The sequence below is a fragment of the Diplotaxodon limnothrissa genome, linkage group LG3 (genome assembly GCF_057381915.1).
Source record: "Diplotaxodon limnothrissa isolate DT_005_m linkage group LG3, D_limnothrissa_male_GT1.1, whole genome shotgun sequence".
Taxonomy (NCBI): Eukaryota; Metazoa; Chordata; class Actinopteri; order Cichliformes; family Cichlidae; genus Diplotaxodon; species Diplotaxodon limnothrissa.
In genome coordinates this window covers 59,752,226-59,896,404 of record NC_140598.1, presented here as the reverse complement: position 1 = coordinate 59,896,404, position 144,179 = coordinate 59,752,226, and the positions used below count along the sequence as shown (strand labels likewise).

General features: G+C 41.3%; 1 protein-coding gene across 3 annotated transcripts; it reads left to right on the top strand.

Moving 5' to 3' along the window:
• Positions 1–66,593: 66,593 nt before the first annotated feature.
• Positions 66,594–129,593, top strand: slc8a4b (solute carrier family 8 member 4b). 3 transcript variants are annotated; one of them, XM_085351009.1, is made up of 17 exons: positions 66,594–66,801; positions 67,891–68,030; positions 68,164–68,316; positions 68,411–68,638; positions 68,755–69,168; positions 71,315–71,329; positions 72,681–72,791; positions 72,871–73,023; positions 76,205–76,301; positions 76,543–76,734; positions 81,295–81,487; positions 116,524–116,630; positions 119,022–119,146; positions 119,880–119,915; positions 120,579–120,678; positions 122,415–122,687; positions 129,214–129,593. In XM_085351009.1, exons 1-17 carry the CDS (start codon positions 66,615–66,617, stop codon positions 129,591–129,593), a joined length of 2,904 nt encoding a protein of 967 aa, XP_085207135.1. In that variant the 5' UTR covers positions 66,594–66,614. The 3 variants fall into 3 exon arrangements, with proteins under 3 accessions (XP_085207135.1, XP_085207134.1, XP_085207133.1); XM_085351008.1 differs by lacking the exon at positions 71,315–71,329; XM_085351007.1 differs by lacking the exons at positions 71,315–71,329; positions 119,880–119,915.
• The last annotated feature ends 14,586 nt before the right edge of the window (positions 129,594–144,179 follow it).

Genomic DNA, 144,179 nt, shown 5'->3' with positions numbered 1-144,179 from the left:
TGCTGTAAACGGACCAAACTTCAGTCAAGAGAACAACTAAGATAATCCATCCACAATACGAGGTTAGTCATTAATATACTGCAACAACATGGGAATGGAGCAGCTGCGAGAGAATTCAACATTAATTAATCAATGGTACCGAGGTGGAGGAAGAATGAGTTGAGTAAAGTCTGACTTATCTGACTGTTTTGTTTCGCTTACTGCGCCTTATAATCCGGTGCGCCTTATGTATGAAAACAGACCCGTTCATCGACAGTGCGCCTTATGGTCGAAAAATGCGGTAAATGACCTCTTTTAACCGTGGTGGTCATGGCTGAAGACCTTTTAATTCACACTGGATTTGTAAGTTTGTACTATGTATGTTAGCTAAGATGGTTGAAACAGTTTAACAGTATCTCAGTTGTGTTTATTCCGCCAGCCATATATTGATTTGCCGCTGTCTTTCATATCAAAAGTGTCAGGTCGTAGCAATTTATTTCAAGGTATCAGGCAACACTTTTCAGTATCTGTGCTTGGGGCCTCTGTTTTTCTTGCCATCCTCCAGAAAAAGGGGTAATCCATCCTCCTTAAAGATTTTATTTGCTTACTGACACTGATGAAAGGCAGGAAATTGGGTGGAGAGGAAAAACACGGTGCAAAACAAGACACATTTCCAGCCCAGACGAGAGTACACGGCATCTGCATTAGTAGATTCATCTTCCTCACTGACTAATTCTCTTCTCCATCATTTCACCCACTCACGAGCTCATCATTTTTGCCTCTTATTTTTTTGTTTTCAATTAGTCTGCCCTTCTGCGTCCATCACTTGTTGCCCCTCTGTGCCTGTTTCCCCCTCTTTTCTCCTCATCTGTCGTTACTTCCCGTCTCACCCTCGACTCACCCTGATTTCTTTTCTCCGCTTCTCTTTCATGTAGTTTCAGTTCTCCCTCTTTCCTTCCTTCCCTCTTTGTATCTGGGTTGCTGAACTAGTTCACCAGGAGCTTCCTCGCTGATGGCGCCATCGCTTGTGTTTAATTGATGCTGTTTGATAGAAACAAGCTGCTTGTTGGATTCACTCAGGTGGTAACAAAATCTTAAGAGCCCTTATGAGGTAAAACTCGAGAGGCGAGTAAAACATTTTTGGGGGTGTCTGCAATTTCACTTTTGGAGTTGTTTTCTTGTGTTTGACGTTAAGAAAAAAAAAAGGTTCACACAGTGTCACGATGAACACTTTTGCTTTTCTCCGATTGCACTTTCATTTGGCAAAGTTAGAGAGAAGTGCTGTTAAAAAAAACTAAACTGTAGAGCGGGAAACACAATTACATTAACAAACTATTGAATTCTAATGAGAACTTACACTCGCTGCTGGCACCAGGACGGCGCAGTCAGCAGAACAGAAATGGGATGAGTAGCTGTAACATTACCATAACAATACAAATCTGCATAAAAATAATCAAATAAAGGCTGTGATAGATGGACATCATTAAAGGAAATGGAATTGGAACCCATTTGCCTATAACTCAATGTATTTTTCATCCTTAGGTCATCACAATGCTCCGCTCAGCTACTGTAGAACTTAGTCCAGTCGCCGCTGGCTACTGAACGTTTCATCAACTCAGCTTTACATTTTAAACCGCACAGCTCGAAACTGCACGCTGGCATAACATGTGAGGAAAAAGTGTGTATCTGCGCCTATATATGTGCGACTGTGAGCTTGTGTGTGGTGATATGAATCACAGTGAAAGGTCACTATGGCTCGAGGAGAGATGAAACAGAGGAGAAGTGATGAATTGCACTCGGACCATTTTCCCTGCAACACTCCAGGTTGTAGTGAACCACGTGAGTGCGTGTGTGAGACACAAGAGAGAGAGAGGGAGGGCGTTCAGGTGCGCACGAGTAGGTGTGTGGCACACGTGTGCGTGTTCCCGTGTGTGTATGCTCAGCAGAAGTAAAGTAAGAGGAAATAAATGCTATAGTGTGTAAAGGATAAGAGAGAAGTATCACACGGTCATAGACGCGGGCTCGCAAACTTGACAGTTTATATGCACAGCAGCACGTGTGCATGTTGCGGTTGTACTGGACACTCTCGCAGTTACACTCATCATTGCGAAGTGGAACTCTCCATAAATGACTTGCATCACTTGCATAAACTTCTCCTTTCATTTTTGGGCAGCAATTATGGAACAACAACGATCGGCAGGGGCGCAGAATATTAGAAATGTGTTTGCGGGGGTGGTGGATGGTGTTGACATGAGCTCAGGATACATGGGATTGGGGAGGAGGGGGTTTCTACAGTTGTGCCTGGGCTTTGCTTTTCTGTCACGGGTCTGATTGGTTTCTGTCCCCTGATTATGCAGCGCCTTTTCAGCACAAACCAATAACCCAGCAACTGAATATGTCAGCTGGGTTTGAGTGCTGCCATCATCTATGCCTTTAAAAAATTTTTATATATATACATGTATATATGTATGAGTATGTGCATGTGTGTTTGAACAGATGGACACGAATGCTACAGTGCATCAACTGTTTGTGCACATAACAGCCGCTCCCTGAGCCACATAAGCCCTTACCAATCAAGTTTTATTGTAACTGACGATGAGCTCAACAGCCACAACACCACAGCCAGAGATGCTTTGATGCACTTGTAAGGCCATTAGCTCTGTAACAACCTGGAGTGGACAGAAAAGAAGCAACTGGTGCGTGTGGGAGCATATGTTTTCCTGATTGTGGATGTGGTTTGCCAAGACAGGACCGTGGGTATATACAGGCAAACGATACAGTTTTATCCAGTGTTTCTGAGCAGACGTGAGAGGGACCGGGTGTAATGTGGCTGTGATACTTATTTGCTCGCAAAGGATCAGGGCTCATTTTCTCACAATCCTCCTCATCATCATTGTGTTCTGTTTCACAGCTCCCCTATGGACTGTACTCAGCATGACTTACAATTGCTTCAGTTGTCTGACACAGTGAGTTTGAGGCAGCTCATGAATAGTCAGGAGCCAACGGTGCTTTATAAAGTTGGAGATAAAGCGGAGTGGGGGCATATTAGCAGGCTACTGTGTAATCATGTCCAAGGTCTGAGCGGTCTTCATGGGGAGATACGAGGATTGCATAATGAAAGTTGGGGACTTTGGCCTCTAGTAGACTTTATTACTGAACATAGCTTCAGTAATTACATTAGGGTGTTTCAGGCAGCGCCTTGTTTACACAAGTTTGCTGGTTGTTTTTGGAATTTCTTTAAAAGTATTAATATAACATCTTATAGGAAGTGAAAGTGATGTGACTGCAGATGCATATTGTGAAATAGTTGTATTCTTCCATTAGGAAATTGATGTTACAGGCTCAAGACTTAAGCAGCTTTATTGTCATATAATAACCTACAGCTCCTGTAGAGTATAGAGAATACCAGAATCGACAAAACGTGCACCAACACCAACCCATGTTTGCCAGATAGTTCAAAAGAGTACAATAATTTCGTAGTAACATTTTGTAAATACACAGTAAAACTAACTTTCTAAGGCTGACTTTCTCTGGCCTCTGCAGCATTTTATGTGTTGCACCTTTGAAGCAATTTAAGAAAGAAATGTTTTCAGCAAAGGCTCAAAGATGAGAGGTGTTATCAGACTAGTCTCTGTTAGATAGTGTGGCTGTACTAACCCTAACCTCAGTACCTGTTCCAGGCAACAGGAAGGAATAGAGTTTGTGTGAAGTGTGTAAATGTGTGTGTAGGGTCATCTACAAAACTGGTGATTTTGTGTAGGCAGCGTGTAGTGTAAATATCTGAGATGCAAAAAGGAGAGACAATATTCTCAGCTGTCCTCACTTTCTCTTGCACGGTCTTGTCTGAGATGAAGCGGGCAGTGATTCAGCTGGTCGGGATGCTCTCGATGGTCCCTTTGTAGGATGTGGTAAGAATGGAGGGAGGGAAATGAGCTTCTCTCAGCCTTCGCAGAAGGTAGACAAACTACTTGAGTATTGTTTGGCTAAAATTTAACAGCAATAGTCACCTGGGGGGACATTTAGGGGAATGCGTTTACCCTTGTTACTTGGACAACACAGTCGATGAAAGAGAAGCCAGCGGGTAGTTAGCTTAGCATGCGAGGGTAAAAATAGTTGTGATTAAGATCAAATGTGTTATTTATTTATTTAAACTTTTGAGGCGCTAGTAGGTGGGTTTTGCTGCCATCAAACACAATCAGTTTCACAGTTTCAGGCCTCTTGCTAAGCTAATGTGCTAATGTCAGGAAACATGAGAGGTGTGTCAATTTTTATGAAGCTGAGCTGTGCTTTTAGACTTTAGGGAAGGAAAAGGTCCAAAAAAACTACAATGTGCTGCTTTTGTATTTTAGTCAAATGAGGCATAAGAGGTCAGCTAGCTCTAAAGCCTCGATTAAACTCTTTTCCAGACACAGATGGTTGGAGACCCGATGGCCGAGTAACGGCCTGCTATTCGTTTTTAATTTCCACTTAAAATCTGCTGCCTGGGGGGCATGCGTGATTGTTGCATTGTGAAGTAATCTTAGCGGACTCATGGATGCGAAAAGTATAGTCCCTGCTTAAGTGTTGCCTTTAGCGTCTAGTCTGTGTGCTATGCTAAGCTAACAACCCTCACTGTAAGGTTTCTCAAAATGTCAAACTCTTTCTTTTATCACATTTCCACGCTGGAGCTTTCTGAGTTTTCTGCTCATCTGTTAATTTAGTGGTCACTGTAATTCAGTGATTGTCAGACTGTGGAGTGGGCTCCGCTAGTGGAGGATTGAGCCACTGGGCATGGATAACCAGACGAAAAATACAAATTGAAGCTACTTAACTTATCTAAAGTCAAAGTTTAATAAATGCAATTGATAGCTTGAGAAGGTTTGAGAGCCGCTGCTGTAATTTACAAGATAATCCTATAAAGACATAACAGAACAAAAGAATGCAGAATAAGAAACACTTGTTAAATATCTTAATACAGTATTGTAGCAGTTGCACTGTATTGGTATGCAGCCAGTGTAGAGCAGTTTATATCAGCTGCAAAGGGGATGGGAATAGGGAATAGCAAATCAGTGTGAAGAAGAACTAGCTTCGGTTTTTTTTATTGCCTTTAGAGCCGTGCCAACTGATTGTCTGCCAAAGTCTGTTAAACACACGACAGACTACAGCATGCACTGTTCATTCAGGGAGTCCAAAGCTTGGGTTGTTAAGTGCTATCACCTTTGAAAAATTCAGTGCAAGTGCCACAGTCTGTGGCTGTGGTAACAAAGCAAATCTTAATTTTCTACTTTTCTGCTTTTGATACCTCAATGTATATATATATTTAAATATATATATTAATATATGTGTGTAGATGGCTGGAACACTGCTGGACACTGACTTATAGGCATCAAATACAGATTAGCATGTCCTCAGCAAATTAAACCATGGTGTTGCTGAGTTAATATTTCTAAGGGACATGTAAGCAAATGGTTGAGAAAGATTATTAACATAACTTATTTGCCTAAATTAGAGGTAAAAGGAACATTTGCCTAGAAAAATAACCTAATGCAGAGGTCAAGAGCAACATTATGCTATAGTAATATTATATACAGTACTGTGCAAAGGTTTTGAGTCACACCTGAGTTCTTTCTATTTTGGAGCTAGACTTTCTTGGATTTTTTAAAAAACAGTGGTCTTCTTCCACGTGGAATTTCCATGTCCTCCCCGTGTTTGCGTGGATTCTTCCTGGGTACATCGGCTTCCTCCCACAGTCCAAACATGTACAGTTTGTGGGGCTAAGTTAAGGTTAGGTTGGTGCCCATAGTTGTGAGTATGAATGGCTGCCTATCACTCTGTGTCAGATAGGAGATCTGTCCAGAGTGTATCCCGCCTTTCGCCCTACAGTAGCTGTAGCCAGCCCCGCCTCCCCCGGGATCCTGATAAGGATAAGTGGAAGAAGTTGGATAGTCTTGAGTAGTTCTGAAGGCCTTTTTAAATTTTGGCATTGGCTTCTTTTTCACTCGTTTTTAGTTTTTACCATTTTCAGAAGTATTTTCACACCAACAAGGCAAATCCCAAATTAGCTGCAAATGGCATATTTGGCATGATGTGCAGTGTGTGCAAAAAATTCGGGGAAACTGGACAAGTGGAGGGCAAAGAAAAAGGTGACGGGTCTAAAAATATCAGCAACAGACAGTATCTGAAAGTCATGTCCTTATGAAATAAAAAGTAAACTTCAGCAAAGTCCTGACACAGGACCTGAAAGATGCATCTTGATCCAGCTACTTCTTCAGAAATAGTCTCAGTGGAAGGGTGAAAAGAAACCGTTCTTATAGAAGGAAAAACAGACTAGACTAATCCACATACAAATACTTTTTGCTATTTATACTTAATGTGTCTTTGACTAATCTAGAACTTGTTGACAACATAAGAAAGACTCAGTTCTGTGTATAGCTAACAGACGTTTAACCAGCGTGCTACAGTTTCAGGATTCTCACGCTAAAAGAACAACATAATATTTAATGGAAAGAAATGATTATCCTCCAGGCTGAGGCTGTTCACATTGCTGCTTTCAAAGACCCCCTCTGCCCTGTGGTACCGTCATCATTTTCAGCTGTTTTATAGTAGTGAGATAAGGGGGTTCTGCTTATTCTCTCATTGCCATAGAAACTGAGTGGAAATGCAGTTTTCTTAGAAGATATCATTGTGGTTTGTTTGGCAATATACTAGCAGAAGCAGGCAAAAGCACACCACGAGGAGATGGGCGAAGTTTAATTGGTGCCGGGTCTGTAATATTTTGATGCTGTGCTGAGAGAGCAAGCAGCACAACAGCTGGGAAAAAATGAAAAGCATTATATGAATCTGAATATTACGTTCCTTTATGAAATGACTTTTATAATAAAATGTTTCAATACTTTTAGTAGTTCCCCTTTTCTTCTCATACTGACCTTAGTTGACTTTTTAAGCCTTAAAAAACACTGCTCCACTTAAAGGCACATTTATTTCATCCTTTTTAAATGACATGCTTTTTAAGAATTTTGTTATTTTTATCTGTCTCGCATTCAAGAAAGAAAACATTGTGCCAGTCCCTCTGCTCTATAAAAAGACTTTCTAAGAACTGTTTTTTCACTGTTATATAAAATAAGCACATGGTTAAGGCCTTCAGGTTAAGAAAATGTTGTAGTTATCCTTTAATAAAATAAACACAGATTTTCTTTCTCAAATAGGAAACTAACAGTACAACACCCCTGTGAATGCCAGTGTTTTGTTGACCTATCTGTCCACCCCAGTCCCCTCCCGTTGTGGGCTTTGCTGCTCTGTAGAAACACCACCTGATTTCCTGCTTTGGCCGCACCACAAATCAATGAATTGATCTTTTCAGCAAGATCTTTAAATAAAAGATGAATGATCACAGCAGTCAATTGTTCCTATAGCTACAACTTACAGGAGTATTTCCAACTAAAACTCCACATTAGAAGGTAGGAGGCTTTGGAAAGGAGGCAAGGGCACAGCTGACTGACCAGGATAAGAGTTTAACTCTCCTTTGAGACCACTTTTAAATTTCACTTTTCATCAGTGTTTACTTTTCACTTGCTGTTTGATGCAGTCTAGGCACAACATGCACTTGTATAAAAGTGCAGCCTTTCACGGTGTTAAAGTGTTTTAGCTCGACTGATCAGGTTCCACTCGCACAAATGACCTACGAGCTCACGTTGGAGAGGTCTTATTCAGCTTAAAGTCTCTTAAAAAGATGTAGTTGAAACCATGAATTTTGGCTCGTTTTAAACTTGATTTGGGGAAACATTTGAAAGCACCGAGATGACAAACAAAAAGAGAGGTGATAAAAGGGAATGTGTTATTTTTGCTCTAGTAATTATTCTGACAGGGAACGTTTTCCTATTTTCAGACACAGACCACCGTGTTCATTAGAAGAGCCCTTTAATATTACATGCACTGTTCACAGAGCCCTCTGTGCCATTAATTTGTGGACTTACCGCAGTAGATGTGATAGAAACGATGCTGCGTGTGTGTCCTCATGTCCAACTATGAATATGCGGTTACATTTGTGTGTGTGTGTGAAGTCGTGTTCTCTCTGCGTATAAAGAGCTGGGCCGGAGCTGTTCGTGTGTGTTTGTGATGTTCCCTCCGGGTGTGAATTAGCTTGCGGTGTAAAGGCCATGCTTCACGCTGAGACAGACCTCTGATCAACTGTGTCGAAAACACGGATCATGTTAAACTACTCCTCTCCGCTTTCTCATTACTTACACTGACTCTTGCACTCCTCTTCTTCACCCTCGCCACTTGTCCCATCTTCACTGCACCCATCCCACACAGCTCCTGCATCCCTCTCTGCCCTTCTCTCCCCTCATTCATCTCTTGGCCTGTCACGTCCTCATCTCATCTCTTTGGAGGCTATCCTTCCATTCCTCTTCCTCTGTAAAGAGGTGCAGCAATGCAGAGAGTACTCAACCGGCCTCTGAATAAATTCCAGCACAAATAAGATGCTTATTTGTTCCCAGTAAAACCAAGACTTTAGTGCAAAAAATGAGCAGTTCAACAATGTCTTGACAACGTTGCTAGTACGTAATTATTGATTATTATTGATCTTCTTCTTTTAAATATGAATATTTTATGTGTTTGTTGGCTAACTGATGAATGGAAGTGAGAGGAAATATCATAACTGGCCCACTTTACAATCATATCATCAACAGTCATAAAAACAGATCTTTCCTGCAGCACCATTGAGTAATGGGGAAGACAACCTGCAGTGATGACAAACAACTGCTCAGCATGATGTTTCATTACTTGATGTGGCAACCCAAAGGGAGTAACTAATGGTTTTTTAAGTTCTAGAAAGGGCGTTATCCGGGTCATGGTTCCTGATACTTCAAAACATTCGTAATTAATTTGTCACTTGTTCTTTAGTAACGCAAGTTTTCATATCCCTTACAACAAAAGGTCATTGGTTAGGGGACAGAGTAGCTCATGCTGCATTGCTTTAATTTATAGACAAATGGAGCCTCATTTTGGCAATTTTTAAAGCGAATGGTTATGGCTACATTTTCTCTGATTAGAGATGAGTTTACTGTTGGTTGATGTAAATCTAATTTATTGGAAGTTGGGGTCCTTAAGTGCAATTTATTAAACTACTAATATGGAAGAAATAATCAATAGATTCACTGTGTACAGTAAATAGCTACTGGTAGGAGCCTTGAACTTGAGCAGGCTGGCCTTTTTTCAATTCATCTTTATCTTCTTCTTATCTCTGCTGCTTCTCAGCTTGACCATTCTCTTCTCTTCTCTTCTCTTCTCTTCTCTTCTCTTCTCTTCTCTTCTCTTCTCTTCTCTTCTCTGTCTTTTTCACTGGTCTGTGTTTATCAGTGCAGTGCTGCTTGGGCTACACGCTCCTTTGGTTTCCATTCATTCTGTGCCTGTTCCACACACACACACACACACACACACACACACACACACACACACACACACACACACACACACACACACACACTGTCTTGCTCTGTGTCTTATCCCTGCACTCCTGCTCACATCAGCTCATCCTTTCCTCAGCCCAATCTCTCTCTTTTTCTCTTCCATCTCTCTCTCGGGAAAGGAGCATCTGACCTCCTTTCCCTCGAGAGAGAGGCAGACGCGCGCGCGCGCACATACACACACTCAGAAAGACAGACAGAGAGAGAGAGAGAGCGAGGGAGATACAGGGGAGGGCGCAAGAGCGCGCAAGCGAGCCAGCGGGTGAAGTGCGCGTGCTCTGTCACCGCCGCCGCCGCTTGAGAGGAGGAGAGACGTTTATTCAGCTGGTGGATAAGGAAACGAGCGGAGGGCAGGGATGAACAGATAGAGGCACCAGCCAGTGAATCAATGAACGGATCGCGACCTGGGCTTTTTCCAGAGTACCAAACCGGTGAGAGGACACAAATATCGCGCCACTGTTGCTCCTATAATGAATTTATGTGCATTGTTAAAACTGTTTTGTTGCTCTTACGCGAGCCGTGTGTGTGTATGTGTGTGTGTGACAGGAGACAGTCACCGTGTTTAAGAAGTGTGCCGGCATGTGAGGTGCATTCACTTTGACAGTTTGTCTAGACCCTAGCAGCGGGCGCTGCGTGGTGCAGAATTTGGTTCATGTGTGCGTAAATAAGGAGCGAGAAAGTGTTTCGATGAGGCGGAAGAGATAGACGTTGAAACTGAAAGACACCGGAGTGCCCCGCATGACCAGGGAGGTCTCTCAGGTGTGTTGCGACACCGCGGAGTCCTGCCCTGCGCGAGAGACGCATTCAAGTGCCGTTCCAATTAAGCATCTGTCCTGCGCGCAGTCTCCTGTGAGAACCAGCGTAGCCTGTGTCGTATGATAAAAGGATCTTGATCCACGCCGGCTGTTCTCTCAGCTGGAGAGCGAACGATGGAGTAAAATTTACCAAGACCTATAACCTTTGCTGAGCCGGGTTGGGGATTGCGCAAGAAAAGAAGGTGCGGGGACGTAAGATTATGGTTAGGGTTAGGTACACACCTGGGTACTAGGGGACTGTGCACCGGGTCAGGGCGCGCAAGAGTAATAGATTTGTAAGGGGTGAAATAGCAGCACAATAGCGGCCTGTAGCTTCGCATATGAAAGGAAAATCCTGTGAGTTTGAAATAAGGCTGATGATAATCGAAATGTAAAAGTTGGGTGAATACCATTCAGGTCCCTGCATTTCTTTAGAAGAGCTGATTATTGTGACGATTTGTTGATTCTGGTGGTGGTGACGATGATGGCGATGAACGTATTTATGGAAGGAGTTGTGATGATACCAAAGCTGATTGATATGTGACACTTTTAATGATGGCAGTCCCAACATAAATGGATGCTGCTGCTTATAGATGTTACACATTGGTGTGGAGGTGATTTTATAACAGTTGAAGAGTTGGCAACAAAATAATGGAGATGAGGATGATGACGGTGGAGAGTTAATGATGATGGCTGGGCTGCGGGGTACATGATGAGGCTACTGATGAGAACTTTTTCAACAATGATAAATAATTTACCCAAAGATATGTTGCCCTCTCAATAATTCAAGGAGCCAAGCTGTCTAAGGAAATGTAGGCTATAAATTTATCTGCATATCTTAATCCATCCCCAGCATATAAGCAAGAGTAACTCTTTGTGTTAAGCAGCTTTTACACAGGTGTTGCTATCCAGCCACGTCTACAAGGTAGCGATTTTGTACAATTCAGACAAACAAAGCTGTTTTTCTGAATTAATAAAGGGTCAAAATAAGTCTGATGGTTCCTGGAAGGGAAATATATCCACATTTTGAGGTCAGCAAGAGTTTTTTTTTACCTTAAAAAATGATAATACATTCTTTTGCTTTATATCTTGGCTCTCAACTAATCCAAAAGCAGCAACAGTATGATTTTGGCTGCTTGTGTGAGCAGTGACTGTGAATAACTGCAAGTGCAGAGAAACCTGGTGCTTGGAAGGAAAAACACATGCATTTATTCATTATTTATGTAGCGCCTAATCCTAGAAATGTCAATATTGACAATGATTTGGTCAAGTTCCCACATTTATATTTTGTTTCTAGGTCTGTGTGTTTATTGTGTATGCACATAATGGAGGGTGCCTACTAGCTAAGGGTGTTTGCATGCCAGAAATATCCAGGACTTTCCCTGCCTGTCCGTCGTCTTTTCCTGTGACGGTATCCTCAGCTAATCCATTAATGACTTAAACAACACACTCACTTCCCCACAGCAGAGGGTGGTAACCCACATCTTGGCCTCTATTCTTGTCCATGTTAATCTGATTATGTGTTTCGCTGGCACCGGTCTCTGGTTTCTTGTGTTGTTAGTGGTTACTGAGCATAGGGAACCTGTTACTTTAAGCATAATGCATCTGTCCAGTAGCTGGGAGGGACAGGAAACACCCTGTGGTCATAATCCTTTTTTCTCCTGTGTGTGGGTGTTTGTTACACACGGTTAGTAGTGCCAGCTTTCAAAACCTTGTTTTGAGTTGTGTACCAGAAGAAGATTATATTGACAATACTGTGAAATATAAAAAAGAAGACCTATTCATGTTGGCAGGAGCATAAAGGAGCAGGAACTTCTATTAAGCTAGAAGATACATTTTCATGTTCTTTTAATTGATGAATTGTTGAATTGATTTATTGTTTGAGTGGTAGGCTACATGTAGCCAAATTTCTGTTTGGCCTAATGTTGCGATCACTAATCAGTTGTTTGTTATAACTTCAAGGGCTAAAATATTTCCTGATGGCACTGACTGATTGTTTATTATATTTGTCCATACTGGTCAAAGCCTTTATAGATCATCAAGTTTGAATATGTAAAAGTGTAATACAGCAACTGGTGTGATATAATTAGCAATGAACTGATGCAAGTAAAGACATTAAAGCCAAACTCAAAAAGCAACATACTTTAACATAATAATCTTAGGGGGAAAAAAGTTAAATAAAATAATTAAGACGACAAGTTAGAAAATAATGTGTTTAACGTGGGTGTGAAAAAATCCCCCATATATATATAACATAATGGATAAGCGATATGCACTCAACTCTCTCGTGACAAAGTCATCTTCAGTGATGACTCTAACCCTATGCTTTCATGTCTTTTTAAAATTTTTCCAAAAAAGTACTTTATGCTTGCCTCCAAAGCATAATGATGATAACTTAAACCCAACAGGGTTAATATATCATGCCAAAGTAGTTGCGTTCCATTTTATGATAACTGTACCAGAATTCTAGTTTGGCTGCCCTGATGTGATTATTAAAAGCAAACAGTAGTTGGACGTAATATTAACACGGGATCTAAAACAGATTGTATCACATAGAATACACGGCATAGTTGCATGAATCTAATTAAAATGATTGCGCACATTATTATTAAATAGTGATTTGAACTTAAACATTAACAGTCCTGTGAGTTATTGTGCTCATCAATGGGGACTAGAACAACACTGAGATAATAGCTCAACTAACTTATGATCTCTCACAGTTCATAGCTTATCATCTGTAAAATGACAAATGTGATCTTTACATTGACTTTGAGTAACATTTGGGTGAAGACTAATTAGGTGATAATTATTTGTAGGTTTATGACCAGTGCTCTAGTAGCGATTCTTGTGAATTGTGGATGAGCAGATGGCATGAAGTCGTGAAACTGGATAAGCTAAAAGAAAAAGAAAATTAAATGTATTGCTAAAAAAGCAGCTTTGTTGTGTAGTGGTTAACAAATTCCATGAGAAACACAAACCCAGCCTCAGGACGTCACAACCAAATTTAATCCTGTGACCTGAGCATATCACCTTATGTGTGGGAAGTTCTCCTCTTTGAGAGAGATTCTGACTTGAAGGGCTATGCTAGTAGCATATTGTACTTATGGTATGGCTTCTTTCAATTTAACTATTAATGCTGCTCTCCAACTGTCTTTTGCATGGAAGAAACTGCAAATTTGTCATGAAAGCCTTTACCAGGGTGTGCAAGTAGGCCTTGCAGTTTGTATTTAGTTGATTCATTAGTGCAGTGACATCAAAAGTAAATGCAGGACCCATCTTCCTCTGCATCTGAGATGTTACCATCTGGAGTCTATTTGTGATTCAGTGCCCTTGCATTGATGAAGTGAATTATTTTAGTTACAACATCAACAATGTGGTTTATTTTTTAGCACTGACTAATACAACAACTCCTGGTGTGTAATATAATGCAAAAATACCATTAAGGCAAACAAAAGGATTGATAAGTTACCACCGTGCTACTCTCTAACTGGTTGATTTGAAATTGTGTTGCCACTGTAGATGCTCTAGCTAAAAGGTAATTTCATGGTGGTTGGTGAGCTTAAAGGGTATGCAATGCAAAATATGTGATTAACTAAAATGTGGGCGGATCATAAAATATAACATGAAACAACAAAAAACTATAGTACAATATCACATTTAAATGTATTAGAATTTATTTAATTGTAATCGTCTTTTCAATTATTAAGTTATTGTTGATTTTAGTATGGAATCTTTGCATACTATATAACTGCATCGCAATTATTTTTAATATTTATTTAAAATTGAAATATTTGAAACTATGTGTATTGGATTAATTATATTGTAAAATGCCACCTCTTCCCAAGAGGGATCATTAAACTTTTAGCTCTCATCCCCAGGCTTTCTAAGCTATTCGCCCTCATTGTTTTAATTGTGTTTATCTTGTGTATGGACAGCGGCTTTATCCAAAATCTTAAAAGTTCACTCCATCTCCATCATTTGTTTTGGCTGCTGTTTGAATCTAGATAATTTCATGAGGCATTTTAATCTCTCTGCAACTGAACAGTGAGTCGCCCCTCGAGGTTTAAAGCACGGCCTCCTGCCTACAGGTTGATTAATTAAGTACACTAACACAATAGAATGAGAGGACAGTGATATATCGAGTGGTTCATCTCTTCTCTCGCTGCGACACGAAGCCATTGGCCTATCCTTTTATTTGACACAGTGTTTGACATTCATGGAAAGTGGCCAGTACCCATGGGTGGCGCCCAGTGCCACATCACATAATGGCACCTCAGTGTTTGCTTGACCGGAGGAAAACGCACTGTGAGTTAAGACCAAGGAGTGAACTTTATAATATCAAACTCAAAGCTTAACAGTCAGTATGGGCATTTGGCAATTTGAGCTGTGAAATTAGACATTACAGCACGATCTAAATCATAACGCAATGAGAGAGAGTGAAAACGCGTTCAACATATTGTGACTAAAGCACAGATGAAATTAAAAATAAAGCGTTGCATCATGGCAAAGTGTCAAAGAAGGCTAAATCCTGTTTTAAATTTCAGTAATCATTGACACAGTCAACTAATTGCAATACAGGTTCCAGATATAGTCTGATTTAAACACCTCTGAGTTTAAAAATCCTATAAAAAGGACGGTTGCAGATTTAATAACATCCTGATATCCCTCACAGGTTCAGCTAGGTTGCCAGGGCCCTCACATCACTCATTCCACTCACTTTCAAATTGCTCTCAAAGTCTCAGTTTATGGCCAAATGGTGCGATTTCCAAGCTGGACAGCAGTTTGAGGTGTCTCAACAGTGATCTCACTTGCATGGCAAACTGATTTAGCCCTTACTCCTGTATACTTCAATTAATCCTTCAGAGGGAAACTACAAATTATGAACTAGTAGCCTGAAGCATTGAGTGCATGCAGCAGTTTGCCTGGTCCACATTTTCACTTGACTGGCAAACGCATGTCAGGATTCCAAATATCCAGATGTCAGGATGTTATAGTTCTGCTCAACATTAATCAACAATTAGTAAAATCACCTATTTGTATATTCAGTGCTGGAACTCTTTGTATTTATCCAAATTGATATGGAAACTCATACTAAAAAGCCACGAGGAATGATTATTGGAACTATGACAGTCATAAAACATCAGTTTAGACAAAAGTAGGTATGTCAGGCTAGAAAAAGGAGTGTTGCTTTAAAATCTAATATCTTTATAAGACATAATTGTTTTCTGCATTTTTGAGTTAGTTTATTTATGTCTTGCTCCTTTTTGCTTATCTCCACAAGTAAGTGGCAAAAAAGTGCTCATTAACCAACTGTAAAACAATCTATTATGCAATACTCTCTATGTACTGCTGTTAAGTAAAAGGGTGGAGCAAGGGGTGTATGGGTTTAAAGAGGCAGTTTTAAAAATGAGGTAACACAGTGGTGACTCAGCCTATGGCCAATTGATGAAAGCACTCTGATATTTATATAGCTGAAATGTGTCCAACTGACCATTATTTGATTTTTTTCTACAAATTATATTACAGGATAACACAAACCAAACACTTGTTGCTGTTGCAGCGTCATATTAAAAGCATTTAAGCTGGTGAGCCATTAGTTGGCTTTTATTTTGGAACTGTCACGCAAAAAATTCAGTGTCAGTGAGTTGAGTGCTTACCATCATTGGCTAGTCATAAAAAAACAGACTTTTTGGCATTGTCTGGCAAATTAGCTTGAAATACTAAAGGTAGTAATGAAACCAGAAGAAGCAGCCACTGTGAGCTGCAGGCAGCACGCTCAACTCAACGTCTCCTTGTGCAAGCCACAAGGAAATGGATAAATCTGCATGAATTGTTTTTTGAAAGCATGGAAATAACTTGTTTTGCTTTCCCCGGTATTCAGTGATTTACTAGGATTCAATTCTTCAACACAGCCATTTCAAGAGGTCGTTACTAAATACACATCCATCCATGCTCTTACAGCTTATCCAAATTCAAGGTCGCGTGCTAAATAGACATATCCAGGTAAACAAGCCCTCAGTTATACAGGCTTGATAAGAATTTAGCAATTCGTATTCCATTATCGATATCACTTGTCAATTTGATTCCTTATCAGTTCTCTTATCAATTCTTATTGGCTCTGCTTTGACAGTTCCCACGATCCCTAAGCAGCATATCAGAGAATTCACATTGGTGCAAATTAATTGGATGGTGTGGGTCAAATGTTTGTGCATTACGGGGCGGTCGTGGCTCAAGAGTTGGGAGGTCGCCTTGTAATCGGAAGGTTGCCGGTTCGAGCCCCGGCTTGGACAGTCTCGGTCGTTGTGTCCTTGGGCAAGACACTTCACCCGTTGCCTACTGGTGGTGGTCAGAGGGCCCGGTGGCGCCAGTGTCCGGCAGCCTCGCCTCTGTCAGTACGCCCCAGGGTGGCTGTGGCTACAATGTAGCTTGCCATCACCAGTGTATGAATGGGTGGATGACTGGATATGTAAAGCGCTTTGGGGTCCTTAGGGACTAGTAAAGCGCCATATAAATACAGGCCATTTACCATGCTGGAAATATTTCCCATCTTTGTTGTGAGCAGTTTTGGGGTCGTTACTGAAAAAAAGTAATGTATTACACAGAACAGAAGTAATACAGTACATTACTGCTTAACGTTCCTTAATTTGTTATACTGCTTGTTACATTACTTTCATGTTCCTCTGTGAAATGATCTGAAACATGCTGTCTCTTAATTACCATTTAACTATATAAACCTACAGGCTACAGCCCCTCACACCAACACAAATCCCTGTCTTAATGACCGGGACGTTACAGACATACATATGATCTTTCTATTAGTATTACACGAAGCCGAAAGCACAAAGCGAAATTGAAAACCAGCACAATGAGATTTTAAAGCAAATGCCACCACATTGATTATACTTTAGAAAGATGAGTGAATGGCAACAGAGACTGAAAGCACGACTGTTCATCTGTTTGTTATCTGATGAAATTCAAGCTATGGCTGCTGTGCTGGGGTTGGCACTCATTCACTTTCACTCTGGGTTCTTGGCTAGCGTAGCATGCTGTCTGGCTAGTTTAGCGTTAGCATGTTGTCTGTCCTGGATGTAGTTTCCACATTATCATCAAGCTCTGTCTTTTGGTGCAATACAAATAAAAGCAGTATCCATTCCGGCATTTTCCTCTGACGACACACGAATTGAAATCAGCTGATTGGGTCGCAAAAGGAAGAACTAATAAGCGGGATTAATAGACAGGCAGACTAACAATTCCAAGGAAATGGCCTAGTGATTCCCATCATTACCTCTGTTCACTAGGGAAAATGTATAATGAAGTTAGTGAATGGTTGCTGTGTTACTAGGTGAAATTGGTCACATGTCTATGTGATTCCTTTGGTCACTAGCAGACTGCAGCACTCACCTGTAGTTAGCATGGATGATACCCACTTGTTTGCAAACACTCCCTAACTACTCCTTAAGGGTAATGTAACTTGAGAAAGGTGTGATGCAAACTTTGAAACGGAGAACGTTCGCCTTCAAAGTAAGAGTTGTGCCTTACTGCTCCAAACCGACACGTTTAAAGCGCAAGTTTTGCTCTGGAGGTGACTGAAGCCCAACTGATGTAAGGGAGGAAGACCGAAGGCACCCCAACAAATTAATGCCTCCGAGTGTGGCTGGATTGTTCAGCTTGGCCTCTGTGGTCATAAGTAGGAATAACAGGATGATGGTAAATGTAACTCGAGTGTGTTTCATTGCTCATCAGTTTGGCAGATACTTCTTCATTCAACTTGGTAACTGAAGCTGCTGGTAGAATATTCCTGTGCCAAATTAACCATGGAGGGAGGTGCACTTGCCAGGACTCCTTGTCTCATTGATCTTGGTGGATTAGTTAAAATCCCACATGAGTTCTGCTGCTCTCAGTCATCTCTATGTCCTTAAGTCCTTGGGTCTGTTTCTAATAAAATAACCATCATCATCATCTGGCAAACAATGACAGGCTTTTCCACAAAATCTAAAAATGTGCACGTATGTAACAAAAGTTGTTGCAGAAAAACCAAAAAAACTCTTTTGCAGACAGACACATTCGATAGTGCTCTGATTACAATTATCATCCCACCAGATTATGTTTAAAGATGAGCCGAGCATTGATATGCAGAGAGGCTCCCCCTGCTGCTGCTAAGAATAGAAAACACCGAGGTGGAGGAGAGCCGTTTGTTTTCTGAGTAACCTCAGCATATGATACGCACACTTGGACTCACCACAGTGTCTTTGAATGTGTCTTTCTCTATGTCTGTGGCTGTCTGTGTCTTGCTCTGCGTGTGCTTGATCCTCATGCGGTGATTCACAGGGCAGACCGTCCCGGATATTTTGCTTATGGTCGTCTGCAGTGCTGCTGTTGCTTTAAATTACATTTTAGGGATGGCTTGGTGCTTGGCAGAATAAAACGGTGCTAAGTGAAGAAAACTGACTAAAGCAGTTACGATTTCTGGAAGATAGAAGAAGGGACAGAGGAGAGGGTGAAAAACAGACGCAACCCTGCTTGTGTCCTTTCCTCGCTACTCTCTGAGGCCAGAATCAGTGCAAGCTGTTCTTTTAATATCATGAATGGGAGGAAAGATGTGAAATGGACAATTGCAGACTTATCCAGCCAACTGTGAAAATGGGCACAGATGAAGAATACAATGACCTTTTAAATCGCTTAAGCCCTAGGCCAGTTTGTGGAATTTGTGTATGGAAAAACAAACTCAATCAACTTCAGTTGCTGGCTGCTCCACAAGTGAAAATGAACAACCTTGGGCTCTGCTTATAAAGAATGCTTTGAAGAATTTTTGAACTACAGTAAATTTCACTCACCAGCCCTGGGTGACACTTGAAAAAACTCAAACAGAAATTAAACACCCGCTTTATAACAAAGAGTCAGCGACACTGATGATGGTGAACCTGATCTAAAAAATCTGACCTACAACCCTGCCAAACCTGGCAGTTGGTGGGACTATGTAGCCTCTCCATTTTAGCCATTTGAGAGCTTTAGAGAGCCAAATGTACCCGGCTTGGTGTTTGGAAATGGTGGCTGCAGGTTATGGAAAAGGTTACAGTTTTTCTGAATGGACAGGTTTGCACTGGATGGTTGAAGAAAGAAGTGTACGCTCTTTTAAAAGAGGAATGGATAAAATCCTGAAGTGGGTGAACGTCTATATGTTTACCACTGATAAACCTCCCTTTTTTCAACACAGGTTTACTTTCTGTTGGTTTCCTGCCCTGTTTTTTCTTGCATTTCCTGTCTACCCTTATGTTACTTTTCCACTTTAATTTTCTCTGTGTGTCCTGTCTTAATGTCTTTCTTATCTGCTTTGTCATTCTTGTATGTGAAATTACTGTCTTAGATGGCCCCAAAAGAGAATTTTCTCCAGGAGATTGGGTTTGTGTCGTATGTGAAACCAAAAGGTCATTCATCCATTTTCTTCTGCTTATCCAATTGCAGGGTGTGTGTGTGTGTGTGTGTGTGTGAAAGCATGCTTTTGGACACACAGGGACAGGGGGAACATGCACAGTCCACACGGAAAGGCCCCAACCTGAATTTGAATCCAGAACCTTCTTGCCTCGAGGTGCCAGTGCGAACCACTGCACCACCATGCCACAAAACCGAAAGGCAATGTTGATTCATTTTTTTCATACTAGGTTGACTCAGGGGCCCTTTCTATTGTGACTTTGCGCGTTCTTCCTATGTGTGTTTGGTTGAGTTTCGGATTCAAATTAGCCACAGGTCTGAATGACTGTGATTCGCAAGGTTCCCAGACTGTAGCAGCTCTAGCCCCCCAAGCACCCTGAATTGGATAAGTGGTCAATAAAACAGATGTAAATGATGCATATTTTTTCTTCTTCTTTTTTCGAATTTCTCAGTTTTCGCTCATGGTTAGACGAGATCTCGACAACAGAACTAGTCTGCTAGCTGTGGGATAAGATTATACTTTGGGTTAAAATAGATCGCATTTTATGCATTTTCACAACAATAGCAGTGGTCACATGTTAGCTCTTCAGAACATTCTGAAGGCGAACTTGTCCTTTGTCCTGTTTTTCACCAAGCTATCACGTTACATCAAATAAACTGGTCAGTTGCAATCATGGTGCTGGTGCAACATTAACACCAACGCAGCAATATCAAATTGCCCCTCCGCCCCCCTCCTCACGCCTTCTGTTCTGTCTTTGTCTGTCCTTTTAACCTTTTCTGTGTGGCTTCACATCAACACTGTCAGAGCAGTTTATAAAACAAATAGACCTGATATCCTGAAGTCCTGGTAATTCCAGGAATTCTCCATTTTCTCGAGAAAAGACACCCCTATATTTCTTCGCTGTGTAAAACAAAGCAGATCTTAATCTGTTTTGTGTTATATAGCAGACAAAGCCCGCACTCCTTGCAATGCGTTTCTTGTGAGGCGTACAGGAATACCAAAATGTGGCTTCAGATAATCCATGTAGTGTAATGTATGCAGTATCATAATGCCATTTACAAGTACAGTGTTATGCAACTCACAATCAGCATAATCTTCCTTCGCTTTTCTATGGATGGGAAGTCACGGATGTGGTTTGTTCACGCTCCCAAACACACACACACACACACACACACACACACACACACACACACATACACTCTTCTCTCCCCAAGCGCAAGTCATATTGCAGATGTTCATATCCAGTATCTGCCAGCCTCTGTTTGTTTGTTTTTGCCTCTGTGCGTGTGTGTGTGTGTGTGTGATGTTGAGAGGTACTGGCAGCACAGTGCTCAGACTTCCATCCCTTGCTAATGTCACACACAGAGAGGATAGCAAAAAGCCCGAGGGAGCTCGCATGCTAACCCCCACCTCCCCTCTCCCCATCTCATCCTCAACATGTGCACGCACACACACGCATACACACACATATCATGCATAAATAAGTTAGTATGAGCGTGAACATTTAAACTTCCGCGCTTCCATGCGCACTTTTTCCTTTGCTCAGTTTACAAATAAAAATCATCACACCTATACATAGCAACACTCTGTATCTCTCTAAAGTACAAGCGGACTTAAACGCGAGGTCCTGGGGGAACCTCGGTCTTTGAGTGTCTGCGCTGCGCTCGCCCTGCGTGCCTTTACACCTCCACTCAAAGCTTCTCTCCATTTTTATGTCACAGCCTTTTGCAGAAGCGGAGGCATTTAGTCTGTGTGACTTCCAAGTGGTACTACAAACAGTAAAAGAAATAAAGGCTTGGAGCAGTCGTGCATTTAGTCAAATTTTGCATATTTGTATCATATGGAATTCTTTGTTCTTATCTGTATTTGTTTAGACTCAGGGATAATGTAACACTTGCTTTGATGCTGATGTTAATGCCTCTAGGCCTCTGTTTTACACCATTTGCGGTCCAGCCTATAATCAGTATTGATAAGGACATTGGTATTAAATTAATTTCTAAATTCATGTCTATCTATGTGGCAAAATGTGAAATGTGACCAAAAAGTTCTGGGAGCCGGTGAAAATCTCACCCAGTTAAAATTTGGCCCTTTTCACATTCAAGGTCATCTTTTCAGGCATGTCCACACAACTTCCAGTGCGGCTGCTATTTTTAGATCCCATTCTGGCCACTTACACCAAGCGATGCACGATTTCATCACTGACCTCAAAGTTGCACGGAGAGCAAACATCAACTTCTCTTTCAAACTGACTCAGGTCTCATGTGGAGGATCGTCTCTGATGTTCAGAGCTTCAGCCAATTCAGTTGAAGAGGGAGCGAGCCAGGTGAGTCGTTCTGCTTAAACATTAATTGTCCATTCGTCCGCCAGGTGAACCTGTCAGTGCAGTATTCTGGTGTAATGCAACTTGGAGTTGATGATATGAACTGCGGTGCATGGCAGTGTGTCATCTCAGAGCACGGTGAATACAGTTTTTTGGCCACACGAAAAATGTTCTCTCACAGGCTGGCGCACTAACTGGAAATGAAAATCAAGTTGAAGGATCACCGTCTTGACACACTGGAGGAGATTGAACTTTAAGTACATACAGTGCATGCAGTGCTCCAAAAATGGCACGAGTGCTGGGAATACTTCATCTTTGCCAAAGGAGATTTTTTCAAATATTTTGAATTCTATTTATCTGAAATTATTTGATTATTAATACAGTTGAATGGATTTATAAGTAGAACTTTACTGTTTTTGTTGGTCTCGATGATGCTAGCTTTTCTCCCAGCGATACAGTGTTTATGCAAGAAAAACTGTTGGACCTGGAGCATGCAACATGTGGGGGGGAACTGTGTCTGTGTATTACAAGTCAATGTTGCATTTGATTCATGTAGTGTTATTCACCCTCTATAACAGTAATTGCTTATTGCTAGCACAGACAGAACTGAGGGGGCTGCACATATGCCACAGAGCAGAGGGAGACGGAAAAACACTGGGGAGGTTATTTCACATTAACTGTACATGTGCGAGAACGCTGACTTAGACGTAACCTCTATTACATCCTTGGCTTAGTGAAGATGAGTGAATGAATACGACTGATTTTACCCAGTGACCTCCAGCAACCGCTCACCAACCAGTCTGGGAATGCACATTTTTTCCCTTACGACCGGTGACTGCCCGATGGTTGCTGTCCAGATCATTCTCATTCCCAGTGCGTAACATACCGACGATTTGTCACATCGTAGGTGTCTCATAGTAACACGAAAGGTACCCTTCGGCGTCCTTATGATCCACTCCGGATTCTCAATTGAATCCAACAGAATGCCGCTTGTGCCTGCAACACACGCTCCACCCTTCCATTCCAGCACCAACCATAACCATAACCCTATCAGATACAACATACAGGCGATTTGTCACGTAGTGTCGGTATGTGACGAGTTGAGATGAGAACATGACATCCAGAAAGACCAGTGTCACATGGTTAGTGCTCACACGACTGCAGTTTATCAGTATTATGTGTACTGTTTATAGACAGTATAGTAGATCTAAAGGTGCCGTACATTGATTCCATAGCAGCTTAAATCTAACTGGTTCCACAAAGTGCTTTACACTGTGTCTTGGGAGAGGACATAAGCCAAAATAGCTAGGAACGACTGGTTCAGTCTGAAGCATCTTATTTAAAAAATAATAACAAAATCTACTTTTGAAGATTAACTATTAATTACAGAATGTTGCTAAAGATTTGCTATAAGTGCAGACTAGCATATAATTGAAATATAATTAGTCTAATTTCTTTAATTTACTGAACTAATTAAATCCTCAGATGCTTTCCCAAAACCTCTCATCTCGTTTCTTTTACCTTCTGTTCCACCAAGATTTTATTTTCATCATAGCTCCACTGCTTCTTCACTGTTTTCCTCTAACTAAGAGTCTGCAAGTTCTTTGGCTAAACACCTAACTATGTTTAGAGTTGAGGCCTGATCTCTCTGTCCTCCGTTTCTTTAATTTCAAAAGTAAATACCCCCGCAGTGATAAGAAATGACTGCTTCTTTGAACGGATGCAAAAAGAGGTGTGCCGCGGCGCGTGTGTGTGTCCGGGTGTGCGAGCGATGCCAAGAAGAAGTACAGTTTGATGGCCGAGCAGATGGATAGCACGACTGTGTTTCATTTGTTTGTGTTCGGCAAATGGCAGTGACAGAGCTGTGGTGAAACTAATAAAGTTAAATGGAACCACGTCTTTCATTAGCTCAGTGCTTTCCTGTATGATAAAACCCCCGCGCTGCCCTTTCCTCGCTTTACAGGAGCAACTCAGAGAGGCAGTGAAAACACTCCATCCCTGAAATGGATTTACAAAAGAGCCCATTATTTTCAGTGAGAAAGATGAAAGACAACAACAGCTTTATTTTCACGTTCACGCTGACACAAATGCCCTTTTGAACGTGGTAACACTGAGGACTGAGTAGCTGGGAGAGGAGGCCAAACCAAACTTCAATGAACATACAGATAAGCCCCCCCAAAAAAAATCGATTTTCCACGTAATGCAAGCATCTGAACAAAGCATGTATATGTGCAGTGAAGGGAGTAATACACAGAGAGAAAGCCTGGATTAGAGTATTTAGGAATGCATGTCGTCAACTCGTGTTCTATTTTATTTTATTGTCCTCCTGTGTACCTCTCCTTTTCGAATGATGGTCATCCCTTCCTAAATCCAATCAGGAAATCACCGGCCATGACAATCCTGACTGCACATACACACTCCCACACACACATGAACATGAAAACATACAAGCCACCAGGTCCAGTGAAGCAGACACTTGCAAGATTTCACGACTGCTAATGCATGCACTTGTGAACACATCGTCACACGTACACATTGCATTCTGTACCAGCCTACAGTCATGCATGCAACGTGTCTGGACAGCTTGTGTGTGTGTGTTTGTGTAAGTATGCATGTGTGTGCGGACTCTTATCAGATTATATAAGCCAGGTTTGGGGTTTATGCTGCAGCACCAGATTACGCACAAGTGGATTGAAGAAATGGGTGGGCAAGAGGAGGATAGGGGAAAAAGACTGGAACAAAAATGGATAAGTAGAATGGGAATTTTAAAGCAGGATGAGGTGTTACACGGCAGGATCTCCACTGATTGAATGGTACGTTGAGCTGAGCATTAAGAGACATTAATAAGGACATATGGCAGTGATTGTGGAAAGAGAGTCAGAGGAGATAAAATTGGTAAACAACAAAGGTGGGAAATGACAGAGATAGGATGAGCGAGAGCACCGGTGTGAGATGAGCAATGCTACTGGAAAACGGGGGAAAGAGGAGACGGCTGTGAGACAAAAAAGGGGGAGGGATAATGAGGGAGACAGACAGGAGGGAATCTAACAAGTGAAATGACGAGACAGGCGATAATCAGCAAGAAGATGTGGCAATAAGAGGAAGTGTCGATGAGAAAAGCTGAGAAAGGAAATAAAGTAGCAGACAAACAAGAATAATGAGGGAGAGAGGGAAACGGTAGCCATCCTTCTATCACAGTAAATCCTATAGCAACACTGGAAGACGAATTTTCCTTCTGTATAGGGTTTACATCATACAACAGCTGTCTACACAACTATTCGGTGTGAAGGTTATCTGTGATTATGGAATCAGTACTATCTACGGGTAGATCGCTGTCCCACCAAAACAGGATTTTAACGCTGCGCCACTGAATATTTATATATTAACAATAGGTCGAATTACTGCGCGTGTGTCTGTGTTTCCAGTGACAAAAAATGAAGATACAGCAAAAACAGCCGAATCGGGATTTTGCCTTTGATGTCTGTCCGTTTTTTTTGAATACAAAACACTCAGTTTAATAGGTACACCCAGCTAAGACTGTTGCACACTTCAGCCTTCCTGAAAGTCACAGTGCTGAGGCGTAGCTGAAACTCAAAGAAGTGCTGATTCTACCACTTTAGACAGTTTACAGCCATTTGCAATCTGAGATGAGGGAGAAAATGAGCTATCAATATGGAGTGGAAAACTGGGTGGATTTGGTCCCAGTGGGGAGAATCTCAGGTTTATCACTGTTCAATTTGAAAAAGTTGCAAGAGAACCAGGATTTGATTTCCTGGAGGGAAACAGGGCGGTGGGTGGGAGGGTGGTAATGGGTTTAGTAGATAGGTGCAGCTGTGTGTAAGCAGGGATAGCTCAGTAGGTAGCATAGTCACCCCATGATCGGAAGGTCAGGGGTCGAATCCACTGAACAGCTACCCTAAAGGTACCTCTGAGCAAGCTACCGTCCCTCCCCGGGTGCCTGATTAGTGGCTGCCCACAACTTCACTGAGAGTAATCAATAAAATATACATTATTATTATTATCAGCATAAAAATGGAAACTGATATTAATCTTACAGAAGATATGACCAAGTGGAAGTAGACAGATGTTAAATAGAAGATGCCACAGGACAGATCCCTGGGGGACACCAGTAGTTCCTGGGATTTGAAATTTAGGAATTTAATGAACGAATATGGTTGAAAAGACTGGATTCAAACCAGTTTAGAGGTGTTAGTGTTAGTCTGTCAAGAAGAATTTTATTGGATTTGGAGGCAGATGAGAATGGTTAATAGACAGGAGTCAGTTGTCACGAGGACGTGATGGCGATATGCGTCTGTGCTTGACCATCTGGATGTAGGTGATGGCAAGCAGGTCTATGTCCCAACTTGACCCAATGTTTTCTGTTGGATACATTTTTCATTCTTCATTTTATGCTTTATTCCAACGGCTGAGCCCATCCAGTTGTATTTCCCTCAGATCCATCTTACAAATGCAGCTATTAACCTTCAGCCCCAGAGCCACGTTCATTAAGTTCATTTTCTAACGCAGTCCTGATCTAGAAGTAGAATGAAACATTCATACACACTTAACCATTCATCTGTCTTCTGATGGTTCAGGAAACCTCTCTGGCCTTTTCAGCCTACAGGCTCCAATGACACTTTTCTCATTTCCTCCTCTGGATCATTCTGCCATTATTCTTCTGCCTTATACTCTTTCTTTCCTTTCGTTTCTCATTCTTACTTCCCTCTTCACTGCGTTGGTTGTCCACTCTGCCATTATCAGCATGAAAATCTGTCGCTGGTCTGCTTGGATCTTAGTCGCAGCTTCAAACATGCTTTTAGATAGATCAAAGTAGATATTAGGCACAAATGCGATCGCATACGTATGCAGACACACGATAGCGTCACATGCGTGAATCTCACACCCTGACAATGAGCCTGTTGCTAATTGCTGGCTTCAAAGACCGAATACATGCTGTACAGCCTGTTACCTCTGAATATTTACACACATACAAATCCGACCCCACATCCTCAAACCGCACAAACAAGTATACCCAGCTAACATGGATTTACCAGATAAATGCATAGACGTAGGAGCATTAGATTGTACCCGTGTATGTATGTTTCTTTGTGAGAAAACACAAAAGTGTGCACAGCTAAGAGTGTGATTATCTGGGTAATGAATGCTCAGGTCTGCTGGTTGAGTAGGCTGTCGGAAGAGGGTCAAACGCTTCAAAAGCTCTTTCATGCCTGCCTCAGATAGGTCGCATCGACCCCTGGATCTGTGAATCGATCAACCAGCCTTAATGTGACTCATTCGGGGAAACAAGAGTCCCCTAATCAAACTTTAAAATGCTCATGCACTAACACTTTCACTTTAGAATAGAGGATATGAGATTTGGTGATGGAATCGCTTTAGCATAAGAAATAGGCTTGGAATAGCAAATCATCAATACCACAGTTCTTCTCCCTGTTTTCTTGTTGATCATCATTCTTTATGTAATTACGTATGAAAAATAATTCAAATGATACAAATTTATTGCCTGCAACATTTTGCTGTTTCTGTGTTTGCTGTTTATGGACCTGCGAAGATGGCTGTAAACACACACATATTCTCACCTTCTAAATGTGATTAGGCAAATGTGTCCACACACAGTTGCTGATTTACATACTCGGCAGACTGTTTGAAAACAGCTGCAGTTGTAAATACATTTGATGTAAGCCTAGAGCAGGAGTGTCGAACCCCAGGCCTCGAGGGCCGGTGTCCTGCAGGTTTTAGATGTCACCCTGTTTCAACACACCTGAATCAAATGATTAGTTCATTATCAGGCCTCTGGAGAACTCCAAGACATGCTGAGGAGGTAATTTAGCCATTTAAATAAGCTGTGTTGGATCAAGGACACATCTGTGGCCTAGAGGCATAAGACGAAATAAAGCAAAGTCTCTGGAGGGAACTTCAGAGTCCTTGGTTATTACTTGGATTTATCTGTCACCTGAACATTGCAAATACATTATTTAAATTTACTTTTAGCTCATTTTTGGTCTCCACCAATTCCTGAGAAAATGACTGCACTCTTTGACTCCTTTGTTCTCTAGCAAGTTGCAGTGTATTCATGGTGATGCTGGGCAGGTAGTGTAGATTGCATGTAGGAGGTGGGAACTCGGAAATTTTTGTGACTGACCTTGCTACATATGTATTTCTTGGAGTCTCTTTCTTAAGTTTTAAAATATAGGTAGGAGAATTTTTAAATCAAGCGCGCAAACACCCGATTTACGGTGAAGAAAAGAGCATCTTATGATTTGCGCTTGATGTTGAAATGAACTGACTGCGCCTGTGTTTAGAAAAGAGTGCAACTTTTGTTTGTTTTCTCCCAATTAGTAAATGTGACACTTGGTCGAAACCCTGACATCTAAATTGGTCTTACAAAGTCAGAAAAATAGATCAGATTATTGCAGGAATTAGATGCTTCGTTGTTTTTTATTAAACAACAACTAATTTAGTTAGTACACCGCTGTGAGCAGATGGCCTCAGATCTTTTACATGTACATAGATTTTTATTATCAGAGCTATTTAAAAAAATATCATTAGAAATCTATCCATACTATTTATGTTATGCACATCTGGACTTCTGTTTCATTTATTTGCACGAGGAACATAATGCATAGGATTGTTATAAATATTCCTCTCTGACACCAATGTCTGAACTATAGATTCAGTGATGGGATTGGCTAAATGTGCAGTTAGCTCAGTAGGAAGGAAGCTTGAGATTCTGCATTTTAATCACCATTGAACAGTATTTCTTTCCACATTCTTTTAATTGACAATGTTTCCTTTATCTAATTTTATTATAACTGATTAAGAGGTAGTTGAAAATAATTCTGCAGTCACAAACTTTATCTTGGTTGGACGTCATACCAGAACATCTGGGTGTGTTGAAGACGCACCTCGAACTGATGTCAGTTCAGCTTTTATTTTGAAAAACTTTTTCAGACATGACTACACATAAAGAAAAGACCATCAGCCAGATGTTTGATGGGGACGCTATGACAGAATAGCCTGTAGAGAACTACAGCAAAGTCAGCCGATAAACTAGTCGCAAGACACATTTCACATTCTGCGCAGTGATTTGCTTACATCAGCTACAAATAGTGCAGTAGTTTGAGGTTTCACTTGTACAACTTCCAACCTTCCCAAGCCATTACTTACAGCTTACTGTAAACGTGGTGTGAAAATCAAGCTGTAGAGATTTGAAACTTGTTTTGCATATTCCAAAAGCATATTCAAATATACAGATGTGGTATGGCTAAACCTTAGACTGCCATTTAGACAAAACAGCTTTTAATCATTTTGTACTGTAGTGAATGGAATAACCTACAGAGTTGGACGTTACTGTACTTCTCACAGGTCTAAAACATCTCTCAGAGCTTAAATGCTGGATTGAACTTGAACGTAATGCCAAGGATTCTTTTTAAAACAGCCATGGTTCACGTGTACATCACTGTAACTGTCCTTGCATCAAAAACAAGTCATTTATTATAACCCACTTACATTTGTTGTGACCTCTAGTGGTCAAAGCAGTTATGACAGGGGCAAAAGAGGAAGTCAGGTGACACAGAAAGAGCTACAAAGTCGGTACAAGTAGGAGGTCAGGATAGATAAATGGACTTGCAAAACACTGGACTTTAACTCAGGATATTAATCGTGGTTCTGCAGCTTTTCTTTCCTTTAAAAAAGTTGCTGACTGTGTTCCTCGTATGAGAGCTGGCGAGTACAGCTCCCAGACTTCAAGGGCACTGGATGTGTACGTCTTTGCTCAAAGAAGAGAAAAAAAAAAATCTTAAAATCTTGAATTACTGGGAAATGTTACTCATTCATCTTTTCCTGTCAGGTTTTGCCAAGCCAATCCAGGGATTTAAACCAACTCCCTCCAGTCAAAGGCTCACATATACTCCTCTAACCTGGCTGCTGCCGGGGTCCTTTGGTGACCCTCTCTGAGTCACGGTGCCTGCAGCTGTTGCTCAGAGGCCGCAGTTTAATTCGTACTTCAAAATAGACAGGAAGGCATAAGATTTACTCAGAAATCTTCTCTATACATGTTGTGTGTTTTTATTGACCTCCTTCACCCTTCTTGGCAAACGTTGTCCCACTTACATGGGAGAAACTGGTATCGATCCAAAGATAGAAAAGCAGCCGAGGGGGGGCTAAACTCATTTCACAGAGAACTTCTCATTTCTCTTGTCTCCGTCTTGCTTTGACTTTATCTCTCTGTCACACACACACACACATACGCAAACGCACACAGTCACCCACTCCTCTCGTACCCATAATGATAACGTTAAAGACTTTTGTATCTCATTAATCACCATAGAAACAGTATTGGACCTACTTTCTGCACTCCTCTCCTTTGTTTAACTCTCTGTGTCTTGCACACATGCATTCCCCTCCACTATACAGTCATCTATATTAAGTACTATATTGGATATTATTGGATGTGACAAACTGCCGATGCTTTTTCATTGTGTCTTAGATTATGTTGCTGAAGGATGTGCTGCTGCTGCGGTGATTTTATATGCAAGTGTGTGTTTGTGAAGCGGGTGTGTGTAACCACAGAAGGGCAGAGCTACGTGGTAACAGAGTTGCACTACATCTCAGTGTGCGTGTGCCTGTGTGCTCCCGGCCAATCAGAATAATGTGGATTATCGCTGGTTATGTAGATTGCGTAAATGTAGAGATTGAGTTTGTGTATGCGTGTCTCTGTGCGAGCAGGTGAGAACAGCTCAAGATGTCTTTAAGCGAGAGCAGATGGGAAGTCAAATGTTATTGGAGCGTATGCTACATAATTAATTTATGTTGTGTGTATGTGTTCCTGGATCTCACTGTGAATATACAGTTGTCGCCCTGAGGGGGCAATAGAAACACAGGCTCATTATAAGGGACATGTACAATGTGCCCAATACAACATTTAGCAGATATTTAAAGATTTGTTTCATTCTTTTCTATTCAGGTATAAAAACTGAGCCAGGTAGAGTTGGCTTTGCATTAATCAGCTGCTAGTCTGTTGTTTATTTGCTAAAAAAAGACTTACACCTGTCTGTTAAAGCCGAGCAACCAGGGCTGAAAAATGAAGCCAGTGGCGAACCTGCAGTTCCTAGAACAGCCACTTGAGGGTGGCTCTAAAAGCGAGTCACTCTTTATAGACTCCTGTGTAAAAAATGGCCAACTTTACAAAAAGCTGCTGTCAGGTTAGCTTTTTTTTGTTCCACTTTTATAAAATAGCTGCTTGAATTTCACTGATACTCAGAATTAATCATAATTAAGTGTGGGGATGCTTTAAGTGTATGTGGCTGCTGGCTCAGTTTATAGCTTATTGCAAGGCTTCAGTTCAATTAACGTGAGTCACTGAAATGACTCTTGTTACTGCATTTTAAATGACATCTGACAAACAGCAATAATAATTAAAAAATAAGATCACAGAGCAGATTTGTGGATTTTGTGAAGGAAGATATGATGGTGTTGCCCATAAAACTAAAATTCAGGCACCAAAATGTGAGTCCTGTTATTGAAATCAGAAATATATTGATGTTCAGGCAGTTAGGTTGTCTTTGCGAGGTTTTAATTTCACTGTGCAAACGGATCAAACAACATTACAGAGCACGACAGTAATGGCGAGATTATGGTGGCCATCTTTTATTTACAGTCTGTGGTTAAAGCTGGCTTTGAATAAGCATTGGCCTATTTGGAGTCATGAGCTTAATGTTCCACTTCTACCCAGGTTGCATTTTATGGTCATTAAAAAAAGGCAGGAGTGTAAACATCTGCTGGACCTGAGTAGGACGCATAGTGAAGAGGATTTTTCACACTGTGAAGGCAGGTCAGTCCTCTCTTCTAAACAGTCTGATGGCGCCCCTGTTTCTAAATCATCTCAAACCTATATTGGCATTTCTGCTTGGCAAGTTTTTGCAATAAACTACGCTCTGCTGTAATGCCAGCCTGGCTGATTTATGGCTCTAGCATCCTGCTGAAAAAAACTCCCAGTAAAACAGGAAAAGAAATGAAATGATAGTAAGCATAATATGCACTATGTGTACCTCGTAGTACTTCAAATCATCGGATTAATGAGAAACTAACATGGGTTTTCTCTCTTTCTACGTCTCAGTTTCTGCAGTGACGACATGCAAAACATATGAAAGAGCAGAATCGAAGATGACATGTTTAGATTTTTAATTTTTTATCTGACCAACCATCTAAAACCTACTTATATTCAATAATAATTAGAGACTCAAGTACACACAGAAATTCATATCTTATTAGTAAGCTATTATTAAGTTATCAGCTGAGTCTATGTGAAGTTTGCACTGTGTGTTGTGTTCATAGATCCAATTTAAGAATCAGAGCCAAGTTGCAATAAAGCGGGTTGGTAATTTTGCCATTTTTTTCCTGTGGCTTTATTTTAGTTGGTTCATTCTCAGAAAATTGGTTGAGATTTTTTTTTTCATTCTGCAGCAGACTGAAAGACATTAAATCAAAAGTACTCCTCCAGGTGCTAGGTAGGGGGGATATTGCTCTCAGCAGGGACTGGGGATTTGAGGAGATTTGGGCAAAATCCATAACGACTCAGGAGTGCTGTTGTTATGGTGGAATATCAATTGGTGTTTTTCAACTGCTTCAAATCACAACCTGGAACGAGCTTTTGGATGTGACCTTTAGAAATGCGCCCTTGCGTACGGACACTTTGGCTCATCATTTCTGTGCCACTGTTTTTCACATGCTCGATAGTACACAATAAACACCTGTAGGTGATGCACGTCGCAATTCTTGGTTCTTTTCTTTTCCGCTTGTTGGTGTAGTGTATTTATTTCTCTGACAGACTGCACAGACGTGCTGTGTTTGAAAAGAAAGCGAAGGCTGTGAAGTGAAGGTTTTGTCTCTGGCTCTGCTGCTGACGGAGTGACAGTGCTGGCATATTTGGCGCTCAGGGCAAGAGCACGAGTACCCAGGCTCCTCAAATGACCTGTGACTGAGCGACGCATGCCATGACCGCTCCTCAAGACCTAGTTGTTTTTTTGCTAGAAAAACAACTAGTTCGAAATATCTCTCAGTAAATTGAAATGTCTCTCAAAAAACAGTTTTAAGAGCAGCCTTTTAACGCAACACTCGGCGGTGTATTTTGAGGCTAGACCCGCACCAGACAGAAGCGATTCAGCAGAAAACACACTAGCGGGGGTGATTATTAAGTGAGTGGTTGGGTGTCAGACGGCTAGGCCACCAAGTCGTGTTAAAGTAAAGACATCACAATTAGATGACTTGCAGTCAGACCTGTCATTGGCCGACTTGCCTGCTGCTGATACTGAGGCCTCCTGAGGGCACGAGAAACTGAATATTGCTACTGCAGAAAGAAAAGTACTCTGAGAACAGTTTTACCAGCACTGCTTGCTGTTGCTAAATTGCTTTTATTGGATTTTGTCTTTACATGTAAGACTCCGGCGACTTCTCAAAGAGCAGGAATGATTGTTTAAAATTACTGTTTGGCTAAGAATCCACTAACTTAAGTTAAATAACGAAACACTTTTCTTTAGCTGTCTCTGTACCCTCTACTTACAGTCGTGAAAAAGAAAGTTTTCAGGTGACTCTGTGCAGACACGTGGAAAAACTAAGTATCACCATACTGCTTTCATATGATTTAAGAGGGTAAATAGCAGCCAGGTGATGCTGATCAAATACACTTAATTAACGGATCATCAGCAGGTGTGAGAACCTCTGAAAAAACAGATGTTTTGTCAATTTGCCAGTGTGGAGCATTCAGGTGTGTGTTAACACAAAGCCACAATTTTCCCGGCAGTGGACGTCCAAGCAAATTTAGCCCAAGGTCAGTCCATGCAATGTTCAGAGAAACTGCAGCTACACCTCAGACTCTGCAGACCTCGGTTAGGATGTTAAATTTGAAACTTCATGACACTGCAATTAGAAAAGGATTTGCTTGTTTGGAAACGTTGCCAGGAGGACGGCTCTTCTCTCTAAAAAGAACAGCACAGTTTAGGTTTGCAATGTTTAATATGAACATACCACAAGATCTCTGGAGCAATGTCCTTTGGACAGAGGAGATCAAAGTGGAGATGTTTGACTGTAACGCACAACTACACATGTGGTGAAAACCAAACACAGCATAGCACAAAGACGTCGATTGAGTCGATCATGACCTCCACTGTACATCAAAGTAAAACCATCTGTCCAACATCTGAAGCTCAGCCAAAATTGGGTCATGCAACAGGACAGCAATCCCAAGAACAGCAGAGCCCATCAAATATATGCTGGAATGGCTCAAAAGATTCAAGGTGTTGTAATGTCCCAGTCGAAGTCCAGACATCAAGTCATCATTGACCAGATATGATTCAAACCTCAATGACCTGATGAAACATTATAAAGAAGAGCGGACAAAAATCCCTCTATTACAAAGACACTGCTTAATGTGGTTCAACTACTGAATCATGGGATATACTTCGTTTGTCACATGACTGCATAGAGTCCTGTGAAAATGTATTTTTCCACATTACTGCACTAGCAGGATACACTGGAATTATAGGCTAGCATGCTTAAGGTAACCCAAACAAACCCATGCCTCAAAGAGCCTCATCAGGTCAGTCTTGTTGTTGCTAGGCTATTTTCCTCTTAAGTTTTTCTTTCTATAGCCTTTAGCATTACCTAACCATGCAAATGCACCACAAATGCTCTGCTTTCTGTCTAGTTTTTGAAGCTACAGGCACATTTACAATGTAAAATAATCTGCTAGCAATAGTGGTATTTGACTTGCTAACACCTGACTCAAAGAAATTTAAGGAATTGACAGATTTCTCAGTACACAGCTAAAATATGTTGTTTAAGTTAGTCATTTTAGGAAACACAGATAGGCCTATAAGCTTGTTGTTAAAAAGAAACTTTCATTTCTTTATTGTATTTATGCTACACACATCGAGGCTTCAAGCACTTAGCTTAGCATATTTACAAGCCACAAGGAAAAACTGCTAACCTAAAGCATCGTGTGTGTTTAATATATAGTTAAAACAAATGGGAAGACAACAAGTTGCGATTTTGTGGATAGATAACTACTTTTCATGGATACATGTGTCTCCAGCAATGTATGGTCTCACTGCTGCTAGTTTTCCCAATGAGCTAACTTTCTCCATGCTATAGCTATGCATTAAATATCAATCTTCGGAAGACATTTGTCATGAGCTATAAGAATCTTTATTAAAATGTCAGCATATACCCTTCAATGATGATATAAGTGTAAGTGGAAATAGTAGATTCAGTGTAAGTAGGCACTCAATTAAATTGCCCACATAAAAAGGAAATAGAATAACCATCATTTCCATTGCATCCAATATCACTTGAATAATACTTGACTCGTGCTTAATTCTTGTAATTATATTGCATGAGAATAATTTTGAATCATGAGGAAAAACTTATATAAAAGTTGAATATTATTTGCTATTTCTTTTCACATTTCTTTGCCAGCATAAATCACTGCAGGAAGACTGTGAGCAACAATATATATATTTTATAGCAGCATTAAAGACAGTCAAGCATATGATGTTGATCAGGAACAACTTTCTAAACATTCAAGGATATGATTTTTTTATTCATCTTATTTCCATATGTACCGAAGACCTTGTCCAGAGAGCACACGGTGCAGGTCAGGCAGCCAGGTGGTGGCAAAGTCAAACTCCCCTGTTGTTGGGAACAGTGTCTGAAGACAGGTATGAGTCATCTCCTCAGCTGACTTACACACCTTTAAAACTGTTCATTGCAGTCTGTTTGTGTGTATTTGTGTGTGTTTGTGAGTGCAACCGTGCATTAACTCTGCGTGTGTGTCTTTTGGCAATGCAGACAGCCAAATAGGCAGTCAGCTGCAACAGTGAGTCACTCAATCACTCGCCCTCGACTCAATACGCTGCCATTTAGACAATACTGCAACTCACTGTGAGGTGTGAGCGCGTGCATGTGCGGTCCTTGTCTGTGTTTTCGTGGGCTTTCATTTCACATTTCAGGATTTCATTAATATTTTTGCATCTTTGTGCACGCTCTGCATTAGCTACGCATCTCTGTGTCGGCAAACGATGCATTGCATGTGTAAGCTGTGCATGTGTGATGGCGTGTGTCTGTATTTACACATAAGCTCTGTGTTTTTCTTTGACCTTCGCACACCGCTGCTTCACTATAGGTCCACGCGCACCATTCATTTTGTGTGTGTGTGTGTGTGTGTGTGTGTGTGTAGGCACTCTGCAGACACTGAGAGAGCGAGTGGCAGACAGATAGAGGAGGAGCGGGAAATGGCATAAATGTTTAATTTCTGAGTTGAATTTGTGCAATTTTTTATATTGTTCATGTATAATTCATGGCTGTGTCATGAATTAAATTAAATAAAAGCAAGAAAAAATAAAAAATACAAAGAGAATTGAAAGAAAAGGCACGTCTGTCCATCTGATCTGCTCACAGCTTGTGGATGGAAGTCCATTTAAGCAGTCGCATTAACAAAATAACCCTATAACGGCTCTTTTAGCAGGCCTTTGATTACACGTAGGACCTTTCCATGTGCGGTATGAATCCTGGCACTGATCAATACCTGAATTCCTGCAAAGCTTTACTACAGGATTGCTAATAAACACACAGGAAGCTAATCAAAATGCACTACCAAAGAGGACAAGAGGTGAGCCAGATTCAAATAAAGGCCTTCTCACATGATTGGGGAAGAATAATTAAAAAGGTCTTTTTCATTAGCTGCTAACCACTGGCAATATGGATGAGGCTGTATTTTCTTCCTCTCTCCCCCTTTTCCCTCTTTGATTAATTACAAATTTCCGTGGCTTTTTTGGCTCTTTCTTTTCTTCCTTTATTCTAAATCATTTAGCATGGAAGCTATTTCCACACTGACATAATTAGTTTTGTTGAGCTTGACTTCCCCGCTGCCACATGTCCCGAAGATGCTGATTTATACAGCCTGCGCTGTTTTATTGCATCGGTAAATGTACAAAATCAATTGTGCCACGAAGAGAGAAATTAGGAGAGAGGATATTTGGATTTATGGGAAAGAAACAAAACAGGGAAATATACGTGTGGAAATGAAAGACGAGCCGAGAGAGGGAGGATTCAGAAGGATAGAGAGGGGGGGGAAAGGACACGACAGAGGAGGGGGAAGTGGGTGAGCGATGTAACTCACAAGAGCAGGGGAACAAAGATCGAGACAAATACGGAAGGGAGCAATGAAGTGAGTAAAATGTGCAGCAAAAAATGTGAATGGAAGAGGCAGAGAAAGTGGAGAGGACAGTGCAGACAATAGATGTGAAGAGGTGGTGTGAGAGGCAAAGTAGGTGAGAAAAATGGCAGAGATTAGCAGAGATGAGAGGGTGATGCAAAGTGGAGTGCAGGGCTGCTGCAGGTGGTGGAGAATGGATGGCTGATTGGTATGGAGATAGAGCGAGGGACCAGATTAAACCTAATTAGAACATTATAATGACTTTGTAAGGTGAAACAAAGAGATGAAAGCCATTATATGCTGGAGATAAAGAATGGATGCTGGCCAGCTCTTTAATGAAGAATAACACTGATTTCAACCGTTTGGAAAAGCCAAAATTGATGTTGTGTTGTGGGAGTTTGAGAAACACTGAGACAAATGAAAAGGATGGACATGCATGGACGATCAGTGAAATGACCAGAGGTCTGTGCCCAAATGGCAGAAGATGGAGGTTATAAAGGCCATGGGTACCGAGGAAAGAAAAACGGAAGAAGAGAGAGAGGAAAAACGGGCAAAATTATCAAATAATGGGGACGATGAGAAAGAGAACGAGAGCGTTACAGCTCCATCGAAGGAGAATGACCAAATCTGAAGAATTGGCAGAAATACAGCGTCACAAAGCTGCCAGCCTTTCTGTCTTTCTGCACTTGTTGGATAAACAGAAGAGAACACGAGTCGTTAGATGAGCAGCGGTAGCCACAACGGCTGAACAAGGACACTGCATCGCATTCAGATCACAAGCATCCTCAACCTCTGTGGTTTAGCTCTACTGGGCCGAAAACCTTCCATCAGACATGATTATGAATTGTGCACATGCTGATATCAGAGTATTGGCGTACCCTTGATTTAATGAATGCAGAATATGTGTGTGGTTCGCATCTAGCTCTTGCCCTTTGGGTGCTCTGCGCTGTTCATCAGCACCATGTGAAAGTCAGAGACATACTGTCTCATCTAATGTGACACTTCAGAAAGATCTACATCAGAGGCTGAAACAGAGGTCTCTCGACTTTATCTCAGAGCTGGTGGCACACGAAGGAGATGGTACAGGGATTTAAGCAGAGGTTTTTTAAAAAGAACATATACTTAGCCACTGGTTAGTGAAGCCCTGTTAACCATGAAGTTGAGCCATTTTGCCGTTACCATCTTTTTATTTTGATACCAGATTTTATTAGCAAGGGTTGGATCTGACTGTGAAACCGAGCTGCAACTACCGTAAAAGGTCCTTCTATTTTATTCTGCTTATCCAATTCGGGGTCACAGGGTGCTGGAGACTATCCCAGCTGCCATAGGACAAGAGCCAGGGTACACTCTGCAAAGGTCACCAATCTGTCGCAGGGCTAACACACAGAGACAAATAACTGGTCAAACCAATTCACTTTAAAATCACCTTGCGTGTCTTATGTCTGTGGGAGGAAGCTGGAGTACCTGGAGAGACCCAGACGGATACAAGGAGCACATAGACTCCTCACAGAAAGGTCTCAGACTAGATTTTAATTTCTTGCTGGGAGGTGACAGTGCTAACTAGTAACCGTTATGCTCACCTGCCCTAAAACATACCTTGTTTTAGCCTCCATCCACAATGAACATGACTTTGCATTCAACAAGCAACGCAGACCATATACTCAACATATTTACTTCTTTTTGCAACCTGAGGAGTCGCAACCTGGTGGCCATCAAGATGAATGCACATTTAAGGCACTCATTCATTAGCTTTGCTTTCAAGCTTGGAGTCTTTAATACAGTTGATGGTTTCAAGTCGGTTTAGAGCAGCGGTCCCCAAGACCGCGAGAGTTGAGGCTCGGGTGTGAAATGTATGGTTTTTAGGGTTTTTGTCGTTAACTCTGTTTCCCTGGGTCTTTTCACGTGTTGTAGTTGTGTGTCTTATTTTGAAATAAGTATTTAGGCGTTACCATAGCGACAAGAGAGCTTTAAGGGGCAGCGAGGAGGACGTTACTTTCAATGTTGTTGGTGCATTTCAGGAGGACGCTGCTAATTAAAGTTACACAATTACACAGTGGATTCAAGTTTATTATTATATTTACAAAATACCACAGTTTTTGTCTTGGTCATATTTTGTTGTAGTTATCCGGGACACCTTATAGGCCAGTCCGTGAAAATATTCTGACGTTAAACTGGTCCATCGCAAAAAAGGTTGGAGACCGCTGCTTTAGAGTATTAGAGTATGAAAATACTTTACATGAAAAGCATGGAAACTAAAGTAAATCTTTCTGAAGTACTTCTAGCCATCAGTAGCTTTTATTTACCAATCAAAGTACAACTAAATCAGATTGATATTTGGTGCGACCACTCTTCACCTCTAGAACATCACCAGTTCTCTTTGCTACACTTATGTACAGTTTTTCAAGGTTATTGCTTGGCAGATTGTTCACAACATCTTAGAGAACTTGCCACAGTTCTTCTATGGATTTGTGCTGAATTGTTTCTCTTCATATGATCCACGCCGCTGATATCTGTGGGTCCATACCATCTATGAGTGACTGGGGGCAGATCAGATGCCTCCCTGATGGTACAATGTAATCATCTTAAATTCCTAAAAGCTTTGAAGAGCATATGCTCTTTAGGTAAGATTGGACGAGAAATTTAGGTGAATGAAGTCACTTTAGGCTTCAATAATCCCAAGACATGCGCTTGCATAGTCTTCTCAGGACACAAATATCCACATACTGAAGCGCTTCATGTGTGACACTTAAGTCTGTGCATTTAAGTCTGATGTGCACAGCCATGCAAGGAAACATAGGCGTGCCACTACCTGCGCAACACTTCTGAGGAGAATACTGGAGTTAAATGGAAGAATCGAAAGCAGCTTGTGTATTACATTTAGTACAACAATTTAGCTCCAGCCTGGCAATATGACTGCACAAAAGTCATTCTAGCAAAGACGACTGGGACCTAATGGTTAATAAGGTTAGGCTGAGGCGGAGAGATTGCGTGATTGAATCGCAAGAAAAGCTGGATTGCCTGGACAGAGAAACACACACGCGCGCACACAATTTGCCCTCAAACAGCAGCCACTACCACACTGCCCTTGGATCTAACAGTGGCTAATAATGCAGAACTGTGAGACTGCAGATAGGTGAAAATGCAATTGTTCTTACACAGTCGTCTCTAGCTAAATATTACTGATACTATTTCTGAAACCTGTATGTATACTGACTGTTCATCCATCCATCCATCCGTCCGTCCGTCCATCCATCCATCCGTCCGTCCGTCCGTCCATCCATCCATCCATCCATCCATCCATCCATCCATCCATCCATCCAGTGCCACCAGGCTAAGCAGGGTATTCCAGATGTCTTTCTCTCCACTTCCTTTGGCAGTCTTCCAGGTTCTCCAGGTTGGGAAGATGCTCCCAGGCCAGATCACATATATAATCCTTCCAGTGTGTTCTAATTCTAGCCCTTGGTCTTCTCCCATCTGGACATTTCTTGGATAACCTCCAAAAGAAGTTTCCTAGCATTACCCACACCTCCTTAGGCACCTCCTTTCAATTCAAGCAAGCAGTGGCTCCATCCAGACGCACAGATTCCTTACCCCATCCCTAGGGCTGATCCAACCACCCAACACAGAAACAAATATTGGCTGCTTGTGTCCATGACTTCATTCTTTCTCACTCTGCAGGTATGGGCCATAGGTGGATGGATAACACCTACATTACTGTTGACACCAAAGCCAATCCTTCTACCTGCATTTTGCTCCATTTTACCATCATTTATGAAAAAGATTTATAGAATTAACTTGCAGATTTTAGATTATTGTACCTCATTTTGTAAAGAAGGGAAAAAAAACGTCATAAGCTTAACTTCACATATCAATACGATTGTCAATAAGACTGTCTTCTAGTTTGTTTGTTTTTTTTTTTTGGTGCTTTCAGCTAAATAGTGAGGTCAGATGAATTTATTTGTGTATGCACGGGGTTCTCCAGCTTCCACTGAAGCAGATGCATGCTAAGATGGACTGAACATATATTCTCACAATCATTTCAAATTTGTTGTCTGGATCCGGGTGTTGTTCTGAGTCCAGCGACTCGGTTCTTGCACTGTTCGGAGGGAAGTTTCAGCCTTGGTGGAGGCATGCAGCCTCGGGCCCGTACGTTTCTCTATTTTCTTTACTGAATGCATTGCAGTGACAGCATCATCCATCAACAGAGCACTCAATAATAAAAATAAATGTAGAAGTGTATAAGAATGCATGAGTAATAAAAGCTAGGATGGCTTAACAGACAAGAAAAAGAGAACAACAAATGGAAAGTAAAACTTTCTAAAAGAGAAAATCAAAGGGAATGATGTTACAGCCCCATACGTTAACTGACAAATGAGTCTGGGAAGTGCAGTGCGAATACAGCAATTCTGGGAGCTCCACTGCCTCCCATATACGGATGTTTACACTCTCTCGGATGCCTGCATTTAATATTTCAATACTTTAAATTTAATGCAGGGCTTGGTTGAGAGTGCCAGACAGACACTCATAAATTTCACTCCTGGGAAAAGCCAAAGCATCCCGGGGATGATTTCTTAGGGTGCTGTGAGAGAAGGTCATCTGCATCCTAAATGAGTCCAGGCTGGATGTATTCAGTTTTATGTGAACATAAATAAGTTATTAATACGACTTGTGGGTGTGGATGATGTCACGCATTATAATTACTGTAATTTTTTTCTTTCTTCTCCATCAAACCAGTGTGCAGGTTTGAATTCACAAACAGAATCTGCACATTTTTAGTGTCACAGTGTGTTTAAATTAGTTCATTTTGCATCATTCGGTGTTAAATGTTGCGCTGGACTGTGTTTGTGTGTGTATGTGAGGTTCCCTGCAGACGAGCTAGATGGCTCTGTCAAGTGCAGATGACTAAAATCAAATGCTACGACATCACCACTCCACATCAAGCTGCAGTCGCCGTGTGTGTGTGTGTCTGTGACCGTGTGCTGGTGGACCAATCAGAAGGTCGGGGTGACTCAGGGACTAGCAGCACCTGTTTCTTCAAGTGCCTCACTGTAGCAGAGGGGCGGTTTAACCCATGGCTGCACATAGACACATACATACAGACACGCGCACACACTTAGACACATGGAGGCAGCAATAGTAATTAACAGCTAGCTGCGAGAAGCCATTATCATTACAGGAATGAGGTGGGATCAGAAGCTCCCACCTACATAATGGACAATAAGTGTGCGCATCATCAAGAGTCCAGTAGAAAACTCTCGGCTCTTTCGGGAATGGAAGCAGCAGTGATTAGTTTTCGCACTCTGGAGACAGTAATGTGCATTTTTTATGAGGGCCATTGTGGTACAAAATAGATTTCACTGCGATTTCCCCTGTTCTTTTAATTGCTCTGGACAGATTATTAGAAATTACAGATGGCTTGGCCGGGCTCATAGAAAAGTGACAGTTTTCGGTTTGACAGGACAAATAAGAATTGATTGTTTTTGTGTGTTACCTTTTTGGTAAAAGACACGTAATCTACGCAACCGCATGATAAATCATATTGTGCAGTTCCACAAATACCAAAAAGGATTACTTTGCAGAACATTTACATAACAGAAATGCTCCATTGCACCGGGCGCAGCGTCCTGTCTCTCAGCTGCCAGGCATCTTCTATCAATCTCGTCAAAATAAAAGCCTCCCCATTTAGAATAATACAAAACAAGACTAGAAAAATAGTTAAACAAATAGTTTCTCAAGGGACTTTGCAAAAAGGTGGAAGAAAAAGGTAATTCATCCTCATGGAGAACACAAGAATACCTTTCTGCCTGACTCAGTCGCTCTGATTGCTCTGATTTAAATTTGGTTCTGTGCTGTAATTATCTTTAATTTCTAAACTCTGGCTTCCTACAGAGCTACTCCTTCTAAAGCTCTTTATGGAACTTTAATAACTTTCTGTACTTTATTTCTCTAACATTGCTGCATGCTTCCATTAAATCAAATTCAGCTCAGGCTGATTGTGTGCATAATCAGAGACTGGTTTGTCTGTCCTTCTACACCCTCACCAGTGCACCTCACCTCAATTTTATAGTCACTTCAACTCCTGAGGTACAATTTATGGAAAAAGCAACTCATGGTTCATTTCTGGGCGGCAATATTGTAAAAATGACTATGACTAGCGAAACGTTGAAACGATTTTGGTCTTTTCTGGTGCTATTTTATTAAAGACTATCTGCACCGTGTTCCCTTTGAGTAGCAGATCACATATAAAGGTCCAAAGAAAAATTAAAAATAATTAAAATTGGAACATCACCGTATTTTTCAGCCATTAGCACCATTACAAGCTGCGGCGCGATAGCTGCGAGCGATATCAGCTCTTTTCGTGTGATATCAGTCAAATCTGGCTTCCCACTGATGCTGCTGTTACATTTAAAATTTGCAGAGGTAAAATCATTCAGATACTTAAGAGCTTGCAGACAATTACACACGGGTTATATCCAGCCGCGTTTGGCTCGGAGCAGAAACTCAGTCATCAGTCGCTGCTGATGAGTCGAGTTGCGAGAAGAGTATTGTAAAAGTAACTCAAGGTAATCTGATTCCACTTTGCTTTCTTTAATCTCTTGCAAGGATTGATCCCATAGCGCAATGCGGGGGTCTGACATGGAGAGCGTTTTTAAAATTAAACATCCTGTGCTCGTCTGCTGAACAGAGATGAATGCATTAGAGGCCAGACAAATTGGCTGAAAGACCCCCACCCCTCCCCGATTCTCGCCCCTCACTTCAGTTTGAGCTAATGGAGGCTCGATGAAGGCCGTGGCCAAAGCGCCCTGCATGACTGCTCCTGAAATTGATCCCAGACTGCACACTTGTCTACTTGACACATTATACAAGATAGTATGTCTTGCTTTTCTTTTTTCTTCTCTTGCATCTTTTATTGATTGACAGAAGAATTTTCAGACATTATTGGAGAATTGTAACAAATGAGAAGCTAATGTTGCATGCTGTTTTTTTCTTAGGGTTTTTATGTGACGTCTTACCAGGGGTTTGCATATGAGTAGAGACTCTCTGTGACTGTCACTGGAATTGTGTGTGCGTAGGTTTTTAATTCCTCCTCAAGGTTGTAATGGAAATGCACACCGTCCACATTAGTCAGGCCGTATATCTCCTTGAGCCCCTTAGCGCTCATTCTTTCTGGAGGCTCATTTCCTCTGCTCACTGCTTCAGCTGAAGATTTTACGTTCTTCTTTTATCAGTCACATCACAAATATATAAACTGCTGTATTCTAGGCTCTAATCCTCTCTTCACCTCCTCGTCCTCTATCGATTGCGGCGCCCGTTAATTAAGAGAATTTATTTCTAATGAGTCAAACGCTGATTACCTTGTTCCAGTCGGAGAAACAACCTCTTGCGAGGCTTTAGCCAGACCTTCAAACATGTGCTCGAAATTACCCAGCAACACTCAAACCAGAGCTCCTTGTTGTTGCCTCACGGCTGATTTGAGTTGGATCACACCTATAGCCGCGGCCTCTCGAGGTTTCACACCGAACAGCTGGAAAGCAGTCGCTCCTGCTGCCAGCTTCCTTCCTGCAAAATATCAAGAGGTGATTTGAAGGTTTCTGAGCATATGGGGCTTATGCTTCTGAAATCTCTCACAAAAAAGATTTCCTAGAGAAAAGAGGATATTGTGTGCATGTATGTGTGCACCGCAAGCCTCCTGCTGTTGATCCGGTGATGCAACAGTCAGCTGGTTCGGACTTTAGCGCGGTAAACAGAGGATGGCTGTCTCATTCATGTTGTCAGTGGCTTCTCTGAACTTGGACCAAACACACATAAGACACCACAACTCCGGCTTTACTTCCGTGCATCGTTTACACATTAAATTACATTAAATGTCTCAGCTCAGCACAACAAAAGGCCTATATTAGTTGATTTACCACCACATGCAGGGAGCATGGCATCTTTCACTTTAACCTTGTCCTTTATTTAAACTGGGCAGTATGGATACTCTGCCATGATGTTTTTCTTATGTTTAGGAATGGCAATAGGTCAGCACTCAGCAGCAAAAATGATCTTAGCATCTAATAATAATAATAATCCAGATCGAATTAAAGTATTTTCACTGTCTTGCATGCTGTCAAAAAGCTCTTTTCAACAACTAAGTGAAGCCGACTCTTCCAGACTCGTGAGTTGTTCGTCTTTCGCGGCCTCGATTAGTTGGACAGTTTATGCCACTGAGTGACTTTGATGTTTTAATGTGTTATTTTGTAGGGAACTGGCGCACTAAACTTTTTTTCCTACCAGGTAAAAACTTGTTTTTGTTAATGGAGTCTGGTGGCTTTGATGAGAGCATGTCATGGTTTGCTGTGTGGCAGGCAGGAGAAGGACCCAAGATGCAGACTCACAGACACGGGGATAAACTTAAAGATCACAGTTTTAATGCTGGCTTAAAGGTGAAACACAAAACAGTACTGAACTAAACTGGAAAAACTAAACATGAGATGTACCAGGAACCACGGGGAGAATAACACACAACATGAGGGAGAACGCGACGCCGAACAGAGGAAGACGCAGACAGAAATACACAGAGGGTTAACGAGGAAAGTGGGAACACACGGGGAACACAGCTGACACAGATAACCATAACGAGACAGGGCGGGGTGAACATAACACTGACGGGAGACGGGCAGAGTCAAACAGGAAGTACACAGAGGTTCAGACAGGAGGAGGGAGCACGGGGAGAACACAGACATAACAGGCTGGGGAAAACATGGAATAAAACACGAAAGGGGACAAGGGCTCATGAATACATAGAGGGGCACACAGGGGGTGAGAGTCACAAAGGGAAAGCACACAGGGAACAACATAACAGGGCGACTCAGGAAACATGGCCTAAATATGGAACAAAATACAAACATACAAGAAAACTAAGAATACTGGGCCAACATGGCCCAGGACCATGACAGAGCAATTACTGTCTTAGCATTTCATTTTCACAAAACAAGGCAGGTTGTCAAGTGTGTTTTAATTATCTTTAAACTTCAGGTTGGTGTTAATTGTTTTGACCGGTCCTTGTGTCTTTCTGCATGTTAGAGAGAGCTTTGAAAGTGAGCAGATCTAACCACTACTGTCTAATTCTAGATATCTTTTCTCATATATAGCAATGTATTTATTTTTAATTATCCAACCCTAGCTTTCCCTCAAACAGAACCAAATGTCTCATGTCATTGCTGCATTGATCATCTTCCATCTCAGACCTCCAACTAGTGCCTTACCTCTTCATCCCTTGCAAAACCTTCTAGGAGTAACCCTTGAACCCTTGAATACTTAGTGACAATGGTCTCCGCCTCTCCAGCTACCCCTGGAAAAATTATTGTAACGCCTATCAAACCACATCTATACTGATGTATCAAAACTCATCATTAAAAGTACAGGGGAGCTCATCAAACTGGAGCTAAATGCTGAAGCTGTAATGTGACATGGCAGATAGGAAAGACTCCAGCCTAACCGTGACCTTGCATTGGACAAGTTGAACGCGATGGATGGATATGTCCAACGCCACTTTGGAACACAACATCGAGTTTCTTTTAGTACAATAATAGGTGATCCCGCTCTTTTGTGCATGATGCAAGATCAGATTTGTGATTAAGCTTCTTCAGAACTTCTCATGAAAATACCGAACATCTAAACCGGGCTTAGAAACATCTAGATGAGTGCCTCTTTAAGCTCCGCGCTTTTCTCTAATCAATGCTCGCACAAGTAGCCGGTTAATCCTTTCACTGAGCTCCTCAAATAGTCAATAAAGACAGAGTGCAGAGAAGAAGACCCAAAGTGTGGCAACAACAAAGAACGTAGAAGTCTTTTTTGTTGCCTGTCTTTAGACGGTTGTTGACATTGTTTGTAAGATGAGCATTCGAGGGTGAAACTGAAGAGAGCGAATTTAAGTGACAGTGAGACAGCATGTTGAAATTGTACGTCTCTAGAAATAGTGCGGTGCCCTCGATCTCTCACACTGCTGTCTAGTTTCATTTATGTGTGTGTGTCTGGGGAGGTGTGTGACCTTGAGGTAACGAGGTCCATTCAGATGCTGATTGCTGGCGACTCTGCTGGTGATGCCACGAATTGATTGGCTGCAGAACCTGGAAAATTTTTCACCACCTAATCCAAATCGCTCTCCTTTTTTTTGTCTCGGTGCCTTTGTCTCCGCTCTGTCCCTCTCTTCTTGGCCTTGCAGTCCATTCTCGAAGTGGATTTGATTTGCTTATCTGCGGATAAGCCACTGCTGCTGTGCGCACGTTTGTGTGTGTCAGTGTGAGTCACTCTGCTGATTGCACCTGTTAAAAGTCTTGCCAACCTCGTTGCTTAACTGTCCTAGTCATTACAACAGTGGCAGTAAAGGTCTATCCACATTCATTTGCATTTTACAGTTACTGTTTGTGCCTGTGTGAATATGTGAAGAAAATCTGAACTGATGTCAAAGTGTGTGTGTGTGTGTCTGTGTGTGTGTGTGCAGCCACTCAGGCTGGCGGGAACAGTGACTATTCTTTTCCTCATAATAGCAGTAAAGGTTCATTCCAGCTACTCCACATTGTCTATAGCTGCAATTTGCATGCATGTGAATGTTTAATTGTCTGTGCAACAGTAAAAATATGAAAGCTCCCTCTCCACCCACACACACTCTCTCTCTCACACACACACGCACAGACACACAAAAGCAGTTAACCCCCCTCCCATTGCATAATTACAGCAGGGAAGTTTTTTGCTGCTTCTTTATTAACAGGTTTATGAGGATTACGAGCAGAGATGCATGTTCTGGTTCCCGGTATCTGGGGGGATTTAGTGGTAGAACAAAGTTTTAAACACTGAGCAAACATTATTAATAGATACTGAGAAAAATATATCGAGCTCTGTGCTGCCCACCCTGTCACTGCAGCAAAATAAGCAGCTGCAGGACCGTGTTTGCTGAAATGGTGCTACACTTATTAACAAGAATACACCGTGTAGAAAAGCCCGTGGTTGCATACGTTCTGTTTACTTTTGCATTGGCGTGGAGCTGATTGCTGTGCTGTGCAGTAACTGTTAATTGGCTGCTAAAGACAGAAACCGTTTCAGGATTCACAGACAACTCTCTGCACCTTGGTGAAGATATAATAGTGTTGGAGCAATAAATGAGGCGCTTGATAGCGTGCCGCATATTAGCAATATGCAATCAGATTCGTTACTTTCTCTTCTAATATAAGTGAAAAGCTTTTGATGTAAAGTAAATGCAAAATTATCATAACTAGGAGAATGTAACTACTTATGGAAGCTCAGGGCATTGCTGCCTCAAGACAACAAAGGTCTTGGGTTCAAAGTGAGGTCACTATTTGGACTCTTTATGCAGACTGTGTGCTGTTTCCTCCGGGAGCTCTGGTTTCTCCCACCATCTAAAACATGTTAACTCGTCCATCATTGTGCCCTTGATCAAGGCACCGTCTGACAGCTGGAATTTGTCCCAGGGAGCTGCAGATGGTGGCTGCCCACTGCTCCTAATGCTCAGGATGGGTTAAATACAGAAAAAACGATTCGACATTTAATCCAGAAACCGAGGAAGTAAGGCACCATCATTCTGTGTTGTGTAAGATGTATTTCAGGACATGTAGATCACTTATGATTTATTGTAGGAGTAGGAGGAAGAAGATGCAAAGAAAGAGTAGAATGAGATTTGTACAAAAAATCTTGTTCTGGGTCTAAAATGTTTGTTTTTTCTGCACCAGTCTGAGAAAAACAGTCTTTTTTCCAGACGTCTTATTAAAATCATTATGATTATGTCTTCAAAGATTTGTGTGCATGATTTCTAGTTTGAAGCTTGGGTGGTGCGGTGGTTAGCACAGTCAACTTTAAGCAAGAAGGTTCTTTGTGTGCTCCGGCTTCCTCCCAATATCCGAAGACATGCATGAAATGATGCCAATTTAGAAATGGTGATCTTAAATTGTCCCTATGTGTGAATGGTTCCCTGTTTTAGCTCTACCACAGACTGGTGACTAGGTGTACCCTACCTCTTGCCCTCTGCCAGCTGGGATAGACTGCAGCCCCCAAAATGACCCTGAATTGGATAAGTGGAAGAAGCTGCAAGCGCGTTGAATCTATGTAGAGCCTACGATGCAGCCTACACAAGTGGCTGACCCCATTGGCAGCATTTATACTTGTGCACAGTGTGCCTCAGACAAATCAACAAGAATGTGCATGACAGATTAGTCATAGCGTGGTCACGGCATTTTTTATGTATGTATGTGATAATGAAAGGGTTTGTGGTTATGATGTATTTAAAACAGAATGGTAAATGGCCTGTATTTGTATAGCACTTTTCTAGTCCCTAAGGACCCCAAAGCACTTTACATATCCAGTCATCCACCCATTCACACACAGGTGATGGCAAGCTACATTGTAGCCACAGCCACCCTGGGGTGCACTGACAGAGGCGAGGCTGCCGGACACTGGCGCCACCGGGCCCTCTGACCACCACCAGTAGTAGGCAACGGGTGAAGTGTCTTGCCCAAGGACACAACGACCGAGACTGTCCAAGCCGGGGCTCGAACCGGCAACCTTCCGATTACAAGGCGAACTCCCAACTCTTGAGCCACGATCGCCCCGTATAAAGAAGTATAATTCCACTATATATTATTTTTTGGGGGGATTTTTGTGTCTAAAGGATGATGTTAAAGCAATAAATGCTATTTATTAAGACTTCCTTCCAACATTTTGGCTTTTTTAACGGAATCCAAAAGTTTCGCAAACTGGTATCTTTGTTTTGGATGGGAGTCTGTTTATGGTGCATGGAAACCAATGTTTATTTGCTTTAGCGCCACTGAGCTTATTTATTTACAACATTATTCACTGTGTATTGTTAATATTAATGTCAGTACCACTATACTGCCTCACCCGTACTAAAAAGGAATCATTACACAAAACTTACTAGGAGTAATTGTTTTTGTTTTTATTAGGATATCTATTGTTTGTATGGCAACTTAGCTTCAGCCTGTTATTGTAATCCCCACTTAACAGCATAATTTATGAGGAAACCCCTGTAATCTAATTGATTTAGTTAATGTTTTCCTTGTGAATAATCTGCTAACACTACTCTCTGGTTTCTCCTATCTGGCTCACACACGCTCAGCGCACAAACACACATTCTAAGAGCATCACCCACTCATTTCATACCCATAATGATAATGATAATAACTTTCCCTATCCCATTAATCACTGTGGTAATGCCACAGCAGAACAGCAGCAGAGGCCTGTTCTCTCTCTAGCCCCACTCTCGTTTTGTTTTGTCCCTCCTTCTGATAATCCCTTCTTTTATATTTATATGACCTCCGATATCAGGTTGGCTCTTTTTGCACCGTACTCAAGATAAGTGCTGTCCTCTTCATTGTTTAGTATTAGCGGCAAAATCTTGCAACAGTAAATGAAGAGGTTTTCAGTGTGTCACACAGCAGATGAAGATGCTTTGTGAATCTTTAAAATGACTGAGGGTAGACAGAGGTGCATAAATATGAACCTTTGCGGCTGCCTGAGATGTCTAACTGTAGCAATAACTATTATATTTATTCATCTTTTAAATAAGAATGAATCCTGCACAGGCTGATTACTCAAACCAGATGAATTAGAGTAATGTGTCAGCATACAAGAGTACTTTTTGGTGAAAATTTACAGATTGTAATGGTTTCGCAGGGTAAAATGGCTCTAGAGCATCACCTATGCATGGTTAAATGAAGTCCTATGATCACTTAGTTTGAGCTATATGAATAAAATTTGGTGCACATGTGTAACATAGCAAAACGAGCAAAAAAGTCTGGGGTTCATAGACCCAAACCCAACAGGAAGTCCGCTGTTTTGAATTGACGTTGACATGTTCGTGCCGATTGTCATTTTCAGGTGCTGTACCTTTGCGAACTCCTCCTAGAGATGTTATCAGATCAACTTCATATTTGGTCAGTCTTAACTACAGACTTGGGCAACATTAAATTGCCGAGTTTTCGTCATAGGGCGTGGCTGTGATGCCATCATTCGCCATGAAATTTTTATTTGTTCTTATTCCCACATACATTGTCCAATCTGGACCAAACTTCTCACATGTGATAAGGCTCCACCCCTGAACACATTGCAACTGCCATATTTGACACTGGTGACAGCGCCACCTAGTGGGAACAGGAAATGTTATGTTTTACACTTTGGGGTACAGTGTAGAGGTGAGTGACCCCAGCAACATCAAATTTGTCCCGGAAACTCTTAAGGAGCTGGTCTTGGGTTACACTGAAAACTGTAAATTTTCATCAAAGGGCGTGACCTTGGTGGGGATGGCGAATTTAAATGTTGCAACATGAAGAACGAAATTGCTTTAACTCATAAGAAATCCAGTCCAATCTCTGCCAAACTTCACAGGCGTGATAAGAGTCCCGCCCTAAACACATTGATATGCCCAATGTCAGGAATAGTAAGAGCACCACCTAGTGGGAACAGGAAATGTCATGTCTTATACTTTGATGTACTGCTCCTCACGGGTTGAGCCCACCCACCTAAAAAGCAGTGAAAATTAACATCAGTCCCTCATGATGCTTCAGTGTGAACATTGTGAGTTTTGAGGGGCTTGGAAAACTCAAAAGGTAGCGATCCAAATGGAGGAGCAGAGGAGTTTGCGGCATTTAAGCAGCCCTTTGCTGCCCAATCCGACCGGGCTAAAGCTATTACAAAAGCTATTGGGGTGTTTAGCTGCAGACGGGAGGCCGTATGTGCCGTTGTGCAAAACAAGGGGTTTAAACTGTGATGAAACATGCTTGAGCCACGCAATGATATCCCGTTGCGCGTCCACTTCAGTGTGGCAAGATCGTTCCAAGCATGTATGAGCAGGAGAAGTTTAAAGTTATGGCTGAACTGTCCCAGGCATCTTCTGTTGCCCTAACTACAAATGGGTGGACCTCCATGGCAACGGAAAGCCATGTGACCGTGACGTTATATCACAGTGGAGTGGTCAATACAAAGCCCTGTACTGCCCTATAGATTACATTAGATTATTTATCCCTCGGGTGGGTTCCTCCGGGAAATTCAGTTTCCAGTAGCACAGCACCGACAGAAGTTGCAGAATGTGAGCAGAAATATACCATATATACACATATATAAATACAGAGTATACAAAAGGGATAAATAGGAATAAGAATACAAGGGAACGGCACATTTCAAGTATTGTGAGTCTATTACACCGTTGGATATTAACAAAAACTATTGCACAGTGAAAAGGCACTACAGCTTACTTGTCCTCCCCCTCCTTTGTCCCCGTTTCCCCTCCATCTCCCCTCCAGAGAGGAGTTAAACAGTTTTATGGCGTGTGGGACAAAGGAGTTTTTAAGTCTGCTGGTCCTTGACTTTGGGAGAAGCAACCTCTCACTGAACAGACTCCTCTGGTTGTTTATGGCCGTGTGCAGAGGATGCCCAGCATGGTCCATAATGTCCACATTGCACCTTAATTTGTTTTTATATAAGTGTGTGGAATGAGTCTTCAGTTGAATGTTTTTTAATAGGCAAAAAATACCTAAATAAGTAAATGGCGAGTCGAATTTTTGTCTTCTTTTTCTATTTTTGCTGATCCGAAAATTGATCCGATCCGTGACTTAAAACCGTGATCCAATCCGAACCGTGAGATTTTTGATCCGTTGCACCACTAATTCTTTTAGATGCATTTTTTTTTTGTCAAAAGCACATATATTTTTTTAGAAATCAAGGATAGGCTTTCAGTAGTGCATGAAGTTATCTGCAAGCTACTTTGCAACCCACCTCCATTCTACCTCTACCTTTCTTGTTGTGTCCTTCTTAGCTGTCATATCAGTCTTCGGTGATACCTGTATATTTGTTTCTAGGGTCTTGCTGCTTTTCTCGCCATGTCAGACTTTCCATGCATGAACATGACAGAGCAGGAAAATCCCAGAAAAGAGACATAAATGCTTTTTATAAACTACTATGAGAGAAATTTCCCTTAGATTAATCTTGATGGTCCTGCCTGAAAGGAAGGTTTTGTATATAATTTTGGTCTCCCTGGGTCGTTTTCTGTGACCTTTTTTGTAGGTGAAGCCTAAAGGTCCTCCTTATTCCCAGAGTCCCAGTGCCAGTGCGTGATAGTCCCATTCAATAGTCCATCCAAGCACGACAGCAAAGAGTAAGAGGTTTCATGATAGAAGGAAAGAGGGGAAAAAATAGATGTCTATATATAGAAACTGAAAAGTGACAACTAGAAGCATGAAGAGTGTGGAAAATGGCTGCCTTACAGCACATGGTGCTGTTGCCACAGTGACTAATGGGATAACAAACTTATTCTGGCCACATGGGTTGAAGAAAGTCACTCATTCTTTGAGTATGTAAAAGAAGTAGAGGGAGTAAAATCACATCTCAGTGTGATGTTCAAATAAATGTACTGTGTGTATGGATGTATACTGACAGGTATTCTTTATATATGTGTGTGTGTGTGTGTGTGTGTGTGTGTGTGTATCTGTGTGTGTGTGTGTGTGTGTGTGTGTGTGTGTGTGTGTGTGTGGATGCATCCTCCAGTACTCAGGGATATGAGAGAGATCAGGAGGGATTAATGCAGCTACCAATAACTGCTCTTGCGGTTGCTTTCTCTCTCCTCTTCATCCTCATCTTCCCATTGACAATTACACATACATGCACAAGCAAATGACCCGTGTCCCTTTCTGTCTCTTTCTGCATCCTCTAAGCCAGGGGTGCTCAATACGTCGATCGCGATCGACCAGTCGATCGCAAAGGTAGTATTGGTAGATCGCATGGCATTAAAAAAATAGATGCCAGCCTATCATCCATCCCGTCACTTGATTGATACAGGGAAGCCAGTCAGATGACAGCAGATTTTTTCTGACGCTTAGGTCGCTGCGCATGCGCAAACAGCGGCGCGAAGTGTAGTAAAACTGACAAGCTAGTCAGCGAGTTAACTCCAATTTTTAGCTCTCGGTTTTTTCTCTTAAACCTGGCCGTCAGCAGCTACTGTCCGGACTATGCATCCCTGGCTGATTCAATTCAGTGCAAGTCATCAGAGTAAACTCAGGTAATGACAAAAAATTTACATAGTTAATTGTGTTGTGAAATATTGGATATTGCGGTTATGCATGTATATACATTGTAGATATAAAGAATCCTCAATATATTTATAAATAAGTATATGTTTTGGATTTTTGTAGTGGGTAGATCATTTTGACTTGGTCATTTTATAAGTAGCTCACATGCGGAAAAAGTGTGAGCACCCCTGCTCTAAGCTCACAGTGACAAGAGGATTTTCTTTACACTTTTTATTAAAACTGTTGTTTACTTGCATGAAAGAGTGTCAGGCTAAGATGGGGGGAAAGGGGGACTGCATGCAAAGAAATACACAGAGTTACCAGACAAGGGTGTGAGTCAGAAGGAAAGAAGCATGAATGAAATGAAAGAAAAAAATTGGATGAGTAATGTCATAGGTAATGACAAACACAGACTGCAAAAGAGAAGATCAGGAGGTGAGCAGAGGTAAAAGAAAGACGCAGGGGAGGAAGTGATTAGGAAGGACGGAAAAAAAAGGAAGAAGCAAACAAGACCAACTTGCATCTGTGCAGTGGTAACATTTTCACTGTGACTGACACACACACACAAACCACATCTGGATTTTGTTGTCAAACTGTGCCACAAGTTCTAATCTAACAGAATCCAGTTCTAATGCTAAAAAATCAGAAATGAGCAGTGTTATAAACACTACATAGTGTTTAGTAATTTAATTTTCTCTCCCGATATAGCGGTAATCACTGGACCTTTATCAAGTGCAGTGTTAAATCCAAGATTTTTTGGATGAGCTGTTTTTGTATTTTGGCTAAAACTCAAACTGCCTGCTCAAGCAGTAAAGAGAGGAACACGCATACAGACACCTATGTTGGTTTGGTTGTTTCTATGGGGACATTCATGGCAATTAATGCATTCCCAAGCCTCTTACCGTTATGTAACCATACAACTAAATGCCAAAACTGCCAAAACTTTCAAACAAGCCTGTGAAAAGAATGGGAGTTAATCGAGAGGTTTGATTATTGGAATTTTTGCGATCCACAATCAGCCCGTTCTACAAGGCCACATTTTCAGCAGGCACATTTAATGAGTCAATCCATATATCTGTCCTCTTTTCAAAGCAATAAGAGACCAGAGGAAGCAATAATTCTAATTATTTTAAACTGAAGCAGCAAAAATAACCTGGGTTACACTTTTCTTAAGAGACACTGTAATTAGTCAAATGTAAGACCAGGGAATTAAACCAACCAACAGTGGCAAAGGAGGGGTAGGAGGTCTAGGCAGGGTGGCACATACCTCTTCAGTGAAGTATGTGAAAATCCCCTAAATTAAATGGAAGGGTTTTCATTTCACCACCATCCAACCAACTTGCTATTAATTTAATAAAAAATTCAGCAAGAAAAAACACCAAGATTAATGAGGGTCATCGAAGAAAATCTACTGAGAATGAAAACACTCAGCCTGCGAGCTGTGTATAAATATTAAATGGTATTTGTGCAAGCTAAACAGTAATGCAAATATCTTAAAACACATCTGGTAGTCTTTAGAGGTGGGAAGTAACAAAAAACAAGTACTTTGTTACTTCTATTTTGTCACTGTACTTTGTCACACTTAAAATAAGACTCAATTAGCTACAGAGTAACATTTCAGTGAGATATAGTAACTTGTTTTTAGACAGTACATCTTGGATCTGGAGAATTTTCACTTCTTCTATTGGCAGATTTTTTTTCACTTAATACTTAATAAGATACTTTTGCTTGAAATAAGGGGGGGAAAGCTGCCAATCTGCCAATGAAAATTATGATATGAGATATTTTGACTAGATATTAGATATTAAATATTAAATATTTAAGTAAGTATTTATATTTAAGTATTTATATTTAAATAAGATATTAAATACTTGGTAAGATTTTGAGTTTTTGCTGTGTATTTGTAGTCTACAGCTCTGATGTTATATTCAAAATGGCCCCAGTCTGAGATGGGAAAAGTCATGTTGTTTTCTCTTATGGTCGCTGCTTAATGTGTTTTACCAGAGAGCAAAAAGCCCAGTAGACTTTTGACCACTAGCCACAAAATTTAAAATTCACATTAAGCTAATTCTCCTTGAAGACATTCATCTCATTTATTCATTTTAATGGAGTTAATTTGTTCACTCATCTAAAACCGCAAAAAAAAAAGAAAAAAAAAAAAGTTGAACCCGCCTCAGCTTTTACTGCAGCTTCATATCAGCATGTGCTCAGTTGGGCATGTAGATAAGACAAGCTAAAGTAAGCTAAGCTAAACTAAGATAAGATAAGACAGAAAACATGTAAGCATGTATTCTTAGTGACACACTTTGTAAAATGAACACCATTTATTCTAACCTTTTATATCTATATGGCAAAAAAAAGCATCTTATTGTAACTCTGCATTTTGCTGCTGCTTTCTTTTATAAAGAAGGAAGCGCTTTAAAAAACATTGTCAAATCTGTTGATTAGGAATAGTTTCCCGTGATTAAAAACAGAGAAAAGGTTCATTAGATTAACTATTATAAACTATTATATTACATTATAAGTATTTAAAACTATTGACTATTGCAATAAAAAATTTTGCACCTCTTAAATTCCCACTGTTATCCAATGCTGTCCAAACTACCAGGCACCAGCACCATTCAGTAAATGTTTGTATACAGTAGCTCAGCAAGTAATATCTAATGTGTTATGTTTTGTCAAAGGCACTGACCGGCATCTCATAGCATAAGAAATCCTTTGGTGCTCTTTGCTATGACTCTATGATGAGTTATTGTTTTGCAGGGACATATTTTGGCAAAAGAAAGTTTCAAACTCAGCGCTCTCGAATGGGAGAGCAACCCCCGTCTGACTCTTTTATATTATGATGATTTAAGTTTCAGTTTAACCTCAAGTTTAGTCCTTCCTATATTTCTGAGTGTTTTGGGTTTCCCACGTTATGGTTATTTCTCTGTGAGGTTCCTCTTGTGTCTTTGTCTCACCCCGTGTCGCCTGTGTGACTCTGTCGTGTCATTGTGTTTCTCAGTTCTCTCATCCAGGTCTCACGTTCTGGCTTCTCTGTGTTTTGTGTTTTAACTTTGTTTTAATTTGCCCAGTTTGGTTAGTTAGTCAAGTCTTGGTTTTTTGTTTTGCCTTCTATTTGTATTATCATCCAGCCTTTGATAAACAGTTCGCTTTTGGTTCAACATCACTCTCGCCTTCAGGCGTCTGCGTTTGGGTCCACCTCCTCTCTCCGGCAGATCGTGACACTTGTAAAATTCCTCCTAGACCTTAATGCAGACCTCTTTAAAATTTGCATACAATACTGCGAAGGCCCATGTGTTAAGTCACCAGTCCTGGCTCTAGGATGAGGATGCATTGCCTCATTAACTACACTGGTAGTTATACAGTTAGAATTACAGTGAAAGATGTTAACTCTCCTTGTGATATCTGTATTTGCATTTCACTTAAAAAGTCATCTATGGAGCAAAAAAAGTTAGAAAATCACAGCTGCATATTATTACTTTTTGCATGCTGCTTGATTAGCTACACACGCTCACACACGATACTGAATATGCATGGCCACCTCTGCCACTGGCAAAAATCAGCCTTATTTATGCATTCAAACAAATTAATTTCCTCCGAAGTTCTTCAGTGCTTCTCGCATCTGACACACACAACGTAGGACAACGAACTAACTTTAAAAACGTCCACAAACACCCAAATGGACATAGAAGTCCCCCACACAGCAAGCATAATCATATCATGCATCATCTTTTCTTGTATTAATGTCACAGCCCATTAAAACCATTTTAAGCTTATTTGGCTCATGTTCATGCCTACACAAAGTTTCACATGTTACGCAGCAAAGCGAAAAGGGAACCGATAGTGAGGAAGGAAACAGAAAGTGAGAACTTGGACTGCAGGCCCATATCTTTCTAGTCTACGCAGTCTTATGTGGCATAACAACATGTAACAGCAAGAGTTGGACCACAATAAAAACTACAACAAACAAAATTAAATATAAAGGAAAAGGAAGAGAGTGGAGATGTTTTGCCACTTCAGGCAGGATAGTATTAACCGACACTGACTCGATACCCTGTGGTGAGATTTGTACGGTGCTCTTTTTTTGGCAGTACAAAAAATGCCAAGATTGCTCTACCCATGAACTTCATTTCACCTTCTCCAGTTTCCTAAATTATTCAGAGGCCAAAAAAAAAACAACCCACTTACCATAAAGCCACATGACAAAAACAGGAACTGTTTTTAAATTCATATCACTACTTTTTTGACAGATAAAGCAAGCAGAATAAATGTAAGAGTAAAGGAGAAAGAGAGAAGTTGTACCAAGAGCCATGGGATTGCACGTGAGCTTGCTTTGTCTCTGATTAACCTTTTGACCTCAGCCATAGGCGCAATTGCTATAAATCACGACATCTCACACTGATATATGTACAAGAACATCTCTCCAATTTGTGTCAGCTTATGGGTCTCATGAGTGTGCCAGTGTGAGCGCAGGTATTAGTTACATTGTGGGGACCTGAATGTGTTTGTCTCATTCTGGGGACTCATCTTTAACGGGGACAAAAGCCAAGCACCCATAGTACAAACCATTAAATTCTAAGGTGAAGACATGTTTCAAGGTTCAGGACGAATAGATTTCAGTTAAGGTTAAGTTAAGTAGACATGGTTCAGGTTCAAGCAGCTCAACAGACAATGAATATAAGTCAATGTAATGTCCTCTGAAGTCATGAAAACAAGATTGTGTGTTTAAAAGTGTGCGTTTGTCCTCAGGGTGATGGATAAGCCTAAGGCCGCTCGATGTTGAGCACACTCCTGTAAGGAGAAACATTGAGTGACCAGACGAGTACTGACCACACACACATGCACACCCTTAGCGACTTACTAACAAACTCTCCTGAACGCCTGCAGCTGTTGGCCTGTGAAGTATTTGGGCAGATAAACTTCAAAGATAAACGCGTCTCCATCTGCATTTGATTTTAAAAATACATATTCAGTGTTTGTCGTTTTGCTGAGATCCCGCTTCAAGAAATAATTGGCTAACCGTTTACACCTTTTTCACATTACAGGTCTGTAGTGACCTGCCTTCAGATATTCACTGTTACAAGTTTTCGTGTCATTCTCCTCAACTGAAGGCGGGTGAGGAATAGGTAAGATCCGGTGGGATGCATTTGTGAGCATTGCAAATACTTTTGATGCAGCATTTCTCTCTGTGGATGCACCGTCCTCAATCACAGCTACAGTTCCTCCGATCCGAGCTTGAATCATACATTTATTTTATAAATGCATTGAGTTGAATATAACACTGCAAAACCCAGAATATGGATTTAATGGCTAGCTTCCAGTCATTATCCTCTTTGGAAATACAGATACACGGACACACGGATCTTTAATCCAAAGCTCGCTGAAGCATGTGCAACACTTTACGGTGACTTATAAAGTTATTTAGAGGCTTCCTGTGTCCCTTCTTTCCATTCAGCGTGCATTACTATCACTTTAAAATCTGCACCATGCTCTGGAGAATGTGGAGCACTTTACAACATTCTCTAACATGCTTGGACAGCTGTATCCATGGCCCAGTAGGGCACATTCACTATTGCCCTTAAATCTGCCTAATTATGCATCCCATGAGCTCTTCAGCCTGAAGTTATATATGATTAGTATCCACATCCATTTTTTCTTTTAAACGTATAATTAAAATCTTATAGTCTTACGCCCCCCTTAACACTCAAGTAGTTAAGGTGCAGATAGATGTCGCTAACTGTGACCCCAACCTTTAAACAGCACTGTGGTTTAGCTTTACGTTGACATCATTCATGGTAGGGCGACTTTGTTGATAGCGATAGAAACTGAGTTCAGTATATAAATTGCATGCTTAACAATAATTATACCTGCAAGCCTCAGGTCTGGCAAGAAAGAGAATGAAGCTGTTTATATGAACAGCGAGTAAAAGTTAATAACAAGGAGGATACGGACGAGACAAAGTCTGGAGGGGTGGCATAATAAAGGTAGCAAGAGATGAGAAGATAAAAATGCCCATCCTGACAAGTAATATTTCTATCTACATACCACACATCGGCTTTCTTTCTAACCTTCAAAACAGCACACACCACAGCCGTGCCATAAAACCAAGACATGACCTGGGATTTAAAGGGAGATAGCAAATAGAGAATGCAATGAAATGCATATTTGCAGTCCTCAGAGAGTACATAAATCTGGGTCTAGCCACTTCTGTGTTGTATTTGTATAAAGCTTTTATCTGAAAGAGCAGCAACATATTAAAGTACTGCCACACAACCCTCACATTTCAGCAAAGCACCTTTTCTCACGGCTGCTTTTGATGACATACCACTTTGGCTCATTATTTAAACAAAATATTATGTGGTGTGTTTAGCTGGGGTTGTGTTAGCTATGTCAAAATAAGGAATTTTAGAACTGAAGAGAAGGGGAGCTTGACACCAGTACAGCCGGTTGAATCAAATGTCGTTTGTTCCTAACACAACATTGTCTGTGTCCGTCCGTGTGCATATGCATCTATTTGTTGTGATGTGCTCTGTCAAAAAAGGCAGATCAACAAAAGACAGCTGATGCGAATCGACAATCATAGTCAATTGTCTCGCTGCTTCCATTAAAGCGGGCTGAAGCTTGTGACGTGCTTTAGAGAGGGTGTGAACACGAAAGCTGTCTGCCTTCATCTAATCTTCCAGTCTCTCTACTTAAAGCTGGTTAATTTGTCCATCCCTGTGGTTTGATTTTGTCCTCTGATAGTTAAGCGGCAAAAAGAACGAACAACAGGTGTATCTGCTTAGATCTGTCTGATTGTAGTATAGAACAGGAACTGTGTTGTTTGCTTGTTTCAAATTGTAGATTGTAGAATTGTATCGCTAAAAGAGTTGACCCGGTTGCAAATTATTGCATGAAGACGATGGTCATGGCAGTGTAACTCTGGCTTGGGTGTAAGGCAGGTCATCCGCTAACCACAAGGTTGGTAGTTCAATCCATGGATGGATATAGCTTCCGGGTCTGAAAAGTGAGATTTATATAAAATTTCCTAATGGCCAGAAGGGGGCGACTTCATTGGCTGCAAAAAGAAGTCGTGTAGAAGTCAAGGAGAAAATGGCTTTGGTTCCTTTCAGTCCATCAGTTCTTGACTGGTTTATGATCTCTGTTACTAGTTTGAAGTCTTACTCAGTGCAACATGATGTTCATTTTATACATTTTGTGCCCACTTGGAGTAAAATAAATGATAAAGAGGTCACTACCATTTGTTTTCTCAGTCAGATCCACCCGTTGCTCATTATGTCTGGTTTCAAGATCTCAGATGTGACAGAAAAATGTTCAGCTTCTAAAAGAGGACTGCACAAAGCAGTGGGCGATGTTACAGTGTTTACAGTCACCTTTAAAATTTTGTGGTTACACCTGATTGTATCAACTCTTTGTATGTACGAAGGCAGGCTGTACACCTCACCCCTGGCGTCGTTGCCCACCTCTCAATTTTAAATACACGTAGACATTGAGGGCTATCAGGAGGGGCTATGCGCTTACCTGCTGCTCTCTGGCAGGTAGCTCCATGCCCTCCTGGGTTTTAAATGCACCTTAGAACACACATGCATCAACACTACATATGAGCGGGCGGAGGGAGGTTTGGAGTCTTCTCACACCCCCAGTGTGCAAACACTGAATGGCATTTAATGAAAAATGTAGGCCATGTAGTCCTTTCATCCTTGTAATTGCAGTGGCGTCCAATTGTTGCAACAAGCATCAAACAATGATCAAATTTACTGGTATTTTCACACATTCCTAAGTTCACACGAACACCTGTCGGCTTGAGTGAAAGCAGAAAAGGCCATTTGGCAGGAGTGTGTCTGTGCTTGTGTGTGAATCAGCGCAGCCGAGTATTTGTCTCTGTGCCAGTGCATGTGTTGATATTCTAATTTACACACACATGCATTGCTTTTATGTCAGAAGAGGTCGTTTTGTGTGTGTGATAAGTCAGAATGATTCAGTTCTTACACGGAGAAGTCTTGAGGGAATAAGGAACAAATGCAGCACAAACACAAGCACCAGGGTTAAGAAGTCATTCGGAGCCTTGGACTTGGCCTCGAGCCTCGAGGAAAATCCGACTAACACAATAAAAATGCGATTTTTCCTCTGCTTATACTCCAGTAATTTGTATTAGTTCTTACGAACAAAGCCCCTTGTAATAAACATTAAGTGGACAACTTTTGGGAAAACAAACAATAAATGTGTTTTTTCCTGGTGTAATAAAGATGACTGAGGGTTACATGTTCTTAGGGTCCTACTTTAGTTGGTACAATCTCCTATTATTCTGCTCATCTTTCCTTTTCTCATCTGTGTGCCGACATCTCTGTTTGCACATTATCACTTAAAGGTTGCTCCTTAAATTAGAAAGCATCTCGACTCAGCCCTGGAAAAGGCTAATAGCGTTTTTTAAAGTACAAAAGTACCTCAATACAAATTAGAAGAACCTTGACACAAATCGAGCTGGTAAGCTTCAGCTACGGCTACATAAAGCCACAGCCGTTTATTTCTACATTTAGCCCCTGCGTTTGTGTTTGTGAAAGCCCATTCAGAGGCTCTCACCAGACATATAGAGCTGAAATCTATAGAAGACTAAGGGGACTTTTTTACCCATAATTCCCTCCAGTACCAGTGTTTGCACCAGCATGAACTGTGTAGATATTTTAAGCTGTAACAGCTTTAGATTTGTTTACCGATCAGGATGATATAGAAGGAGCAGGGATGTTGAACTAAAAGGAGGTGTGAAAGAGCGGTTGAGCGGGGGATATTGAGAGGTGCTTGAGACGTGAAGTGGTGACAGTCCATGTGGGCAGAGAGAGAGAGAGACAGAGGACAACAGGACATTGACTTGGAGACATGAGGGTGCAGGAGGCGTGGGTGACTGACAACGAAGCTGAGAGGGAGATGGAAAAGGAGATCAAGCAAGTAAGAGAAAAACAGGAAATAAAGGATCAGAAATGAACTTTAGGGACCTTTTCAGCAGCAACGCGATGATTATGATTTAAAATGATCCAACTACTACTGTGAAAAATCTAGAAACAAAAATATACCACTCACTATTACGGAATAGAAATTTATCTTCATATTTTCATATGTTGTCAGAAATCGGTAGACCAGCTGCTGATGTGAGCTACTCCCGTTTGTGCTGTTGTTAGCCTGCTAGCTTATCTCCTGCCTGGAGGAGTTGGAAGTCCTAACATGCAATGAATGTGCATGCTTTTAACGTTGTAAACTTGGACCATTTAACATGGGAGGCTATGAGGATTGTCTCCGTTTATCACTGCCGCGTGGCTGTATGCCCACAGGTGAAAAGTCACATGCTGAAGGCTGGATTACTAACGAGCAAGGCAGGAAGTGCCCGAGAACTGAGAGCCTCCAGGGCTCTGGGCGCACGGCGTATTGCAACACAAAAGGACATTATGAAGCAGAAATGATAAAGGGAGTTAAAGGATTTTGCACATGAATGTATACAGATCTGAACAGAGACTTTTATCTAAGCCTGTGAACAAATTTTAAAAAAGAAAAAGCTTTTTGTTGCTCCAGAGGGAGTGGTGTGAAGTCTGACAAACAGCCGCAAGGAGTCGGTGCTGAAGACTACAAGTAGAAACTGAAAAAAAGTTTGAGTGCACAAAAAAGTGAGCTTCCCCAATATCTCATCTCTGCTTGAGGCTATCAGCTCAAGGCTACGATAGGTTTTACATGCATAACACACCCGAATGAAACTGTCAGTGGTCAAAGTGTATTATGGGTAATGCATGAACTTTGTTTCAATGCAGAAGAACGCATAGGTGTGCAAGTTTGAAGTATATTCACGTCTAATGCAATGACTGCGTGCCTAACCAAGATAAAGACCCTCAGATTATCTTATGCCTCCCTGGAGACGTGTGCACAGAGTTGCCAAAACACATTTTAGTACCAGGAGGACGTACATGATTTCTAAACATAATCCTGAGATGTGACCACTGAAAACAAAACCAAGCATGCTGCAATGCAGGAGTGAAGTCATTTTTGGTTAAAAGGGACAAAAAATAAATACTGAAAAAGAAAAGGGAGCGTTAGAAGAAGACGGCGGAGGAGAGAAGTGACTTAAAGTGACAGGTTGTTGTCAGAGCGGCGAGACCCTGGAAGATAGATTAAGACAGGGTCAGCAACTTGACGCTAATGTCACGACTCATGACTAACCACGGCTGTGTGTGCATAGGTGTGTGTGTAAAAACAGGGTCAGCAGTTTTTATTTGTCCAGAGTGGACTAACCCAGAGAGTGGAGCGTGTTTGTGTTTGCTTGAGAGGATGTCAGTACGAGGCCAGGAACTTCTGCACCATGAGGGTGCTTGACACAGTTTGTGCATTTGGGTGTTTTTTGTGTATTGGTGCATGTGTGCGTGTCTGTCTCCATGACCGTTTGCACTTGTTTGACCTAACGCTGCCTGGTCAAACCATTTCGCTTCCCTTTGTTTTGGTGCATTTTCCCTCACAAACCGTTCACGCTGAACAGTCACTTGTACTCCTCGTCACAAAAACAGATTGCTGTTGTATCTCTGCTGTCGACTGCTTGTTTCCAGCTTAGCTTATGTTTGCTGCCAGAGAAATGTGCAGCAAAGAGCGGCATTTAAAGCTGCTCTTTGTTTTAAATATTGCAGTAACTTGCGTGTAAAGATTCAAGATTCACACATGAAAGACTACAATCAAGGCCAATGGTGGAAACAGAAAAAATCGATGGAGAATGCCCAAATTTAAAGGAATCAGTGCTGAATGTTTCTACATTCAAATTCAGAGTTTTATTTGTTCGGTCTTCTATAGCAGGGTGTGAAATTGCAATCTTTAAACCCGCAGGGATGGATTGATCCATTTTGGCGAGAGATATTTAATGCACTTCAGTTTTATTTATATAGCCCTAAATCACAACAAGGCACTTTATATTGTAAGGTAAAGACCCTATAATAATTCAGAGAAACACCCAATAATCAGACCACCCCTATATATGAGCAAGCACTTGGTGATAGTAGGACAGAAAAACTCCCCTTTAACAGGAAGAAACCTCCAACAGAACCAGTGTCAGGGCGGGGCACAACTGGCTGTGGGTGAGAGAGAAGAATGATTAAATGCAGAGCAGTGTAGAGACAGTAAACAGCAATGACACAATGTCACATTGCAAACCTGGCAAGGCAAACATTTCTTCTTTGGGGCTATCTACTTATTAAATTAAGTGTTTTAGATTTTAGCTCTGTTTTGGTCTCCACCAATTCCTGAAAAAAGTAACCTGCGCCGTAGCTAAGAGCTCATATAAGATTTGACTGTTTAATGCAGAAAAGAGTCTGTAGAACAGTTTTATTAAAGGACCCTGGATGTTAGTTATTCTGGGGCCATCCACTCTGTCCACTGTAACTGGTGTCTTTAAAAGAGTAAATGAACCAGCCAATTTGTTGATGGTAGGGATACACGGAGCATGCTGATCATTGTACTGGACAGACAGCAAACAAGCCAAGCACGATGTGAAAGAGACACAAAAGTTACTGATTTCTTTTCCTGCAATGAAAACGTCCCCTGTGGATTTCTCCAGAGCTGATTCTGACTAGAATTGATTGTGTTCTCATAAAAGCACAACCATCGTCTGTGATTGCAGTTTGCCAAGGGTGCTTTTGTTAATTATTTATTATCAAAATAGAGTTTTTGTATTCATATTTTAGCAATGGAACATGTAACTGTGTAACAATCTCCAAGTTCTTACTGTCTGCTTTGCTTCGAAGCTGCTATTGACTGTTCTGTAGTGATTGATTTTTTTCATCTGGGTTCCCGAGCAGCTCCAGCTGGCTACATCTGCTTCAGCTTTATTGTTTTAACTTGATTACAGATGCTGGCTACAAGTGCATCATCATTTACAGCACTTCTACAGACTCTTTCTTAAACTTCTCTTTAAGTAATGACTTTCCATTATTGCTTTTATTGCTTTTTCATTTCATTGTATCTGTTCAAATGCATTGTAAAGCACTTTGCAACTATGTTCTATTGACTTCTAGGAAGAAAAGAAGTCGTCACACATATAAGGTTTCGCTGACAGCTCACCTGAGCTGTTTTCCTCACATGAAACACAGCGCAGGATTTCAGAACGTTTTAATTGAAGACACCTAACAGTTGTTTTCATACTGAATACAATTAAGTGAACTGAAACAGTTCGTGTGAAAATTCATAAATAGGTGTTAATGAACAGTGAAGTACTTAATCCACCCTTCCTCTGTCTGTCTCCAGGTTTTAGGTATCGACCTACACTGAGCTGACCCAGAGCACAACTCGGTAGAGTCCAGTGAAGGTCCACATCAGCAGAAATGGCTCCGGCAGCCATGTCTAAGCCTCCGTCCTCTCTCAACTCACTCCGCCCTTTCCACTTTTCTCCCTCTTCTTTCCTTCTCTGCCTCCTTCTCTCCTTCTTTTTGTTGCTGTCATGCCCTGGATCGGTCAGTGCAGGTGCCGGAAAGAAAAACTGTTCCTCTGGTGGAGACCCCTGTCAGGAAGGTGGGTCTGTGAGAAAACTGCAGTTTAATGTGAAAGAAGCACTGTAAAGAAGTAAAGAAGCACTGACATGATTAGACTTCTGCATGTAAACCTCTCAGTGAGTGCAGTGAACTGAGAGGGTTCAATAAAATGGGTTACGCCTCTAGTTTGGCTGCCTGTGTACCAGCCAAGTTTTTGCAATCAGGAGAACCGATAAACATGACGATCAGCCTGACACTCAACACATTTCAACACATTTTCTCCTTCGCTGATTATGGAGTATTAACATGCTAGGGAACACCGCCTCAGCGTATGGAGCTCAACATTTTTGAAGCAGTGTCGGATCATCCTGACAGTGAACAGAACAAAAAGCAGCCAGCAGCCAAAGAAGAGCATTGGATGTCCTTCTAGAAGCCTGGAGAACTAAAGCAGAACTATAACCGTCGAGCTTGTTAGAATCGCATGAACTGTGCTGTTGTTTTATATACTTTTGCACATTTTCCATTTTCTTAGCAAAATATTAAAAAATGAGGCATGATGCAAATGTTTTGCACAGTATTGTGTATTTCTCTTATGACACCACTTAATTATTCTAAACCAAGTAGTATAACTTCTTATAACAGCATCGTCCATTCCATATGTCCTGTCCAGATGTGCAAGTAACATTGAAGGGACATATTTGCTAGGTGTCAATGGTCTATGAAAGTGAAATAAAGTCAGGAGAATATTCACGACAGTGTCACATCAGGCATCAGAAAGGTCTGCCAGATGAGCAAAAATGTGCGTTAGAAGTGAAATATGTCAATTTAATGCCACAAATCTAGAACGTTGATCACTTTGGGGTAAGTTTTCATGCTTTCATTAACTTTAACAGTTCCACTAAGTTTTAGTAGGACAAATGGGACCATATAGAAAATTTCCCACTTACAATAATCTTTAATGAGGTTATGCTGCCTCTGTGGTGTCCACAACATGCTCACAGTGGCAGGCTTTATAGGATTAGAGAGGCGGAGAATGATTACACAACTCTGTTGCAACCAAATATTCCCTGTGATATTGCTGAAAAATGATTTGACCTTTTTCCACCTTTATCTTTTCTTTTGATTGCAGGAGTGGTGCTGCCTGTCTGGAACCCTCAGAACCCCTCTGTAGGAGATAAAGTGGCACGAGCCATTGTTTACTTTGTAGCACTCATCTACATGTTCCTGGGCATGAGCATTATAGCGGACCGGTTCATGTCTTCTATAGAGGTAAGTCAATGAATATTCTTTGAATTGTTATTAGATTGCACTATAAGTTACTGATATTAGACCACTAATAGGTAACCTGTATAAAACGAATAAATCCAATATTATTTCTTTCTTTACGCCCTCTCCACTCCAGGTGATAACCTCCCAGGAGAAGGAGATCACCATAAAGAAGTCGAATGGTGAGACCACCACAGCCACCGTGAGAATCTGGAATGAGACTGTTTCTAATCTCACTCTAATGGCCTTGGGTTCCAGTGCCCCCGAGATACTGCTGTCTGTTATTGAGGTCAGTGCAACATGAGCCTGCAGGCTACACGTCAGATTAACTGATAGAGAATGTAATGGAAAGACAGTAATCTTATTTTCACCTCCAACTGCAGGTGTGCGGTCACGGTTTTGAGGCTGGTGATCTAGGTCCCAGCACCATTGTGGGCAGCGCCGCCTTCAATATGTTCGTCATCATCGCTCTGTGTGTGTATGTGGTCCCCGACGGAGAAACGCGCAAAATCAAACACCTTCGGGTGTTTTTTGTCACGGCGGCTTGGAGTATCTTCGCCTACATCTGGCTCTACCTGATTCTGAGTGTCTTTTCCCCTGGAGAGGTGGAGGTGAGGACAGTTTTATGTAAAAACTGCTGAAGTTTAAAGAAAGAAATCACTGGGATGAAATAAGAGGAGGAGAATAAAACAGAAACGCTTTTAATCACATCTCTTCTCTCATTCAGGTGTGGGAGGCAGTGCTTACTTTCCTTTACTTCCCACTCTGCGTGGTCCAGGCCTGGGTGGCCGACCGCCGCCTTCTCTTCTACAAGTATGTCCGCAAGCGTTACCGTGCCGACAAGAATCGGGGAATCATTATTGAGACAGAGGGTGGGGCTGATGGAGGGCTAGGCATGGATGGAGGAGGAGGGGGTGGAGTGCTGGGTCCAGGGGGCTTCACCAAGATGGACATGCTGGAGCTGGACGGACAGATAGCGCTGAACTGTCACAGCGGGATGGATGGAGGCATGATGGAGGATGGAGGAGCAAAGGACGATGAGGACGAGGCTAGGAGGGACATGGCAAGGACGCTAAAGGAGCTGAAGCAGAGGCACCCGGATAAAGACATGGAACAGCTGATTGAGATGGCTAATTATCAGGTTAGCAGCACCCAATCCCATTGATGTCTAAGCTCTGGAAGTCATGACTATATCAGATTTCCACCACACGATTATCACGATTCAAATAACTTTCTAAAACCATATACAAAGAACAGGTTCATTGGCATTTGATAATAAGCAGGATTTTATAAAACAGTAGTAGCTATACACTTTTGCCTTCTTATACATGGTATACAGCCTAATAACCAGTACAACATCATCTGCACTCACTGGCCATCCCATTTGGTACACCTGTTCAACTACTCAACGCAAATATCCAATCAGCCAATCAAATTGTATTGTTTTAACACCACAGCCTACCTGAGGATTGTTGCTGACTATGTCCTTTCCATTATGATCGCTGGCTGCTTCCAGTAGGATAACACACCACGTCACAAAGCTCAAATGGTCTCAAAACGCTTTCTTGTACATGACAATGAGTTCACTGTAATCAAATTGTCTTCACAGTCTCCAGATATCTCAATCCAATAGAGCATCTTTGGGATGGATGCAAATGTGTGATGCTATTATTATGTTATATGGGCCAAAATCTCTGAGGAATGTTTTGAACAAGTTGTTGTTGTCCAACCTAAGACTAGCAAAGTGTATTCAATGACATGGCCATTGACTGTATATTAGAGTGTCAAAAAATAGTTGTTAATGCTGGAATATTCTCAGTATTAATATCTTATTATTATTATTATTATTATCTGTAAGTACTGATTCATTTTAGATGCCATGATTGTCATCAATGCTAATATATCATGACCCCTATTAATACTTTTTTAAATAAACTTTGACAACTTGTTAAATCAAGTTAAGAAGTTTTGCGGTGTTACAAACAGAGGCGTGATTAGCTTAACTCAGGCTAGCATAAGCTGTAAAGCAACCCCCCCCTAGTTTCTATTGAAAATAATTTCCACTAGAAATGTTGTAGTTTTACAGAAGATTACAAAGAGACTGATTTCATTTAGACAATGAAAGATGAGATACGTATGTGCTGATATGGGGAAGTTTTGGAGGTGCTAGTAAACATAAAGATAAAAGCTAGCAACCAAAAGCTAATAGCAATAGCAAAATTTCAATAGTTCTCTCACTTCCATTCATTAATTCTTAGACTTTTGACATATCATTATTTCAATCAATTTCCAGATTTTCTATCTAAACCAGTAGCACACGATGAGATATGTATGTGCTGGTATGGGGAAGTTTTGGAGGTGCTAGTAAACATAAAGATAAAAGCTAGCAACCAAAAGCTAATGGCAATAGCAAAATTTCAATAGTTCTCTCACTTCCATTCTTTAATTCTTAGACTTTTGACATATCATTATTTCAATCAATTTCCAGATTTTCTATCTAAACCAGTAGCACACGATGAGATATGTATGTGCTGGTATGGGGAAGTTTTGGAGGTGCTAGTAAACATAAAGATAAAAGCTAGCAACCAAAAGCTAATAGCAATAGCAAAATTTCAATAGTTCTCTCACTTCCATTCTTTAATTCTTAGGCTTTTGACATATCATTATTTCAATCAATTTCCAGATTTTCTATCTAAACCAGTAGCACACGATGAGATATGTATGTGCTGGTATGGGGAAGTTTTGGAGGTGCTAGTAAACATAAAGATAAAAGCTAGCAACCAAAAGCTAATAGCAAATAGCAATAGCAAAATTTCAACGATTCTCTCACTTCACTTCTTTGATTCTCAGACTTTTGACATATTATTATTTCACTCAATTTCCATCAATCTAAACCAGTAGCACACGAGCAAACTTGAGTCACATTCCATATGTTACTCTTCTGAGGGTGATAATGACTCAGAAATGGTGCTATGACACATTCAGTGTGACTTTGAAAGTAGAGGAAGGTGCAGTTCCCCGAGGAAACAGTACAAAGTTACAAAGAGGAAAATCTATAACGCTTACCTTAGTCTCATACAATCAAACCAATAGCATGTTCACATAAACTAAAAACATTAGCGACTGGTTAATTGAGTTGGCTGAGCATCAGCACATTATCTCAGTCTCTCTCAGCTTAACACACAGTAAAACTGTTTTATAAAGTGTTGATTAAACCAGTGTACTGAGTGGAAGCTGTCTGTTGGCTTGACTGACACCAGTAAAACCTTCACCCCTCTGCCATCCAGGTGATTTTTTGCCCGGTAAGTTACATGAAAGCTAAATATATTAACGTGAGTGCCCGTTCTGGACCCTGGAAGCCTTAAAAATATTGACTTGCGGTAACATTGCTGCCTTTTTTTTCTCAGCGATTGAGTTAATCTTTAAAGAGATGTAGCTAAATGCTTTGCTGAAGAACTTAAGCGGGCCTCAAGTTAATATTTTTTGGGGAGAATTTAGATTTGTGATGTGTTGGTTGTGATACCTTAAGCAAAAATTGTTCAAAAATTTAACTCATAGTTAAATTTGGCATTTTGTAACCACATTTTAGCACACCCATACTCCTCTCTGTTATAGCAGTTGCTCACACTTTATTAAAATGTTTAACTTTTATGGGGAGTAATCATTAAACTGGCTCATTAGAGATTCCTCTTTTTTATGCAGCACACACATTTCAGCTGTAAAAGCTGTCCAAGTCTCTGCTGCTCTCCCTTTCTCTGCTTTCCCACCAATTCCTTCCCTTGCCTCCTCTCCAACTCATTTCTATGTCTTTGGTTTCGGTTTTGAAGGAGGGGAGGGAAGGAGCTTGGCGGGCCAAATGTGCACTGGTCAGCTCCCAGAGGTTTGTTTGCTTTCAGGCCTCCCTATCCCTGCAGCTACTCCCTCCAGTCCGTGCTGTAAATAAGAATGACAGCTGCCCTGTAGATTAAACTTGACTTGCTAAATTTCAGTTCTTGCGGTCATAATGAATCACTGAATGTAAAATTTAATTGCCGTCATGGGATATGGAGCTGGGTGATCTTGTGCAGCAAAAACCCAAATCAGTTTCTTAACTAAACACTTACTTATTCCTTCTATCTAAAGAGATGCAGATATAAACATTCTGTCAGCTCACTTCCATTAAATTTGAATAAATTGCAGCGTTCTCGGCTCTGAGGCCACATTTAGTCTAATGATCTTTCAGCTACAGTGGCCACTTTGTTCATTTTCAATTTAGTGGATCGTTGGGATAATACATCACTATTGAGCCATACGTTTTTATTAAAATCGCTCCTTATAGATTGATAAACCTCATTAGAATGAAAGTTGGCAGTGAAGAGAGCCAGCAACCAAAGCCTGAAGTTATTACGTTAAATGACTCTTTGTCAGTATTATTGCACTGATTTAGTTTGTCTGTCTTCAGACAATCTTTCTGGAAAGGTCAGGGAATCTGCTGTTGACCTTTGACACTGAGTTGAAGTTCAGTTATGGCGGTGTAGGATCTCCCAGGAGAAAATTCTCAGATTGTAGCTCTCTCTTTAAAAGTGATTGCTTTCATAAAAGCACGGCTGTTTGGGCCACAGCAAATTAAATTAACATGAAATGGTTTATTGATTCATTGCGTTTGTTAATTAGGTCCTAATGCAGCAGCAAAAGAGCCGAGCATTTTACCGCATCCAGGCAACCAGGATGATGATCGGAGCAGGTAACATCCTCAAGAAGCACGCTGCTGACCAGGCCCGCAAGGTGAGGCACGCACTCTATTTGCCTTTCTCCATTATATTATATTTGAAGCTACTGGAACCTTGAGCGTGTTTTTTCTCAGGTGGTAAGCAGCCATGAGACCCAGGCCCAGGAGGATGACCCTCACACCATCAGGATTGAGTTTGAACCCTCTTTGTATCAGTGCTTTGAAAACTGTGGGTCCCTGAAACTGACTGTTGGCAGACATGGAGGTGACCCCGGAGTTACTGTCAAGGTGAGTGCACGGGAGGGATGGACAGTAGATCATGAATAAAACTGTGTGTGTGTGTGTGTGTGTGAGCCTGTCTTTAAGGGAAACAAGTCTTGCAGAGTCTCATGCAAATAAAAGCAGACAGCAGAGACAGCAGAGAAAACAACAATATTCTGTGGGCTGACTTCCCTGACACCTTTTTCTATCTTAAGCAGATCTTGTGTCATGTGCTCACCTCCAGAGGCTTTGAGCACCTTTGTTTTTCTTTCCTGGTTGGATAAAGGCAGAGAAGTGGGTGGCAGAGGAGAGTAGCTGAGAGGCACCAGAGAAAACACCTTCATCTCCAGATTTCTAGTTTCTGGCTCAGGTTGTAACTCAAAGAAAGCGCACATCCTTTTGCAAAGGCTCATTGATCTCAGACTTAATGGTGGCTTAATGCTGGCTATGAATGAGAGCTCTCCCTGAATGAGAGAGTCTCCCGCTGAGTCTCTGTCAGTGGGATGATATCTGATCTGCTCAGCATTACTACGTTGGCTTCGCAAGGCAGCTCTCCTTTATTCTTCTTCTTGTTTACAAACTAAACTGTGATGAGAGATCATAGTTTTCTGCTGGTGGCACGGCCTTAGTCAGCCGTCTGCTGAAGGATGCTTTGCAAACATGTTGTCAGAGCAGTCGAGAGACAAAAGAAATATTATTCGTGTCATTTAGGTATTCTCAGAGAGCTCCCTCGTATCGATGGCTGGGTCAATGAAAGTTAAAAGCGACTTACTTTGCACTCATACATTGCTATCTAAAGGCTTTAAAGCACAGGAAAAGGTGCAAAAACATCTACACAGTGCTTTTTCCTTTAAAAGATTTAGCAATGTTAGCACAAGGCAGGCCGTTCCCATCTTTGAAAAAGTTGCCAAATCTTCTATGCTAATACCAAACAGTTTATTCTGCTTTTGACTCTTGTTTTGACCCTGGTACCCCGGTGCTGATAATCAGGTGCCTGACTAGCAGCACATGTGAGCATGGACCTTGTTAAAGCGGTCACTTGGTGTCTGATCCAAGCATGCCATGTTTGGCTGATGTGGATAGACCCCGTGCCCTATCCAGGTAACCTCCAGCTGGTGTTCTGCAAAACTAAGCTGCAACATTATTTGGAGTAATCCCTAGTACCATTTCCAGGCAACCAGGAAATTGAAGGTCTAAATTGAAGGTCAAGTTCCATGAAAGAGGTGATGGCAGAGACAGGCTACCAAGTGGGCATCTGCAGATATGAACTGAAGGCACTCGTCCAGGGTTTGCAGGACCCAGCATGAGGAGGATGTACAAGGTCCGATAAACGACAATCCGATAAACGACAACAATCAAGAGTGAGTAGCAGAATAAGCTGGTTGATGTTGGCAGAGAATATTTGGCACAACCCGCATACTCAACTCTGCTGCTCAACCTACAAATGCATTTTCCTTACAAATGTAGCATCGGGGAAAACATTGTTACAACAAATAAATAATCAGCCAAATCATGTTTACTTACTTTATGTGCTAAGTTTATATACAGTTTATGATTGAACATTTGAAGCAAGTTCTAATCAAAATATCAACTTTTAAGCAGATATGGTGGAAAAACTGTGTTAGCAAACTGTGGCTGTTTTCACATCCAGCATGCACAGTGCGATATTAGCATCTCTTAGCAGCTCTGCTTGTAGCTACAATATGTACATGGTGCTAGTGTGATAGCAAGCTTTTATTAGCTGAGGGTGTTGAGGGTGAACTTGAAATAATTATCATTGTTTGAAGTCTTGAGTCACAGTTTGGTTCGATTAAGTTGGCAAAACATCAAAGTTTAGCATTTCACAAAAGACAAACTGTGTTTTCTGCGAGTCAGGTGATGAATCACAGTGGACTTGTTACTATTAGCAACACTGTGAATGTTTGAACAGTCATTTCAGCTGTTAAATTAAGATAAATATAATATAAGTTAAAATGCGTCCCTTATATACAGATACTAGGGGTCTTATTGAGGGCACGTCTGTAGTGTTAAGTCATTAATTTGAACCCATACAGCTCCAAAACAGTCATTCTCATCCAAGCAGCATGATTGACTGATAAGCTACCCCAATCTATCTTCAATCAATTTGTCACATGCAAAGTTTACACCTGCAGTGAAAAAACTGTCAAATGTACAATACAATGGGCAAGAGGGGAAAAAAGACACCTCTACTCATTCTGGGCTCCTTGTGGGAGGTCAGCAAGCTCCTCTGCACAGAGAGCACATACATATCCACATCACAACACCCTAAACCACATGACAAGCAACTGGGTTGGGTAAGGGTGTGAGAGGCTACCTATGGTAGCCGCATTAAATTATGGTGGTTTTCCTTTAGTGCGAACAACTACATGTATATTTTACAGTTGATCTAACAGTCCTTCACTGGTCTCTCAAGCTCCCGTTGGAGAGCTGTGAGCTTGTCCGAGATGTCATCAATTTTGCGCTCAAAGAGTATAGAGCATCTTACATTAGAGGAAACTCAGCTCTTATATAATCACGGGCTGTGACGATATAACTTCTCACACATCAGTCTAAAATGGGAAAAATCAGCTATCCACATATCTTAAAATCTCTTGAGTATTACCCAGCTTAAATTTAATCCAGAAAATATCATCCAACCATTGGATGCATTTAAAAATATATCACTTATACACATTTCATGAGGCACTAAAAATAGAGCAGAGGCTAGGGATTGACTTCAGTAGCACTAGCAGCACCGAGTGACTGACACAGCTTTGCCTTCAAACAGAAAAAAATGGCTTTGAAGCCATTTGAACTAAATGCATTTTAGATATTTGGGTTCTAATGTTGTCTAAATAAGAAGGAGGGGGTCAATTAACACAAAGCAGTTGAAAGGACAGAGAGAAAGGACAGGATACGCGGAAGGTTTTCTTATGTTATCTTCAAAGTCTTTAATATCGGCCTGTTTCTGACCAGAGGGCTTGGTTTAATGAAGCTGTTTTTCTTCTTCTCTCTTACCCTCTGTCCTCATCTCCCCAAATGCCTCTTCTTTGCTGTCCTCCTCTCTATCGCTCTCTCTCCCTCTGTTTGGCACTCCCCCTCTCCCTTTGTGTTTATCTGCCCTTTTCATATCTGCTCACTTGTGTTTCATCTTGACGACTCTTTTTGCTCTCTCCCCATCACTCCTCTGTGTTCCCATCTCCTGCAGGTGGATTATCGCACAGAGGACGGTACGGCCAACGCAGGTTCAGATTATGAGTTTGCAGAGGGAACGCTGCTGTTCAAGCCGGGGGAAACCCTCAAAGGTAAAAAACAACACTGACTACAATAATTTCTGACATATTTTCAATAAACATGTCATTGAAACTGATGCTCAAATAGCAGAGGTCATCTGCAGCTCCTGAGGCAGATTTCTTTTTTCCTTTTTTTTTTTTTTTGCTAGTGGTTTCACGGGGGAAAAATGTAATTAAATTAAACATTTTAGCAAATTATTATAATTACTTTGCACCTGAGAGCAAGATGCTAAAACAACAATTCTTTTCTCAGAGATCACAGTGGGCGTCATTGACGATGACATCTTCGAGGAAGATGAGTATTTCTACGTTCACCTCAGTAACCCTCGTGTCGTTGGCTATCCGGAGATTGGCACTGCACCTCTGGATGCCAGCGCTACCCCGAAAGCCGTGCTGGGTGACAACCACACTGCCACAGTGACCATCTATGACGATGATCACGCAGGTAAAAGGAAGCTTCACCTTAACTGTGTTCACAGGTGTCACGTGGTGTCGTGATATTCAGACTTTTAACACCTTAAAGTATTCAGTCTAAGATTCCTATGGGGAAAACCTGCTGCTGAATAATATTGTGGAGGGCCACAAGTGTCAAAATGAATTAAATAAATAATTCATTGTGTCATTAATTAATTAAAATAGAAAATAATTGAATGATTACATATATAAACAATAAAATATCAAGGAATTCAATTTAAAACATTTACAAAATTATTTATTTCCAATTTTAATTAATTAATGACACATTTAATTAATTATGTAACGATCTATTTATTCAATTCATTGTGGCACTTGTGGCCTTCCATATTTTTAGGCCACGTCACACACTGGTTTGTGAAATTCTTTTTTAAAGCCTCAATTTTATCATCCTGTTATTAGTAAACAACAAGTGACCATGTTTGGAGGAGACCCTGAATACTAGCTCAGGTTAGTTAGGTTAGTTGGCCAGACTATGTTAATACTTTGAACCATACAAGTGGGATACCGAAACTTCACTTGATAAAACCTGACAAGTTGACTTTGGGACAGGCTGTGAGTGCAATTAGCACCAACAAGGTGCAAAGTCCCATTCACTGAATCAAGTTATCAGCAGTGGAGCCTAGCACACAATCATGTATCCAATAGAGCAGCGGTCCCCAGCCAGGGCCACGGACCGTTACCAGTGAGTCATTTGGTACCAGGCTGTGAGAGTTGAGGCTCAGGTGTGAAATTTATGGTTTTTACCACAGTTTTTGTCTTGGTTGTATCATTTTATTTTGTTGTATTTATCCACGACACTTTGAAGGTCGGAAAATATTGTCTGACATTAAACGTGGCAAAAAAAAGTTGGGGACCGCTGTGTTAGAGGACCCAACTGTAGAGGAGATTAACCCCTGAAACTGCTGCCTGATATACAGGGTGGGCCATTTATATGGATACACCGTAATAACATGGGAATGGTTGGTGATATTAAAGTCCTGTTTGTGGCACATTAGTATATGTGAGGGGGCAAACTCCTCAAGATGGGTGGTGACCATGGTGGCCATTTAGAAGTCGGCCATCTTGGATACAACTTTTGTTTTTTCAATAGGAAGAGGGCCATGTGGCACATCAAACTTATTGGTAATGTCTCAAGAAAAACAATGGTGTGCTTGGTTTCAACGTAACTTTATTCTGTCATGAGTTATTTACAAGTTTCTGACCACTTACAGGGTTCTAGAGTGCGACCAATTTGGTCGCAAATGCGACCAAATTTTTCAGTGGTGCGACTAAAAAAAAATATTTGGTTGCACCTGTGCGACCAACTGTTCGGGTGGCAAAAAAAAAAAAATCTGCAACCTTCCCTGTGGTCAACAACAGACACACATTTTGCCCCTATCGTGGACTAAACCAATCAGAGATAGTCAGGGGCGGGACCTCTCTGATTGGCCGTGGTCCAGTTGAAAGTGCAGGTGGAAGTGGAAGGTGAGTAGCTTGAATAAAGCGATATCAATTCATTAAATCCTGAATCGACTTTTAAATATAATTGTGTTTTGCCAGAAACGCCAGATTCTCAGATTAAAGCTCACAAAACCATTTCAACAACAACCAAACAGCAAACGAGAGCAGGTACACGGATTCCACACAAAGACGTAAACACAGAACGGACTGACGCATCAGAATCAGCTTTGTCTTTCTCGGCCCGTAGACAGACACGCTGTCGGAGCTTAGCGATTCTGATGCGTGCGGTCCGCGCTGTGTTTACGTCTTTTTGCGCTGATTCTGAGCTGCAGGTTTTGTCTCTCTCCAGCCAAAATTCACCGAGCCAGCAGCAAAAGAAGCAGCAAACTGCGCTTCACATTTGATCGATGTCGTCATGAATTTTGCTGTTTTGCTTCCACGACTATTAAAATCACACTTCATGCACAGCTAGCTCTCTCTCTCTCTCTCTGTACTTCAGGAACAGTTTCCCGTCTCCAATCTCTGTTTTCTGTATTATTCATTCGCTTATTACCCACCAGTCTACCGTTGTTTACAGCGCTGTCGGCTGCTGTCTTTTTCTTTTCTTTTTCTTTTTTTCACTTAAATGACCTCGGACAAGAAAGCCTATTTTTTTCTGTTGTTCAATACTGAAGAAATTTAAACTTTATATGCAGAACATTGTAGAATATTTTTAAGGGTATCTGCTATAAAAAGCCAGACCAGGAAAATCTCCTTCATGTCTTTCTGTTTTATTCTCAGTTACTTTCACTCAAAGGCATCTGCTGTGATGTTCACAATTCTGATGAAGTCAGTACTGATAAATGATCAGAATTATAATATTTCTGACTGTCTGAGGCTAAGTTGAATTGAATCAGGACTTTGAAAACCGGAATCGAATGGATTATAGAAATCAGTGATGATACCCAGCCCTAGTGAGCAGTCTAGGCACGACAGAAGTGGATGTAGCTGTAATAGGAAAAGAACTATTGCTAACTTTTCTGTTAAGTTAAGGCCTGATCCTTCTGAAATTCATAGCCAGTGCTCTGACACGGTGTCATCAATCTTTGAATGCTGAAAAAGCACAGTGTATCCAGAAAAACACATTATATTATATAAATTATTAGAAAATTTGTGTGCGCCTAACTTTTGTGCCAGTACGCCCATGGCAAAAAGTTAGTCTAGAGCCCTGACTTATAAAATGTGTTCAATGTGCTGCCCATTGTGTTGGATTGTCAATGCAACCCTCTTCTCCCACTCTTCACACACTGATAGCAACACCGCAGGAGAAATGCCAGCACAGGCATCCAGTATCCGTAGTTTCAGGTGCTGCACATCTCGTATCTTCACACCATAGACAATTGCCTTCAGATGACCCCAAAGATAAAAGTCTAAGGGGGTCAGATCGGGAGACCTTGGGGGCCATTCAACTGGCCCACGATGACCAATCCACTTTCCAGGAAACTGTTTATCTAGGAATGCTCGGACCTGGCAGCCATAATGTGGTGGTGCACCATCTTGCTGGAAAAACTCAGGGAACGTGCCAGCTTCAGTGCATACAGAGGGAAACACATCATCATGTAGCAATTTCAAATATCCAGTGGCCTTGAGGTTTCCATTGATGAAGAATGGACCCACTATCGTTGTACCCAATATACCACACCAAACCATCACTTTTGTTGGTCCAACAGTCTTGGAGGGATCCATCCAATGTGGGTTAGTGTCAGACTAATAGCGGTGGTTTTGTTTGTTAACTTCACCATTCACATAAAAGTTTGCCTCATCACTGAACAAAATCTTCTGCGTGAACTGAGGGTCCTGTTTCAATTTTTGTTTTGCCCATTCTGCAAATTCTGTGCACCGATCTGGGTCATCCTCGTTGAGATGCTGCAGTAGCTGGAGTTTGTAAGGGTGCCATTTGTGAGTAGCTAATATCTGCCGAAGGGATGTTCGACTAATGCCGCTCTCCAGTGACATGCGGCGAGTGCTACGCTGTGGGCTCTTGCTGAATGAAGCTAGGACAGCCACTGATGTTTCTTCATTAGTGACAGTTTTCTTGCGTCCACATTTTGGCAAATCCAACACTGAACCAGTTTCACGAAACTTAGCAAGCAGTTTGCTAACTGTAGCGTGGGAGATGGGTGGTCTCGTAGGGTGTCTTGCATTGAAATCTGCTGCAATGACCCGGTTACTGCGTTCACCAGATATCGACACAATTTCGATCCGCTCCTCACGTGTTAACCTCTTCGACATGTCAATGGCTGTGAACAAAGAGAAACTTGTAAATAACTCATGAAAGAATAAAGTTACATTGAAACCAAGCACACCATTGTTTTTCTTGTGACATTACCAATAAGTTTGATGTGCCACATGGTCCTCTTCCTATTGAAAAAACAAAAGTTGTATCCAAGATGGCCGACTTCTAAATGGCCACCATGGTCACCACCCATCTTGAGGAGTTTGCCCCCTCACATATACTAATGTGCCACAAACAGGACTTTAATATCACCAACCATTCCCATGTTATTACGGTGTATCCATAGAAATGGCCCACCCTGTATATCTAAAAATTTTGTAAACTGAAATTTCAATTCTCACTATTTCTTGGTATTTGATTCTACAATATTCAAATAGACATATTTGTTTTGCGAAGCGCCTACCTGGTGCTAACACTGCAAAGTAGAAAAGCTTTTTGCACACTGTAAACCTGTGCTTTACTGCTATCAGGAGTCCACATGAATCTGTTGGTGTGCCATAGGTCGTCGCCTCTGGGTGTCCATAAAACAGCATCATTAGAAGGTGACAAAGAGCTCGTCCTTCCAGTGTTGCGACATTTTTCTGCAATTTGAAAACATCCAGGGAGTTAAAAATGCAGGTGGATGAGTGGAGAGTGGGTGTTTACCCATTGTGTTTCATCTAGAGAGAGTGGGAAGTGATCTGTTATCCTCTTACTGTACAGTATATACCGTACACCTCTGAGAGCAAGCTAGTGCGTGAGTGTGTAGGTGTTTGTCAAGCTTTTTAGTGTTTCTCCCCTGTGAAATAAATTCTTTCTTTCATTAATTCTTAGGCATCTTTACATTTGAAAGTGCCACTCAGAGGGTGAGTGAAAGTGTTGGCGTGATGGAGGTGAAGGTGCTCAGGACGTCGGGGGCTCGAGGCCTGGTCGCCATTCCCTATCGAACCTTGGATGGAACCGCTAAGGGAGGGGAGGACTACGAAATGGCTGCAGGCAAGCTGGAGTTTCAGAATGATGAGACCATGTGAGTACCTCGCTGTTGTCTGCATGACATTTCATCCACCTTTGAACACCGTCCTGGTGTATTTTTTACATTTTGCGGTTGGTGTGACATCATATGGAGACTGGGACATTTTTGGATCAACATTGACGCCCTCACATTTCCTCTGTTTTCCTTCCTGTGATTGATTTCTATTCAGAAATTGCTGTGTAGGTTAATCAAGTATTCTGCTGTATAAATGGCTCTATTAGGTAGATAACAGTGTAATAATGTCACATTTCCAGGCAGGCTTCTCTGCATTAAATGCTTGCAAACACATGGGTGCACACATACACATTCATAAAATTGCTCTTGCGTCCTTGGGCGCATGCATTTTTAATATGCTGAAGTTAGCGGTGTTAAATTGACCAATACATAAAATGGTTGGGAATGCAGTTTCTCCAACGCCACTCGGGGCCCATAAAGCAAGCCCTCTGCGTACGTGTGTGTGTAAGAGTGTGTGTGGTTTCACATATCTATATGTATGAGGACCAATTAGACTTTTAGATGTAAGCGTGAGGACATCTGTGCATAATTTAAGAATATTTTATTAGATTGACAAGGTTACAGTGAATAAGGACTGAGCCAGGTGGTGTTATGACATCGGTGTGTTTTCAAAAGCTTTGTGTGTGTGTGTGTGTGTGTGTGTGTGTGTGTGTGTGTGTGTGTGTGTGTGTGTGTGTGTGTGTGTGTGTGTGTGAGGTTTAAGTTTAAACCTAGATTTAGGTTTTTGACCCTTTGGGGAATATTTGCCTTCAAAGTTCTGCTTGAGAAGAACAATTATGGCTTTGGAGTTAAGATTAAAACTAAATGTTGGATAAGGTGAAGGGCCGGTGTTCTATTTAGTGGTTTGCGATTGCAAAAGATTAGAATTTGCAAATGAGCACAAACGTCTGACACCAGCAAACCTCTAAGCAGAGCGTCTTTAAAGCACAGGTCATAGCGTGTTCTTGTGCGTGTGGGACGGAGCGATGTGCTGATGGTGCAGTCACTGCTGCAAGGTCAGGGAGAGATGAAAGGGAGTGCGAGAGAAGCTAAAGCAAACGACAAGAGTTAAATGTAATCAAACAATGCAAACTGTAAAGCTGAGGCAGTCTTCTGAGAGCTGCTGTTATGTGAGCACAGGAGGTTAAATAGAAAGCTGGTATCAGTGGGTCTGAGACTGCAGCAGATCAGATTAGCTGAAAGTGAAACTATTGGTGGTGTGTTTGCTAAAGAGGATTAAAAAGATCACTTAGTAGAGTGTGTTTCAACCCTGAGAGATTGCAACTTTGTTGGTCAAGCATAAGCAGCAATGAGCATCTTCCTCTGCTGGATATAGATTAGTAGTGAAGGGCATGTTTTTATGAAGCATTGGAGAATAACTCAGTGTATATATGGGAGTCATGGAGTCATAGTTAATGTATTTAATATTCTTAAAGGAACTGCTACAGAACGTGCATATAAACGACTGCTGCAAAAACAAAAAGCTATTGATTCTGATTCTGCTGATCTACATCAACCAACAGTGTATGTTAGTTAGTTTAGAATGCTAAAGCCAAAGTCACACAAGCATAGAGACCAGTCAGTCATGCACTGGTAACCACCACTCGCTATGGAAAAGTGTTGTCCCAGATCAGTTGGTGAGTGGTTGCAGGAGGTTGTTTGCAAGGTGAAAATGTTGGCAAAAAACAAAAACGCTACATCCAGATGAACCGAATCAACTTTTGGGGATTTCCTTAGCTTTTGCTACAGCTCTGTGGTTAGTTAGCAAGTGTCTGCTAGCAACCAAAGCACTTGCAAAAGAAGCTGAGATGCCTTCTGTGACTGAGACTGTGAGCTGAGCAGGAATGGAGGCAGTGTATAGTTTGCATCAAATACAAAAGCAAAAGTAAAGACGCTGAGAGGCCTTGAAGCTGTTGCTTCAGACGAGCAGGGTGACTGCTGGGGAAAGGAGGGGGTGGATCGATAATCCAATGTTTCCATGTAAAGGAGCGTGAGCCAGCTGAGCGAGGGATATGCTGGTGAGAAAGCCCCTGTGGTAAATTGATCTATCTATCCTGGCGTCTCCCGCCTCGCTCCTTCTATTCTTCACCTCTGCATTTACTCCCCGGCCCTAACCTTTCATCTCCTCGCTCTTTTCGCCGGTCAGCGCTTATAACTAATTTTTCCTTTGCTCTTTCTCCATGTGATATTGTTTTTTATACTTAAATAAGTCTATCCATCCACTTCTGATTCACGAGAAACCCAATCAGTTCTCGACTTTGGGTTTAAGGCTGCTCGATCTGCCCTCGTTATCAGTAACTGGCTCTTTCTCTTTACAGTTTTACCCCTTTTGTTCTCGTCTCACTCCCTCTCTCTCTTACTTCACTGATTCAGTCCGTGCTCACTTATTGTTCATCTTCTCTCGCTGCTGCCCCTCTCTGCGTGCTTTCTCTTTTCATCATTGTGCTTTTGAACTACTTGTCAAAAATCCTCCTGCACACTAATGTGAACCTGCTTTAATCTGCTGCACTCGTTTCTCCTTCTCCCTCTGCTTTCTGCCTTTGCCTCATCACATTTCTGTAGTTCATCATGTTTTCTCCATACTAATCTCTCACATATTTTCCTGGCATATTTTTAGATGAGTTTTCTCATGCCCTCCTCCTGCTTCTCCACCTTTTCCTCATACCTCACCTCCCATCACTCTCCTTTCTCACTTATCCCTCGCTTCTGCGCACCTTTGACTTCTCTTCATTTGCATCTTCCTTTCACCTTTTGCTTGTTTACATTGTCAGACTTTTCCTTCACTTCTCCCTTCCTCTCGCTCTACCTGGCACCTTTATTTCCCTCCACCTTCTCTTCTTAATTACATCCTTCTCCCCATCTTCTCCAGCCAACACCGTAAGAACAGGGACTTGCTGCCAAAGCAATTCAGCTGGATCACAACCCAGACATAACTCAGTGTCCACACGCCTCCCTCCACTTCCTTGAGTTCTCCTCCAATATGTGTAATTGTTTTGTTTACCCTCTTTCGCCTATATCCTGCATTTAAGCAACCCCACATTAATCTGTCATGCACGCTGTCTGCCAGAATGAGCTTTGCTTAAAGCTCAGGAAAACGAGTCAGGTGCAGCTGAAAAAAATCTTGTGGGAAATCTAAAAGTTGCTGGAGCTTAACTGACAGGAGGAGAGGAAAAGCGAAGTGAAGAGAAGGAAGAGGCGCTTCCACTCGATTTCATTATAGAAGATAATGTAATGCTACGCTGAGCCCACAAAGGAAAAGTCCTTTTTTCTTTTGCCTCCCTACATCACAGATACTCCAAGAGGTCGTGCTGAAGGTGTCCGCTCTCAGAAGCCCAAGATGGAGCCTCCCTTTATTAAGCAAAACCATTTTTACACATTAATGTCAGTCGTGAGGAGAACTACTCAACCTGCACATCCTCTTAAAAGGAAGACGAAGAAGCAGCTTTCAGATTTCTGAAAATAAACCCAGATGATGTCATCATTCAAACAGAAATCCAGTTTTAAAAACCGGGTGTGTGCCGCTTGAAGGAGCCTGTCACGTATGAGGGCTCCCGCAGAAGCGAAGTGAAACTAAAACTTTAATGCAGCAAACACCTAAAGCTCTACCGTTACACTGCAAAGTACGTGACAGGAGAAAAATGACGAATGTGGCCACATACACGCGTAACACAAAAGCGACCGTGTTAGCCAGTTCTTGTACCCATACGGCATCACTTTCTGTGATGGAATACATCAGTGTTATGAGATACAGATGCACGTATCAATATTTAGATGTCTCAGTTGCATCAAGGCGTCGACTTAACAGCATAAGCAAGTCTGTGGGTGAGTCAAGTCGGATCTGAATACGGTGCTGTGCAGTTCACTCAGTCACAAGACACACTGTTGAAGAGAGGCAGAGATTAATAATAAATAATGATTAAATCCAGAGTGATATGTAAACACAAATGGGAGGATCCAGTATATGTAAAAGTATATGTTACCCACCATAGCACTGTGCATCTACATTTCTTTACTGTCTGGACTCCCATTATATGCTGCAGCAGCAGCAATGAATTAATTCTCTCTCTGTTCAGCTAATTAATGAATGAATGTTTTTTTTAATTACCCTTTTGTTTCTCCCCATCGGACTTCACGAGCTTTGCTCAGTTTTCTGTCTGCAGGTCTTTATCTGCCACCTCTGCCTTTGGTAGGCCTTTGTTAATCAGAGGGCGTGTGAGTACTATATACAGAAGCAGGAAAGAGAGGGATACGCTCAGTAGGGTCTGTTTATTCTTAGCCTCCCTATGACCTGCAGCTCAGTGCAGATTCACAGCCAAGCTGCAGAAAAATGTGTGTGCGTGCGTCTGTGGCTGTGTTTGCGTGTGGTCCACTCCCCTGGCTGCTCATTATAAATTTGAAACAGGTGTCGCCACCGAACTGTGCCAACGCCTGTTCAATTACTGCCTTGCACTGTGTGTGTGCATGTGTGCATATAGTGTGCACTCACTTTACATACCAAAGCATCCTTACCATTTCTGGGACTTTTTTAAAGTATGTGAGCATATGAATGATGAGGTATTTAACTTCGACTGAGTTCTGAAAAATGCTCTGCAGCATATGTGTTATGGGGTTGTTTGGTTTTTTTTTTTTGGGGGGGGGGGGGGGGGGGGGGGGTCATTGTTTTGTTTTGTTTTTTGTCTGGTTTTGTATGGTAGCTGGGATAGGCTCCCAAGATCCCCCTCCCTGCTTTACCCTGATAAGGATAGGTGGAAGAGGATGGATGGATGTTGGTTTTGTGTGTGTGAACTCCATACTTACTCCAGCACCTGTTCAGCTTTTTGCTCCCTCGAATGGCTTAGAATAAAAAAACTGGTGGATTTATCAGCCAAGCTTCTCGATTACAGCCAAAGGGGCTCTGACTGTGATCAAAAGATTGCCACTGTTGGCAGATTTTATATGAACTATTTATATTATGCTACCGTGCGTGGGCTAATATTAGCTCATAAGAATGGAATATGTCTTTGTACAAGTAGTTTTAGAACCAAATATAACACCGTACTGAAACACTGAGGTAAAGCTACATCTTAGCTTCCTGCATGGCTCATTTATTCGATATGGTTTATGTAAGGGGGGGGTTTCATTTTGCATAATGAGAGGAAAAGCCGTAATAACAAGGACCATCTGTGGTGTTTAGTGAATGTAAAGCGGGCAATGCTGGCTGGTGTTTTCTGAACTGTGTTAGTGAATTCAGTGAAGAGCAGAATATTACCAGTGACTAAACTGTGAGGTCATCCAGGATCATCGACTGTATTTACATTATGTGTGGGTGGATGGTGCTGCACTTGTATCCATTCGCATTAACATGCCATTGTGCAGGGTGAACGATTAAAGTTATGCAACCTATGCAGACATGCTTGTGTTGAGACCTCCAAAAATCAGGCAGCGTGTATTTTGGAGATATGCGCTGGAGATATATGGAGATTACGCTCGACGCAGGTAGAAAAATGAGCCTGAACATGACCGGGAACGTCAGCAGAATTTGAACACTTTGTTTCACTTCACCTCTTTGAATGTTCCAACTTGGCTCTTTTCTGCAGCTCGTTCAAAGAACAACAACAGATGGTTGCAAGAGTAGCTCACAGGAGTGTTTTTAACACTGCCCCCTGGTGACAGTAAACAGGTATAGCAACAATGATCCGCAAAGCTGTGCATAGCTTTGTGTTGGTCCTACGGAAAAGCTACGCACTTGGACAACACGTGTTCACGACTACCGTCCTCACAAAGCTGTCAGAGTTACACAGCTGTAACTGTCGTTCATGCTTCGAGATTTAGAGGTCAAACTTACCGTTTATGGGCCGGATAATTTCACATCTCAATTACTAATGGGTCGACTGTATGCGGAGCCAAATCTTCAGCTCTGCTGGGAATCCATGCAGGAAGGGGTGGGACTTTATTTTGATGGTAACAATCACATGCAAAGACAGACTGGGATCATACCATTATGTGAAAGACGGAATGGGGGAGATGTTCCAGAGACAGCAAGTGTAGTGGTACAGGCCAGGTACACAGCGAGAATGTAAAAGTGTTGTAACGTTTAACCCCACATGTTAACAGTGCTCACTTTCACATGCTGTAGTTGGCTATGCTTATGTTCACTGGTTAAACTCTGTGAATGGAGTTAAAAGTACAACCCGAGACACATCTGGGGGAATCTAAAGCATTTCTGATACAACTGGACAGTAAGTGTTTGAGGAGTTTAGATCATTTAGACTCACACGACAATCCCCTGAGTGATACAGTATTTATCATTTTGCTTCAAAATTATATCACAGATATCCACTCAAACACTACCCAGAATGCACCACTTCATCTGCTCTAATCCCAGCATCCTGCCATTGTGCGTTATGTTTTAATGAGCCTGAACAAAATTTCTTAGTGTTTTTGACGAAGCTGTCAGAAGAGCTGTGATCATACATTAGCTGCTGGTGAAGGAGAAGCAAGCTAGCAAGTTTAAAACAACACATCCTCCCTTTGGCGAGATGTTTCTCGGAATTAGAGAGAGAGAAAAGAAGGAAATACAAGGAGAGCGAGAATGTGAGTCTGTGTGTGTTTATGTGTTTGTGTGTTTGCGTGGGTGTTTGAGCATGTTGCGGTGCTTGTAAAGTGTTTGATATTTGCAACCTGTTTCTCCGTCTGTCACCAATGTAGGGTGACTAACCCGAAGCTGTTCCCAAAATAAAACATCCTTTGAACTCCAAATCCACCGCGTGTGCATGTGTGCATATGTGTGTGTGTGTGTGCATATAAATACAGACGCAGAGTCAGTGTTTCAGCTTGATTGTTGCTCCAGGTGCTTGTGTTTGTGTGTCAGCAGCTAGCTTCATTTCCACACAATCATCTATGTTGCTCATCTAGCTGGTGTCAGATCATCAAACTCACACACAAACACACAAGCGCAATCACAGCGCTTTCAGGTTTTTACAAACAATGCACATCTCTTCACAGCGTGTCGATCCTGCCAGTCAGCACACTTCTTAAACTTTTTTCTTTAAATCATCATTTGTGATTAAACTTGGCACGTGCTGTTTATCAGACGTGATGGAGCTGACACCAGGATAAAAAAGTCTGAGCACATATTTGGTAATAATATTCAATCACGCAGCAGAAAAACACAAACACGATGCTCCAAACATGTTTCTGTCATTCATTGTTTGGATGTTTGCCTGCTGCTTTGTGTGAATGTCACACGTTGACGCTGTCGAGCAGTGTATCTGTGTCTCACACACACACACACTGGCTTTTTTCCTGGTTAGTTAAGATGGATAGTGCTTCCTGCTGGGCATATTTATGCAGCAGAGCTCTTATTAGAAAAATACACCCTAAAACCATGGAGCACATTTCAAAACAGCTTCTGGGTGCTATCTTGAAATTGTAATGATGTGTTTTATTTTGATTTCAAAAGTTAATTGAACAAACGTGACTGATCACACAGTGTTTGCCTACTAACACTGCATTAGTTGTGCACTTGTACATCATTAACAAATCAGACACACGTTTTTCTATGTTAGGCCGCTACTCTTGTAGTCCCATGCTTGTTTCTCTTATTTTCACAGACGTTTTCCTTTTATACAGAATATACCATCTCTGTTTTAAGAGTGACCCTATGTTGTGTTAGACCTAGAATAATATACATGTGTAGTTTAATGAATAAATAAATTAAATCATCTTCTATTTTATTTTTAGTAGGTATATAGATTGTTTTGTGTACATTTTTCAGGCCTTGTTTTTCAAGTGAACAAGCAAAATCTTTGGACACACACTCACCGACCACTTTTGTTTAGGTAGGGCCGTTCAATTATCCATTAATGCATGCATCTATTCACCCAGACACAAGGTAGAAACTCGGTGCATTAAGGCAAAACGACCTGCTCGAGTTCACACTAAGAATCAGAGTATGTAAGGTGATTTAGGTGATTTTGAATGGTTCGTGTTAGTTACTATACTACTAAACCTGTGTGAAGGATAAAGTTTTATCAACCCAAATCCACGACCCTTAAGACAAGGATAAACAAACTTTAATGCTTCTTGGTCCAAAAAATCCAAGTGATCATAAGGATGCTGAGGAAACTCAGGTCAAGCAGAGCAAGGAGAACACGCAGCAAACAGTGGATTTCTCAACAAAAGAGAGACTCTATCACCATATTCAAAAGATGATCAGGGAGCAGTAACATCTGGGGAACAAATCATTGATGATGTAACAAGAGAAGCAAAACTAAAGACAAAGCACCAAATTAAAAGACTAGGAAGCAGCTAGACGCATAAGACCGACAGTGGAACACAAGATAAGTTAGATTTAAGCTAAACACACGAGGAAGGAAAAGCAAACCAAAAATTAAACCAGGATACAACAACTCAAAACTCTGGGTTAAAGCCTCAGTCTCTGTATTTAGAAATCTGCTGGGATTTTCCCACACGACCATCTCGAACGGTAGGAGAAATAGAAGATGTCCAGTGAGCAGTAGTTCTCTGGGTGAAAAATTTAAGCTCTTTTCATCAATATTAGAGAGAAAACCTCAGCAATCAGATGATCCCCCGTGTGCAACACTTGGCAAAAGTGGGAAGGAAGAACTCCTTTTTAACAGGAAGACAGGCAGGTGATATCTGAACATGTGGGGAGTGAAAAGAAGGGGTATCAGAGGAAGTCCCACAGCAGTCTGGGCTTATAGCAGCATAACTACAGGATGGCTCAGGGCTGAAGGCTCTGCCTCTCCTCTTACTTTTGGAAAAGGAACTGCTAGTGAGCCTGTAGTCTGAGAGCTCCTGCTCTGATGATAAGGTGCTATGAATACTCCATGATGGCAGATTTAATTGAAAGTTTTATGGTGTGTATATAGAGGTGGATTAGGACAGCATTTACATTTATTCCAATTGTCTCTTGAGGCTGCATTATGGTGCAGAAAAGTATGTTGTTTGCAGCCAAATGGAGAATTTCCTCATTAACACAGACTCACTGGTTCAGTTTAAACTTAGAAAGTGAGGTGCTATACAGGAAGACTCTGTAGCTTTTTATAACAATAGACATCAGGGCGATACATATTTTTTGTGCTTTTCATGACAATTTTTATTTATTCTGTCAGCTGGATTCTAATCCTGTCTATTCTATAAGGCCCGCATCCTTTTAGGTTCAAATGACAGCCTGCAAATGAACAGATAAACACTTTAAACTCCCCCTCCCCCTTTGTTCTGCTGAAAAACGTCAGGATGCCTCCATAACCGCGAGAGTTTTTCCTCTTTCTTGTCTTCTCCCCGTTTGTTGCCTTAGCAACTTTTGATCCCCTCCCATTGTAAGCACAATAAAGCGGAGACGACGGGAAAACGAAGAACAGAAAGATAAAGAATAAAAGGGAGAAATTATAGGAGTGGGAAAAGGAGCCTTGTTGTCTGTTTTCTTTTTTTTGATTTGTAGTTTTCTTCTAAGGATTTGTTTTTCTGCTGTCTGCACCGGAAGTTCCAAAACTACCGACTGTCTGATCACGTTCTCCATAATTTCTCGCGTCCCCCCCCCATTGCCCACTCTTCTCGAAGATTTATTGCGAGATATGGAAACATCTACCGCATCTATTGTGTGTGTGTGTGTGAGATAGAAAGAGAGAGGGACACACGTCCATTGTTTGTTCTTTAATTAGTAAAGCAAAACATTCATTGGCCAAGTGGATTATGAAGATTAAAAAGCAAATCACATTTGGGCGCAGTCATGGTCTGCCTGACAGAGAGAAAGACAGAGCAGTCAGAGATAGACTAAATGACAGAGTCGGAGAGCAAAAATAAAGACAGAGAGGAGCGGAAGAGGGAGGATAGAGAGGATGCGAGCTTTTATCCTCCCTTTTCCTCTCCTCTCTCACCTCTTCTTGTTTCTCCTCCTTCTCCGTGCCTTTTGACTCTTTTCTCCCTCTTCTATCCCCCTACTTTTCTTCATCTCCTTTAATGCCAGAGCAGTCAGAGTAAGTAGCTTAAGTCAACATCTTTTACAACGGTAGAAGCCTTCTGTTCGCCTCATTGTGCGTGTGCATCCGTTTCTCTTCGTGTGTGCGGGCCCGAGCGTCTTACGTTTCAGCTGTGTATCAAAATTGATGTGGCAGCCACCATCTGTTGTTTGCCTATTGACATTTTTCTCCCTACTACAGTTATCATATCAGAAACATGATGTTGTGTTGCTAGAATCCAAATCAGCCTTCAGTTAGAACAGCTTTGAAATGCTGAGCCTGCTGCTTCCGTCTTTTTCTGGATGTGTGCTTCTCCGTCGCTGTCGTTGTGTCTTCCTCCTTTCCTTAAATCTCTCTTTCTGTTCTGCCATCTAGAATCCCCGTCACTCCCTGTTTCTGCTGCCACTCGCGCTCTGTGTGTCTCTGTCTTTGTACTGCATCGCCCTACATGCTCCCCTGTGGTTGTTTTTTTAGCCCTGCAGTTCCAGCAATTTTCATTGCCAAGTATGCACACACTCACACACAAACACACTCTACAGTCTGAGTTATGTACCCACATACACACAGAGTACAAGCACACGCACACGCTGACTCTTGCCAATGAATCCCTGTCATCAAACCCCTGTGGACTGTGCACACCCTGTAATCATGGCTCTGAGACCTACCAAGAGTTCTTGCAGAGGGCTGCTGGTCCCTGCCCTTTTGTATCCACCGTACCCCCCTGTAGTCTCTGCTCCACAACCGCACAGCCCCCCCCCCCACCCAGTTCCACCGGTCTCCACCCTGCCATGCTGAAACCACACTAAAGGACTCATACAGTTCGGTTTATTAAAAGGCCAAGGTAGAGTTACATGGGTTGGGTCAGCTGGAGTGCCACTTTTCCAGTTCTTTATTTTGACTGTGGGTTTCCTTAGAGCTTTTAGACTCTTTCTCAGCAGGCTGACTAAAATCATTGCTTCATGTTGCAGTTTTGGTGTTTGCTTCATGGACTTTGGTGTTCAAAAGAAGGAAATATGAGCTTATGATTTACACCACTTCTCTCACTTTTTCATAAACTCAGGAAACCACCACTGCATTCTCACCCCGCGTTTCTCTAAGGGCCATCAGAGAGCAACTTCTTATGTACCAAAGTCCAACTTTAAGTCTATTTTTAACCTACTCCTCGCTTCATTTAAACACTTTCTTGGTAAGTTTGCCATTTAGCTATTGTTAAGCCATATTATAATACTATTATAGCATGATGTTCATTTGATAAGTCATTGTCCCATTTAGAGTAAAATAGAAAATAAAGCAGGGTGTGCCTTAGGGTGGACTAGTTTGAAGTTGAGAAGCTGCTACCATATGAGAGTGCAGTGTCCTCAGTTGGATCTAAAACACCAACATGTAACTGCCAAGACGCTCAACCAAAGCACTCTTTTCTATGCCATCTTATATATCTATCTATATATATTTATATCTATATAAATATATTTTTAAATACTCATCTATTTCTGTCATCTGCTACTGTTCTGTCATTTAAATGTAACATTTTTACTGGTAAATCTACCAGCAATGATAAATAATGATAATTTTCTGTCATTTAATAGTTTGATCTATAAAGTGTAAAAGTATAAAAAAATAAAACATCCCATCATAGCTTCGCAAAACCCAGAGGAACTTGTTCTGTTGAGAAAAGTAACAATAGCAAAGTTTATCTCCCTTTTTTCTGTTTTCACTTCAGTCATCTTGCAGTTATACTGCAGCCATTGCCTCATACTAACTAACTGTTTGCCCTCTGATTTGTTGGAGGGGATTGTTAAATTCTGCCAGAGCGGTGACCTTTAGCTCCGATGGCAGTAACAAACTAATGAAATCAAGTGAAATCGTAACAGCAGCCTCAGACTGCAAGGCTTCTGTTTCTGCAGCTTGGCTGGAATTACCAAACTAGAAAACCAGGCAGATTTTAATGTAAATAGGAGACATATTCTGATTGCAGCTGTGTTAGCAATCAGGTGCAATCAGTTGATAAGTGTTTAAATAAAACAATAAACTGGGTCAGTTGCAGGTGGGACATTTTTCCATGGAAGGAGATGTTTGTAGGTGATGATAATAACAGTATTCAGTTTTTTATTTATTTATGATGATTTAAAAGATTAATTTTGACTCTGAAAAATCACATTATGTGAATCCAATAATCCAATAAAAGCCATCACTTTTATATCTAGTAGTTTAAAATCATTTGTAGTTGGTTAGCTAACATAGCTAACAGCTAACATGCTAGCCATCGAGCAGTCGATAGTAGTCACAATAACTCTCTTAGATTCTTTCTATTTTAATTTTTTCATCAGAATTTTACATAATTTGATCAATATGATTTTATTGCTAGATTACTTTCTTTGTCAGTTAGCATGTTAGCTGTCTTACTACTAAACTCATACAAAACCCGTATTTTGCTAATTTCAATGTTATTATTGGCTCATTTGTGCATTTAACTAATTTTGAAAGAATCTTTACACTTTTTAACACTTGTATATATTTTTTTAAAAAGAGTGTCGGATTCTGTTGCAGATTGGTTGTTTTTTTATTCAAAGACAAAGAAGCTATCTAGGCTAACACGTTTGCAGTCTGTTTGCTAACTAGCTTGCTAGCTTGGTTGGTAATTGTGTAGTTTCATCAAAACAATAGACTGCAGTCCCCTTTATCTATTCAGGCAGAACATTTACAGAGTAGAGTTTATAAGTACATAGAACAATAAAAGTTCATAAGAACAATAGCTTTACTGTTGTTCACTGATCTTTGAGTCATTGGTAAGCAATAAAAATTAGTTTCTGTTCAGATTTTACCAGCTGTTTTTTGATTTGAAGTTTATCAGTTTCACACTCACAAAGGATATCAATTCATATCCTCTTGCATCAATCTAGTGGGAACCCACCGGTGAAACTTGCAACCTGTTTTGGGTCTCAGTCCAGTGCTTGAGAAACCTCACTCTGACATGATGAATGTACGCTATTGTAGAAGAGTGATGAGCCAGTTCCTGACTGCATTACCTCAGGGTAATCTAGTATGATACACACTCATACACACACACATACACACACACACACACACACACTGATGTCAGAGTCATTAAAATCACTGATAGCTTGTGGAGATGATGTGACTCACATAAGCACTCACTCTCCTTTCCAGTTCTTTTTCTTCTCTCCATCTGACTCTATTTACCACATTATCTGTTTCATCCTGCTGCCCTCCCCCCTCCCCATTTGTCCCTTATCTTTCCCTCTCTACTTACTTTCCCTTCAGTTTTTGCCCTGCTCTCTTCTTCTCTGTCCTGTTTTTCTGCCCTGATCTCAACATCCATGCGTCTATCTCTCATCTGCCTTTTTATTAATCTTTCGATTTCTTTTTTGTCCTCCACTAATTCTCGATCGAACTCTTGTGCCTGTCATCACCTCACTTTTATTCTTCTTTGTCTGTCTCTTCATTTTAGAGAATGATACAGTGTATCCCTTTTGCCGTAGTGGTTCTTCTCAGTGCTCCAGCGTTTGCCGTCTATAATCCTGCATCATCATCGTCCTCCTTTGTGCCTACTCCTCCTTCTCTGTTATTTTGTCTGTGCATTAATAGCGGGGGAACGTTTAAGCAGTTTGTTTTGCTAGAGAAAAAAAAAGTTTAAGAAAGACTGAACAGTGCTTTTAAAATGTCAGCACAGAGTGGACTGGAACTAGACTCACATAGATCATGCACAAACACTCGCTGTTTTCACAAGCACTTGGTAGTGTGCTTTATGGCTTGTGATTATTGATTTCTTCACTATGGAATAAATGCATTGCCAGTAAAGCTTAGTGTGGAGAAGGCTTTCAGTCTTCATGGTCAGTGTATATATATGAGTAGCAGGTAGAGTTGCAGGTGAAGGGTAAACTGGAGAGAGATCTGTTGATCCAATAAACAACTGAAAAAAGCAGAGATATGTTCAAGAGTGCGCTGTGAGGAGCTCTTTGGAGCCAGCAATGAAGGTACTGCAACTGTATAGGTAGCCACAAGAGATCAATTCAAAAGGAGTATAATTGTTTAGCTTATGTGCTCATAGTGCATTTTACCCTCATTAGTTTGCAGCCAATACCTCATGACTTCTTTTAGGATGAGGTAGCTGCCCAACTAACTTTGTTCAAATACATCGTGGTGATTACTCACCATAACGATGAGCTTCTTAATTTCCATGTCAAAAGACAGCCCTGCACACGTTCATAATGTGATTTGATCGGCTGGCAGCTGAGCTGGAACATAATGTGACTGCCTGGTGCTTGATATAGTCGAATTGCTCTTTACCACAAGCAGGACAAGCAAAGCAGATCAATAAATCCCCATTTCAGCTCATTTCAGCGACCCTGATGTCACGGCTTTCAATGACACACATCGTTCCTAAATTTAATAATAATTTAGTGCATTTTTTTCTCCCTATTCAAGTATGAATTGCAGTGTTTCATCCCTCTGATCAGGCTGACGTGATCAGTTATTGCATTGTTAAATACAGCAGCTGGAGAGTTGTATGCTCACTGACATCACCGGCTTTTAGAATTCATACATGTGACAGCATCACGATGCCCGGAGATATCCTGTGCAGCTCATTCACTTTCCTTACTCTCATTTCGCCTGATGGACAATGATAAAAACCTCTTGAGACCTCCAGGTTATAAACACACTTGTGCAGGTATTGTGAGTGATAGGTAGAAGAAGAAGGATAGACTGATGAAGGGGGCAGAGAGAAAGAGAGTGGTGGAGATGTCAGAGGAAGATAAATAGGTTTCAGGGGCAGGCAGAAAATGGAAAGAGAGGGAGGAAGATGAACGGATGGAGGGAAGGGCAAGGAAAAAGGACAGACAGAGGCAGAGTCGGTGGAGGGAAGAAGATAGATGAATCGCTGGGAATAAAAGACAAGAGGGAGAGGAAAGGGCAGGTGGAGGTAGAGAGAGAGAGAGAAGGGGAGCAAATGATGGCTAGAGGGAGATGAGGATTTGGAGAACGGCTCACATTTGGTAAGACCAACTGTCGGCACCCCGGGTGGTGATGGGAGGAGTGCAAGAGGGCAGACGGAAAGAGGAGGAGTAAATGAAGAAGACTGAAGGGAGAGAAAGAGACAAGTGGTAGATTTTCATGTGCCAGGGGCGGAGACCGAAAGAGACGGAGAGAGTGAGAGAGATTTTGGCGAGCTGCCGCACACAGCCCTGGCAGTGGTTGGCATGGTGATATATATATCCCACTGCTTAAAAGCCCTCACCTTGAGCTGCTAATGCCAGTCAATCAACCAAAGGTGTCATTACTCAAGCAAGGCAGGAGATCGTCTATATTCACGCCACTCACTCAGAAATGTCATTTTCTTAATTACAGCCTTTTTCCATGCACTGAGAAAAAAACATTTTCCAAGCCCGCTGAACTTTTTTAAATTCTGGGCAATGTGGACAGGTGACCTATGACACCACATAAAAAACCACATATTGTGTATATCAGCATGTAATTATGAATGCAATATCTCACTTACGCCACCTTAAAGGTTCCCAGGCCAGGAAGGTATCGGGAAGGTATCGGGAAGGTATCGGGCTGTCAACCAATCACTTGGGTCACAACTGAACTGTCTCAGCAACAGATCTCTGCAGGTATGACAAGGCTGTTCTTAGGTATGTCCCAATTCATAGGCCGCGTCCTCTGAAGACCGAGAAGGCTGTGAAATGGGATGGTCTAGCCTTCAGATTTGTCTCACCAGCTGTCCCGGTGGAGTTTAATAAATTCAGCCGTCTGCTCCTTGCTCGCTAATATATAACAGGACATTGGAGTAAATTCTCGAACATCTCACACTTTTGTTTAATCAGTTTTCTGTTAGATGTTTATTCGGCTGTGTGAAAATTATAACTTTAATCTCAGCCAAACCGTTTTACTCACGAACAAATAAAACAGCCAAAAAATAACATTTAAGTTATCTAAGGGACTTATGAATCATGTTTAACCTGTGTAGCGAAAGACCACGGGGGGAGTTCGGTGTTCTCGCCTGTTCTACTGAGCCTCGACCTCCCGGTCAGCTTTGAGCTGGTGGGTAACAGACGTCTCCGAAAATGTCTTTTAACTTTTGCAAATATATGATGTTTTGATGGACCGAGCACATATTTGAAGTTTACACAGCTACATTCTCGCCCGAAAATAGGTTAAAAAGTGTATTTTGTGACCCAGAAAGAGTAACATTGAAACTAAGTAGCTGGCGCTATTGTTGGAAACTGGAATTGGCTATGAATTCTTGGATAGGTTGGGCCACGAAGGATACACCCAACCCATCCTTCAAATTCGGGGAAATGAAGGACGCATTTGTTGGCCGCATTTGAAGCAGCCTTTGAATTGGGACAGCCTTCGTCGCATGGTTGTGACATAATCGGCCTTCAAATGCGGCCTCCGAAGGATGCTGCCTATGAATTGGGACACACCTCTTGGTATTCACCGTCCCTACCGTCCCCTACTTGCTCAATGTTACAACATAATCAGTTTTTTCAAGGGGCAATAAAATACTTGTCTTCTTTTAGTCTTAATATTAATACACACGTTTACTTTCGATTCATAAAAAATGCCAAGTATAAGCATCCTTGCTTAAGTAGATTAGGAGAATCCCATTTGGACTTACGCGTCTAAAAGCAGTAAATTTCAAACCTCATCAGATTGTTGGTGTCTGCCTCGCTGATCCTCCTTTATACATTACCAGTACAAAAAAGACATTTAGACAGAGTTAGCTGTGGACCTGAAGAGAGTGCAGAGCAAACATTCTGGAAGAAAGATTAAACACTTTTATTTCAGTGAACTAAATCATGGTTAGACAAAGCCAAAGACTCAACTTGTAAATATCAGCAAGGAATGATGTGAAGTTCACTGCAAACTGAGGACACCTTTGTCCTAAACCACAATATTCTGAGATAAACAACAGGAAATTTCATTATATCAAGTCTAGACGTTGCTTAGAGAAACACAAAGTGAGATTTTCTGAAGACTACTTGGCATAGTCAGTTGATTGTTGATTGTTTAGTATCACAACTGAAGTCTGTTTTGTAAATGATGCTGAATGTGATGAGTCCTGCTGACTTGTTTATTCCCTTGACTTTTGCTGTTATAGTGCCAACAAGAGGTAAAAACTGCATTATTAACTTAATGTTTGACCATATGCCCACAAAGCATCTACTTCTAATAAAGTACTGATTATAGAGTGTTGCATTATCCATATTTTCATATTTTTAATCTTGGATTCTACTAGAGTGGCTTCGGAATGTTAACAATTCTAAAAAATGTATCATGTAGTGCAGCCCCATCAGTTCAACCTCTGGCTGAAACATCCAGTTTTACTTCCTCTTGCTCTAAGCCAACTTTCTTCTGATTGGCTGACCCTCAATAACAGAAGGACCGAACAGCAGGTGGGCGGGGCTTCTGTGTTTACAGCAGGAAACACATCTCCTGGATATTCTTTCTCTGTGATAGCACACAAATCCAAGAGTATATTATTTAAACCTTTGGCTTTACATATACGGGCTTTTTTCAGGAGTTTTGCACAAAATATTAGCATTCAATTCAAAGCAACACGGTGCCAAGATACAGCCGTGCATGAGCTTATTTTATTTCGCTCATTTGTTTTAAATATGTTTTTTTTTGGTGGGGGTCAGCTGTTTTTCCACATGTCAATGGACTGGTTCTTATATAGCGCTTTTCTACTCTCACTGAGCACTCAAAGCGCTTTATACAACTTGTGCATTCACCCAATCACTTTATCTAAGGTTGCTTCTATCTAACATTCACTCGCATTCACACTCCGATGGATGCATTGGAGGGCAACAGGTTAAGATCTTGCCCAAGGATATTTGGCACGTAGATTGAAGGAGCTTGGGATCGAACCACCAACCTTCCGGTGAGTAGGTGACCCGATCTACCACCTGAGCAACAGCCACCCCGCACACATGTGCTCAGTTTTTTCTCCTACAGCTGTCATTCGATGTGTAATGCTAACTACTTTAGCACAAGTGGTTATGTTTGCATGTTTACCTGAAGTTTAAAGCTGGAGCGCTGCTATATGATTCAAACAAAAGAGCCTAGGTATAATGTCACATTGTTTTATCACTGGACATGTATTCAGTACCAGCAAATCATATTTGAACATTGTCAATTGCAGTGTAATAAAGCAGCGATCCCCAACTCCCGACTCACGGACCTGTACCAGTCCGTGAGTCGTTTGGTACTGGTCCGCGAGACTTGAGGCTCGGGTGTGAAATTTATGGTTTTCAGGGTTTAAATCTGTTTTGGTTTTTTTTATCGTTTTCATCGTTAACTCAGTTTCCCCGTGTCTTTTCCCGTGTGTTATGACTAAATCTTTTTTTTTTTTAAAACTGGTACTGGTTTTATTTTGTTGTATTTATCCGCAACAACTTAAAGGCCAGTCCGTGAAAATATTGTCGGTCTGTGACGCAACAAAGGTTGGAGACCGCTGTAATAAAGCACAATGTTAATCACCTTGGTGACAGCCTTAAGATGGGTCATGCTTCATTAAGTAATAGATATTGACTGCAATGAGGATTACAAACCTTCCAAAGCAACCAAATGTGGTATAATAATTTTTTGGTTATATAAGACTCAAAGACTATTTGGATTTGATGAAACTGTGCAGCTATTAAAAAATAGGTTTGCATTTTTAATTAAAACTAAGAATGGTAATGAGCCTATCAGAGAATGTTGAGAATAGGAAGAGTTTAATAACCCCAGCGATGCTTACGGGGGAAAAACAAGAAGAATTGGCTAAAGTTAATCCAATCTCAACACCGACAGTGGAAGGCTGTTAGGTAGATTTTGCCCTCGTGTTGTGACATTCTTGCTTCAAGACAGCCGTTTACTTGACCAGATCATTAATATATGATGAGCAGCGTTAAATCATACATGAGAACAGATGAGAAAAGAGTGGAAGAGGCGGGAGGGGGTAAAAGATCAGAATGACGTCAGACGTGGAAAAGTGGCTGTTGCCTATTTATCTCTCTTTGCTTGTCTTCAACACTACTTGTATTTCAGGATGTTTTCCGCCCGTGACAAAGATGGAGAATGGATAAATAGAAGTTGCAATAAAGTTGCGTCGTTCCGGTTTATCGGCCTCATTTTTTACTCTTCTTCTCCGTCTCTGTGGAGCTTTGAGGGCTTCTTTTTTTCCGCCCTGGATTTTGCACGCTGAATCTTTGTGTTTGGCTTTAATCTCTCCATCTGTTAGTCCCCATTGACTGCTCCATCCTTCATTCTTCGATTTATTTGCTTGTTTCTTTATTTCTGTGTGTTGTAATTCCATATTCTTTGTTTCAAAATCTTTTCCTCCAGCTTCATTTCCATCCATTCCTCCCTCCGTGCATCAAAGGAAAAAGAACTGATGCAAATGTATAATTGAAAGCTGCTGAAAGCATTTACAGTAGGGGGTGAGTGGGAACTGGCAGCCACAACATTTGAAAACATGAAGAAACAAAGTCAGGTGGGCTGCTGCTGTATGTAAGTTGGTCATCGCCATGGCAAACCTTCTGACAGTTAACCTTAATGAGAGCTTCAAGCTGTTAAGTTAAAGAGTCTGAGATGGTGTGTAATGCTACAGTCACAGTGGGGAAAAACAGTGGTTGGAGACTGCAGCATTAACTAAAATATTGCAACCAATGAGTGCAATGAGCTTGTGATCTTGTCGCCTGTGAAGTGGCAGTCGAACTGCTGTCATTTTGCAATTGAACAGGGTCAACTTTGAAAACTGTTTGTGATAATACAGCCATGAATCAGCAAACGTCACAAATTCAGCCATTTCAGCTGGAACCTCTAGAACACAGGTGTCGAACTCCAGGCCTCGAGGGCCGGAATCCTGCAGGTTTTAGATGTGTCCTTGATCCATCACAGCTGATTTAAATGGCTAAATTACCTTCTCAACATGTCTTGAAGTTCTCCAGAAGCCTGGTAATGAACTAATCATTTGATTCAAGTGTGTTGACCCAGGATGATGTCTAAAACCTGCAGGACACCGGCCCTCGAGGCCTGGAGTTCGACACCCCTGCTCTAGAACATCTAGAACCAAAATTCATCCACAAACAGTGACGTAGTTGCTGCAGGACAGTGATTTAATTGCAACCTAACCTTGCATCTGTATAGGAATATACCAGAACACAACTAATTGGGAACCAATCAAGCCCCCTTTCCCAAAGACTACACAGCACAGATGGGTTGAGCTCATCATCGCAGGCTAACTTAGACTGATTGCAACTTGCTGGTTTATGAATTAGACGACAGTTATTTGCAAGCATTCGCAAATCTGCCTGAGAGTGATTGCAGGTAGGCCTCAATTGTTTTGAGACAGGTTGCCTCCCACCAGGCAACATGAGTTTGTCCTTAAGGACAGCACAGTTTCACCAGCAGTACCAGCAGACTCGTGCTCCACAGTGTGGATTCATCAATATTTGTGGATATTTTCGGGAAATTGTTTTGCATTTGATTTGCGAAGTTGTTAAAATCTGCAAGGTGCATGTTTCATTTGCCTGCCTGAAGGACAAAATGAGTTGCTGCAGTATGATTCAATTTCAATTTTATTTTATTTATATAGCGCCAAATCACAACAAAAGTCGCCTCAAGGTATGATAATACTAATATAAACTGTCGTTTCTGTACAGGTGAGCACTGCCCGGCTGTTTATCACAGTTTCCACGGTGTAGGCTGCCGTTTTCTAGGGCTGAACTGTAGCCGCAGCCACGGCTCCTTCACAGCAAAAATGGCTGTCAGCTGTTATATAAGCTGTTACATAAAGTCAAAGTGTTTGGTCAAACCTCTGACCCAAGCTAAACGAACCACATTAGAAAACTTGTCAGCTAACTCAGAGACTCACACGCTCTCATGAGGTTGTGCGATTCCCTTTGGAGGCACACCGTGTGTCGTTGTTCCTCTGTACCCAAAACCCCTTCATAGTGCCACTCGGGGATTCTGCTCTACTCTATTCGCACTTTCAAATTACACAAAAAGGGGCTAACTGCCATCTAAAAAAGGCAAGCGTGTGGGTCTGTCTTTCGTCTGTCATCGACATCATGAGGCTGAGCTACGCTAAGCCCTCAGACTTGACTCTCCATGCCGAATAAAAACCAATTCACTCTCATTCACTCATTTTTTTTTGTCATTGTGCTTATTTCCTTTAACATTTTAATGTCTTCTCGCTCTGTTTCCCTTTTTCTCATTTTTTCCCCTCCCTCTTGAAATCTGGTAAAGTCAGTCTTGCCCTCATGAGACCATCTCCAAGTAGCACATCACACGCAGCAGAGGTAGAAAGAGATATTGGAGTGGGGTAACGCAACAATCCCAATTAGGACACAGAGCCGCAGAGACGAGCAGCTTTTATGATCACAACAGAGGAATATGTTTTCCATATCTGGAACAGAAGCAACACATACATGTGCACACTGCGTCCCCGCAGCACCAATCCCATGGACGGTCACATGTCATACGCTTTATTTCACAGCAGTCCCAGTCCTCATTCATGCAAATGTAACAATAGGATTGTGGAGGAGGGAGCAGGAGCGAGGGGGAAGCTGCGAGGGCGGATGATGATCAGGAGAGAAATGAAAGTGTTTGCGTGCAAGTGTGCAGAATGTGCGATGTTCACTTTGTCACTTTCACGTGTCTGCATGTCGCACATGTGTGTCGCCTCATTTCTGTTCTACTTGCTTTCGATTTGCAAACCTAACACAGGCAACATGTCTGATCAGATTTTTACTCCCTTGTCTTTTTTTCCTCCTCATTCTTCCCATCATCCCCCCGGAACTAATTTCCCATCCTCTGATTTCTCTTTCTTTCCCCCTTTTCCCTCCTTCCATAATCGGATCGCTCTTCACGTCAGACGTTTCTTTCATTCTGTCTTTTATTTAATACTCTTGACATTCCTGTGTAGTTTTCCTCATCCCTTCTCTTCCATCCTTTTCCTTCATCCTGTTTTTTTTTTTCTTCTGTTCCTCGTGGAGCAGGAGAAAGAAGTAGCTCCTCTGGATTATGGTGCATCTTGCAGGATTTGTGTGTGCATGTGTGAGGGAGGTGATGTGATTTGTGAGCTTAATTTTACACAATATAACGAGGTTAGGATTTTACACACACACACACTGTATGTGTATGATGCTGCCGACTGAGTGTGTACTGCACACACTCGTATCACATGTTGGCACCGCCCCTCATGACTTCATGGTTACCAACCAGATATTCTCATGCTCCATGTTTTCACATTTTCTCTCATGTCTAGTTCTTCAGAGTCTTCTGATAATAACTAACACGAGGTGAGAACGAAGCCTCTGTGAACAAATTCTGCTTATGAATTTACCTGATATGTTTCACTGGAAGCTTTGCCGTCCATTTGTAATGTAGGGGTTTTTGATCCATCACGCTTGAGCATACTTTGGGTGCGTGCAGTCAAACAGTCTGCGTGGACAGCCAAACAGGGTTGGCATTTGCTGCATTGAACCAGATAAATATTGACTATCGTCTGATGAGGACTGAGCTTTTTACTAGCATTTCAAATTATCTGAAGAAACGGAAATCGCTGGCTACACTGGCCCATAACAAATTAGATGTTTGCTCCAGGTGCAAAGTCAGCAGACTGGCTACTGGTTTTAACAAAACTGTGGTGCTAAAAGAGCTCCTTAAACACCTCACAGACACAAATCTTACCATTGTCATCTGGTGGTGCACACCAAAAGTCGTGTCAGTCAGCTTGTGATGCACTTTAGTGTTTTGGTTTGTCATGTACCGTATTTTCCGCACTATAAGGCGCACTTAACATCCTTTAATTTTCTCAAAAATCGTCAGTGCGTCTTATAATCTGGTGCGCCTTATCTATTAATTCTGGCTGTGTTTACTGACTGTAGCAATGGGAATTGCATTTACCTGTGTGTTCCGCCCGGAGTCTCTGCTTCTCACCTTCCGGTGTTACACTCTCAAGACTCCGGGCGGAACACACAGGTAAATGCAAAGTCAAAGTCAAAGTCAACTTTATTTGTCGATTCTGCCACATGTACAGGACATACAGAGAATAGAAATTGCGTTACTCTCAATCCCTAGATAAATAGCAAATGAACATTTAAATATATTTAAATATAAAAGTGATTAAAAATGCAAGTAAAATAATTAAAAAGTAAAAATTTAAATAAATACAATTTTACATATAACAGAAAGCTATACAATATACAATATAATGGGTAAGTGACATTGAGTGTAAACCAGGCAGAGTAGTGCAATTAGGCAAATAGTGCAAATGGAGATTTAGTAATGTACGGTAAGAGAAAGTGTAACAACAAAGTCTTATGAGGTAATGGCAGTCCAATGCTCCACAAAGTGACTGGTAACTGGTGCATGCAATTCCCATTGCTACACTGACCTCGAGCTGATTTTATGTGGTACACAGCGCTCAAAAATCTGTCAAAAAATGTTTTAGTAGGACTTTGCTAAGCTACGAAGCTGCACCGCTTGATGAATTGTCTGAGCGTTATGGCTACCGTAGTCAGGAGCCTTGCGGCTCATAGTAATCTGGGTCCAAAACTCTGTCCACGTCAGGTCCCAAACAAACACTGTGTAAATTCTTTCATCTTTAATAAAATGATCAGTGTTGCTGCTTTACCAGGTGTATCAATTAAGTTAAACATCCAGGCATCCATGAAAACAGAATTTATTAAATTAAACGGAGTTAGAAGTTAGCAGGAAGTTAGTAGATAGTTAGCTCGCTGGTTTTGCTAGTTACCTTAACATGATATATCATGTTCTGACTGAGAGATTTCTGGAAAAAAATAAAACGTACAGCTCTGCTATCACTTCCAACATGAATGTAGAGAGAAAGCTACACAATAGTGATGTTTGTAGGATTACTGAAGTTGGGCTAGATGGTATATAATGCTGTGCTAGTGATCGCTAGCGACACCGCTACGTTAGCATACCAAAGCATAAAACTGAACCTGGAGAATGAACGCTAACCTTTTTCCACTTTTTTTGACAAATGCAATCGCCTGGAAAATTGCTGTAAACGGACCAAACTTCAGTAGGAGAGAACAACTGAGATAGTCCAGCCACAATATGAGGTTAGTCATTAATGTAAGATAAGATAACCTTTATTAGTCTCACACGTGGGAAATTTGTTACAGCAGAAAGTGGACAGTGCAAAGTTACATAGCAAAAATTAGAAAAACACTGGAATAACATATACTGTTGTTCCAGCGTTTATAGAGCAGCTACCAGAGAATTCAACATTAATGAATTAATGGTATGGAAGTGGAGGAAGCAAGCGGAATGAGTTGAGTAAAGTTTGACTTTTCTGACTGATTTGTTTCGTTAAATGCGCTTTATAATACGGTGCGCCTTATGTATGAACACAGACCCGTGTGTCGACAGTGCGCCTTATAATACCGTGTGCCTTATGGTCCCATAAATACGGTACACAGTTTTGTAACCAGCTGCTGCCAGCATTTCAATGTTAACAGTGCTTTAGGAAAATTGGAGTCTGTTCTCTAGTTGGACAAACATAGTCCAGTCTGAACACCCCTCGATTTCTACTGTGACATTTGGGCAATAGGGTCAGATTTTGGCATAAATGGCATGAAATCATGGATCCATCCTGCCTTGTGTCAAAGGTTCGGGCTACTGGTGGTGGTGTAATCGTGTGGGGGGTTTCTTGGCCCACTTTAAGTCCCTAAGTTCCAACTGAGCACTAGGGGTGCAACAATACTCGTATCGATATTGAAGCGTTCGATACAGTGCTTTCGAGTGCTTTCGGTTCGGTATGTATGTATCGAACAATACAAAATTTTTTATTTATTTTATCAACTTTTCTTCTGACGATCCTGTCTGTGTTGAGCGCTCAGTGGATCTGCGTTCGACTACTCTGCCTAGGCTGCACTGTCGAGCGCAGATCCACTGAGCACAGTGCAAGCTAGCAAGACAGAAGCTAAGCTTGTTGCAACATGGCAAATTGAACCTCCCCCCCCCCTCATTCAGATCTGGCGTTTGGAACTATCTTGGTTTTCATGTGAAACATGACCCTGACGGTAAGCGCGTCATGGGCAAAAGTAAAACAGTATGTCGGATGTGCCACGCAATGCTCAGTTACATTGGTGGGAACTAGTGCGTTAGCGCAGTTTGCTCGTTAACGTGTTGACTCCGTCCGGCCACGCACAGGGTGATCCGCGGTAGCTCGTTAACGGAGATTTGCCGCGTTATGGCGTTAATGTAATTTTAACGAGATTAACGCTGACAGCACTAGTGGGAACACAACGAATATGACTGCACATTTATGCCGACATCATCCTAGTGCAAAGACGAGTGGAAGCAGACAAAAACAACAAGCATGCATGCTACAAACTTTACCCGAGTCATTTAGACAGCCGTTAGCACATGATTCTCCTTATGGGGACCTGATATGTTTAATATGCTGCTGAGAATATAGCCCAGAAGAAGTGTATAGTATAGCTTTTATGTTGGAAAGAGCCATTTCTCTGTAATAAAATCTCTTTTCCAAAGATGAGTGATTCTTCAATCAGATAGATTTTTTATTTTATTTTGTTGTTTCAGCAACATTACATTTAAAAACTGTACTTTTGAGTTAAAATATATATTTAGAATTTTAATAAATGACAAATTAAAAAGGCATGAACATTTTTGTATCGAAAAAATATCGAACCGTGACACCAAAGTATCTAACCGAACCAAACCGTGAATTTTGTGTATCATTGCACCCCTACTTTTGCACATGTCGAGGAGCGTGTCAGGCTACATTTCACTGTGTGTTATACTTGTATAACTATGCATGTGACAAATAATAAAGAACCTAGAACCTAGAACCTGAGCACCACAGCTACTGCTGCTAACATGTGACGCACCAAGTCACAAAGCACAAATCAAATTACTTTGTTGAATAATGACACTGTACTCAAATGGCACCAGATTGCAATCCAATAGAGCATCTGTGATCTGTGTGTGTGCATATGTGTGTGTCTCCCCCTAAACCCTGGATTTGATGTGATACTTCAAGTTTCTTTCTTTGGTTCCACCTATAAGATTTCATCCCCTATTTTTGCGAGTTGTCCTCCAGGTCTTGCCTTATTAACTTTGAGCCTTTCTTGCTATCCACCATCATTTTTGTACCATCGCGTTACCAAGCAGTGTACCCGAAAGTAGCAGCTGCGGCAGCTGCCCCATGAAAACAAACACCAGCTGTGCCTACAACTATAGCAGATTAGTCACTAAAGTACCCTGAATGCTGCGTGACAGGATTTCCAAAGCTTCATTTGACTGCAGGTTTAGCAACTTTGCTAAAGTATACAAATGACAATTTTATTTGGAGTTTAGTGGAGTCTTAACATATGAAATATTGAGGACTTGGAAGTAAAAACCTATTTTTTTCATGCACCTTTTGTGCAGAAACACACAGATGACTTCGTATCGAGAGCGCATCTGTCTGGAGATAAAACGATCATCCATATATTTTTGAATCGTTAGTGTGTCACTTGTGCCAGAATCGCATTAAATTTCCTGTGTGAGAAGCTGGGGAAACCTTTTTTTAATTCGCTCTCATCTGTTTCGGCTTTTCATTCTTAGCTCCCTTTTTTTTAGCCTCACTTCATACCCTCGTCTGTGTCCCTTCCTCATCCTCCTCCTCATTTTAATGTCCTGCTTCTCTTACCTCTTCTCCCCCTCCTCCCCGTACCCCTCTCTCTCACCCTCAGTTCATCCCCTGCACCTTTCCATCTTCCCACATACACACCAGAGATAAAACTTTATTACTCACCACAGCCAGAGACCAGTCAGTATGCGTATGTGTATTTTGCATTTCCTCATTATGCGTTCCGTGATATCATTAAGAGGGGTGATATCTCTCCCCTAAAGAGCTTTTTATCTCACCCTCTCTCTGCTGGCCTCACTCAAATTGCTTTGTTTGTGTTGCTTCCACGCAGACGAGAAGAGCTAAACGAAGGACTTCTCTCAGCCTACCTGCTCATGTAGAAGCATGTGTGGGTGTATGAGTGATATTCAGAACCATTCATATCATTTGATCAGCTCTTCAGTGATGTCTTTTTGCATCTTTCTACTATCTTTGAAAAGGAAAAATCCTCCTTGATTGCAGCGTTAGCAGTTTTTACTCTGGATTCATTCATAAAGTCGTTTCTGGCATTCCGACAGTCAAAAATGTAGGATTTCAATGACGAATTGGGAATTTTAGTTGGATTTTCATAGCATTGTATTCAACAAACAGCCTGTGTTATTTGTTATTTAAAGGGGACCTATTGTGCTCATCTCCATGCTTTTATTCTTTGACTCTACCAGAGTGCCTTTGCATGAGTCACAGTTCAAAACTTGCTTATTTACTTATAATGGGTCTTGGCGCAATCAGTGGTCTGAAACAAGCTTTTTTGGTTCTCTCCGTTTAAGCTAGCTTTCATCTGATTGGATGCTGGTCACAAACAGAAGGTTTGAACAGCCGTGTGCCTGAGATGACTGTGACATCGAACTGTGAAATCAAGTGCTTTGAGCTTTTAGCTTACAGGATTACTGTACAACGTCAGCTTCCCTCATTGTGTGAGGGTAAAGAAAGAGGTTTCCTTTCAAGCTAAGAAATCCAGACGGTGTCATGCATGTGCACTCAGCAGTTTGGATCCAGATTGAAATACTGCTTAGATGTAAACTTAAACAGAGCAAAGCCCGGAGTCTGTAAAAGGCGGATCGCTGCCCCCTCTCCTCAGCTGTCATCTTTCAGCTGCTATCAAGCATGTTTTGCGTTAACCTTTCATAGTATGTAGGAGTATTCTGGTAGAAGAACAGCCTGACGTGGACACGTGTAGATGGTGAAAGCATCAGCATTCGGGGCTGAATAAGCAGAGGAAGGGCATTCATCCTTGTTTAAGAAACTGCAAGACCGTTGTGTTTGTTGTCTAGGGAAATAGGCTAACACGAGATGCTGCTAGTGGAGCTAGGGTTAGAGACAGGCTGCAGACTTAGCTGCGCGCCACCTTGACGGGGTAAATGTAAGCTAAAGCAGGAAAGACTAGTGTGCAGTCGAGATGAGTCATGTCCTGCATGCTAAGAGCAGAATTAGCAACAATCCTAATCCAGCTGATATTGTTTACCAACAGACAAGCTGCACGACTTTTTAGCAGCTCATAAAAAGCTCGTAATTCTTTTAAAATATCTAGCTAATGCTAGCTTTAGCAAATGGAGTGAAACCTGCAGTACAGTAATTTACCAATCACACCCTCCAAATGTTGCAGTCTACTTAAGCTAGAAGTTTCCCAACTGACATGTCAGTGCTGCCGCTGCCCTGCAGCTGTTTCGTCCCCTCCACTACCCGAGCATCCACCTGTCAGCTCTCATGGGATAATTACTCATCACTCTCCACTTTCTGTGCATCATATTTGCAGGGAGCAATGAGCATAGTGTACCATATCTGAGATAGATACGCTGGGTCACTCTCGGTAAACTATCAAAATCTGTAGCAGAGTGCTATTCTCCCTTTTGGACTATAATCAAATTTTTGTAATCCTGTTACTTGTTGTTATGTCCATTACCATCCTGGCAGCCATCTAAAGGTCTGCTCAAGATATACGCCCCCCCGTCTTCGCTCCTCGTCTTTGTTCTTGTTTTATTTTCACAGCCAGACTTCGGCTTCCCTTTTCCAAGTTTTACCCTTTAAACTAAAATATTTTACCGTCATGAGTTTGCATAGTTGCAATCCTGTCTCTGAGCGAGTGCATACATGAATAAGAGATTTAGTGGTTCCACCAGAAGGCACAATAGTAAAACTGGCGTGTGTATATAAATCAGAATCACTTAAGAAAATGAATTGTTAGCTGCTGCGGTTCTCTACGATGCTCTTTCTATAAAAATATGGTGGACTGTCTTTCAGTGCCTGAAACAGCACTCATGCACACAACACACACACAAACAGAAAAGCAGGAATGGAGGTAGGAGAAAATGGAAAGTGATGGAGACAAAGATATAAACAGAGGTTTTGTCCATTAAGTAATGCAGTGAGGGCTTAACTAATCAAACCAAACTCGGACCGTCGCTCCTGTAAGAACTTTAGAGCCACGCACAAACACGCAGGCACGCTGCAACGGTATAAAACTTACCCATTAAATCGATTTACAGCTCACTCGGTTCTGTCTGGGGTTTTTCAATCAACAACACCTTTTGTTGACCTTTTTTTCACTCTGTCCTTCTAAAAGTCTCTATTTCTGGCAGTGCAAGTTGTGTGCTCAGTGAACCTGGTATGTGTCTGATTTTTGTGTCAGTCCGTTGACAGAGCGGGGCGTTGAGGCTCCGCTCTGACAGAGGAACTTTCTGGGGAGCAGGTGTCAAAAAGTAACAAGGTAGAAACAGAAGGCGAGACGGAAGGGAAAGATGTCAGTGTTGATTTCTTCATTTTCACCTCCTCATTCCTCCTGCAGACACAGCTCCAGCTTTGTGAGCTCCCTTTTTCCAGCTTAGTTTCTTCTCATTTGGGCTGAGCGCTGAGCTGCCCACGAGGCTCAAACAAGGCTTGAGGTGGTATTATCTCCGTGCCTATGATGCTGCAGGCCAGAAGGACAACTTTAAAGTCCTCCATCAGGACCTCTGCCCTGCCAGGCACAGCCTCAAATAGTACGACTTTGAGTGATTCACAAGTTCAGCAAGAGGTTTAAAGAACAATCCCTTTTTTTTAAAAAAAGCCTGGTTCTTTTGTTACTGTGGTTTGTAGAAGTTTGTATCTCTGGCTTGTTAAAAAGCAAAAGCAGGACACAGAATGGTGAATCCTTTCACTGAAGCCCTGCCTGTGATCACTTCTGCTTTAAAAGTCTCCAAACAGAAGGTGGGGGGATTTAAGGATCTGAAGTCCTGCTTTGAGATGTGTCCCATGATCGTTGAAGACAAGCCTTTGGTCGCCACTGTCTCCACTGGTAGCCTGTCAGACTGTCGCTAAGGATTAGAGATGCACTTTCTGCTACTTTATAGAAATCATCAATAAATCTCATCTGTGATCTAGGGGAAAGACTTCTGGAAGACTTCAGTATTTCCACTCAGACGTTTCCTCCTAAACTGACTCTCATCATCATTTTGGCTCACATCATCACTAGGTGTCTGGGAGGGAGTGGACACTCCTGCAGGAGGCCTTAGTCACTGTAGAGTGGACATGAGGCTGTGCAATGAGGAGAGGAGATGTGCATCACCTCTGAGCCTCAGCTCCCACCTGTAATCCGTTACAGTAACGCTATGTTTTGAGAAAAGCAAAACAGACATGTCATTTAGACTTATGATCTTCTTTGTTTCCTGATTACCAAAACAAATGTTTTATTTTATCTAAAATAAAAATGACATCACCTGAATGGCTGGGGTTAGAGTTATGCATCAAGTTCTGTTGTTTATCTATGAACGTAGACACAGTGCCTCATTCTTCAATTCAGCAAAGGGCATTTTATGGTCATGGTTCTCTGTCCTGGTTGTCTTGTAACACTGAATGAACTCTGTGTGTATTTAGCTGTAACCCCTCATATCTCAGTAGACTCTATGTATTACTCATATTCATCTTCCAGCCTTTTTCCTCTCTGTCACCTCCTTTTTCTTCATCCCATCCCTATCTCTCCTCTTTCACTTCCTCCTCCTCTCTGTTTGCCTGCTTTGCATTTCATTACTTCTCTATCCACTTACCTCTGTCTTCCCTCGCCCATGTCACTGTCAGTTTGTGCTTATTTATTGTTGCTACTCTCGTTCTTCCTTCTATGTGGTCACATTGGAGTTTACTGCGATTGTGCCTTTTTAATTTACCTTTTAATTGTCTTTTTGTGTGTGTTTAGAACGTTGAGTTCTTGGTTTCAGATGGATGTTCACATTTTAGCAGCTGATGTTAAATTAGAGCTAATAACTAGCTGGGACCACATCCTCTGTAACGATGGGCGATGAGGCATGAGGAAGTGTGAGCTGGTGCTGCGGTTTGGGGAAGGCCTCAAAGGGGACTGCGACTGCTCCTAACGAGAAGTGAATGAAGGAAAGGAAGAGAAAAGAGAGGGAAAATGGGGGGGAAGGGTGGGGCATGAAAATGAGAACAGCAGGTATAGGTGAAAGGGGGCTTTTATAGCCTGAGGCCGGAGGGGGGTGATGGAGGAGACGCCCCGCTCCTGAAATTCAGATGATATCTCCACTAAAAGTAGAATATAGCGCCGCTGCCAGAAGCTCACTTTAAGTCAAAGTGTTGGGTTTTAAAGCATTGAATTTAATAGTAGAGCAGCGGTCCCCAACCCCAGGGCCACGGACCGGTACCAGCTCGGGTGTGAAATTTATTTTTTTCAGGGTTTTTATCGTTAACTCGGTTTCCCTGGGTCTTTTCCTGTGTTGTAGTTGTGCGTCTTTTTTTTTTTTCAAGAAATATTTAGGCATTACCATGGTGACCAGAGAGCATTAGAGTTCATACTACGATAATTATTTTCAAACTTTATGATTTTCTTCCAGTTTTTGTAGTTTCTAGATAATCAGAAGTTTGACAAACGTGCTGCGTAACAAATGCTAAGCTACAAAAAAAAAAAAAATCCCAGTTCAGAGGAAAAGGTTTAACGATGTCTGTGTAATCTTTTACATAACTCAGCATTACAATTTCATTTGTGAAATCATTTGAACAATATCAAATGTTCCAGCTAAAGACACAAATCCCCTTTGAGGATGCGTCAGGATGCTAAGACTGACATGTGGAGCTACCCGCTGTGGCGACACCTTGTGGCATGAAAGTAGCTACATAATAAAGCAAGAAGAAGACATAAATGCAGTTTCTCTAATGGCCACTGATGGCTGGCTCCAAAAGCAAGTCAGTCGCCACAGATTCCCAAGTAAACTTGCCTAAATATACAGCATTAAAAGCACCACCATTTTTTATTTACAGTCTGTGGATATAACGAGCGTAATTTCAGTTCCCTGTAGTCCTCCTAAATATAGGATGTTTTTTATCTCCTTTTGTTTCACATCTGATTAAACAACATTTTAATTTCTTCTCCATCACTGGCTGGGAGTTGGCCACTCACGCTGATGTGACGCTGGAAATACCAAATCAATCAAGTTACATCCACTGTTGCCTTGACAGCTCGCCAACGATAAAAATGGACTTCCACGTCTCTTCCCCTCCGTCGCTTTCTCTTTCCCTCGCTGCCCTTCCTCCACCCTCCATATACGTCTCCCCGCCCATTTCTCCCTCTCGCTTCCTCTTTCTGCTGAAGCAAAGCCTATTTTCCGCATTATAGTCAACATGGCTCACAGCGAAACGTGCGATTACACAACCAGGTGGAAGTGAACGCTCTTTCTTCCTCTCCGCTTGGTAGACGCAGATGGATCGTGGTGATGAAGATGAAACGGGCCAGAAAGATACCAAACCTGATGAAATTTCCTTAGAAGTATCAAAGCTGCTGCACGACACGCACAAATAACAATTAAACAGAGAAATACTTTATAAGCTATAGAAGTAGTTCTCCTTTTAAAGTGGGGATAAACACTGCATGTAATGACTTTAGTGAAACATTTAATCTCTCCATTTAAAGTAATTGGAAGTATAATTTGCTGAAGCTTTGTCCTCTCTGATAAAATCTTCCTTTCTTGGCTTTGTTATATTTAACCAGTTTTATATTTTATGGTCTTAAAATAATAATCAGCTGTGACTTACATCTCTATGTGGCATTGCTGTAGCTTTAACTGCTCTCCCTGGCTTATGCTTTCCACGTATGCGCTTGGAAGTGTGGGGACTTCCCAGAACTGAGCCATACCGCCAAATATAACGCATTGCAGATGAACCAAACAATCTCCTTTTGATTATCGTTGTCCTGAATGAACTAAGTTTGGTTCAGCCAGACAGTTCTGTTTGAAATGTTTATTTACATCGAGCAGTTTAGTGTATAGGCTTTGACCTCATCTTCCACAGAATCTAAACGCACAGATGTGTTTGGTAGTGATGAGTAAATATCATCCCACCATTCAGAATCAGCAGCAGTACCGTGGTGCAAAGCAAAGGCAGACATAGGAAATTAACATCTTCGATAGAACACCCAAATTAGAGGGAATAGCCTTGATTGAAGGTGCTTGCAGTGCATATTGTCTTTGTATGTGGGATTGTTAGAATCTAGTTGAGTTTGGACCTTGACTGGGCCATTGCAACACCTCAGTTGTTTTCTTTTTCAGGCGTTATGTTGTAGATTTGCTGCTGTGCTTGGGATCACTGCTGCATGACCCTGTTTCAGACAAGCTTTAGCTGTCAGACAGATGGCCATACATTTGACTACTTTCATATGCAGAGGTGTTCATGGTTGACTCAATAGCTGCAAGCTGCCCAGGCCCCGTGACTGCAAAATAACCCCAAATCATCACCCTCCACCCCCGTGGTTGGCAGTCGATATGTGGTGCTTTTGATGATATGCTGAGTTTGCTTTTCTCCAGATGCTTCAGCGTGCTTTACAGGCAAACATCTCTACATTGTTCTTGTCTTTCCAAAGGATTGTTCCAGACATATTGTGGTTTTTGTTGATGCAACTTTGCCGTGTTCTTTTAGAAAGAAGAGGCTTTCTCCTTCAAAACAAGCTCTACTCCTTTTCTGATTGTACCGTCAAGACCTTTAAGATTTAACGTTTCATTAAATGTTAACTGAAGTCCGTACTCTCTGAGCTCCAACTCTTGGCTCTTTGTGGTTTCTATGTACATTACATGGTCTGATCTTGGGGTGAATTTGCTGAGAATGACACCTGGACTTTGTGTTAACACACAGCTGAACGCTCCAGCATTCAGCCACATCTGAGTCACGCAGAGTGAATCCAGTCCTCGGGATTTGAAATCCCAAGCATAAAAGTTTTCTCACGAGTAATCTAGCATTTACCAGACCAATCCTGGCAGGAACCGGGGGTCGTTAGCTGTCTGAGGAGCCCGACACAGAGGCCTTGCGAATGCCATGGCTTTCAATCATCATGGCACAAGATCCAACTAACCTAGTCTCCTCCTAAAAGTCCTCAATTGCTAAGAAGTAGCTCTGGTCTGGGTTTTTGTGCTTCACACAAAGAAACGTAGATATGAAGCCGGTTAAACATGCGAAACCAGCTGGTAAATGTAACACGCAGAAAGACAGAAGCTATGCACTGAGTGGAAACTGAAGGAAATAACAAGCCAGTAAATATGAACGCACACACTTTGTGAGGTTAAAAAAAATTGCAGATGTTTAAAGTGGGGAAAAATTGATTCAATAGATTTGCCACATACAAAGAATGGTTTAATTATTGTTGGTTTACATTGAAACTCCACATGCAAAGCAATCACAGCTTTCAGTCTGTCCTGTTAAACTCCCGTCACATTTACAGCCTCCCTGCACTGACACCTTAATGTCTGCAGTTTTAGACACAAATTATTCGTTTTTATGGTTTTCAAAGATTCTTTTCTTTATGAAGACAATAAAATCATTATTTAAATATATCAATAATCTGTCTTTTGCAACACAAGCAGTACTAAGAAGTGCTCCAATAGCTATTTTTGAAAATCTCCACACCTTTTTTCCGCTCCAATTTACACATCCCCTCAAAACTCTCTGCACTGCATTTTAGTTGCTCCCCAGGGCGCTCCTGATTGAAAATGTTTCCCCAGTAGTTGTGGTGTTCATAGCATCACTGTCAGTTGTCAAGCCTGGGAGGTAGCTAGCACCCTCACACGCCGTTCCCCCGAGTACTGCCAATCTGGGCTTCAGCCTTCAGTTTTGCTCAGACTCGTCATCCTTTTCTCTGAGAGAAATCACAAGGGGATCAAATCTAATTATTTTTCCTTTTTTGGGTGTGTTTATTATAACTGTTACTTCAAGTTAGGTAGTATAATGATTACTTATGTCAGTGTTTTTCAGTGTAGGGGCAGCAGAAATGACCTCGTGTCCGATTACAACCTGTCACGGGGAGAGTTTTAATAGACTGGTCCTTTGCCATGAACAAGCTCTTACTATGATGGAGAACAACCAAAAAAGGTAATTATCTGGACTGCACACACTGAGCCTCGTCGTCTCTCTCTTCTTTTAACAAACAGGAAGATCATCGAGGTGAAAATCATTGATGATGAAGAGTATGAGAAGAACAAGACCTTTACCATCGAGCTGGGAGAGCCTGTTCTGTTGGAGATAGGACAGAAACACGGTGAGTGTGTGTGTGTGTGTGTGTGTGTGTGTGTGTGTGTGTGTGTGTGTGTGTGTGTGTGTGTGTGTGTGTGTGTGTGTTTGTTCAAGGAGAGTATCAAGAAGTCAGGAGTGAGAGCAGGAACAGGGAAAGTGTGACAGACAGAATGACGTCTTTATTTATCAGCAAACAGGCCCGGTGCACATCTGTCGCTTGGAGACAAGGTGAGACCAGCATTGATTACCTGAAGCCTCCAATCTAAACTCAGATTAACCGTGGAAACATTTCACTTTGAGCCACTGAGGATGTGACTTGGGAAGGATTTCGACATCACTGGCCCTGAGCTGCGATGCGTTTTTGAAGTAATCGTGTCACAGGAGGGATAGGAGTAATAACTCATCCAAATCAGCATGTGATCTGCTTAATTATGTCACCATAAGGAGGTTTGGTGTATGCAGTATAAACAAAAGCCAGAAAGCTTCCTTTCGTTGTCTGGAATCGCTGTAGTATCGCAGCGTCGTCGCAGATGGAACACAATTTGCAGTTTAGTCATGGCAAATGAACCATCTCGATCAGCTTCTTTCCTCTCGTACTGTCATCTGCTAATTCAAAACCCGCGCAGATCTTTGAAATCCAAGAATCTAAAACATTTAAGCCCCCGCCCTTCTTTTTTTTTAAGAATGTGAGAAGCTTTAGATGAAAATTTAAAAGGCTTCTTTAACAGAGAGACAGCTGATCTCCCCGAGGTGACTCAAGGCTGGAGAGAACCAATGCTCAAAGTCAATATGTCATTTATATATATATATATATATATATATATATATATATTCCACATTTAGTGCTAAACATTACCAGCATTGTACCTCTGAATGTGTTAGCAGCTTCAAAGAGCAGCTAATGTGTCCCAATCAGAAAGTTCACGTATTTTTCAAACAAAAATTCTTCGCCGCGTTCATTTTGTGTCTTTAAAGACGTGCCAGCCAATTAGCCGCACCAGAATCTTCCTGCTTTATCACTCTTTAAACACACACAGAGGCTCTTCTCAAAGCGTCTATAGTGTAGATGTCACACAGGAAGAGCCCATAGCCTGCGGCATGCCGTGGCATGTTTCATTACACAGAAATGTGATGGGTTTTATAATGCTGTCACAGAGCGAGCAGACTGGCAACCACATAATGCTGTCACATACAGTACACAGCTTTTCAATTACAGCGAGCTACACACTGATAACGGCAAAAATTAATAACTTGCTGTCTGTTTTGGAAACGTGAGCGAACAAGGAGACGTTTGGGAGAGATGCTGCAGCATACACGGAAGCGCGCAATAGAGAGGTGGGAGAAAACGTAAAGTTTTTGCGGATAAAGCTCGCGTTTCCCATGTTTAAAGATTTAGCATATACATATATATTCTTTCACAACCCACAGCATACGTTTTCTCAGTAATAGTTCACACTGCTGTGGTCTCTGCTGAGAATAATGAAAAAAAGAGTCTTAAGATGATGTCTGAAATCTGTCAAATTAAAAGATTAAGCAAACGACTATATGGAGAACCCTCAGGGCAAGATTTGATGATTAAATGCCACGGAGATATTTGAGTAACGTGACTGCCCAAACCTAGAGTAATTGTGCTGAGCTAAAATTTAAAAATGGACCTATTATGTTCATTTCCAGCTCCATTTTTTTTTTTCGTGCACTCCACCAGAGTGACATTAGATGATTCACTGTTATATATATCATTCTTTTGTAGCTCATACATTGGTCTTTGTTGCTAAAACAGCTTTTATTTAATTCCTCTGTCTTTAAGTCTTCTGATTGGCTATCCCTCCCAAACAGAAGGTATGGACCAATAAAGGTGGAAAGTATTGATAGATGATAGAAGATTTCCATCACTGCATAAATAAAACAGTACAATTATCATGTTACATGTTATGTTCTGTTGTATGATATGTAACTAGTATTTGATATTTTCTCTACCATTTTAGACACAATTTTCATCTTAAATCCTTAAAAATATCTCACTGTTAAACAAAAAAACTCAGAATAACACAAGGAAACATTTCAGACCTTATTTTTAATATCTTTTCATTGACTTTTTTTTAAGTAGGATCTTAGATAATAATAAGTCCTATATGTGAAAATATTAGCAAACTAGCTTTGGCCTTTAAAAATGTCAGTGTGCAAGTAAATGGAGCAGTAATAAAGACACTTCAAAATGAAAACGCGTAAACAGTATCCTGGCAGGGCACATCCACTGAAACTGAAAGGTTTGCTCTTATTTTGAAAGTACAGTCACTGCTAACCAACGAGCACCAACCCGTTCTTGTCATGTGCTTCTCTGCTGCCAGACTGGGCAGGTAGCTGTTTCTGTTATTACTGTAAAGTCTCATCACTACTCATCTCTATTGTCACCTAGGTGACTCGAATGAAAACAAGCCTTTGGTGGGGGCGGAGGAGGAAGAGGTGGCCAAGATGGGCTGTCCCAGTTTGGGCGAACACACACAGGTAGAAGTGGTCATAGAGGAGTCCTACGAGTTCAAGGTAAGTGTGTGTCTGTGCGTGCCGATACTGCACTAACAATGCCTTTACCAGAGCAGGTGTATGTGAGCGATTCTTCTATCAGATGCATTTTAAGTCCTGCTGGGTCGCTAAAACTAAATGTCCAGTGTCATTCTTTCATTTTGCAGTGGATGCATGTAGAGCAACGCCTTCTCTGGTAGGATGCTGCTGATTTTTAAAAAGGACCTGCAAAAAATAAGTTAATAATTTATTAACACGATGTTTTCAGAAACTCAAAGAAGTTAAGTCGCTTTCTTTTCAAGCTCCTTCCATCATCTGGATGACTGAGAACCAACACAGACGATATGCTTTCATCATATTTCAGTACAAAACAGGCATTAAACAAGCCTGGCTTTGTTCTTTCATAAATATTTTAACACTAGGAGGCGGGCCTTCCTAGATCTGATCCATTTCTAACTCTGACGAACACCATCGTCACGAGTGTGCAGCCGGGGAAACACAATAACGACACAACGACGGGGCTCTCTGTGGCTTCACGTGGACCCCTAACTGATGCCTGTCTCTTCATCTTGTGTCATCATATCGTTACTTATTTTTCCTGTTAATTGTCATATTCATTTGTCCTCTCATTCGTCATTTTCATCTCTGTTTGGTCTCGAAATGTCACCACTCGTGTGTCTGCGTACAGATTTCATCATCTCACGTGTCCATTTTTTGTCATTTTGTGTGCGTGTGTGTGTGTGTCTGTGTGCAGAGAGCAGTAAATACACTTCTTAGGCATGCTGAAAAGGTAATCCATCATTTTCATGCATGCAAAGCTTGTTCTCTAATCATCTACTGTACAATACTGAAATGTACTAATGGTGCCTGGGTTAATCACATCCCAATCTATAAATCATTAAGCGTTGCCACACATCGAGATTAATTAGTAATTTATCTTACCGTGATTGCTAAAAAATATGGCACATTTACCATTTTATGATGCTTTTAACATAGTAGATAGTAAAAAATTCAGAATTCCCTCCAAGCCCTGTCAGTAAAGTTACAGTAATGACTGCTAGTGCTGTGCTCCTTAGCTGCTGTCAGCTCTTTTACAACATCTTTTATCATCTTTCTTCTCTTGCCTGTTTTAGACTAAAACACTGAAGCAGAATGCCTGAAGGTTTTTTCTTCCTGAATTTTACAGCGAGCATAAGTAAAATGTGGCACGGCTGATTTCACAGCTTTATATTAATTAGCACACCTTATACCTGGAGTACCGGGGCCTGAAAATTTCAATGAATGTATGGTTTGGGTTTTAACCGAAAGGCCTGAAGTCAGCAGTTTCCTCTTTCTGTATAGCTGCGAATGAATTAACAGCTTGAGGGTTGTGTTTTTCCTGTTCTGCCTGATTTGTATGCAATGGCATGGTTGATATTTGTGCGTTTGTATATTTGTGTGTGCGTGTGTATAGAGTACAGTAGATAAGCTGATCAAGAAGACAAACTTGGCCTTGGTGGTGGGAAGCAGCAGCTGGAGGGAACAGTTTGTCAATGCTGTTACAGTCAGTGCAGGTAACACACACACACACACACACACACACACACACACACACACACACACACACACACACACACACACACACACAAAGGGCTTCATTTTGATTTATGAACAGTGGTTTTGGCTGACATTTTTCTTGACTTTATTTTTAAAGATGGTGGATGAAGGGAAAGAACTTTTCTTAAAACGTGACATCAGCATTTAATTTGGACCCTTATAGTGTATTTTGATAAGGAGAGATCATCAGAAGGAATTGAAAGTGATTTATTGATATACAGAATTCAGTTTGAGATATTTGGCGGTTAGACCCTGAGGGCCCGGCGCAGCAGAACGGGATCTCAGTGGTGATAGGGATTAGAGCAGGACTCCCCAGAGTCTAGACACTGGTGGTGGAGATGAAGATGGAGGCTTGAATGGAGCCTGAGTTGCACGAAGGCAACTGCAAAGAAGAATGACAGATGTACAGTATGCAGAGTGAAAGCTGATTGGTCAGAAGAAGGCCAGCAGAAAGCTGATTGGACTAGACATGTGATGTCACAATCAGCTTGACAGCGTGGGAAAGTGGAAGTGATGTGGATAATCTAAGCTTAGATTATCCATCAACACCTGGGAAGCAGACAGATGAGTGACTACAGATCTTCCCTATTGAACTTACGCATAAGCTTCGTTTATTACATTCATAGTCTGTTTCTTTACTGTCACAGACAGAAGTCTGATTCAGTTTTAGTTATGTAAAGTAGTTTGACATTGTAGGAAATGCAGTACATGGACAAAAGAATATTTCTACCTGCATGTTACTCATGCACATATGGAGTTGCAGTTATGACTGCTTCCACTCTTTGGAGTGTGTCTGTAGGAATTTCTGCCCATTCATCCGAATTGGGGGATACGTAGGCAGAAACTGATGTTGGATGAGAGGGTACTCTGCACGTATTGAATCAGTAGAGCAGGTTTTATATACTATTGAATAATATCCCTTAGAATTCACTTTGGAATATCTTGGACAGAAGAAATGTATCAAAATTACTTGCTAGTTGCTATGGTGACATTTGATTACAGTATCACACTCAAAAAATGTTTCTTTTGCAAATATTTGTAAAGGCAGAAAGTAAGGCTGCATGCTTGACTCTGTAAACTGGTGGCAATGGGATTGAATGAAACAGCTCTCATATATGGGCATAGTATGGGCTACTAGCAAGCTAGATTAGCATAACATAGCACAATTATTGGTACATTATAGCATTTAATTAATACAGCATTTTGTGTTGCTTAAAACAACCCCTCACTCTTAATTTAAATATATTTCTATAATCTCTAAAGCTTATCAATTAATATGACGTAAGTTATTAGCTTCTAATTAAAATGTTAGGTTGGGGAGGTATTTCAGGCAGTTAGCCATTTTGCTTATATTGGGTAGTTTTTGTGAATTACAGCTACATACCAGCTGCTTTTCATCAAGTCATGACTAAAACATTTAAAACAATGTCAAATACAAATTGAGTGAGATTTAAAGTGCTGCTAAATGGGTGCTTTAAGCAAAGCTATAGATCAGCTGTTTTTTAGTCTTTATGCTAATCTAAGCTAATCAAGAGACTTAGGAGATAAATGTGACAAGAAAAGATATCAAACTTCTGTCTCTTACTAGAGTTAAAGCTGAAGTTTATCTGTCTTGTTTCTTCTTTTTGTCTCATTCCTTTTTATTAATCGTCTTGTTACTTTTACTCCGTTTCAATCTCCCACCTACCCAAAGGAGATGATGACGAGGAGGAGAGCGGCGAGGAGCGGCTGCCCTCCTGCTTCGACTACATCATGCACTTCCTCACCGTCTTCTGGAAGGTTCTGTTCGCCTTCGTCCCTCCCACAGAGTACTGGAACGGCTGGGCCTGCTTCATCGTCTCCATATCGCTTATCGGCGTCCTCACCGCAGTCACGGGCGATCTGGCATCTCACTTCGGCTGCACGATAGGACTGAAAGACTCGGTGACGGCTGTGGTGTTTGTAGCGCTGGGAACATCAGTACCAGGTGAGGATGAGTGGGGAAGAGCCTTATTATTTGACTTTAAATCCCAATCTAAGCACCAAAACATTCACCACCACACGCTCATCAATGGCCAGCTCATCAAACACATCAGAAAACGTGTCTGGGATCTTTATTTCTTTTATATTGTTTCACCTTTCAAACAACTTGGTTAGATTGGGTTAAAATACAAACTTTCAACAATGGTTACAGTGTCTTATCCATGCTGATGATTGGTCAGCATGGATAAATACCACCCGTTTCCTGAGAACACGCTTTTAGCTGGATTGAAAAACCCTGATTTAACCTATTAAGTTCATAACCACCACCTTTGTGTGACCTCTTAGTCTGATTGTGTTAGGGTTAGTTTAGCTAGATAATGAAAAATTAGTTAGACACATGGTTACATTTAGATGTGGTATTGTGGGTTATTATGAGTAATGCCTGTGTATGAGTGCGGTTGTTGAAAACAAGCAGGAAGAAGATTTTCCCAGCTTGCAGCTTGATCTGAATACAGGTATGAGGAGAGGTTTAGCGGGACTCAAACAGAAACAGATGGCTCGGTGTTACGCCACAGTGGTGCAGAGTGATTATTTTCCACGTTTGCCATGTTACAAATTCCTCCCCTCCCATTACACCACACTCGAGCTTTCCGTTTCACCAGACATGAAATGAGCTGCGTCTTCCCTCCAAAGTTCAGATGTAAATAAACAAACAAGCCTCTCTCCTGCGCCTGATTTCAATAGCAGCCGCTTTGACTTCCAGGATCGAAATCAAAAATATAATTGTAAAACTCCGGCTCCATCACAGCCTTCAGCCTCGGATTTTTTTCTTGCCCGGAGTGGGCAGATCGTCCCCAGACTTTCATTCAATTCCCTGCCTCATTCCTAACGACAGCAGGTTTATTGTTGCCCCTTCGTATGATTTATAGAAACGGCTCCTGTGCTGCTCTTCCGGGCGGTAACTTGGATGGCTTGTGATGAGGTCTCTGGAAAGTAGTGTTTGAATCAATTCCTTCTACAACCATGTTATGGTGTGTGAAGGGGAATTTTAGATCCGTAAATCAGCGCGTTTCCTTTTGCAAGGTTCTAATGTTTTCATTTTCCCTCTTGTTGTGAATCTCTGATCACTTTCACTCCCAGCCAGATCTCTATCTGTTCCTTCTTTAGTCTCTCATAGTCCCCCCACTTATCTGTTAGGCTCTCATGCCCCATTCTGGTCAATTTGTTACTCTGACTTGGTGTTACCTTACTCCGCTCTTTCTTTCCTCCTCTTAGTGTTTTTGCTATTGGATCATCCATCATTCTGACCTGTGTATGCTGTAGAAACCAGGCGTGCGTGTGGGTAAAAACGTGTGCTTTTCCTGTCGAGGAGCTGCAAGTTAGCATGCAGCATCTCCAGCGGGCCATTATGACTTTCACAGGGAGTGTTTGCTGCCTTCTGCGTGTGTGATCTCCTTAAAACTTGTTAGCAACACTCATCTGCTCTCTCGTTTCCATTTCTCTGACATGCGCCCTTCCCTCCTCCTTCTCTTCTCTCTGTCCTCCTCGAGATTCATAAAAGCATTTCTGTGTTATTTGATTGGAGACACACTCCAGGATTATCGGCCCAATTTACACAGAATTTGCAGACTCCGGCAATTAGAGAGCAAACGCTGATGGTTTGAAAGCTGCACGCTGTAAAAATGTTTCTGCCTGTTTAAGAGGTTTGCACAGCTCATTTGTAGCCATCTGAGGTATTTAAACGGTAAGTGGTGTTTGATATGTGCATCCGTGGTGAACAAATGCTGACGCTGGTTTGCAGTCTTCATCTCATACGCTGCTTCATACCTGAAGTTTATCTCTGTGTGAACTGATTTTTGACTTTTTGGATAATATTGATTTAGTTGTTGCTCTTCCTTTGGTCTAAATACATGAATTTCACTGTGGAAAGTCCTTTTGGAATTTTGTGGGAAGTTGCTGCAACAGAGGATTTAAATTGTTTTAGTATAACAATAAAAATCTGCACAGCCTCGTTCATCAAATGAGAACTTTTAGATATTTTTGTGACCGTTTAGCAGGAATAGTGTGGACGAAAGGAGTTTATACGAGCCAAATGAAGATGTTCAGAAGATGACACTCCAGTAGGTCTGCGTACATTCACCACAGCATTAAACAGGCTGTTCTCATCATTGTTACCTGTGTGGCTGGCTAGGCAGGACCAGATCGCAGGACTCAGAGACGGGGGATTTAAATCTAAGAGGCAGCTTTATTTGCTGTGATGAAGAAGTCAGATGTGGTGCAAAAATAAAAATTAAAAAAAAAACACTAAAAGAAACAAGTTTAGAACTAAGACTCTTGCAACCAGGACACAATAAAGGAACATGAACTACACACAAGAAACACACTGCAAACATGGAGACCACGACGACCAGAGTGTGACTGAAGACTTAAATACACATGCAGGATAACGAGGGAAACAGGAGAGAAACACAGCAGGAACAAATCAGACGCAACGAGAGAGGGGAAGGAAAACTAAACAATGCATGCAGGACAAGAGACTATCATAACAAGACAGGAAACACTGAGGACAAAACAATAAGGGAAACTAAACCAGAACCACAAAGGATAAACACAAGAATCAGAAACTCATAAACGAAGAAAACTAAACTAGGAAATATGAGAACTCTAAGAATACCACAATAATGACTTATCAAGATTCAAAAAAGTCCACAAACACAAAACACTGGGTCAGAGACCCACAACCATGACAGTTCTGTTTTCTATTTTTAAACATATGAAATTAGGGCTGTGCAATATGACCAAAATCTCATATCCCGATATTAGACATTTATTGTCCCGACAAAGATATATATCACAAAAATTTTAAATTTTCTGTAAATTCTGTGAATCTCGGGTAACTCGACTCGTGTGAAGTGTTTTCAGCTGGGCGTCGTGTACCTGGAGTCGAGTGTTTTCACCGACCAGTTTCCTGCATAATTTGCATAGTACAGTTTTCTGGTCCGTGTCATACTTTTCATAACAAAACCATGTCCATGCTACAGAGGTAGCCCCTCGTTTAGAAATAAGGTCCTCGATTTGTTTCAACTGCTCTTCCTGTTTGTCATCATTTCAGTTTATTTTGAAAAATCCCAACAGGATCTTCAGCTTTATTGTGAAAGGTTTATGTGGAAAATAAACAAGTGGACGGCGGAGCCACACGCTGGGTTTACCGTCACTGTTGCTAACAACAACGTGGAAAAACAGTCGCGTATCCGCCTGTAGCGTGGTTATTTTAAATATAAGAGAAAGAGAGAGCTTTAAGAAATTAATAAACTACAGTGACCATCAAAGTCATGAAAAATATTGCCGTAAACAGTTTATTTTGCGACACCACGAAACAAACGATAGCGTAAAATGAAACGATAGACGTTTTCATATCGTCATCCGATATATATCTTATATCGAACAGCCTTATATGAAATAGCAAATAAATGTTCATTGAGCACCTATTGGGATTTAAGTTGCTTTTTAGACAAGTGAAGATATTTCTTTAGCAAACTGATTCCTTTTAAGAAACATTGCTAATTCAGAGTCTGTGATGCTGCTGGATTTTGTCCCACTGCATCTCTAACATGTGTCTGATGATCTTATTTGGAGGCAGTAATGTGGAGTTATATGGCTGCCCCTATGTGCACACACACACTTGTTTTTTGTGTCGTCTACCCCCAGCAGGATTACAGTCCCCCCCCGAAAAAATTTTGAGGACAGTTTTAATGTTGGGATACGAATTTCAGCTAATCTCACTGACATTCAAATGAAAATTGAGGCTCTTCTCACCAGCCTGTCTAAAAACAGACGTTCAGTAACTGGCAGCAGCTTCCGCCGGTATTCCCTGCCAACCCAGTTGTAGTCTCTCTGCTTTTCATCCAGTTTCTCCTCACATATCCTGCACCACAGAGCACACTTAGTGTACACCTACAGCATTTCACAGCATTTATTACATTGATTTTGGTTGTTCTGATGCCAGAACACAACTGTAAATTGCAGCAGGACTAGTAAATCTTCTCTGAAACTAATGCAAGTGATGTTTAATTCTGCCCAGTGTGCATAAAAAAAACGATATATGGCAAGTGAATCCATTTCTGACAAAAATGTGTATCGCGGAGCAACGCAAACCTCCTGAGGCTTTTTTAAATGCACATAAATTTTGATAATGTAACTCTAAAGGCTCTCGCCTCAAACAGTGACCCAATGTGAACACAGAAATGATCATTCCACAGGGATCCCACAGGGATGGAAATTTCTCTCTAAAGATATAACCTGGACACAGGGCAACCACTGAGCAACCAGCATTAAACCACTGATTCAGCTCCATGGAGCATGATTACAAAAATATGGACTAAGAGACTTTAACTGTGGCTGACAGATTGTTATTTCCTTATGCAGTATACACTCACCGTCCACTTTGTAAGTTGCTTTGATTCAACAGCTCGTCATTGCATGTATCTAATCAGCGAATCACATCACAGCTGCATTTGCGAATGCAGTCATAGTCAAGAAGATCTGCCAAAATTCAAACTGACCATCAGAATGGGGAAGAAAGGTGATTTAAGTGTATTTGATAGTTGTTGGTGCCAGATGTACGGTGGCCCTGAGAGGCCAAACGGACTACAACTTAAGAAAAGACCAGCAATAAGAAAAACGCTGCAAAAACACACAAAACACAATGGAAATCGGAAAAACAAAAACAGAATTAGGAAAAGACAGATTTCCAAAAGCACAAGGGAAGTGTTTCTGGGGAGACAATAACCCGACGGACCAGTTGCAGGCGCCCAAAACATGGTAGATGTGTTTTATTCTCATGATTCATATAATACTGATGACAGATTTTTAGGCTAATAGTTAGGCTAACACAGTTACCGATAGATCCTCCACTTCTTTTAAGTGTCTCCCAGCACAATTCTTATTGCATATTTTGGTTCCTGCAACTGGTCCGTCGGGTTATTGCCTCCCCAGAAACACTTCCCTTGTGCTTTTAGAAATCTATTTTTACCTATTTCTGTTTTCGTTTTTTCTATTTCCGTTTTCATTTCTTCCTATTTCCGTTGTGTTTTGTGTGCTATTGCAGCGTTTTTCTTATTGCTGATCTTTTCTTAAGTTGTAGTCCATTTGGCCTCTCAGGGCCACCTTACAGATGGGCTGAATGTGGGTGCTTTAGAAACAGCAGATTTTCAACACAACCACCTCTTTAAGGTTTACAGAGAATGATCCAAAAAAGCAAAATACCCAATGAGTGTCAGTTCTTTGTCTTGTTGATGCCAGAGGTCAGAGAATGGCTTTCATAGGACTTCATAGGAATTAAACAGTAAGTCAAATAATCACATAATACAATTAAGGTCTGCAGAGGAGCATCTCTGAATGCACAGTGCATCAAACCTTGAAGCAGATTGGCTACAGCAGCGAAAGACCAGGTGCTGCTCCTGTTAGAGCATGATCTCGTGGACAATAGATCACAGGCATTTAAAACTAAACAATATTGTTTGTTTGTATCAATGGTTTCGTTGTAGCAAGGTGTACCTAAAAAAAGTGGCAAGTGAGTGTGTAATCCTTTCAATTACACATACAGCGTTACACATCCGTGATAATATTTATGCAAAAGGAATGGAGGAACTGACCTTTGTGGTTGCAAAGGGGCTTGCAGATACATAGAAACTGTGGGTGTATAAGATGTCAGCAAGTGTTAGGTGATCTACCAAGAGTGAAGAACTGAGTTTGACTTTAACTGACATGTAGGATATTCCCGGAAATGTCAGGATTTCACTCATCAATGACTTCCAGTGTCTGCAACAAACCTTTTTTATAAAATCTTATGTATGACTCCCCATCATCTTCGTGATAGCTGACTGGATAAGCACCAGTGTAACCAAATATCTACTGATTGGATTTGACAGCATTGCATATTTAAATTATGCAGGTTATAAAATCTTCTGCTGTATTTGGCTGTCACCCAAGCATTTGTTCGTCCTTTGTCTGTCTTTGAGTATTATGTCCTCAGTTATCGGTACAGTTGCTTTTCTTCTTCCTAGGTGTTGTAACTTTTTTTTCTTAGACTGATAATCAGTGTCTGCCTGTAAAAAAGAACAACCACTTCACAGTTTTGTCCTGTCTTTATGCTTCTCTTTCCATTCTTGAATGACATGATGTTCACTTGTATGTTTTTAAGTGGAAAACAGTTGTTACCTTTAGCTTTTTGCAGCAGCCTGTGAGCAAGTCCTTCACAAAAATACATCTAAAATTTATTCAATTAAAGTAATTTCCATAGTTTTGGTTGGCACAGTGTCATTGTCTTGTTTTGACGCTAGGTCTATGCTTTGCTTTTATGCCTTGTTCTAATCTTGCACATTGATTTTTCTATTGTAGTTTGAAGCGGTTGCTCTGAGGTTTTGAAAAGATGAACGTAGTAGAAGAAAGAACCCTAAAAATGAGGCAGCATAAAAAAGGGTTTTACAATAAAGCCTTTCTTTCTTTCTTTCTTTCTTTCTTTCTTCTAGACACATTTGCCAGCAAGGTCGCTGCCATCCAGGACCAGTACGCTGACGCCTCCATCGGCAACGTCACCGGCTCCAATGCGGTTAACGTCTTTCTGGGCATTGGCGTGGCATGGACCATCGCTGCCATCGCCTGGCGCTCCAAGGGCAAACCTTTCAAGGTGGACCCAGGAAGTCTGGCCTTCTCTGTCACCCTCTTCACTATCTTAGCTGTGGTGAGCGTGCTCACGCTTCTGTACCGGAGGCGGGCAACAGTCGCCGGTGGCGAGCTGGGTGGGCCGCGGACTTGCAAAATAATAACGTCGCTGATGTTTGTCTCATTGTGGCTGATTTACATCCTGCTGGCTTCCCTGGAGGCCTATTGCCATATACCAGGGTTTTAAATGGAAAGGAAAGCAGAGGGAGAGAGAGGCCCACTGCCAATATGAAAAGAGAGAGAGAGAGAGAGAGAGAGAGCGATGCAGCAGTCTTGAAAGAGGGAGTCGAGATGGATCGATATGGGCCGACTTTTCAGGAAATCTTTAAATCCGTCCAAAGACTATTTCAGTTTTTCATCAGATGTGTTTTTTCCCTACATTCCTCTCTGTCCTGAAAAGCAGAGAGTGAGTCCTCATAAACAGTAAAACTTGCCAAATGTCCAAATTAATAATTATTTATTCTACATTAGCAGCTCTTTTAGACAGGAAGCCCCTCCCTCTGGTCTAGTTATGACGAAACTTCTCGAATACATAAAATTAAAATGTAACATCGTGGAAAAAAGGTATAAAACTGACTTTTGAGGGTGCTTCTAAAATCAGCAGTTGACAACAAAGTGTACAGGCTCATGTTGTCCTAATATACTGCCAAGACAGCTGGAACGAAAAGACGATCAGCTGGCTTCTGAAGAGAAAATAGGTTGAGAGTGAGGATTAAAGTGAGATATAAAAATGGAAAAGATGAGACAAGAAGAAACAGAAATAGAGAAAGAAGAAAGTGTGTATAGCATAAACAAGAATATGTGGTAAAAACCTTTTACTGCCCTGTATTAGTCACTCGTTCGCTCCCTCCACCTTTACTGTATCAGTGGACGCTCCTGTCTGAACATTTGAGCTCTAAAACTGACAGTGACTTCACACTTTTAATCCCTCTTCCACCAAATGCACACAGACACACACACACTCACATATACACACTCTTGGGGCCCTTGGGTGATTCTGCAGTTGCGGGGACCAAGTTGCGGGCGAGATGAAAAGTGAACATCCTTTCATTTTATTTTATTTTTGTCTTTTTATTCTTTTCTTCCTCAGTACACTGTGCAAAATAGTCCCTACACACACCATACACTTTCCTCAGACCCTTGCTCTTGCCTTACTTTTATCTTCCCCGTAGGAATAAAGTCTTAAAGTTGATGAAATGTTGTAGTCAGCACCGACCGACCTGCCCTCTTTTTAATTGAGCCAGTTTCTGTTTCATTTTGGCATCTGTTTAATGCCAAATTCCCACACTTTTTACTAAACTTTTGAGTGGCGTCACGTGTTGATGTTGTTACCGTGCAATTGTAAAAAATAACAACAATGAAAAACCGTATAAATGCAGCGTGATCTGATAATGGACAAGACAAATTCAAGTGAAGAAATCTCTAAAGTGGGGAGGAAGAACCAACAAGAACAGTCCACCAAGAAAAAGCTGAAGCTTTGTGCACGACACATCGTGAGGTGCATTGTTTACACTTTAAACTACGGATAATGTGAACAACTTTGAGCCAAGCAGGGACTTCTGTGATGCCGTCGATGAACAACACAAGAATCGGAGCGAAGGATCGACTGCGAGACGACGGTGTTGACGACAAATCAGAACCATGACTACAGCCAGTGTTTCTAATTGTACATGATAACAGAAACTGTCGTTGATGTGTGTGCGAGAAGTCATTGATATCCCCTCTATCTTAAGACCCACTCTGTAAGTAAAACTCTGGAGGTATTCAAGAAAGACTCACGTGGACTTTTTTCTCTGAAACAAAGAGAAACGAGAGGACATTTTTAAGGAAACCCAATGCAACAAGAAGAGTGTGAACATAAAACCACAGGAGAGTGAGACACTTTGAAGGAAATGTACGGCAGCTCTGAAATATCACATGACTGTTCTGCTCCAGTCGGGACATTTCTTTGTAATCTAAACAAAAAATTAAAAAAAAATATATATATATACATATAAATCACAAGTGTGTGTATCCAAAGATGAGATAGAAGAAAATAGTCACAGATCACGTTTTCAGTGTGCAGTCTACAAGCTGCTGGTTGTAGTTTGTAAAAAAAAAACAAACAAACAAAATAACTGGCAAGAATTTCATAAAAATGTTCACACTACAGATATATGTGGTAAATGATCTGGTATATTTTATGGGTAAAACTGTGCTATTTATTATGTTTTCGTGAAACTTTTTTTTCTGTGAAACTCAGGCGTGGTGTGCGTGGAAGTGAAAGTAAGATATTCAGAATAGCTAAAAGCGAGAATATTAGGCCATGTATCGTGTGAACTGTTTTGTCATCCGTGTCTGTCGTTTAAAGTGTCAAAGCCCAGATCTGCATTATGTGGTGTTAATAACCCGGTCCTGCCCGGAGGCTGGACCGAAACTGGACAGAAGGGATGGCATATGGCTTGTCAGTGTAGATTATTATTAAACGCTAACTTCCCTTTGTTGAAAACAGTATAGAAAGAGATACTCTGCAGGAAGTGGGCGATTTTTCTCTCAACTACCCACCATGCTGACGGAGATCTTCAAGAAAAATCATCCTGAGATAAACAATAATTTAGCTTTTTGGTTTGTTGACTGACACAAGAATAGGACAGAAAACAACAATTTACCTGCCTGCCATCCTTATTGTTAAATATGGACAGCCCACTCACTGCTGTCAGCCCGTATAAATGCAGACATGGCAAAGCCGCCTTAATTTGTGACCAATCCACGCCTCTGATACAGCCCCGCCAAGTTCGGTGGATGTAGAAATGGAAGATAAGTGGGTGATTGGTGCAAACAGGCATTGCTCTATGGGGGTAAACATTCCTGTATCCATTGCAACTTCACTCTTTCTATGGTACATCTTTTGCTGCAGGAAATAAAGGAAAGCTGTTTTCCCCAGCCCACTTTCAATGATAGAGTTTGGACATCTGCCATATTCCTTTTAGCTGCAAAGATTTAACATTGTTCTACAGAAGTTAAACGTGATGACATGTCCTGTCCCAACACCTGTGGAAAAGGGCGTTGGTCAAGACGTTTTCAGCCTTTCAGATGCTGAGGTCATGTTAAGTCAACCTAAGGCAACTCTACTGTCCATGTGAAAGGTGGGGATAGTCTGAAAGCCAAATTTTGCAAACTGCCACATTGGGAAGATGTGAACTGGAAGTATTCAGTGGGTTGTTGATAGTTTGTCAGCGTTAATCTCGTTAAAATGACATTAACGCCATAACCGCATTAGCAAATCTCAGTTAGCGAGTTAGCGCGAATCGCCCCACGCATGGGGCTGCACATTGACAATGCGTTAGCTTGTTAATGCGTTAGCTCATTAACACGTTAGCGCCGTCCAGCCCCACGCACGGGGCGATCCGCGCTAACTCGCTAACGGAGATTTGCCGCGTTAATGCGGTTATGGTGTTAACGTCATTTTAACGAGATTAACGCTGACAGCACTAAATATAATATATAATGATAAGTCACAGTGAAACTAAGATATGTGTGTTTGTACGTTGACATTTGCCTGATAGGTTGAGATAGCGTCCACGCCCCTAACTTTAAGCCTTACCAGTAAAAAAAAAACGACAACTTTAAAAATCTCTTGAATTAGTCATATTTGTACGAGGCTAAAATTGCTAATTTCACGGCTGAGGCTGTTCATTTTAACATTTAACATTCACACCCTTTAATGATCTCTAATTATTTGGTCTCAGCACATAATATGTTGAAACCTAGGCCTGAACCCTCCACGACCGAGATCAGTGTTTCAATGTTTGGCATGACTTGCACATTGCCATGGCCCCTGCCAGCCTCTTACTAGGGCCAAACTCTTTCTTTTTTTCTCAATGACTTAAGCTTCAGTAACAGTTGCCAGTTTCCGAATGAGTGGGCAGGATAATAGTGCTGCTGACGCCACAGGAACACAGGAATACTGGGACGGATTTAGAAATGTAGGCTTTTTAAAGGTTGATAAGCCTTGCTGGAGGACGACTGAAAGTGTTTGCGTGTGTGTGTGAGTTTGTGCGTGTGCCTGCTCTCTAAGTGAATGAAGAAATGCGACCATATTTTTAGTCTTTTGCCTGTTGCTTAGCGACCATCTATCTGCTAGCCGTTGTCTTCTTGACTGTTGCTGGTGTGTGCGAGACACTTCATGTGTGTGTGTGTGTGTGTGTGTGTGTGTGTGTGTGTGTGTGTGTGTGAGAGTGTGAGAGAGAGAGAGAGAGAGAGGTTTTCTTATATTTCTCACTTGCCCTTGTTCTAATGAATGTGACAGACTATGGACGACTGTCACGTTTAAAAAAAGGAAATAAGTTGTTTAGCTTTCAGTTCTCATGCAGCTTGATTCTTCCAGAAGATTCTCTAATTTGGTGTTTTGACAATGGTGATAATATATCAGTCCAAAATCTCAAGTCTGTTCGATTAATTTGAGATTATTTGACTGCTCAGACCATTCCAGTCATCTCTCACAACTGATCAGTGGGAACGTTGCTGAGACCACGCCCACCAGGATTTCATTCTAGGACAAAAGTGGCCACATTTGCTTTGCAGTGACCCTTCCACTCACCTAATGGACCTAAACAATGTCAACACAATGCCCCTGTCACACGTATATTACTCAACATGTGTTTTTTGCCTCCCGTCGTTTGCATGTGTATCCATTGTATGTCTATGTCTGTCTGTGCCTTTTTGTGTGCTGGTGCACCTGTGTGGGTTGTAATCTCCTTACAAGGGCTCACCCCACGTGTCCCTAGCTGACTCCCATATGCTAGATTAATGAATTTGAATGCCAACCTGACCCACAGTAAAAAGGCCTGGAAATTTGATTTTCTCCCTTGTGTACATGCCTGCATGTGCACCTGAAATGGAGATAGAGAGGCAGGTAAATTGTGGCCGGTACTCTACCCCCATAAGGTGTCTTTGTGTCTGTACCTGTCAAATAAGATTATATATATATAATCGATCTGGCTGTCTATCGAGACTGGAAAGCTGGAACCTTTCTTTAAAAACGAATATGCGTGTGTATGTGAGTGGAGTTTGGCAGTGCCTGTCGTACACTGAGGTCACAGACTCCACATCTCTTGACTGACTGATGACTACAGGCACACACGCTCTTGCACACAATATTTCATCATCAATTCATATGAAAAAATTCAGAAGATGAAAATGGAACCATGTGGAAAAAATCTAACACTTAAAAGTATTTACATTGTGACAACAGCTGTTAAAAATATTTAACTCATTCAATCAAGTGTAATGATATGATTTGCAGTGTGTGTGTGTGTTCTAGTCCAGCTATCATAGTGAGGACCAGATGGTATTGTAGACCACTACAGTAAGGACATTTTGGAAAGTGAGACCCTTTTGGTCTGTCCTCACTTTTTCAACCGGTTGTGAAAAAAGGGTCTGTGCCTGTGTTTGTTTTGTGGGGTTTAACAGATGTACTGCATCTATCTGAATAGATAATATCTGAATTTTGAAATGGAAAGATTATTTAAGAGTATTTGTTTTCAGGTAAACCTGGAAACCAGCAGCAGTGTTTTGCTATTGTCATTCACTCATTTTTCCAAGATCTATTATTCCATAGTTTGTATTATTTTTCAAACTATTATTTGATCACATAAACATCCAGGAGCTGATCCATGTGGAAAATAGAAGACATGATTAAATTATTTAAAAATAAATAAAAAAATAAAAAAAAAACATGAATAAATACAGACAAAACACCTAACCTTGAAAAAAATGAATGTTATTCATTACTTATCAGTCTAATGAGCTGAGTATTAATAGTGTAAATCATTACTACAGAGCTATTTGTCAATGATAATTTGGAATATTTTGTCTGTATTCATTTATATAGAGTAAAAATTTATTTCAAGAACTTTGAGTGTCTCGGCGCATGAAGACATCAGTCTGTTTCACACAGTGACGAGTCTGTTGTATACTTTACCAAATGTTTGCTTATATATGTAAAAAATCTGTTGTAACACCTGAACAAATTAACAAAGAACACATTTTTAGCATTTTTGTGCTTTGCCACATTTCTGGTTTGAAACCATATGTAGTGTATCCATGTGTGAAAGATAAAAGAGTATTTCTCCCTTTTTTTCCAGTTCTCACCTCCTCCATTGTTAGCCACTACGTTGCTCTCTACCTTATATTTTTTTTAATGTATACTTACGCCGCCCTATTTATGAGCTCACAAAGTGCTTTTTAATAGAAACATCTGGTATTTTTTCATTCATTTTATTATTGTGCTTTTCATTGCATTGTTTTGTGTTGTTTTGGTGATTTTTGTAATTGATACAAAAAAAATCCCTCACAAAGTAGAACAAGAACATAAGAGTGTACTCTTATTGTTTTGATTGTGTGTGTGTGTGTGTGTGTGTGTGTGTGTGTGTGTGTGTGTGTGTGTGTGTGTGTGTGTGCGCGCGCGCGCATATGTGTGAGCTGTTCATATCATACTGTGCAAGAGTGTGTTATTGCATGAATTAAAGTCATTCAGAATACAGCGTTCGATGTTGGAAATGTCGTAGTAAAGAGTATTTTTAAATGCTGAAAATGACATGATATGAAACATGATATATAGACCAAACTTTTCTTTTCTTTTTTTTCAAAAATTAAATAAAACGTGACTGGAAAATGCTCAGAAATGTGTTTCTTTTCTAATAATGGAGAGAAAGTCTTTTTTCACCATTAAGATGCTTATTTTAGTAAATAAATCAATCATACTTGAGATAAGTGTTTACCCTGAGTGTATACCTGTAATTGCAATCATCTATAAAAATGTTCATCTACAGTTTCTGCAGCAGACATCCAGAAAAAGCAATATTTTACTTAATTTAGAAAATTAAAAGCCATTTTCAGGCTGAGAGTTTTAAACTTAAAACCAGCTGACAGTTTTTTGTTACATGGTTTGTAACAGTTTTTTCATTAACATTAATATTGGCCTGTAGCTCAAGGATCTAATGATGTGCTACTCTGAGAGTGGGTTACCTGCAAACCTCTGAACATGACTGTGTCATCAGCAAACAAAGTCATCAAAATGATTGGCCATGTTATCACTAAAACAACATTTGTCTATTTGAATATATTTATGTACGGGATGATTAAAGCTCAGGGGGTAGAGTAAGTGGTCTACTGATTGGAAAGTTTGTGGTTCAATCCCCCAAGTTGCTCTCCGATGTATCCATCAGTGTGAATGTAGGTAAGTGTTAGATAGAAAGCTTAAAGTGTTTGTGTGAATGGTTGAGAATTGGTGAATGAGGTATGCTGGGGAGAGTAGAAAAGTGAAATATAAGAACTGGTTCAAGCATTTGTAATATATTGAGATATGAATGAACTAGTTCCTAGAAGATGTGGAGGATAAAAGTATTCAACAGAGATCCAGTATATTACAGTCTGATCATCATGATCTAAGTAACTTATAAAAAGGGAAACAGAACTGAATTCAGTTCTGTGCATGACTTTGTAAAGTTTTGTTTTTTTGTTTTTTGAAATTATAATTGGAGTATTTTAGGGAATTTTTAGATGATGTGGAGGTTGAACACAGTGTTGCAGAAATATTAAGCGGAGTCAAGCAGAATCACACCTGCCACAGACAACTGCCAAATGTGGCCATAAGATGGCAGTAATTTAAAGGATGGATGCAAACAGGTGAGAAGCTTTATGACAAAATTCTTTGAGATGCAATAAGCGACAACGTTGCTGCCAGACACCATGTTGGATTGATCATAGCCAAACTTAACGGCTTTTTTTCAGGTATGACAACATTATACAGGTCAGGTTTTAAAGGAAACATAATCCACTTATCATGCTTTTAATTTGCATTTAGCTGTTTTCCTCCATGACTGTACATATATCCATCTATCCGCTTCCGCTTATCCTTCTCAGGGTCACGGGGGATGCTGGAGCCTATCCCAGCTGTCATAGGGCAAGAGGCGTACACCCTGGACAGGTCTCCAGTCTGTCGCAGGGCTAACAAGCGCGTCATGGACAAAAGTAAAACAGTATGTCGGATGTGCCACGCAATGCTCAATTGATAGGAACTAGTGCGTTAGCGCAGTTAGCTTGTTAACATGTTAATGCCGTCCAGCCCCACGCGGTTGCTCGTTAACGGAGATTTGCCGCCTTATGGCATTAATGTCATTTTAACGAGATTAACGCTGACAGCACTAGTGGGAACACAACAAATATGACTGCACATTTACTCCGACATCATCCTAGTGCAAAGACAAGTGGAAGCAGACAAAAACAACAAGCAGCATGCTACAAACTTTACCCGAGTCATTTAGACAGCCGTTAGCACATGATTCTCCTTATGGGGACCTGATATGTATAATACGCTGCTGAGAATATAGCCCAGAAGAAGCGTATAGTATAGCTTTTATTTTGGAAAGATTTCTCTGTTATAAACTCTCTTTTCCAAAGAGGAGTAATTTCTCAATCAGGTAGATGTTTTTATTTTTTTTATTATTTTGTTGTTTCAGCGACATTAAATTTAAAAACTGTACTTTTGAGTTAAAATATATATTTATAATTTTAACAAATTAAAAAGGCATGAACATTTTTGTATCGAAGAAATATCGAACCGAACCGTGAATTTTGTGTCTCGTTGCACCCCTAATATACATATATATATGTAGGAAAACACAGTTCAATTGCGTTACCCTTGTAAAAAAGGTAGGATGAGTTCAAGCTGCAAGCTCTACTTCTTGGTGCATTATGTTTTCACATTAATTTCAGTGAACTGACACAACTGCCTGACACTTAATTATCTCGTCAGGATTCAGCACAGCTTTTCAGCTGCTATCTAACCCGGCAACCCGAGAAACACCATCATATTTATAGCAAAGCTAGAGGGGATGTTTGCTGGAAGTTTCCACACTCACGCATGCAAACAGACACACACACACACCTGAGACCTGACCAGCACAAGCGTTGTGTTGCTCCGCTAGCCAATAAACAGCTCTGCTGTGGTTCCCTGATTTGCTTTGCAGCACTTTGGGAATAGTGAGGTAAGAGAGCTTTCACTCTAGCCGCATAATAGTCCAGGTGCTAATCTCATGTGCTTTTCATTCACTCTCAAGACTGACCTAATTAAAGAGGAAAACTCTCAAACTTTGACACAGATGCTTGAAACTAGTTATGTTTTGCATGATTTTACTTTGCTGGATTCTCTCCCTTTTTCTCGTTCTTCTCTGTCAGTTTCTCAACAACGGAGTGGCAGCTGTTATTCCCACGGCAAGCTGCCGGTAACCACAACGGTGAGGCATGTCTCCATCCTCCACTGGAGGAGAACGAGACAAAGAGTAAACACAACAGTCTTGAGGGAGAGATACAGGAGGAGAGGAGGAACAAGAAAGAGGAAGATCCAGACAGACAAAACAAGAGACTGGGAGAGGGGCGGAAGAAAGAGCGCTACAAAGTGTGAGAGGAGGAAGACAAAAAGAAAGGCCGGAAGAAGGAGAAGAAGGGTGAATGTGACCAGAATTTGAGCCAGAGTGGAAACCAGTGGACAAATCGAAGCGTGAGAAAGAAGTGATGGAGTCGGTGCTGACACAGAATTATCCTGTGGGATGAGGAGGAAGACGGGGAGTGACATGCTGCAGCGATCGCCTCCTCTCATGGGTCCAAATGTTTGCCTCTACGCATAAATTGATTTTGACACTTCTTAGTCGTTTAATTGGCTCTGCACTTACAACAAACAACTTCCTATTAGTATTCACCAAACCAAATGTTGTTTTGCACACAGTAAAGGGAGGGACACCTCAAGATTTGTTTGAGTCATCTGCAGACATGAAATAAAAATGACTAAGCAGGTTTGGAAGAGGCAAACGTGGATTTCCATTTACTTAATTTTCCAGCACATCAGTTCATGTTGTATGTTGAACTGTGGGTATTGTTGATGAGATATATACACTTTAAATTAAAAAGCATAATCACCTGCCTCTCTTTGGCTGTTGGAATGCAAAAGTACTGTTTCAAATCAAAAGCATCTATCTTAATAAAAATCTGTTTTTCAAAATAAGGTAACTGAGGGATGCCTTTCCATTATAGGCAAAGCAAGTGTAACTAATATGCACAATGCAGCTTGTTTGCTTATTTGCAGGGTGCAAATGAGGAGGAAACATGAAGGGAAAATAACAATCTGAGACCCGTGAATAGTGCTAGAGAAATGCAGGATCATGTGGGAAAATAATAGGTAGAAAAAGGAAATGAAATGAAATGAAGTGGTTAACCTAGAAAAGATAAGAGGTGCAAATGTAATAGATTTCACAGATGAACTGATTTGTTTATGAGGTTATGAGTAGTTTTGAAATGATGCAGGTGATTACCAAAACGCATTACTGTCGCTGGATAAACTGTGAGTAATCCCTCGAACCAGCCGTCTCCTCAGAGGCTCTGATTACGGAGGATTTGCAGCAGGTAATCAGTGACGGATTATATTTTCAGCTAACCTTCCTTACCATGCCCAGTAGCCACAAAGAAGGACAGTGGAAATAAGAGAAAGAAGGAAGGGGTAGAGATGGTGGTGTAAGGAGCAATGATTTCTGGTTGGATACTACACCTTCTCTGCTTATGGTTATCACAAAAAGGTTCCCTTCTCCAGTGTTTGTGTATGTGTGTCTGTACTGAACAGAGAGGAGCTGCTGGTCTTTGTTACTCTGCTTTTATATTGCAGATCGAGTTTGGGTTCAAATGTGTTTTTACAGAAAGTTACAACCAATCAAGAATATATAGTAATTTTATTTTAATGGCTTACAGTTTGCTTCCAGAAGAACAGGATGATGCGATTCTCACAAGGACTGGGTGCTGCCCCTCGGCAGGCTTCCAGTAGTCAGCCAGTAAGATAAATACACAGAGCAAATTTTTTTAGTGCCAAACAGTGGATGGACTGAGAAACTATGTCTGCTGAAAAAAAAATAATTAAAGGAACACTTTGAAAACACATCAGATCTCAGTGGGATAAAATAAAAATCCCACTGGATAGCTGTACTGATATGGACGGAGTCATGGGTTAGGAATAAAAGGATGCCACATTGTTTGAAAATGAAAAGTATCAACTACAGAGGGCTGAGTTCAAAGACACCCCAAAAGAATGATGCTGCAGCCTTGACCATTTTGCTGAAATTTCATTACAGCAGCTCAACATGGTACTCAGTCATTTGTATGGCCCCCGTGTGGTTGCATACATGGGTGACAATGTCCATAATGGTAAATGGCCTGTATTTGTAAAGCGCTTTACTTAGTCCCTATGGACCCCAAAGTGCTTCACACTACATCCAGTCATCCACTCTTTCACACACTGGTGATGGCAAGCTACATTGTAGCCACAGCCACCCTGGGGCGCACTGACAGAGGCGAGGCTGCCGGACACTGGCGCCACCGGGCCCTCTGACCACCACCAGTAGGCAACGGGTGAAGTGTCTTGCCCAAGGACACAACGACCGAGACTGTCGGAGCTGGGGGCTCGAACCGGCAACCTTCTGATTACAAGACGAACTGCCAACTCTTGAGCCACGATCGCCCCATAATGGTCTCTTGGGGGATCTCCTCCCACATCAATGAGCTTCTGGATAGTCTGAGGTGCAACCTGGCAGGGTGGGGGGGTGGGGGGTCAGGTTACACACACACTTACTTGATATGGATGGACTATATCAAGTAAGTGTGGGGACGAGTCAGTGGAATCCTTCATCCTCTTGCCACATAAGGTCAAGCATTGTCGTGCACCATGAGGAATGCGGGACCACGTGCACCAGCGTAGGGTCTGCAGGGTTAATGTGTTGTTGCCTAGCCCGTAGAAGTCGGTGCATCCCTCCATGGGTATACCTCCCCAGACCATCACTGACCAACAGGTCATGCTAACCAATGTTATAGGCAGCACAGCATTCTCCAGACCCTTTCGCATCTATCATGTGTGCTCAGGGTGAACCGGCTCTCATCTGTGAAATACACAGAGCACCACTGGTAGATCTGCTAATACCGGTATTTTATAACCCATGCCAATCAGGCTGCAAGCACAGGACCCACTAGAGGGCGTCGGGTTCTCAGGCCACCCTCAGTATGTCCATTTCTGATTGCTTGGTGAGAGACTTTCACACCAGTGGCCTGCTGGAGGTCATTTTGTAGCTCTGGCAGTTTAGGAGGAGCAGATACACTTCCTGATGATGGGTTAAGGACCTTCCCAAGCAGGGATGGGCAACTCCAGGCCTCGAGGGCCAGTGTCCTGCAGGTTTTAGATGTTTCCTTGATCCAACACATGATTCAAATGGTTAAATGACCTCCTCAACATGTCCTGAAGTTCTCCAGAGGCCTGGTAACGAATTAATCATGTGATTCAGGTGTGTTGACCCAGGGTAATATCTAAAACCCGCAGGACACCGGCCCTCGAGGCCTGGAGTTGCCCACCCCTGTTCTACATCCATGTCCACCTGTGCAACCTCTGGAGTGACTACCAGCAACGACACTGACCCTAGCCAAATGCAAAACGAGAGAAAAACAGTCAGAAAAGATGAGGACAGAAAAATGTCAGTGGCCTCCACGTGCATCGTGCTGTTGCCCCTCTAGTGAGCCTGTCGTTGATTTCATTCACACCAAAGTAGCTGAAACTGATTAACAAATCCCTCTGCTACTTATCTGACCAGATCAATATCCAACAAGGATAACTGCTTTGGTGCTATACTCTGATTAAAAAGTGTTCCTTTCATTTTTTGACTGTGACACAGTCAAAGAGGGTTACACACACACGCACACACACAAATACAGTACAAGTCAGCAGAAAAAGTACAACAACAGAGTACAACACGTGCACAGCACCCAGTGCCTGTAACAGTCCTTTGTTGCCATGTGCTCTATCAGATATAAAACGACTACTTTTAAGAGGGGAGGCTGAAGGCTGCTCTCTCTTAATAATGCATCAGGGCAATAACATGTGTGCATTATACTGAGTGAACCAGGCAGGCTCAGAGAGAGTAATGACTGACATTTTTGTTACTTCAAGACCACAAGGTTAGTCGCATTAATCTTGAGCTATTTCTAAAGCAAGACAGGCCACCTCCCCCACATGGGATGTGTTTTTACTTTTCATTCAAGCACTCGGTGACTTTAGGATAGACTCTTGCTCCTGTCTGCTCTGATCATGTCTTTATGATGTTAATATTGTTATTGATGTCCTTGGGCAGATTGTTTCCTAAAGAGAGGTCAGAGGTGAGGCACAGCTGCGGAACGGCACCGATTATGATGAAGATTAAGGAAATGATGTTGTCCGTTTCAATCATTCTTTTCCTGTTTAGATTCACCTAATTAGATGATACCATTCTTGGGTATTTCCAATTTACAGTATCCTATACTTTGACTTTTCTACTATTCAGAGGCAAATACAGTAAATTCACCAAGTTTAGTGTTCTTTCACTTCGTGTAGTGTCTTATGGATTCACTCAAACCCAAGTACAGACTGAACAACAGCTGTTCCTCTGTTGTCTGTTCTTATCAGATCATTGCCATCGTTGCTTTGACATTTCCTACCCTAATAAACACTGCTGTAGACTAAGTACCAACTTGGGGAGGCAACAGCACTCCTCAGCAGCAGCAATCTCTCTCAGCAGGTCAATGCACCCTGCCAGAGTTCAAAACTGATCAGAAAAGACTTGAGAAAGTGGCTCGAATATCAGCGGCCCACCTTACAACCCACTGGATCCAAAAGACACCAAAGGATACCCACAGATTTACAAAGTGTACCTGCACTATAGCAGTTAGACTGGCAGAATATTTTAATCCACAATGAACAAAAACATATTAGTGTATTAGTAAAGTGAAAACTGTTGGACCCGTGATGGAGTGTCATCCTTTCCAGGTTACCTTGCCTTACCTTCTAATGTTAGCAAGGCTAAGTTCCAGCCACACTGTGATCCTGGTTGGATGGGTGGTTAAAAAGACTGTTGAATAGATGGATAGATTATATTAAAATCAAGCACAACAGTTTATTGTTTAGTACTACAGCACTTGAGGAAGTTTCTCTTGGCAATTCAGTATCTCTACTTGCTGTAAATAGTCTGAATTCAAGAGGATGTGAAGGCAATGCTCTGCCTCAGTCATATTCAATTAACTCAAAACCCATTACACAACTAAAGGTGTTAAATAATAGACACTTTTCATTACAAATGAATGGAAGGCACTGTATGTGCCTCAAAATCCTGGGGGAAAAAACTACATTAATGTCAAATTAACCAGCAGCAGAAAGGAAGATGTTGCAGACTTGTTGGTGATGGTGAACAATTACCATCCATCGCAAAAACCAACCAAATGAATCAGGAAAGGTTACAGCCCATCAATGGAGGTTAGACATTTATTATTCAATGCTCAGTCTTATATCAGTTATGAACGAACAATGTAGCATTACATCCAGATCATTGTATAGTATTCCCTTTATATCTCACAGTCATACACTACATACACAGTGTGAACAAGACTGGCTACACATCTTGTCTAATATATCACATGCTGTCTGTCACTAACTGATGTGTACAAACACAGCTGCAGTTTTTGATTAAACTGGTTCAAAAGTGAAAGATGGTCTCATTACTGGGTGAAACTGGAGGCAAGGAAATGGGGCACTGAGGCAAAAGGAATTGAAGAGGGAGGGAGGACAGAACAGCCAAAAGCTGTAGGGCTGGCCTGAGGGAGCAGAGTCACACCAAATGTCTGCGAAGAACAAAGTTGAGCAGTGTTTGTGCATGATGCTAAAGTGAACAGTGTCCAG

Coding starts and splice junctions, on each gene's coding strand:
- slc8a4b (XM_085351009.1), top strand. CDS start 66,615: ATGGCTCCGGCAGCCATGTCTAAGCCTCCGTCCTCTCTCAACTCACTC. Junction 73,024..76,204: donor ACCCCGGAGTTACTGTCAAG/GTGAGTGCACGG, acceptor CATCTCCTGCAG/GTGGATTATCGCACAGAGGA. Junction 120,679..122,414: donor TGCTGTTACAGTCAGTGCAG/GTAACACACACA, acceptor ACCTACCCAAAG/GAGATGATGACGAGGAGGAG.